The sequence below is a fragment of the Cyprinus carpio genome, chromosome B6 (genome assembly GCF_018340385.1).
Source record: "Cyprinus carpio isolate SPL01 chromosome B6, ASM1834038v1, whole genome shotgun sequence".
In the NCBI taxonomy this organism is placed as follows: Eukaryota; Metazoa; Chordata; class Actinopteri; order Cypriniformes; family Cyprinidae; genus Cyprinus; species Cyprinus carpio.
Window position 1 is genome coordinate 22,202,806 of NC_056602.1, and position 121,896 is coordinate 22,324,701.

The 121,896-nt window shown below is 35.5% G+C and overlaps 2 protein-coding genes across 4 annotated transcripts in view; both read left to right on the plus strand.

Annotated features, from left to right (window-relative positions):
• LOC109068848 (SLIT-ROBO Rho GTPase-activating protein 3) overlaps positions 1–42,932 on the plus strand; it is a 79,176-nt gene extending 36,244 nt beyond the window's left edge. The window contains exons 5-22 of one of the 3 annotated variants that reach the window (XM_042726308.1): positions 5,232–5,417; positions 8,589–8,717; positions 11,659–11,880; positions 12,066–12,167; positions 14,556–14,753; positions 15,329–15,413; positions 17,838–17,865; positions 19,516–19,618; positions 21,186–21,246; positions 22,038–22,115; positions 22,951–23,085; positions 23,801–23,906; positions 25,450–25,677; positions 26,874–26,947; positions 32,426–32,606; positions 34,411–34,560; positions 34,817–35,126; positions 38,243–42,932. In XM_042726308.1, the coding sequence (XP_042582242.1) occupies positions 5,232–5,417; positions 8,589–8,717; positions 11,659–11,880; positions 12,066–12,167; positions 14,556–14,753; positions 15,329–15,413; positions 17,838–17,865; positions 19,516–19,618; positions 21,186–21,246; positions 22,038–22,115; positions 22,951–23,085; positions 23,801–23,906; positions 25,450–25,677; positions 26,874–26,947; positions 32,426–32,606; positions 34,411–34,560; positions 34,817–35,126; positions 38,243–38,680 (2,814 nt within the window). In that variant the 3' untranslated portion in view covers positions 38,681–42,932. The other 2 variants (XM_042726309.1, XM_042726310.1) reach the window with 2 other exon arrangements.
• Positions 42,933–60,703: 17,771 nt separating this feature from the next.
• LOC109080397 (E3 ubiquitin-protein ligase RAD18-like) lies at positions 60,704–107,794 on the plus strand. The gene is given in 15 exon segments (XM_042726311.1): positions 60,704–60,906; positions 61,303–61,381; positions 61,509–61,570; positions 62,597–62,667; positions 71,389–71,729; positions 72,007–72,106; positions 78,066–78,247; positions 78,988–79,058; positions 79,280–79,340; positions 86,170–86,229; positions 87,124–87,142; positions 87,144–87,184; positions 89,635–89,773; positions 99,015–99,061; positions 107,035–107,794. Coding segments are annotated over 14 exon segments (1,302 nt in total). The 5' UTR covers positions 60,704–60,855; the 3' UTR covers positions 99,040–99,061; positions 107,035–107,794.
• Positions 107,795–121,896: the final 14,102 nt, after the last annotated feature.

Consider the following 121,896-nt stretch of genomic DNA (forward strand, 5'->3'; position numbering starts at 1 on the left):
GTAAAGCTTCTGGCAGTCCCAATGTGCAATGTGACATTTCTGCATTGGTTTTGCGATGTGTTTGTGAATTAGGATGATTAATGATTCTTGTTTTTTTCTTTCTTGGGTATTAAAGCAAGGCGCTACAGGCAAAACCTCAGTTCTTTTTTTTTCATGCACTGGTCAATTTTAAGATTTTGTGTTATTTTGCTTCCATGACGTATGTCATCTTTCAGACTAGTGGAAAGAAAACATCCAAAATACACATTTAAGTATTTATTGTCTATTTACATCTGTACAGTACATACACCCAAATGTAAGGTTTGTGCAGACAGGTTTGTTTATATATCATTCGCCTGATTTATATAGCATTTTGTTCCTGATTTTTTTTTTTCAGCTGTTGACAGTATGTTCTGATTTATGGAGTGATAAAAAGAGATATCTAAAATCCCCTCTGTAAAACCTTTAACGCCCTCATGTCAACAAAACAACAAGCAAGAAAAACAAGAATTTTGAACCTGGCTTAATCTAATGTTTAGATTTCTGTGTGCAGATGAGTGCATATCTAATCAAACAGTGCCTCATTTGTGTATTTAAATATAAAATTTCAGAAATATTATCATACAAAACAGTTGTTTTAATATACTGTGATTAATCAGCTGGAGAAAGTATGGTGATATCTAGTAGTTAAAATTGATCCTGTTCATCTGTAGCGTCTTGTATTCTATGCGTGACTTGTACTCTGTCTATCAGATTGAAAGCCAAAATTGCATTTATTTATTTTTAGCCCCATTCATGCATCATGACGAAGTTAAAGTAGTGTTTGCTGTTATTTTTGTAATGGAAAGTACTGTGAATTTTGTGCACAGTTTGTGGAAGGTGAAAGCTCAGCAGCTTTTGCCAGGGAACAGGCTTGTAACAAATGAGATCTGAAGTACATCGAAATATTGGCTGTGTATTGTATTTGAGAACAGTAATCCTTTTTTCTGAATGATGGCTCATTATAAATTCTTCAGCTTTAAGGAAATTGGTCTATAGTGTAGTGCCCTTGCACGACTGCACTTGAAGCTCTATTACACATGCTTCTATGCATAAGAATTGGGTGTTGACTTTGAGAGCCCCTACCTAAAGACATAGACATGTGACTTAATTTTATGTCATTTAACTTTGAAAGACAAGCTGGAATTGCAGGCCTTCAAAATCTAGGATGCTGTTTCTTTTCTTCAGCCAGGTTGCAACTCTATTCTCTGTTATGGTATGGTAAACAAGAGAAACCTTTATATATTGATTGAAGAAATTAAAGTGCCTCCTTTTTATATCTGCTCTTTTATGTTCTGAACAAGATTGTCATTCATTCTCATGGTCCTCTGACTCATCAGGGTCTTAAAGACATCAGTCTCTGATATGATGAATGAGTCTGTGCTGCCCATTTTGCCAGTCCTTGTCTATCAAAAGGTCTAACAAAAGACTGTTTTGGCTGATTGACAGGTAAATAGTTTAGCTGGAATGTCTCAAAAATTTCTGCAGTGAAATTGTTGCAGTTAGGGTGTGTACCGCAGTACAGAAGCACACAGACGATCTCCGGGCAGTTTCTGTGGAGACGGAAGTTGTATATAAATCATTGCAAGTTAGTTTAAGCTTTCTGGCTAATGCTCAAATACTGAGCTAATTCGGCTTAGCAAAGGGGAAAAAACTAACATTGCACAGCTCTCGGACAAACCCAGGCCACAAAACCTCAAGGCAGTGATGCTAGATGCGAGAATAAATGTTTTGTCAGTTTTTCAACCTAAGAATGGTGAGAATGTAAACTGGTGTTTTTTTAAGGCAAATATATAATTTTTTATAAATCAAATTGTTTCAGCTGTTATTTTTTTCTTTTATTTTGTCCTAATGTCCTAATGAATTTGCTTAAAAGTAATAAATAATTGCTGAAATTTAGTCACAGCTAAATATTTTTATAATTGCTTTAAGCTACTGCTGCTTTTATAGAAAGCATATTTAGTTTGATGCAGCCTACCCATTATCCATGAGGGTACATGTGGTAATTAACACAAGGCTATTTTGCAAGCTACACATTTTCATCAGGGTTGTTGAAGAGCAGAATTTACAATCCTGTTAAAATCATTTGTATGAGACCTTTTTGCATTTTATTGAAATATTTTCTCTAATTATTAGCAACGTGAAGGTGTATACCAGAATTGCACATGTTTAAAGAGATCCCAGTACTGTATCTAATGTCAGTCTTGGCTAAGCAGTGCTCTTTACAGCTGAGGTCATCTCACCTCAACATGCCTGTAAATACAGTTTTGATGCTGGAGGTTTGCCAGCCTTGTCCATCAAACCTGCTTGTAAACATGTTCCTTTGCTGTGTTCTCTTTGAGGGGCATGAGCTGATGGGTGACAGCTTTGGGAGGAGCTGACTGCTAACCTACATTTTCTCCTGCACTGGAGTACATAGTTCCTTTCACATTTACTCACCAGCGCAGTATTTTTATTCATAATTTCAGCCTGCTTGCAGATTTAAGAATAAGTGTCACTTTGAGTATTGCAACCTGTTTTGTGTCTTTGAAAACAATCAAAATTGCTACATTATTTGGTTATGTTACATATATGCTGATGTGTGCTGAAGATGTGTTTGTAATATTTTAGGCTAGCACATTATAATATTTGACATAAACATAGCATGCTGCATAGAAGGCGGTTTTAATGGTTTCTTCAAACATGCATACTACAGATTCGCCCTCTATCAACCTTGTAATGGCTACATCATTTACACAACCACATGTGAGTACACCATCTAAGAATCGGTTGGCTTGAAGACATTTCACACATCTGTGTATGTTTACTAGACCCTGTTAAAAGAGCTGGTGATCTGTTGTAGAGCCAGACACAGCTTGCACTTCTCTGAGAAACATCCTTTGCATCCTCTTCCTAATGAGCTTGAGGAAACAGCTTTTTCCATCAGGGAATACTAGGGACGCTGGGCCTGGATCCTGTGTAGCGTTTAATGACTGGAACATGTTATATTAGTTCGAAGAACAAGGCTGATGGTGTAGGTGTATTGAATTTAGCATGGCTTTGCCTTGTGCTTGTCAATATTTTGAAATATTTGTGACGAAAATAGTGAATTTTTATGGTACAGATGATCTTTTTCATAAAGGTATTAATTTTACATAAACTACAGTGTAAAGGTTTATATTCATCAAAGAATGTTGAAAAAAGTATTTGTTTCTACAAAAATATTAAGCCACACATTTTCTTCTATCCAAGTTTATGTACATCCATAAGATGATGTAAGTAAAAAGATTGTAAAAATTTGCTCAGACTTGGATTCTTTATTGATTTTATGATATATTTTGGTACAGTTCATTTGATGCTCTGTATTTTTGGATAATACATGTACACATAATTGGACTTCATTATAGTTGTTTTAAATTATTAAATTCAGTAAATGAATGCATTGAATTTGCATTTTTTGATTGCTACCTAATTAGTAAATCATTCACAAGAAATGTGTTCCTTGAAGAAAGAAAATTTTATGGGTTGTGAATGACATCAGGGTGTCTGAATATTATAAATAATGCCAGAAATTTTAAATAAACATTTCTTTTCAGTAAGCCATTTATAGGTTAACCTCCACAAAAAGTGTAAACACTGTGGCTCTGTGGTGCTTTCAAAGTGTTGTTTGTTTGAGTGGTTTTGTATGTTAACTTTCAATGCTGTAAATTTGAGACAGGACTAGCTATTTGTCCAAATAATGGACAATAGGGGACAACCTGGTAACAAACAATTATTTTTGCCATTTAATTTCATATTGTAGTAGCGTAGACACATTAAATCACAGGAAGCAGCACTAAAAGCATGCACAGTGCCATCGTGCGGATGCACTTGATGACCTCCTCTGGAATGATCAGATGATGTGTGGGTGTAAAGTTAGAGTGAAATAGATGAGTGTATGTACATTAATGTCAGGGTCGGTGCTGATGAGCAGTCAGTGGACGCCTGCAGGCTGGCTGATTTAATAAGCCTTTTATTGTAAACCCCATCAGACAGGCATCTGCCGGCTATAAGGAGCGGAATAAAGCCGGGCAGTGGTGCAGAGGACCCCCCTCCCCTTTCACTTGCTCTGCTCTATTGTTTGAGCAGAGAGGATAATGGGATTGAATAGCAGACTGGGTCACACCAATCAGACATGAGGTAAAACAGTTTGCATCATTGCAAACACCTCAGTCATACAGAGAGTTCCATCGTCAGCTTTGTGTTTCATACACGCTTCCTTCAGTATCGCCCCCTCCTTCAGCCTCTGTCATCCCGGGCTTGAATGGAAGGCTTGGACTTGGTGGAAAGAGGCAGGATTATGGTACTTCTGCTGCCAATTCCATACTCCTATGCATATTCATTAGGTGATCTGCTCTGAGAGCAGAGCTGACGAAAATACAACTGATCCTTCTCAACTGAGACCTGCGCAGCTTCTCTGGAATTAAACTAGTTTGAAGATCATTTCGAGAAAGTGTCAGGATTGAGTTGTTTTGTATCACCAAGGAAAACCATAGACGTCTTCATTTTGAGTAAATGTGAGGATAACATTTATGAAATGTTTCATTTTGTTGTTTGACATTTAAAGCCTGGGGTTGTTTCTGCAGTACATATTCTCATTTACATTTTTATGAAAATTGGAAGCATTCTAGGATAATTTAGGATTTTATCCCTCATAAACTGGAAGTGTATAAGCTTTTTCAGTGTTTGTTACTTTCTTCTGTCCCAGTTTAATGTGCAGAGTTAATACTCTCCTCCAAGGCTGCGTTTATGTGTTCAGAAATACAGTAAAAACAGAATTTTCAGCAGCCGTTACTCCAGTCTTCAAGGTTTGTAGCATTAAAATGTTTTTATTGTCACTTTTTATAAATTTAATGCATCCTTGCTGAATAAAAGTGTCCATTTCTTATTTTTGCTATTTATTATTGGCTTGTTCAAAATGTTTTTAAGACACAATCACTGAGAGAATTTTTTCTTTTAAATGGCACTTCTGTTAAGCAGGATTTTGGACCAATGAGATTTTGGAGTGGGCGGGGCTAACAAGTGAAACACAGGAGAAATGTTAAACAAACAACCTGCCAAATATCAACATGTTTTCACAGCTAGTTGGGGCAAAAACCCATGTGGCAGAGATTTTATTACAACCCGCCTGGTGTGATGCTGTTAAACTAGTTTTCATAGTTTTTTTATTATAATTTTTTTATATCATCCTACAGGTGATGAAGACGTATCACATGTACCACACGGAGAGCATCAGTGCAGAAAGCAAACTGAAAGAGGCTGAGAAACAAGAAGAAAAGCAGTTTAGCAAATCTGGAGACCTCAATGTCAACCTCCTGCGCCACGAGGACCGACCCCAGCGCCGCAGCTCGGTCAGGAAGATTGAGAAGATGAAGGAGAAGGTGAGATTACTCTGGAGAGCTAGCGGCGGGGCTCATAATGCTCGGCAGAATGACTCATAATGCCACCCTGCTTTTATTAAACCAAAGGGCTGTTGCAGCCTAGAATCACATTCATTCTTCCACTCTCAAGTAGGATTGTGACCCTTTAAGAGAAAGATTATGTTATTTCAAGTGGTGTATATTATCTGTGCACAATGGTGGATAAAGCTGGCCCATTGTCTCTCCTTGACTTCCTTCGAAAGCCACCGTGGAAGGAAGTGAAAGCCAATATTGCATCATGACCAATTGTCTTTTTTATCCAAAGCTACTTTCAGTACTCTTATTAGACAATCCCCATGGAGGAACCTTGAGTTAAGTGCCCTTGTTCTTGGTTAAGTGCTCAAAAGCACAATGGTGACGCCTCTTTGCAAGGATCAAACCAGAACACTTCCGAATGCAAACCCTCCAGTAAATGCTGTTTAATACAAACTCATCAAGTGCTCCAAATTTGGGTTGCTTATAATATGTATTCATAAATGCGATCTACGCCATCCATATTCCCAAACTTGTAAAGAGAAGCGCTTATAAATGAGAAGCTTTAAGAACATTCCTGCATTTTCCCTTTGAAATAAGCTTCATTTAAAACTGTTATTGTACTGTAAAATATATATAATATATATATATATATATATATATATATTTTTTTTTTCTTTTTTTTTTTTTTTTTTCTTATATAATCTTTTTTACAGTGAAATCAAATTACAGTAGTGTTGTGTTTAATATTTGTATTTATTATTATTATTATTATATTTTAATACTCTATTGGAATGCTCTAAATTAAATATTTCAATGGTAATATTTTGTTTAATATTTATATTGAGTTATAATAAAAGTTAATAAAATTACACATAACAACAATAATAATTGTATTATTTTCCCCTTAAATACTCATTTTGTTCCTGTAAAATATTACAATAGTAATATTTCAGATTTTTCAGTTATTTAATCATAATAATCTGCTTATTACTTTAGTTACATATAGTCACTATTACTTTAATTGTTTTTTAAATCACATTTTAAATCTTAAACCCAAGTTTTATTAGGAAAAATCCTGACTATATATTTTTTCCCCAAATCATGTAGCCTGATCATGACAGCAACAGTTTTCCGTGACACCTAGTAGCAGCCTTGCCTTCTTCCTAGTTACCTTCTCATCGGCTCTCAAAAGCAGTGCAGGCACATAGGTTTGAATGAAACTGATGGATGGGTTTATAAAAATGAATGTGGGCTGAGTTTTATCTAAGAATGGACAATGAGGTCAGTGAGTGACTGTAGACAGCCTGGAGACTGAATGGCTGAATACTCACACAAACCAGATTCAACATTTCAGGTCACTGACTTCAGCTGTAAATCATCTAATTCATGCTAATTCATAGCTGGTTCTATAAACTTACAGGAAGCTAACTCATAGTGACTGTGGGACCATACAAAAAATTCTATAAATTAACATTTGCGAATATTGTGACTTTCACAAGAGGCAGTTTTCATGTGAATGAATTCTGTTTCCTTTACTAGCCAGCTTGCACGCTCTTTCACTTTTGCTCTTTGTGTCACTTTCTCTCTCTCTCTCTCTCTCTCTCTCTCTCTCTCTCTCTCTCTCTCTCTCCCTCCCTTCCTCCCCTTTCAGGCTGCAATGCGCAGAGATGTTGGCATGAAAGCCACTCAGCCTCACACTATTTATAACCATGGTAGCCATGGATGCTCTGTGTTTCTCTGCAGCCTGACCTGATTCTGCAGGCGAGCAGACTTCGACATGATCCTAGCACACCTGCAAGCCTCAATGGCCTCAATGGACTATCAGTTACTAATGTGTTTTATTATGTGAAAATGCATTTTGAATTGCACTTCCAATTGTATTCAGTTTGAACAGTAGATTGGAATAAATGACAATTATGAATTTTGTCAGAATTGTGCAGCCCTAATTTTACATTAAATGTGAATATTACAAAAGTAGTAAGGGTGACAAAAATAATTTATATCAGTAATTTATTCAGTTATATGCTGGAAAACTTTAAACTTTAAAAGAGACTGCTATAATTCAAACCCAGCTAATCACTGTGATCCTGTGGCACAATGATTAAAAGGCCTCATTTAAACTATGATTTGTGCAGCAAAAACTATGATTTGTCCACCCAAAAATGACTTTCTTTCTTCTGTGGATCATAATGGAAGATATTTTGAAGAATGCTGGTAACCAAACAGTTTCGGTTCCCATTCCCATTGGTTCTCCCTGACAAAAAAATACAATGAAAGTCAAAAGGATCTGAGACTATTTGGTTACCAACATGCTTAAGTTTAAATAATGGTCAGCTTATGTATTGTTCCCGACATATTTTCTTTTCATAACAGTGATCATTTAATCGACACCGAACACAACTCATTTGATCAGTATTCAAGCATTTGAACTCACATGTACTAATCACTGGTGTTTGTTCTTCATTTAAGGATTTTGTTTTGTCAATACAATTATGTGGCATGTCAGCTGTTATTAATGATACTAGAGCAGCTGTCTGCTTTGAGTGCTCAAGCTTTTTGATGAAAAATTCAGCAGGACCCAGCTGGAGCTCACAAGCAGATGAGTCTCCGTGTCTTGTTTCAATTTACAGAGAACTCTCATATGATATATACTATTATTCATGCTCTACGAATTTACATTTTTTAAAGTTTGTTCAGTTTGTTGTTATGTGCAATGTACATAAACCTAAATGTACTGCACAGTGTTCTCACAACAAGCATATTTTTCATAAATATCAGGTTGGGGCAAGTTGTCACATTGGTGCTGGGGCAAGTGATGTGTTATATGTTTTAAATTATTTTATAAGAAATGTCTGTAGGCTATAAAAATGGTTTGATGTTGTACATTGCCTTTAAAAGTATGTTTTTCTTGTGTTATGAATTGTTAAAAGCTAAAAACACATTAAGTCTTTAATGCCTTACATGTACAGTATGTGTAGTGGCTCTATTAACTTCAGATAATGTCATATATTTCAAGCAAAGACATCCCTCTTAAATCAAGGTTAAGCTGATATTGTGTGAACATATAGTTTTACATCATGACCAAATTGCCTCTATCAGTGAACCAGCTATTTTTTATATTAACTGATTTTTTTCCATTTCGTTTCTCTTTTCCAGAGGCAAGCCAAGTACTCCGAGAACAAACTGAAATGCACAAAAGCCCGCAACGACTATTTATTGAACCTGACAGCCACCAACGCCGTTGTGGCGAAATATTACATCCACGATGTTTCGGATATGATTGATGTGAGTATGCACAATGAGGCATGCGTTTGTTTGTGTGTATCAGCTGTGATTTAAACAGTTGAACTGATCAGGGCTCGGCTCCATCTGTTTCTCTTTGCATTGCGGGTGAAGTGTCTCCTTGTTAATATGGTTTGTTTGCCTCATTTCGTTTCTCTAAATGTTTGCTTTGCATTTGCTAGAATTTCATTTTTAGTGAATTGGATTTGTGTTCTGATTTTATTCCCCTCTCCCTCTGGTTTTTGTGTTTTTATTTAATTATTAATCATCATTACTGTAACCTTCTAATCTGTTTCGCAGCTTCATTCGGCTTCACAATTAAAGATTAAAACTATTATTCTGCCAAACCAGAATGGTTTTTGTCAGATTTATAACAAGAGAATGGAATTACTAGCTTAATTGCACATAAACCCTTTTAATGCATTTAATACATAAAATATTGTTGCATATACAACAAAAGGCTGTCAGTCGCATTGGTATCATCCTATCAAAAATCTGCTGAGACTGGATCGGTGATGTGAAGAATACTGAAATATTTCCCCTGCTGGCTTGTCTCTGCTGTCTCTGTCGTGTTAGCATTAGTACGCACACTGTAGATAGACCGAACCTCTATGATTTTTGCTGAGAGATGCAAAGAGTGTCACATTGCTGTCCATCAGTACGCCCTGATAACCTGAAGCAATTTCAGAAAACATAAAACCACACACACTTGTACTTCCTGATAACAGCATAAAGGCGGAGAGGAAACATAAGCCATAATAGATAACTTTTAAACCGAGATATATTGCTCTATGCAAACTACTGCAGTCACATACTGTTTGCATATCTTTGTAGCAACTGTTTTGTTAGAGAATGTTACATTGCACAATCATTTTCTGTACTGTCTGTTTTTTTTTATGTAGAAAAAGATGTAAATCCCTAAAATGGTTAACAGGTTGAAGCTGGAAGAACTCTGTAAAGGGCTTTCAGTTAGGGTGTTGACATAGGTTTACTTTTAAAACCACTAATTGGTAGAAAACACCAAACCAAAACTCACATAACACCCACACCCACCATTGGGTATATAGAAATTCATGTGGTACTTGTGGCCTGCCCTGATGAATTACAGTAGTATGCCAGGTTACCTTGTACCCGAATTTTAAGGTTTGCTAGCTGTTCCAAAAAATCAGAAGTGCCTCAACCATAGACTGTATAAAAAAATGGACATTGTGTCCGTGACGTCACCCGTAGACTCCTGAAGAGTGTTTTTGAAGCTCAAAGTGTGCAGAGCGGGCCGTCGCCATCTTGGCAGCGCGTCACCGCACGACTAATAGAAAATGGGCAAAAAGACAGGAGCTGGTTGCTGAAGCCACGCCCCCCTAGCTCGACGGCAGTGTCCGCAGCTGCAATCCACCTGTCACTCAAGTGGCCACGCCCTTAATTATGCAGACCTTTAAGGCTTAATATAATTTAAACGGATGAGTTATAAAAAAAAAAAAATCACCCCCCTCACAGTTGTCATGAAGGACAAAATTAACTATATAGACCAAAATCATTTTTTGCACCAGGCTGTAAACATGTTTTTTTCTGCTGTAAAGTTGGGCATTTTAACATGGGGAGTCTATGGGACTGACTCCCTTTTGCAGCCAGCCTCAAGCGCACAGTCGATGAATTGCAGTTTCAGTCAATTCCTTGTTGGCTACACGAGAGAGAGCAGGAGGTTGCTGCTCGGCCACAACCCTTGGTACTGGTGCTTTAAAGAAACTAGGAAGGCTTTGCATTTCCTCTGTTTAAAGGGATAGTTCACCCCAAATATGTTCTGTTATCATTTACCATCACTTTTGTTTCTCTGGTGAACAAAGAGAATATATTTTAAGTCATTTGGTCCAAAACTACATTAAACACCTGTAACTTTCATTGTATGGACCAAGAATGTCTCTTTTTGTGCTCAACAGGAGAAAGAAAGTTTTTTTTTTTTCATTTTCAAGTTTACAACCATAAAGTTAAAAATTATTATCTGTAATAAAAACCTTTTACTTTTAATAGTGCAGAGTCAGAAGTAGGACAGGTCTGTCATGTTTGATAGTTTTCAGAGAGACTGACAGTGAACTGAAGTTAAACAGGTTTATTCAAACAATTCGGTCATGGCAACCCTTGCTAACCCCAATACACAGCAGAAATTAAGCAGTGGTTTTCTGCTTGGGGCAAACAGTGGTTTCAGTATTACCGATGGGCACAGTAAATAATTTTAAATAGTATGGATTTACTTATTATTAGAAAATGCTGAGAATTTGAACCAGTGCTGTTATTGAGCCAAGTATGTGTAAATACAAAATCTAAACTTGGCGGTATTACTGTGCTATTTTTTTTTCCACCAATGTACTGTACTACTCCTCTCCTGTGGCTTTGTAATGCTAAATAGATTGTGCCACAGGCTATGACCGTCTAGTGTTTGCACTCAAAACCCTTTAAAGCATAATATATTGATTTACAGTCCAACAGAGCGATAACGGCCTTGTTGCAATGACTCATAGAGGTTTAAAGTTTCCCTCAAGCAAATTTAAACTTGCTCCACGTTGCTAAAAGAGGTTAGTCGCACATTTGTTGCACGTTTAAACTAATTAGCTAAGATATCCCACTGCGCTTGTTCTTCTAATTATAGATACTGACAATCTCGATTCTCCGCTGGATGAAATTCTCTCATTTAGATCATGTCATTTTAATGGCACTGCGATCCACGGAGACACAAGAGATGTTACCTGTCTTACAGTTCGTCCTGTTAGAGTGAAATGTGGAATCTCATGATTGCTAAAAATAGGCGTCACCATGGAAACATTTTGGCAAATAAAATGTATTTTATACTGTCTTCGCAGAAAGAAAGATTGGATTTGTGTCCATCTAAATGTTATTCAGGATTGCTTTGAGATATTTTGTCTCTCATCCTTCATTTTTCTTCTTTCTACAGTGCTGTGACCTCGGGTATCATGCTAGCTTGGCACGCACATTAAGGACGTATCTGTCTGCTGAGTACAACCTGGAGACCTCTCGCCATGAGGGTCTGGACATCATTGAGAACGCTGTGGATAACCTGGACCCTCGTAGCGACAAGCACAAGATCATGGACATGTACAATCAGGTCTTTTGCCCACCCATGCGCTTTGAGTTTCTGCCGCACATGGGAGACGAGGTATCTAGCCTTCAATTTAACCAATAATATCTTATTATTGGAACAATTCGCCCCCCCAAAAAAAAATTTTGTTATAATTTACTCACCCTCAAGTCGCTCCAAACTTTATGACTTTCTCGTGTGGAGCACAATGTGGAGTACTGATCATGACAGAGATAAACTGCTTTGTGTTTTGTGTGTCTCAGGTGTGCCAGGTGAGCGCCCAGCAGCCCGTCCAAACCGAACTTCTGATGCGTTACCACCAGCTGCAGTCTCGCTTGGCAACGCTCAAGATTGAGAATGAGGAGGTAAGAATCACAACAGTTACTACATGCAACATTTTATCATGTTCATTATTATGCTACCCACCTCTCAGTAATAATTATTCAGACGCCACAACCAAAAACCATTCACTGACTGTGATGCATATTGCACACTAAAAAAATCGCTAGCTCCCATCTGATTGACTGGTTTTATCCAATTTCCAAAAAGTCAGAGTGTGCAGGTCTTTATTAGTGTGCTGGGAAACAAAGTTACGGTATGGTAACTTTACCGATAAGGTTCCAAGCAGCTGCACTGAATGCTTCAGTGAAAGATCTAGTTGTTTGATTCACAGTTTTTGTGAATCAAGGCTTTGAATATTGAGAGAAATTCAGAGCTTGTTAGAGTGCAGCTGTATTATCCACTTTGTTCTCAAAGTTATATCTGATGTCAGATTTAAACCGAATATACAAAAGAACTAGTTGGTTGATTTACAGTGTCAGTCAGATGACCCTGTCTATCTCTTTGCTAGAAAAAACTACAAGGTAAAACATAAGATAAAACTAATGAAAGAGACGATCTTTTATTGGCGATCTTGATTCATCGGTTCATGTCACATTTTCACAAATTTTGGTGAAAGAAGGCTTTGTGATGGTCAGTGCAGCAAATTGGTGTGACCAATTTCCACACGTGAAATTCGTGAACACATGGGTTCCTATTGTAATGCCTGGAATTTGCAAGTGAAAATTTCAATCTCTCCACTTCAAGCACAACATCATGTTATAGAAGTATAATAGGTTGCAAACTCAGTTTCCTGTTGTCTTTAACATCAGATCTGTATTAACATCAGGTGCTATACAGATCCCTCTCTTCCAACCACATGCTTTGGAAACTGTTGAGTTTTATTTACACCTGCTCACTGTAAAGATTCATCAGCGTCTTTAGTGTGAGTCATCACTCTGCAGAGAGCCCAACTGCCTCTCACACACGAGTCTTTAGCACTCAAACAGCCCTCGGCCTTGCTCACATACTTTTTTTAAAACCATTTTCAAAGCGCTCCAGAGAATACTTCAGCCTAGCAATCAAACTCATTGCAATTTAGTCCATCTTTCTTGGGAACTGAGAGTGTATTTTTAGCATTCTCATCTGTTAATAGTGGGTGTATCTTTTGGGATGGTACAGTTATCTCCATGTTTGGTCTTTGTGAGGGTAATTCTTTGTTTTGGGAGAGCAGAACACATCTCACCGACCAACTAAGTGTATGCAGGTGCTAATGGACTTTGTAATAGCTCCCGTCTGTGCGTATTGATGATTTCATCTCGCCCTTATCACTTTGTGTCTCATAACCTGCTAGTAATTGATGATTTTGTGTCATATAGGAAATGTTCCACATTAATCTGAGGGCCTGGGGCCAGTTTACACACCAGTCACTTCAGCATTCAGACGATCCTTGATTTTATACATTTGTGTGAGTGATCTATAGTCCCAGGGCCAAATGTACAAGTATAGAGGTTTAGGAAGTTTCAGAGCTGCATACAGCAGCACTACACTATAAAAATATGACCTGTGGTTTGGCTGCATTGGTCATCTTCAAAATAGGTTAAATAGGATGAGATCTTTTCTTTATTGCTCATTTTTGAGGTTTTATTAACTTTACCTGCATAAGCATTCTAGTAAGCAGCAACACATTTAAGACTGGGCGTATATGTATCATGTTTAAACACATAGATGGTAGTTGAAGCAAATTTGACACTTTTTTCTTCCGGTGATTTGTTTTCTGAACTAGTGTACTGCACATATACTTTTATTTGGAGGTTTATTCCATTTTTTTCAGTCTCTCAATATTCCTAAGCTCATGTTGTGGGTTTGAATATATCACAGAGGCACATACCTGTTATTGCAAACAATAAGCGCTTTTTTTTCCAAATACGCTGTGCACAGAAAATTTTGCTTTTAAAGAATTATAAAAGTGCCCATAGTAAATTCCAGGGTTTAACAATAAATATTTTTTGTTTATGTCAGGTGAGCATTTATTTTTTCCTTTCCCTGCTAACAGTATATGACAACAACATGAGATATTAAATTTAACATCATTTGTGTGTGTGTGTTTGTGTGTGTGTGTGTGTGTGTACCTGGTAGTCATCATGTTTTAAGGGACCAAATGTCCCTTAAAATTTCATTATAGTATGAATGTTGACAACTGCTATGCTGCTTTAAAAAACAAGGAAATTGAAAGACAATTCAAAAGAACAAGATTCATTCTGTACTGTGACTTTTGATCTATTTAATTAATCCTTGCTGAAAGAAAGTATGCATTTCTTTTAAAATGACTCCTACTGACCCTAAACTTTGATCGGTAGTGTAAATCTTACATAATTTATAAGTTCATACTCCTCTCTCTTTCACCTTACTGAGTGCCTGTTATGTTTAATTAGGTGCGCAAGACCCTGGATGCCACCATGCAGACCTTACAAGACATGCTGACAGTGGAGGACTTTGATGTATCAGATGCTTTCCAGCACAGCCGATCCACGGAGTCCATCAAATCCGTGGCTTCTGAGAGTTACATGAGCAAATTAAACATTGCTAAGAGACGAGCCAATCAGCAGGAGACGGAAGTCTTCTACTTCACTGTGAGTGGCTGTATTTTCTCAGACCATAAGCACTGGGACCACACGTACTGTTATTATTTTTAGTCCATTTTTATATGACTTTTTGTGAATGGCATATAAAATTAATTTATTAATCAGCATATGTAATGAATTCGACTTTTATTCGATTGACACTCCTAGTTATTTTGGACATAAAATGGCAAAACCTGGCATTAATAATGCCATTTAATAATGTTTTTTTTTTTAAATAAAGATGAAGTCCAGGTCCTCAGGTTCTCTTGACTATCAGTGGATCTTTTAATACACGGTTCTCATCACAATCATCTCTGCAAACACTGATATCAAAGTCTACTCGGCCTGTCCTATCTATCTGTCCAAACTCAGTCATCACGCACAAATCCACAAAACATTCGTGACAAGGCCCATGCCTCACCAGTGAGACGGAAATTAAATCCTCCTATTGGAACAGATTGAATTTGCGGCGTGCAAAGTACAGCAAAATCTGTTCTTTGTTGCCCAGAGCACACATCACTCCCCTGTTTTAGTCACATCCTATTATAATCATTAGCTCACTGACACCTTCATCTGTGTCGCAGAAATTCAAGGAGTACCTGAACGGCAGTAACCTCATCATTAAGCTGCAGGCCAAGCATGACCTGCTGAAACAGACTCTGGGGGAAGGTGAGTTGTCTGTTTATTAAATATGTTTCTCTCTGCAAATGCTGAGCGTCAGCTAAGCCTCTGGAATCTAATTGCAACTTTGGTCACTGTTGGATATAAAATGGAATGTTGTAGCTTCATAGCGAGCTCAAAACGTTTGTATAATGAATGTATCTAAAGTAACTGGACAAGGTATACAGAAGTGAGGGCCAAAAGAACACTTTTTTGTGTCTGCCTGTCTAATTTAAAGCTGGCAGTTTTAAGTTTGTGTAGAACTGATGATCATGTTTTAATATGCTCAGTGTCACCAATTTGATTAGTGACATAAATAAGATAGAAAGATATATTTTCTTTATGTCATTCTTCCATGAAAGTCTGGGATTTTTAATTAATTAAATTTTAAATATAGAAAAAATATATTGTATTTAATCTTATTTATAAAAAAACATAACAAACAGATTTTCACTGTCATCTATCTTTAGTATAGAGCTTTAAACTACATTAAAACAATTTAAAGGGTCATTTTTAGCCTAATGTTTACAGTATGTTCCACATCTGTATTACACTGTGAATTAACATAGACAATATTTTTGAGTTATCCTTCAGTTTGTTAATACAAATGGGAATTAAACATTTAAAATATGACCACAACACAAACTTTTACACATGTTAATGTAATAAAAGTATGATTGCTTACTAAGCCTTCTGTGCAAAGTTATGTCCAATCCTTCAACTGATATCACAGCTAGCTGAAACATAAACCCAGTTACTTTTTCATTGTACCGACACAGCTGTGAAAAAAAGTCCCACACACTGTTGTAGATTTTGTATCCTTTTACTAGATAATGCCAAAGATTTTCTTCAGGCAAATAATAATGTTGTAGTCAAAGACCTTTTTGAAGCAAATGCCTGAAGAAAGACTGAAATGTTAAGCTATGACAGTGTTTTGGGGTATAAATAATCCATTTAAGTAAACAAAAGCTAGGCTGCCATTAGTGTGAACATGCTTTGTTTTTCCCAACTGAGGGACACAGATGCCATCCATAGACATTTAGTTAAAATTTACCTTGAATATTCCTTCAAGTATAAGGCCTTTTGTTGTCAGATGATTAGAAAGACCCTGCTTTCATGGCTGCATCTCCCATAAGGCCTCTTGTCACTTCAGTTACGGGCAGTTTATGCCCAATCAATCAGCTAGTGGCACCGGAGGGGAATTTCGGCAGCTGCCTGTGCGGTAGCTCATAATCTAATGACGGCACACTGTGGGATGCCCCAGCTGAGTCCAGCCATCCACGTATATGATTGCTGACCAGTCCTGCCCTCTTCCCCTCTCCAGACTATGTGCTCAATTACACTTCACCTCATCAGCTCAGTAAAATTAGACACTCGAGGCTAGCCAAGGTGTGTGCGTTAGTGCATATACATGAGTTTGTCACATATGGTTCCAGCAGGTACCGCCCATGTTTTTAAATGATTCACCTAATTGATCCTCCATCCATTAAGCCAATTACCTCGGCACATCTAATTCTCTCTATTAATGTTATCAAGGGTTGCCATGTCACCAGCCACATGGCTTAAATGCTGACGCTTATTTAAATGAGTAATGTGGAAGAATAACTGTCTCGATTTGCAGATGTTCTGTGTGTAAACCAGATCCTCCCAAACCACTATCCAGAAGAATGGTTGGAAATGATTTGAGTCTTTTTTTTTAACTCCTCAGCTGGCAAGACAAAAGCCTTTCAGTTTTTGGAATGATTTTAGAGGGCATAGCAAAGGCACATGGGAACCCCTCCATTTGATATGCAGATTTAGTGAAATGAAATGATTTAAGGGCCCACTTCACATTTACATTTTTATGCATTTAGCAGACACTTTTATCTAAAATGACTTGCAGTGCATTCGGGCTAACATTTTTTACCTAACATGTGTTCCCTGGGAATCAAACCCACAACCTTTTGCGCTGCTAACGCTATGCTCTACCACTGAGCCATTCTGTTTGTGGGCATGTATATATTTTCATTGTTTGTATGATGGCGATACCAAGGAACCCTTTTCAGTGCACTGGACATTGGGACAAAGAACCTAGTGAGATGTCACAGACATCGCTCAGCGTCACCAGTGTGAAATAAATCCCTTGATGCACACCCACTCTTACACACCCTCATACCCACAAATACAAACACACACTCGCTCATTTAGCCACTTTAGTTCCTTCTGTGACCGTCTGACACCCCACAGGGCCCTTTCCGAAGTTTCTAGGGTGACCAGTGCTCCTCTTTGTCTCAAGCGCTGTTTGGCTGCTCACCCATTCATCTCGTCTTCAATAGCACTGGCCAGTCTCACGATAGCCCTCAGTATGCTGTGACCGGGCTTTAGAACCCAGTGCATGAGATCATGCTAATAATGACATTTCTAACTCCTCCCTCTTTCCACTTTCTTTTTTAGGAGAAAGAGCTGAATGTGGAACTACAAGGTAAGAAAGTTCTGCTGATGATGAAATTCACATTTTCAAAAACAAAAGGTTCTTAATTGGCATCTGTGGTTCCATGAAGAAACTTTACCATCCATGGAACCTTTCCATTGCATAAATGCCCTTTATAATGGTAAATGGCTCCGTAGATTATTAACATGTTCTTCACACTAGGAAACAAAACTGAACTGTTCACTGTAAGGTTCTTTGCGGGACTTTTCTTCTGTAGTATACTTTTAAAAACAAAAGTACATTATTGGCATCTATGGTTCCTTGAAAACCTTTAACATCCATGGTATCTTTCTATTGCACAAAATGTTCTTTCTAAGAACTGTTCACTGAAAGGTTCTTCGGGGAACCCAGAATGGTTCTTACAGTATGTGACATCACTTTGAACCCTCCCCTTTTGGAACCTTCAAAACTTAAGATTGTATAGCTGTGAAAACACCCTTTTGAAACATTTATTTTGAAGAGTGAAGATATACTTTTACCTCAATCTCTCAAGATTTTTGTCCAGTTTAATTATCTCTAAGGACAACTGCACTTGTTAAGCCACTGAGAAGAATAAGATTCAGTCCGTGTTATACCTCTCAGTCATATTCATTATTCATTATCCATATCCATATCCATGATTATTGTTTTTAATGGAAAAGTTATTTTACCACAGTCGCAAATCATTGTTGTGCCATTTTTAGACTAAGAAGAGATGATTTTCACTCCATTTTCTGCATGTTCAGCTGCTAAAACAACCTCTAAAACACTTAACAGGCCAGGGTGAAAGCAAGAGAGGACAAATTAAAACTTTTTTGTTATTGCATGATGGTCAAAAGGGGACTTGTCCTCAAGCTGTCACTGGCAGGGGCTCAGCTCATGCTGGGTTATCCAGAATGTCCTCTGACAGTCTGGGAGAATGCTGAGAATAGAGCCTTCCTGTTAAACAGATGCAGGCTTCTTCTGACCTCTCAGTTGGAGGACATCTACCAGTGTTGCCACTGATAATCATATGCTCTTTTTTTAAAAATGTATTTATAAATACAGCTGCGAACACTTCACCAATGCATGTTAGTACTCTGATATGAAATTGTTCTAGTGTAGCTAGAAGTGTTTTCATTCACATAGTTGTATAGAATGTTTAAGTCCCAAATAATGGTATTTGCTCAAGCTCTATGACAAAATATCTATACAATTTTGTTGAAAACATCCAACTCGCCCATATCTGTTAATGATTAATCATCTAAGCAAATATAAACAACAGCTTGTGCTTGTGGCCTCAGGTAACCACCAAAGTACAGAGCCATATCATGTTTGATTTTGATTGCATTTACTGGTCTGTCACAAGAGCAATTATGTTTCCATAGCTAAATGTTTCAATAAGGGCCTGATTCAGTGCTCCTATAGGGAATAGAAAACTCCCTGCAGCTGTTATCGGATCATTTCAGGTCAAAAGCATTAGGATGTAATTACGATCTTTTAAAGAACAACAATTAATGCCTGTTGCTTATTTAAACCCCTCATTATCGGCTGTTTCCTCCTCTGAGGCATAAGTAAGAGTTGAGTAGAGGGGAAAGGGTTTTGCTGTGTAGGTTTTAAGGTCACTCAAAGGGTGTTTTGTGTATGTGTTTTTTGTTCCATCTAACCATCTCCATTCCTCAGACCCCCAACCCTTCCCCCGAAACCACAGAAATTGCGGAAACCAAGGCCTCGTTCCATCTATAACCATAAGCTGTTTAATGGCAATATGGAGAGTTTCATTAAGGTACCGACTGACTTTGGTGCTAACAACGCCCCCTGATGGGCTGGAGGGATGGCTGAAGCTCTGTCTGTTTTTTCCTCACTGACTCATGTGCTCACACCCTCTATTTGCTTCTGTTAATTTCCCGTCTTTCACGAGGTGGCAATGATGCAGATGATAAAGGTTGCAGCTGATGCCCTCCTGCCTTAATAGAGACTCAGCAGGGCCCATTAGTTTGTAAGGAACTGCCTTAATGCTTCATTTATGCAATTAAGTGGTCGATTACCACTTAGATTTAAAGTATTTTGTTTAAAAAGACATAAATTGCAGAGAAAATTAAACGGAGGGTATCACGTTCTCCACATGCTTCCCTTTACTGCATCTCAAGCCATTCCAGCAGCCACCCTAATGCTATTCCACCTAGTCACCACCACGACACTGTCGTCTTCGTGGCGATTCTGTCATCCCTTCCTCTCTAACTGTGATTTTCTCGCCTCTTTCACTCCTCTGCTCTGCTCTATGCTGCTTTGTGTCCTAGGGGAAGACGGAATGCTCGTACCCGCAATCAGGTACTGTAGAATAGGGCCAGGCATGGACTGTCTTTACCTTTCAGATAAGGCTGTAATACATCTGCTTAGACAAATGACATGTCATTGCTGCTTTCCACAAGAGTTCAAAAAGAAATTGTAACGAGCTTTCTGTAGCGAACTTCAGATGAGTTGCTACTAGCAGCCTTGGCTGAACTTTTAATATGCTTAATGCTTTGCTTTATTTTCTACTAAAACAATGAAAAAAATACTTTTTGTGTGTGTGTGTGTGTGTATATATTCCCTGTTTTTAAAGCATTTAGAAAATTGTTACTTAAAGGTGCACCATGCAGTTTTTCCCATTTAAAAAAAGTTTTGCATCTAATGATAAACAAATATGTTAAAAATATTTGTTTAGTTATACAATAAAATTAAAATAATGTATACTTACAAGAGACAAAACTCCGGTCACACGGTGGCCTAGAAAAAGCTGGTTTAATTCTTCAAATTCATATTCCAGAAGAAAACATGTCCAATAATATGTATTAAAGAGATAAAACAAGTCATTTTTAGCTGGTCATGTGATCTCAGCATGGATGCCCAAAGATGCGACCAGCTCCTATGTTAAATACAACAGGTTTTATTAGATTTATTAGGATTATACATGATATTAAACATGGTTGTATACTATTTTATAATTTCATACTATTTTTAGTACTTATTGTTTATGTTTTAATGAGGGAAAAAATGAGCAGGTGCACCTTTAAAGGGACAGATCACCCGAAAATGACAATTCTGTAATCATTTACTTGCCCTAATGATGCTCCAAACATGGATGACTAATTTCTTTTGCAGAATCCAAAAGAAAATATTTTGTCCATACAATTAAAGTTAATTGAGTCAAATTTTGTGTTACTTCTTCAAAATACCTCCTTTTTTGTTCCCTGGAAGAAGAAAGTCAGGTTTGGTTGAGCAGAATTGTAATTGTTTTGGTGAACTGTCACTTTAAATCTCAGCTACAGCTTTAAAACTGGTGCCATTTTGTAATGATTGTTGTCTTTCAGGACTCAGGTCAACCCATTCCTCTGGTGGTGGAGAGTTGTATTCGATACATTAATCTATATGGTAAGTGGTTCAAGGAAAGGTCACTAATCGATTGCAGATAAACGTGCTGACTCAAGAGCTACTGGAAACCATTAAGGAGCTCTCCAAAAACAACACATCCCCTTATCATTCAGAAAGTGCTCGACATACTCAACCAGAAAGAGACACAGATGCTAATTTGAATAAGGACTCATCTGTTGTAAATTTAAGTGATCCCGTGATACTTTGGAAATAGTTGCATATAAAGTCCATCTGTCAGGGTAAAGCTGAAGTCAGTGAATTTAGAGAATGACATCGGTTTGGCTGCTAAGTATGCAGTGTATTGATGATTTATTGTTCTGCTAGAGACTATAAATTTTTATAGATGTCAAAGCAAAAAAATAATAATGCTATAAACTCTATTCTCTCTGCTGGCTCAAAGATTGTTAACAAGAACCTAATCTACTCTTTCTTTAAAATTATTGCTTTAAGATCACAGGCGTTCCCTCAGGATCCAATAAAATCTTGAAAATGTTTGGAACTTCTTTGGCAAAACTCATATGTGCCAAAAAGAAAGGACCCCTTAGAGGAAAATGTTGCATTTTCTCCTGTGTGCATCTTGTTTTGAGCTGGAAATAATGCAATATCATAAATGAATGTATGAATGAGGCATTTATATAGCGCTTTATTGTGTATTGCTGTACACCCAAAGAGCTTTACAATCAAATGGGGGGTCGCTCCTCAACCACCACCAGTGTGCAGCATCCCCCTGGAAACGAAATCATGCCTTGACAAGTTTTCGACTCATGTTTCTTTTTATTTTCCTGTGCCAGGGCTGCAGCAACAAGGCATATTCCGAGTTCCTGGATCTCAGGTGGAAGTCAACGATATTAAAAATTCATTTGAAAGAGGTTAGGCCCCTAGAGATAAACTGTAATTATTTTCCAGTTACTTTTGTTTATGTACTTTCCAAACTGTGAATGTGTTTCTTCCACACATCAGATCATCATTGCTGAGCAGAGGGTGTAAATAACATCAGAAAATTACATTTGGTGGCAGGATTTCGATTTAGAAAAGCTTTCCTGTGAAACAAATTGATTCTACATTTAGCTCATGTTTGCAGATATAAACAATCATCTGCCTGGTTTTGATATTGACAAATTATATAATCCATTTCTAAGGCTATTTTATCGTCAAAATCATTCCATTTGCACTGAAACATTTATTACCTAGAAAATAAAAAAGAATAAGAGAATAATAATGATAACAGAAAATCGTTTAGTAAATTCAAATGGCAAATTCTGAAAATAGTAATACAGTAATTGGACAGCCAGAGTAACTGGTCTTTTACTGGAATTGTCGTCATGTCTTTTTAAGTTTCCCAATTCATCAGATATGGAGGATGAGTGCATATTTCAGCTACAAGAGGGATGCAAGATAAACTAAACAAATGATACCATAAGGCTATTAGTCATTAGGTGTTATACACCAGTGTTGTTGATGAATAACTACATTTAATGTTAGTGTGACAGGTAATTGAATCATTGGCGTCCAAAATTTAAGTATATTGAGTTGCCTGCTAGTGCTTAAATTTGTGTTTTTATTACGCTTGTAAAGAGACAAATCCCTCTTTTGTAGATCCTTAATTTAATTGTGTTATTACTTTACTTAAAATATATTATTATATATTAGGAGTGTGTGTATTTTTTTCTCCTATAATCCCAATTTTTCCACCATTTATTTCAGGTGAGGATCCACTGGTTGATGATCAGAACGATCATGACATCAACTCTGTGGCTGGCGTTCTCAAGCTGTATTTCAGAGGGCTGGAGAACCCTATTTTCCCCAAGGAGCGCTTCCTGGATTTGATCTCCACCATCAGTGAGTGTTTCATTCAGCTGCAGGATCGGTCAAAATGTCACTAGAGTGATTAAACCTAATATTACTTCATAGATTGCTGTTTTTTGTTGTACGTTTCTACTGGTGCTTGGCTTTATCTTAGCAGTTTTACAGTACAAACAATTTGTCAGTTTCTTATATTTTGTTTTTGGTAAAAATGTACGTAAAAAGTAAAGCATTCAAAAACAAGTAAACATTCATGTTGATTTAGTATTTTTTAATTAATGTTTTTTTTTTTTTTTATTCAGCAAGAATGCATTAAAAATGTTTAAACATTACAGTTAAGACTTTTCTAGTGTTACAGAACATTGGTTTCAAATAAATAATGTTCATTTGAACTTAATCAGATAATCTTGAAAAAAAAAAGTATCGTGGTTTTTACAAAATAAGCAGCACAACTGTTTTCAACATTAATAATAAGAAATGATTTCTGAAGGATTATGCAACACTGAAGACAGAATTGCTGCTGAAAATTCAGCTTTGTCATCAAAGGAATAAATTACATTTAAATAGAAAACCGTTACTTTAAATTGTAAAAAAAAATTCAAAATAGAATCTGTTTTTGCTGTATTTTTGATCATATAAATGCATCTTTATTGAGTTTCAAAAACACGAATCAGTCTTACCAACATTTGTGTACATTTTGAGTGTACATTTAAATTTGTTTACATGTTTATTTGTCGATTTCTTGTTTCAGAGCTTGAATCATCTGCGGATAGAGCCCACCACATCCAGCAGATCATCGTCACCCTTCCTCGTACCATCATCATCGTCATGCGATACCTGTTTGCTTTTCTAAATCAGTAAGTTTTATTATTTCAACAACTGTTTTTGTGGCATACTTTAAACTAATTGACCTGCAGTCACACACACGCTGAAAAGTGGGATGCTAATCTGTTATTTTACCACACTGCCTTCCCAGCATCTCTGTCTTCAGACTGTAAATCTCCTAGTAAGTCACCATTTATATGAATAGCAGCAGCCACAAGCAAAGACGTTCATTATATTTACAAAGAGCTATTCAACAGCCCCCACTATTCTTGTTTAATTTATGACCACATCTGTCAAGGAGTGCTTTAGTGGATATTTACGCCAGAAGAAACCCATCAGTCTGTACCGTACTATACCTGTCCTGTTCTCCTGGCTTTTTATTGATGCTTCCTGTTCTCACCCTCCCCCAGACCGAACAAAGAATTTGATTTCACATCATGAGTTTTCACTCTGACTTCCTTCCCCCTTCCATTTGCTCTCCGTGCGCGCAGCTCTGACTCATTTGAACTTCACTTCTGCAGTCAAGAGACTTCCCAATGAGAGATGAGCTGAAAGATAATACACTGTACATGAAGATGAATTTTCTGGGACAAAGTTATGAATTCATATATTGAAATAGACAGCAGGAGTAAGAGTAGGGATGTAACGATTCACTCAACTCACGATTCAATTCACAATTTTGATTTTACGATTTGATTCAAATGAGATTTAAGACCAATTATACATTAAATGTGTTCTTTTATTATTACTTCGAACAAAATGCTGCACGTTTCTTTGTGAAATTGAAAAATAACACCATAATAATATACTAATATAACACTTGCATATTATTGCTCTTTTGTTGGTTTTGATTGCTTCTATTGTCCTCATTTGTAAGTCGCTTTGGATTAAAGCATCTGCTAAATGACAAAATTTAAATATAATGTAAATGTAAATAACAAAACTAAATTGACAAATAAGTAACACAAAAATAAATAAATCTCAAAATAAGGCTTTGTCTGTGCTCTTTCCATTTAAAATAAGAGCCAACCACTGCATTTTAATCATGATCCAAACAAAGATGCTGCATACATGCAACATGAGCAGTTTTTAATCTAAATTTGTTTGTATAATTTCAAAATTTGAAGTAAAAACAGAATGGTTTGACTTCAGTTTTATGAAACTATACATAAAAAATATTTGTATGAAACAGAAACAGCAGACGAGCTGAACGAGATGCAGATCCACTCTCTGCCAGCAGGTGGCACTTAAAGCATTTTCTTGGTTTCCGCTGTAAACAAAGCAGTGCTGCACTTATGAACTTTAATATGCATTATACAGAGGCAAGATGAAAAGAAAAAAATATCGTCTAAACTTTTCTGAAGACCGTAAGTTTCCCTCAGACATACATTCATATAAACTCCTACCCCTAATTGAATTGCGATTTGTTTAGCATCTCAACCGATTTGAATCGTCACATATTTGAATCGATTTTCAACCAGCTTGCGGTTAATCGTTACAAAGTTTTTGAAAGTTTTTAATTCCCGCAGCATTGCATCACCTTTAAGAACTTTTTCATTGTCTCTTCATCGCTAGTCTGTCCCAGTACAGTGATGAGAACATGATGGACCCATATAACCTTGCCATCTGTTTTGGACCCACTCTGATGCCCATCCCGGAGGGTCAGGACCCTGTGGCCTGTCAGGCTCATGTTAATGAGGTCATCAAGACCATCATCATCAACCATGAGGTCATCTTCCCCAGCCTGCGTGAGCTGGATGGCCCTGTCTATGAGAAATGTATGACTGGAGGAGAGGAGTACTGGTGAGCTCTAGACTTTAGCAGGATTTTGTTGTTACTAAAGAATGTCATATTTCCTCCATTAGAGCCAGCTGTGGCTTAAACTGAGCTCAGTACTATGAATGGGGAGTTTAGCACTCAGGTCATATAAAGTGGAGTAAGGTAGGCAGACTTTTTTGTAATCTATAGCTAAAAGCGATATTCTACTTATAAGACAGACAGTTTTGGCTTTAAAATATTGTCATGGGACCATGACACAGTGTTAATATGAGAAGGAAATTCCACACCATTCTTTGATATATAATATTGATCTAAAATGTTATGATACTAATATACCATGAATTACATGGTATTCCAAGGAAAGTGATGGAAATGGTTTGATTTGGTTAGTATTATTAATAAATGTAAACACAGTACCGATAAACACAGTACCGTTGAAAGGTTTGGGGTCAGATGTTTATATGTATATATATGTATATACTGTATATATATATATATATATATATATATATATATATATATATATATATATATATATATATATATATATAATTAGATTATGATTAATTAGATGAATCTGATTCATTACAGTATGCTTGCCAAGGCTGCATTTATTAGATCAAAAACATTGTGAAATATTGTTATAGTTTAAAATGTTATTTATTCATGTGATGGCAAAACTGAATTTTCAACAGCCATTTCCCATACTTCCGTTTCACACGATCCTTCAGAAATCATTCTAATATGCTGATTTGGTGCTCAAGAAACACTATTATTATCAGTGCTGAACGTTTTTCTACTTAATATTGTTGAAACTATGATACTTTTTAGGATTCTTACAAATAGAAAATTCAAAAGAACAGTATTTATTTGAGATGAAAATAGAATCAATGCATCCTTGCTAAATAAAAATATAACTGACCTCAGACTTCTGAACGGTAGTATATTTATTGAACATGCTGTTTTAAAAGCAATAAGTCTCTTAATGCTGTTTGTTACTATGTTTTTACTTTTACATCAAGCCTAATGAGTCTTAACCATGGTAAAGTCAATGTAAAGTCTCTAATACTGAATTGATTACTGTTTGCATGGAATTGCAGAACTTTAATTGCCATGTTTTTTCCAATGCTGGCGTTATCATGTGTACAGTTATTGTGTTTACTGTGCTTTTTAAACATCTCTGCCTCTTTGTGTTTGTTTATGTGTGTGTATTCACACAGTGACAGTCCTCACAGTGAACCAGGCACCATTGATGAAGCAGACAACTGCACCGAACCACACACAAGCGATGATGGTACAGGCATTTATGCATTCATTCAGTGCTTTCTGCGTGCTCATATCATTGTCTCTTATGGCAGGATGCTGTGTATTGCATTGTAAAGTAGACCACAAATAACCAGAAGCAAAAATCAGCATTTGAGGTTTTTCGTTTATTTACCCAATAGAAATACAATCAGATGTTTACGCTAGCCTTTGGGGTTGAAAGGAATCAAAATAACCACATATTGCTTCTTAAAAACAGAAAAATTGCTTTGCCTTGTGTATTTTGAAGATGATGTGTTGGTTAGCATTGCTGTGTTGTGCTCTGGCTGACCTTTCTGGCTTGTGTGGTGTATATGTGTGTGCGCACATGGATGTCAACCACATAACTGACATCAGATGTCAAAGCTGGCATTGAAACATCTGGGTCATATTCAGTTTGATCTAAACAGTTTCCACAAAAAAAATAAAAATAAAAAAATATTCATACAACCACAGCCAATATGAGACTTTGACTGTGCTGCAAAAAATCTTTCAGTATTTGTTGTGTTTTCCAGAAAATATCTAACCATCTTTAAAGCAAAATGCATTTATATGAAAAGCAAAATGTGTTAGATATTACATTAAATTTATTGTTCTTACCCCAGTGGTGATTAATTTCTTGTATTTTTTAGCATTTAAAAAAATACTAGTGGGGTAAGAAAATAAACTTAATAACTGATATATTCTCTGAAAACAAATCATATTTAAATATGTATATATATATATATATATATATATAATATATGAAAACATATATATATATTTATAATATATATATATCCTTATTGGCTGGTAAGCCATGAGGAGATTGAAACCTGGCGAGCCAATCAGAGTATTTCATAATTGACATTTAGCCAATCAGAGTAGTGCCTCTTCAGCAACGTGCATCCTTATTGGCTGGTAAGCCATGAGGAGATTGAAACCTGGCAGCACAGATTCATAAGCTGTTATGAGGTTCCAGGTCTTGAAAATTATGTTCTCTCTGCTTCTTCTTCACTCCCTTTCTCTCTCCCCATTCACCATCTTCATTTCTCACATGTAAATGATAGCATAGTCTAGCGATGTTTCCGTTGCTATATTAAATGAAGACACATATGGAAATATCTCTTTCTGCCCAGTTTCAGCAATCCTTGCGCTTCATCTCTCTCTTCCAGCCCTTGGTTTTCTCTGCTTAATTGCCTCCTCCTTTGCCTTTTATCACTTTGTTTTCTTCTTTCCCTCTCTCTTGCATGCTCTTTGTTCAGGGTGAGTAAACAGGTCTCACGGGGCTTCCTGTGCTCGCTCCCTTCATTTACTGATTGATGGAGCTGCACTCGCTCGCTAACCCCAAACACCAGCCACATTGCTGATACCATCTCTCGCATACAGCTCGCTGCTCATTCAAGAAGTTTTTCAGTTTCACTAAAATGGTTTTGCTCTCAACTAATGGGTTAAGAGTGGATCCTTTTTAACACTAAAAGAGAATATAGTTTGTTTTCCTGTTAAAAGGTGCACTCGTTATTTTTCCATTTAAAGTTTTACTCTAAATGAATGCTGCAGTACTTTTTACAAATCTTTAAAATGGTAAACATTCAGACCTACTGTAGCAAGCTATTCCTTATTTTTAAATTAAGCGCGACTTCTACAGTTTTAAGCTTGAATGTTCAATGTTTCTCGTGTTAGCTACTTATATTTATTTTAGATGTATAAAAAAGCTGTTTATGCTATTTGATATTGCAAACTAGTTTTTGTTATCTTATTATTTCAATTTATTATACTCTATTATCCTAATCATAAACACACTTGTTTGTTGCACAAAACATTTGCCGCATTTTCTTATTCTTCTAGCTATTTTACCTATTGAATCGGAAGTCTCGCACATTCACAGGAGCATTGAATTGAGGTCGATTTTAAAAGGCTGTTTCATTCAGAAGGTTGCCCCCTCATGATGGCCACCATGTTGAGTTTGTATGACCAGCCTTGTCTTGCATTGTAAATGCATACTTCAGGATAATTTCTCTAGGTTTGACATTTTCCAAAAACATTATGTTGCACTTAGTCAGCCTGTGATAATGTCACATAAATGTCAATGGTGCTCCAAAGCTGGTGGGGGCAGTAGAGAGGCTATCATTTAATACCTTTCCAAAGACAAAAATAGAGAGAAAAACTTTATTTATTGTGTAGATTATGTATTATGTTTGGAAATGCATACTTCTATACTTTTAATATTTCTGCTGTATGTAATATGTGCTATATATAATAAGTTCTAAACATGCTACTAAAATGTGTAGTAGATAACATACAGTAGGGAAATCTTTATTTGATCCCCTGCTGATTTTGTTAGTTTGCCCACTTAAAAAGAAATGAAGGGTCTGTCATTTTTATGGTAGGTTTATTTTAACGTATAGAAACAGAATATCAACCAAAAAATCCAGAAAAAATACATTATTTAAAGGTTAGAAATTGAATTGCAAAATCAAGGATCAAATAAATATTTCCCCCAATGTACAGTATATACTGCACGATAAATCTCGTGTTAACTCACATCTTCTCAGTAAAGCCGGTTCTGTAATTAGCGGTAAATATATACATATACATTTATAACTGTATGACTTGCTTTCATCTGTGGAATATAAAAGAAGATATTTTAAAGAATGTTGTTAACCAAATTATTTCTGGAAAAAAAAAAAAATTAATTCTACAGAATGCATACATGTTTAGAAAGATATGAGGGTGAGTAAATTAAGACAGAATTTGTGGACTGTGAGTGGACTCTAATAAGGTCATGGGTCAACAATGCCACATATTACATAATGCTTAACTTGTTTATAAATATTAAGCTGTAGGTTATTAAGTGTATGGTATATTCATTTTATTGGTGATTTTTTTTGTTGTTGTTGATCCGTAACATAAAGCATTCAAAGTAATCATGTTTTTAGAGGTAGCTCTATGAACTGCTTTTAACAGTATGTTATTGCCTAAATCGCATGCTGTGTAGGCTTATGTATATGTTTGTGATCCGCACTGACATTCTGTTTTGATCTGTCTGGTGCTCTGATCTGGAATCAACCTTCCCTCAGGAGCTCATCAGCCGCAGTCTGCCTTATGCATGACTTCAGGACTGTTTGTAGTGCTTTAGCTCCAAAACAGCGCTATTGCGACTTCCCCTATTACTCTCGGCGCATGCTGAGAAATCGCAATCAGATTTTGAGCCTTCAATCCAGCCAATCAGGTGCAGTCACAATAGAAACAATCAGACAAATACAGAATTGCAAAGGCTGATTTTCTCCCTCTCTCCATTTCCATTCTTCCTCTTTCCTTCTACTTCTGTGCCATGCCTGTATTTAATTTCACCCCTGGGTGGAAACCCTAATGAAACTGATTGGTTTCTTCTAGTCGACTTGGTGATTTCCTGCCAAGCGATGATTTGCTCTGTATATCTCCTTAACCCTGAATGACCCCTCTGTCTGTTTGCCCCTGGCATCATCTGGGGGGTGAAGTGTGAACTGATTTGTGGTCATGCGATGGCAGTGGACACGTTAAATGGAAGCTGGGTGGCAGATTAGATCAGATTTAGATAAAGTCCACTGTGCATTTGTTAGCAGCCCATCTGTATTAAAAATGTGTCTGTTTCTTTGTGGTCCTGATGGGGTAAAAGATGAGATCATATCCTGATGTTTGAGACCTTTTGTGATAAATGTGAGTCTGTATGATACTGAATACATCACAATCTAATTGACAAATAAATGCGCATTCAGGCTTGTTTTTCTAAGCTATATTGTTGAGCAGCACTTTTTGTTGTTGTTGACTGATCAGTCACATCTGTCATTCTGCCCTAAAAATAAATGAACCGTGCAAGTACACTTGATCACACTGAATGCAGTCAGAGGCGTCATGCCCATTCAAACCGAGGGGGCACGGGCCCCCTCAAATTTTCGAGCCAAGTGGATTTGGAATGCAGTTTGCAAAAGACAACAAATTTTTTTATATATTTTTATATTTCACAGGTGTCATGTGCGGCACATCACTAGCTGTTAAATTTAAATCTGCGCTCACTGACTGGTGCTGAGCCAGAGAAAGTTGCATTTTTACAGCACTGCCCATTATAACCAATCAGACATTATTCTGTTGAGCTTATGAATTCAGTGACCAATCAGAGGCTTCCAGATGAGTTATCGTTTTTTTTTTTTTGTTCAGTGGGCGCATCGCTGACTAAATTCAGATCTCTTGCAAATTTATTCTCTCATCAGAAACAACGAAGTGCAGATGTGCATACGATGTAAGCAAGATATGCATTTCACAGTCTAAACAGCTTCAGTGATTATAATGGAAGTTTTTGAGAGTGCTTGAACTCTGGCTAGAATGAAGTCAATATACTGTTCTATGATAATGTAAATGTTCTTTCCTCTCTTTCTGTACCATGAAAGCATTATTATTAGTAACTTACAATGTTTTTTTTTAAATTCACGTTAAATACAAAGTCAGTCGTATTAAAAATAATATTTTATGGCATGACACCCATATCTGGTAGGCCTTCTTAATTAAAAAGCCAGGTTTTATGTGTAGTTAATAGATTACACTAACATTAGTCTACTTTGCCCATTGCCCGGTATAGATCAACTAACATGATCTATAAAGGTGCAAAATGCATTTACTACACATAGGCTATTTGAGAATCGATATATCTTGAGATACCTCCCTCCCCCTCACTCGTGCCACCTCAAAAATAATAAGTGCATGACGCCCCTGAATGCAGTGTGTTTCTTCAATATAGAAGCAAGTCTGAAATATTGCATTGCATAGATCCATGTTTCTTTTTGTCCAATAACTAAGTTTTGTTTTTTGCTGTTTTGTTTTGATGTGCTTCATTCAAAACTAAGTTGTTTTTTTGCTGTTTTGTTTTGATGCACTTCAAAACTTTTTTTTTTTTTAAATGTGCTTTGTATTTGTTTGTTTTTTGTGAATTACGACAATTGATCTATGGACTTTTGTGTAGTAAAATGACATTTTGCATTGCATTTTTGCTTTTTTTTGTTTTGTTTTGTTTTTGCTTTGCTTTATTGTTTTCAGAGAATTACAACAATTGATGGACTTTGCATTACTTTTTGTGTATCAAATCTGTTGGTTTCTGCAGTCCGGTTCACCCACTATGAAATATAATTGCTTCAAAAATCTTACCTCACATGTAGCAGTTTTGCATTTAGTTTGGACAAAGTGCTTGTCGCTGGAAACTTGTCATATCATGACTGGCCAAGACACGTTGTGAGTGTGCGTGTTTTTGCTGAGAACCAGCTGGGAGCATGACAGATTTTGAGTCTGTTGCAGTGCCTTTGAAGCTCTCTGAAAATTTGTTGACATAATTCTCTGTGCAAACATGTTAATGAGTGCTACTTTCCCTGTTCCTTTCTCTCGCTCCCTCTCTCCCTCTCTCTCTCTCTCTCTCTCTCTCTCTCTCTCTCTCTCTCTCTCTCTCTCTCTCTCTCATACACAGAGGTTGAGCAGATTGAAGCTATTGCAAAGTTTGATTACATGGGTCGGACTCCTCGAGAGCTGTCTTTCAAAAAAGGTGCATCCCTTTTGCTGTATCATCGTGCATCTGAGGACTGGTGGGAGGGCCGACACAATGGGGTTGATGGACTCATACCTCACCAGTATATAGTAGTACAAGACTTGTAAGTATTTTTTTTTTTTTTTTTTTTCAAAATATGTTTATTTTTATATCCCTGGAACTAGTTACAGGACAGTTCAATACATGTTGCCTTGTGAAAGTGTTGTCCTCTGGGTTATATATGACTAATCAACCAGGCCATCTGGCCTGAGTTCATGCCTTAATAGCTCAAGTGAGAATCAAATAGTTCCCTCCATTAACACTTTAGACTTTAATTAAAATTTAACAGCACTGCGTGGCAGTTAAAGAATGCCCTTATGTCTTTGGCAGGGAACCTTTCTTACACTATAAGAGTCTAATTGTGTTTCTAAAGCACCAAGCATTAGTGGTGCCGTAATGTGCTAGGCATGCATTTATGTCAAATCTTGTTGGGTGCAATGGGACATGACGTACTTCACTGAGGTTAAAGTGAGTTGAAAGTAAGCCGATCAAGTGTTCAAGGGCTTTCTGCTCCTCTGTTGCTGCTTTATGAGGTCTTGAGATGACATGAAAGTGAAAAAAAGTTAATTGCAGCGTCCTTGAGTTGATCATATTTATATCATCAGCTGATATTAACTGTCCTACCGCTGTTTCAGTAATTACTAAAATGATGACATGCTCATTATCTCTTTGTATGGTCTAATCGGTGTCAGTTTGATGAATGAGATTATTAAAAGGGTCGCTCCAAGCTCCGTTCCTAATATTGCAAAATTTGACAGCAGCAAATAAGGAAAATTGAGGTTGCTAAAATGAAAAGAGGATGGGCGGAATGACCAAAATCTTGTATCACAGTAGTTATTTGTGCTGTAAATTCAAAATAAAAATGTCTTTTTAATTATCTAGTGATTTAACTACTTTAAAAATGAAAGGTACTGTATATAAAGTTTGAGATTATGTGGGTTGCAAACTGCATGTTTGAATAGGAATAAATTTCTAAATCCATGTTCAAACATCTAGTGGAAGGCCATACCAGAAGAATAGAAGCTGTTAGAGAGGATCAGCGTCCTCTTAATGGCAGTGGTTTTGAAATTAAGGGTCCAACAAGCACGTACTTCAGTCTATTTAGTGTGTTCAAAAGGCACTCAGAAAAACGAATTGCTGAAAGATTGCATAATGAAACATTTGGGCTATAGACTTTTTCTAAGACTTTTTTTCCCATGAATGTGACTTTCAACAACTTCAGATTACAAAACACTCTCTGCTGTCGTCTCCTAAGAGAACTGTAAAAGCAGCCCGAGAACATGCTGTGAAACTGTGATCAGTGGATGTTTACTTGCTCAGGGTTCTGGGAATGAGACGTGAAGTGAGAGTAATGCAGAGGCTTCTTTCATTGCCAGCTTTATGTACATGAATTTGTCAGTGTATGTGACAGCTAAGGTATACATAATGATATGGACTAGCATTCAAAAGTTTGGGGTCAGACTTTCTAAAAGATTTTCTTTCAGAAAGAAATTAACACTTTTTTTTACATTCAATTCTGTCATCATGATTAACTAAAATATTAAACAGTACAACCTTTCCCAACCTTAGTAATAATACGATTTCTTGAGCACTTAATTTGTTTCTTTAGCACCAAATCAGCACATTAGAATGATTTCTGAAAGATCATGTGACACTGAAAACATCAAAAACTGAAAACAAAAAAAATATTTTTCAAAAAAATCGAAAAAAACAACACATCAAAAAAATTTTTCACTATTCTTTTAAATAATAGTTTTTAATTATTTTGGTCTATGTTTTGATTTAAATCAGCCAATCAAATTGCACACTTGAAATCCTTTATGGACCATCAGAATAACCGGAAGGAGTTTTTGTCTCTATCTCTTTAGGGATGATGCGTTCTCTGATAGTCTGAGTCAGAAGGCTGACAGCGAGGCCAGCAGTGGACCTTTACTGGATGATAAAGCCTCATCCAAAAACGATCTGCAGTCCCCGTGTGAACCTTCACCTGATTACAACTTCGGCGGGGTCATGGGCCGGTCAGTGGCTGATTATGCAGAATACCCCGCTTGTATTAATTCCACATATTTTCATCCTCAGGAAAAAATAATGATCTGAATTAAAGTGTTTAATCTTGTCCTGTTTTTCATCGCAGCTTGTTTACTTACTCATCTTGTTTGTGGCACAAATAATTAACAAAACCTTTTTGACTCTATTTACAGTCTGCTTTGAATCAAAAATAGCATTGACGGACTGGATTTAAGATTTTTACCATCTCGTTGTGTGTTTATGCAGGGTTAGGTTGCGTTCGGATGGGTCTGCCATTCCTCGACGCCGCAGTGGCACTGACTCTCACAGTCCTGCCCGAGACACACCGCCACGGGCCACCGCCTGCCCCAGCAGCCCCCACAAGGTGGCGGTCAGTAGAGGCCACATAGAGAGTCCTGAGAAGAGACGTTTGGGAACCTTTGGCAGTGCAGGCAGCATTAACTACCCTGAGAGAAAGGTCTATCCTGAGGGTCACCCGCTCAGGCCGTTGCCAGGAGCAACAAGACACAGCAGCCTAGGAGACCACAAGTCCTTGGAGGCTGAGGCTTTGGCAGAGGTGTGTGTGTGTGTGTGTGTGTGTGTGTGTGTGTGTGTGTGTGTGTGTGTGTGTGTGTGTGTGTGTGTGTGTGTGTGTGTGTGTGTGCGTGTGTTTTTGTGACATATCAGGACACAACTTTGTATAATGACATGGGTATGACACAGGTTTTACAAGGAGAGGGTAACTTATGGGACATAACCCATGTCCCCATTTTTCAAAACGCTTATTACCCATACAGAATGAGTTTTTTGTGCATTTTCTTTTTTTTTTTGTAAAAATGCACAAAGTTTCCTGTAAGGGGTAGGGTTAGGGCAATACCACATACAGTTTGTAAAGTATAAAAACCATTATGCCTATGGAATGTCCCCACAATTCACAAAAACAAACGTGTGTGTGTGTGTGTGTGTGTGTGTGTGTGTGTGTGTGCACATTTAGATTCTCATTTAATTCCACAGCGTTGTGTTAGGTGTGTGTATACACTGAGGTCAAAAGTTTAAAACCATAAAGATTTTTTAAATATTTTTGAAAGAAGTCTGTTATACTCATGAGACTGTATTTATTTGACAAAGTACAGTAAAAATAGTAATATTGTGAAATGTTACTAAATATATGTCATTTATTCGTGAAATGACAAAGCTGAATTTTAAGCGTCATTACTCCAGTCTTCAGTGTCACATGATCCTTCAGACATCATTCTGTTATGCTGATTTGCTGCTCAAGAAACATTTTTTCTTATAATCAGTGTTGAAAACAGTTGTGCTGCTTCATTCAGTTTTGAACAATGATATTAATTGGAAATGTTTATTAGAAATATATTATATTAGACTGTATTTAACACTGTATCCTGGAGAAATGACTGCTGACAATTCAGCTTTTACATCATTGGAATAGTTACATTTTAAAAAATATTTGTATAGGAAAAAAAAGTTTTTCTTTACAATATTTAATTTTAATTTCTTTAAGTATTTAATATAATACAAATTTTAATTTGTAATTATATTTCACAATATTATATTTTTACTGTATTTTTGAAAATGTATGAGCGTCACTGTATAATAAAAATATCCAATAAGTGCCATTTTTATTTATTTATTTAATTAGTTTCAAATTATAAAATAGTAGATAAATTGTAGATGCAATTAAGGTATTTAAAAACATAACTTTTCTTTTTTTTCTTTTTTTAATTATATAAAAACTTTATGAAAACTAAACTGAGAGAAAACGGAGCTTTCAATTGCTTACAAAAGTAATAGCACCTTTCCTCAATTGCACTACTTGAGCCATCATACAAGTCAAGGCTTACAACTGCCTTTTTTGGGCAGAAAAAATAGTAAGCAAGCACCTCTAATTGTTCTAAAAAGCCGTAAAATTTATTTTGATTAATTATCACAATCTAATTAAATCACTGTGATTTCGATATATAATTATTTTAAACATAGTTTGCTATTGCTGATGTCAAACATTCAAATATTCTTGGGAAGTGCACTATAAATCTTCTTATATTTTGTACCCTTATAAATCAAAGCTCAGAAGGATTCAAAATGTCTTTTAAGTTGTAGTCATGAAAGCTTTTTGGTTTTTCTCTTAAGCCTTTCAATTAGCCTAGAATTCTGTGAGGCTGAAGAAGCTGGCAAGATTTAGTCCTGAAGAAACAAAGAGCTGGCACTAAAGCAGATAGCAGCATGAATGGCATAGGCTGCCACTGATCCATGCGTTTCATTTGCGCGCTGTTAAATAATGAAGTTTGTGACACACGGAACATTTAATGATCTTTTGTAATGGCCCCTGTGTCTGCACTCATCTAATGAAAAGAAAATGGCTTATGTGAATACAGACATCAAAATGGAGGTATGATTGATATTGTTGGACAGAAATGTGTTGTTTTGTATATTGATAATGCATTATAAGCGCAGCCTGCATGATCTGATTAACATTTTCGCTTGATGTGCAGTTTGGGAAATGTGTGTAAATGTGTTTAGGGGGGTGTGTGGGGTTATTGATGACATCTGCTCAGTAATAAGACCTTGCAAGGTACTTTTGTGTGTGTGTGTGTGTGTGTGTGAGCATGTGTCTTCATGAGTCTTTTATCTTCTGAACATTAAATTTTTATGGCATGCTCAGCTGCGAGACAGAGGACAGTCTTGAAAGAGAACGGGAAAGCAGGGAGTTTATAGTCTATCAGGACGGCAGCGACACTGTGTGTATATCAAACATAATCTGCCTCTGTGATATACTAGACCGCTTCCGAAGAAAGTAAGATGAATTTCCAGGAAAGATGAGAGATTTCTAAGGCCATATAGCTCCGTAAATACTTTCTGTGCAGAAACCGACAAATTGAAGTTATCGATCATTTTCTCACATCATCATTATTAGTGGTGGTAGAGGATTTAAACACATCCCTAATGCTTATCCTTGTTATATTAGCAATACTCAAGACAAATGAGTCCAGTTAATGAAGTACCGAGAGCTATTTTCAGCATAATGAAAAAAAAAATGCATTTTTCATGAATATATAGCATTTGTTCAATTTATCTCATCATCAACACTAAACAAAAAATGGGATTTAATAACAAGAAAAATCTTCATTGTGATAATTATAAATTTTTTTGATTAAAACATACTGTGGACAAACAACTTAAATTATATTATCAATAAAATGCTTGAACATTTGACTTTTTCAGTAGTTTTAATTAAAACATAATGTCAAAAAGTAGTTTATGAATAAAATGCATGAACATTTAGTCTTTTTTTAAATGTTGTTTTCATCAAATTAAATTTATTGGCATTTTAGAGTAAAATGAGTGAATCATTCAAACAGATTATGACTAAAATGCTTTTAGTTTAATTTCAAATATTATTTTTGTTTGACTAAAAATTCAATACTATTTTAGACTGAAATTAAAAATATAGAAATTTGGTTGATATTTTGTCAAAGTTGTTAAAAAATTATTAAATCATACTGTTTACATAAAACCTACACTAGGCTGTGAATAAAATGCTTGAACATTTGGTTTAATATTAAATGTTGTCTTTATTAAGTACAATTCAATGCCACTTCAGAAAAAAAAATATCTAAACTTAGTCCATATTTTAAAAAAAAAACTGTGTAAAAAGTCAATGTTTTTTTGTTACAGGATATTGAGAAGACAATGAACACCGCACTTCATGAGCTCCGTGAATTGGAACGCCAAAACACAGCCAAACAAGCTCCCGACGTTGTTCTGGATACTTTAGAACCGCTCAAGAACCCCGTGTGCTCAGAGCCAGCGAGCCCCTTACACACCATCATGATCCGAGACCCGGACGCGGCCCTGAGACGCAGCAGCAGCTCCACTACGGAGATGATGACCACCTTTAAACCGGCGCTGTCCGCCAGATTGGCCGGAGCCCAGCTCAGACCTCCACCTATGAGACCCATGCGACCCCCGCCCACGCAGCACCGCTCCAGCAGCTCCAGCTCCTCAGGGGTGGGAAGCCCTGCCGTGACCCCCACAGAGAAGATCTTTCCAAACAATGCGAGCAACGCTGCAGCTTCCTCTGCCAACTCTGGCGAGAAACCCGGGACCATGTAGCAGCAGCAGGCCCGTGGTGCGGTGTAGCTACCTGTGCCGCTGAGGGCTAGATGCTTGTTCTAGGAAGGAAGTTCAGGAGTGCTGTTTCTTTTCTGAATTAATTTTTTGAGCCTTTAAGAGTTCTAGAACTGCAGCTGAGCTGTGGCTTAGTAGTTTGGCGTGTTGAGCCTGGTTGCAGATGATGTGAGTCGAGTCTGGCTCAAATGATTTTCCCATTCCATTCTGTTCTTCCTATCATTTCCTCCCCTCTCTGTGGAAAAGACAAAAAAAATCCTAAAATACAAGGGAAAAAAGACATTTCCAGGGTAAATTTCATGCTATGATAAAAAGAAGGTTTTTTATTATTTTTATTATTAATTTTACCTCAGAATTACTATTAACTTGTTCTTTTTGGCCACATTTTTATTTAGAGCAAGCTCAAACGAGTGGTTTGCATTTATTTCTCTCTGCACTGGTTGGCCAGAAGAGTTCTGTTATTAATAAATGAGCAAACTCTCATTGGAGGACTGTTTTAAAATTAGTGATAAGTCCCGCCCTCCAGAACTGAACTGTACATATAATAGAACCAAATGGTCACTCAAAGACTGTCTAACACGGCCAGCTACCTTTGAGCTTTTGTAAATAGAGATATAATGTACTTGAACTTGTAATGCCTTTCGTTTGTAGAATAAGCGATATACATTTAAGTAACAACATAGCCAAGCTGTATACATATATGAGATGCAGAAAACCAATATACCAACTAATTATAAGAAACCTGTGGTAAAATGTAGTTTTACTTGTATATAAATTTTGGGTAGATTCTTTTTTTAAGTGTCAATCTTGTACAGCCGAGGACAGAACAGGCAGGGAGACTAGAACGGCTTTTATCAAAAACATTTGCAACCCGAGACGCAAACAAATAATCAATCAATAGTCTGAGCCATTAATATTAATATTAGTTTGGAGAGTGTGCTACTTTTTTTTTCTCTGTGTTTTTTGGATCACATCAGCTTTCTAATAGAAAAAGCAGTTCATCATGCCTAATTTACACATTTAAATGCTTCATTCTTATAAAGTTACGTGGCCTTAAGGCATTCCAGTGAGCTCCATGTTATTGCAAGCATCCATCATTTACATATTTCAAATAGTCCTGCTTTGGACATGTATTCCATATATACTCTGTCAGCTGATTATATGAATATTAATGCTTACTAAAATAACCAGTTGACACACAAGCTACCCAAGCAGAAGGGTGAATCGCACCAAACATGCTGGGGACTTTTGATGAGAATTTGTAAAAAAAAAAAAAAAAAATTGTATCAGTTGTCACAGCAATAATATCATAACAGAAAATTCTTACAGGACTCAATTTCTTATGCAAAATATATTATCATTTTTTTTTCTTTTCATTTTTTTTTTTCATGATCCGGACATATTTTTGTGAGATTCACTCAAAAACTTGTGTGTCTCAAATATACCATATTTCCCAGATACATTTATAAATGCATACCACACTGTCTCTGACTAGGGACAGATCCCTCCTCCAGATCTAAGTGTTCTACATGATAACATCATAATACAAAAAAAATTATAAATATACAATAATACAAAAATATCCTAAAATTACTTTTTTTTTTCTCCAAAATATATTTTCATTTTTTTTTTTTTTGGTCTTGTTTTTGGTAGATATAGGATGCAAAGTAAAGAATATTTTCTACTGCAATGAATGATGCATTTGTAAATACATGCCACACTCCCTGTGGTGAGGTACAGATCCCTCCTCCACATTTAAATATTCAATAGCCTAGAGAAACCAGCTCCAACAAGAGAAACTCCACTGACCCCAATCTGTCATATCATCTCCGGTTCATCTTCAGCGTTACCCCTCCTCCCTGAGTTGTGCTTGAAGAGGGAATACCCAACCGTGTACAAAATTTGCCCGACTGACCTAGATATCCACTTAAACACGCTGAGCCCAAAGCTTTAATCTCATCTTCTTCACCGATTTTTCTTTTGCAGTTTGCCTTAGGATTTGCCACTTCACGCAGTCCAATCATAAAGCTTGTGTAAGGAAAAAATTAATTACATAAAAATTGTTCTCCTAAGAAAACAGTACTGTTACTACGCACAATTTTTAATCTAGAAATATCTCTAGATTTGCGTTTGATGTCATGCTTGAGCTGTTACATCATCTGTCTCCATTAGTCTTATGTTTCTTGTTGATGCCATGTTGATTTACGCTTGCATTTAGGGCATAAAAAAAAACGAAAACCTCTTCTGAGACTTGGTGTACTGTTGCTGCCATCTTGAATTACTTGGAAATGACTGGTAATTAGCTTCTGTCCAAATTCCTCAGCTTTGTAGTAGCATGGGCCTGTTGTCCGCATGTGAGGGAGACTGACTTGCACGTGCTTGTCTTTACCAAGCAACACTGTTCAAAGACTGATAGTGGTGGCTTTCCCTAGATACAATTCACAATGTCCTAAAATATGTTAACCTTTTATCCACGAGGGAGCGATTTGAAACTGGGTCTGTAGCTGTGAGGATTCAGCTCATCTCAGGAAGTGATTCTAATTTTGTTTATAATGTCTCTTACCGTACCACTTCCACATAGGCATCATTTTATCACATGCATAAAGACTATTATTCACTATTACTAGGGCACATATCTATTTCTGGACGTTCATTTGAATTCAGCCGTAACACTTCTGCATAATTACATCTGGATGGATGAGGGTTTAATTCTGTTTACAGTAAAGAGCATGCATAATATAGCAGTCATAATTCAATGTATAAAACAGACTGTTTTGGATCAGTCTTCTGTGATTTGCAGTAAAGTGATCCCAAGTTCATAGAAAATTAAGTGTTAATTGTTACAGAATAACAGGAAAACTCTTACTAGTATTTACTATAGAAACTAATGATTAATTAATTAATTGGCTCCAAATAAAGATGTAAATAAAAATGTAATTAAAAATGTAAAATTTAATATTTTTTTGTTTTTATTGTTATTATTATTAATAATAATCCTCAAATATACCAAGATAAATTTTCATCCAGTAATCATAACTGACAAAAAGGTCATGGAAATGTATTAATAAAAGTGTGAGAGCCCTTGAATTACCAGTTCAGTCTTGTTTAGTGCGGATTTACCAGATAAACGTTCTTTACACAAATGGGCTAAGACAAATACTGCCCTCTGGTGGCCTTAAATGGCCTGTCCCTGCTCACAACCTGTCTCTGTTGGTCAGTGCTGGTATAGAATACTTCTATAGTAAATACCGGAGAAAATAAAAACAGTTGGCAGACATGAAGCTGTTTGTTACAAATATAACCATATTTCTCACTGTTTCTCATATGTTCTACCGTTTATCTTGTCTTAGTGTCATTCTCTAACTCTAGCTTGCACTAGCAGCCATGCACCAAAGGATCATGTAAATCAGTGTACGTTGAGAAACCCACAACCATACACTGTCTTTACTCATGCTGTAATCATGCCTTTGAGTGTCATGAGTTTCATGCATTTGAATACTTGAGTATCAGACTTCTGCTCGGGAAAGTCAGCGCATTACATTCTCATATATCTGTGGTACAGCTCATCTAGTGCATACTGTATAGTAGTGCCTATGTAACGAGCCGAAGTTGGATAATAAATGATATCAAGTTTACAGAAACTGCCATCCGTAACATACTAAAATAGTCGTGGCTGTGTCACTCATCTCTGTCTGTCTCTCCTCTGCCAGTGAACTCAAGGCTGTGCTGTGAAAAGCGTATACTTTTGCTGTTAAGTTAAATCTTCTACCCAAGCTAATGCATTGCAGTATTTAAGGCCGTGTTGGTCTGATAATAGGATGTTGTATGGTACTTGCACGATTACGAAGGCACTTGGTGCATCCCTGTACTTAATAGACTGTATGTGATGTTACTGGAAGTATGTTTTGGGAATGTATGCTACAATGGGCGTGTATTGTACGTATGCCACAGTGGGTGTTTATTGTATGTATGCTAAGATAACAGAAAATATAGGCTTTCTCCTTCTCTGGACACAGTGTTCCACAGGGCAAAAGTGCCGTCTGTCTGTAGTAGTGGGTTGTGAAAACTGTCGTTTGGGTTTTTTTCCTCCTCTGAACACTTTTTGTCTAGTGATGCTGTTCTCAAATGAGTGTTTGAATGGTTGGATATACCCCCCTGTGATGTTATCCTACACCCTCCCACTGTTTGGATGTGAACCATTCTGAAGTCCAAATAAATACTTTTTTTTTTGACCTTACATTAAGTTGTTCTGCTTTTTTCATTTTAGATAAAATTGATTGGTTGAAGCTTGTGTTATGTAAATCTTGTGTTCACAATACTACACACTATGCACAACTCTCACTATAAAACTTACATTAATGTGCCCAAAATCAATAAAACATCACATTATTAAGATTAAATTTCAGGCCAAATTCAATGGTGGGGAGGTGTGTGTGTGGTGGGTGGGGGGGAAAACAAATATATCATAATTATCAATAAATAATCACAAAATGTGAGAAAGTAGTAATTTTTGAATTATTGTCATTTTTCTTTTTAGCTGAAGCCCATTTCATATAATGCTTGTGTTCATAATGCTACAAATAAATCTCTAAATCTCACTAACACAAATAAAAATAAATGTAATAACAAATAAAAAAAAAAAAAAAAAAAAATTGTATATAAAATTAAATATTGTTATATAATAAATATATAAAACCAATATTAATATAATTTGTTTTATTTATAAATAAATTAATTGATTATGTGTGATTGATTGTCATTACATGATGCAAAATGCAAGAAATGAACGACGTAATTTTCGGTACCTTGTTATTTATTCCTATGTAAATCATTATTTTTCTTGTATTTTTTGGGGGGGTAAAATGTGACCTGAATATGGTTTCGTGAGAATCGTGTATTTCCTAGAATGTACAGTGCGTCTGTGTCAGTGTAGATATGAGACGTACTGGCTTACTTGCAGTACTACCTCTGACCACTAGATGGCAGGAGAAGACGGGCCCTGGCTTCTAGCAGTCAAAAGATAATAAAGTTAGAAAAACATAACATTTTGGTTTATTTGTGACACCAAAGGTGGTCTAAAAAGAGGCAATAAAGGGAAATAATTTCCTTTCTCACTAAGCGCGCAGTAAGCCCGATGCCTTTCAAAGTGCATTTTGATTTTCCCTGAGTGCAATAGCGAGATATTCACCAATCAATTATTCATTTGTCATAATGCTACACAATATAAGCAGCCAATCAGGCGCGGAGTGTAGATAAACAAAATCCCATTTGTTACACCTGAGGGACTCTTAAATAAACAAGACGTAAACATAAAATATATTATCACCCTCTCTCATTTTAGTCACTTGATTTATTACTTAATCTCAACGTGCTTCCCTCTCCCGTGTTTTGAGAACATTGTGAGGACATTTCATAACATGCCACACATTTTATTGCTAGCTATTAAAATGAAAACGTTTTGGTATATTTTACACTGTGAAACGTGTAGTCAAAACGTCATTTAATATTAGATTTATTAAACAATCATAACAAATCATTAAATAATATAGTCTTAACTTTATTACATCACATAACATTGTCAGTGAGCGCATACAATACCTAGTGTTTGTAATGACATCATGAAAAAAAGCAGGGATTAGAGTATGGACTGTTTCTCTGGGCTGCCTTGCAATCGATCCTCTTATAAAATAAAAACGTTTCTTCTCTGTTGTTGTGATTGTGAAGTATGAAGTGTTATGACAGCAGGACTTGGTTGGGTGGATAAATGTTCAAAGCCACCAAGAACCTTTCAAAACAACATAAAACTGACATTCAAGATCAACACACAGCACCAGTAAAGAATAGTAGAGCCTTATACAGCCTAGGCTGCAATGCCTCCCAACAGCGCCAATTTCAGAATGATCAAATCAGCTTGAATAGACTGCTTTTTACAAAACAAGGAATAAAAAGAATTAGTTTGAATTTTAATTAGAAACGTCTGGCTGCAAAGTTAAAGTTGTTTTCTATGTTTCAGTTTTTAAAATACACAAAAACACTACTGTAGTTATGCTCACCATGGCTTCACCAATTCTACAAAAAATTGATCAAAAATAGGCTACAATCATGAAATAATATTACAATTTAAAGGAACTATTTTCTGTTTTAATGTTATTTTGATACATCTATAATTTATTCCTGTAATGGCAAAGCAAAATTTTCAGCAACCCAATTTGGTGCTTAGTTATTAAGAAATGTTTCATCATATTAAAATGATTTTTTTATGGATCATATGACACTGAAGACTCGAGTAATAGCAGCTGAAAAAATTCAGCTTTACCAACACAAATTGCATTTTAATATATATTATAGGCTAATAGAAAACTTTCTTTTAAATTGTAGTATATCAGGATATTACTGTTGTACTATTTTGATTAAATAATTGCAGCCCTAATGAGCATTAGACACTTGTGTGTGAAGAAATCATACAAAACAGAGTGAAACAGGTCTCTGGGTGACCAGATTGGCTCCAGGATAGAGCGGTAAGAGAACATGGCATGGATAAACTTCAGGTGTCATTCCCGCTTCTCCTCCTCCTGACATCTAAAGTGTCACACCTATCAGACTTGACAGCTTTAACTCTGCTCAGAATCAACAATAAAGGCTGGTATGAAACCAAACAGATTCAGCCCAGATTCTAGGGGTGATAATGCTATGACAACATGAATTCAGAGCAGCTTCTGTAAACATTTTGACTGGATTCGTGCTCTGTAAAACAAACCAGCATTTAGATTATGGAACAACTGCCGTGTACCAGGGCCAGGGAACATAGCCTATTTTTTTTTATTATTTAAATAAAACAGGCAAAATGAATGATTGTTTATGAATTGTGGACAGAATGATAGTTATCATGGCTAAAATAAAATGTGTCTTTCTACTGAGTTTTAACTTTCGTGTTGTCATGACTATAAATAAGAGTTTTTTTTTTTTTTTCTAAATCTACACTATGGTCCTTTCTTATAGTTTTTGTTTGTAGAGGAAAGCCTGTTATGTGACTGACCAATAGATGCTTCTTTAGGTCAAGGATACATTAAATTGAGTTTTTTTTTTTCTCATGTACACACATCATATGCTATATGCATCATATACACATCCGCTATACAGTAGCAGGCACACGCATTCTAAATCTGAATGAATCCAGATGATTTAAGCAATTTTACCTACACTTTTGGCTTTTGGTTCAACGTAGATTAGAATCACTGCTATTATTCTATTAAATCCACAAAGTTTATCTTGTGTAGAACTCCTACAGACAGAAGAATTACATAGGCCTACATATAATCATGAAAGATGATGTTGTGTAAGTTTCTCTAATTTGGTTTTTTTTTTTTTTTTTTTTTTGCAGTGTTATAAGCAAGAAAATGATCACATTCACCTTAATTCAAATTAATTGTCAGTGTTTATGTTAGTACAGAAAATCTTATGATAATTTCTTTCACTCTCTTCTCTCATTTTTACTTTATTGGGGCAAATGAACTGCTGTCAGTTACTGTGCTAATGGAAAACTCTTAAGGAAAATTACCATCAGAATTGCATAATTTACTATCATTAAAAAATCTGTTTGCTCAATATTAAGGGGAAAAAAAACATGAAATCTGAGTGAATGTTAAATTATTGCTGTATGCGGTGGACAGTGTATGCGGTGTGCCTATAATTTCTCCAGATGCTTAATTACCAGTCAGGTATAAACGGTTTTAGTTCCAGTATGATAATGCATAGCATATTTAAACTGTGAATCATTTTCAACCATTTAAACTATGAATCAACAACCATAAATAACAAATCAACAAAAATCACTCTCAAACTTTCAAAATCCTTCTTCATTTGAATTAAGATGATAATTAATTTAAATATAAATATCATTTAAAGCACAGTCTCCACAAAATCAGACTTTAGTGCCTCCTTTTACTTTGGGGTCATTCGCAAATGCAGATTTAATAGCTATGATACTTTTTTTGAAACAAATCTTTGCATAGCTATGACAGGAAACACAGGTATCTAATAATGCCTTGGAAAAAACAGGTAACCTTAAAGGGATAGTTCACCCCAAAATAAAAATTCTGTCACTAAGTACTCACCCTTATGACGTTCCAAGACCATCATTCATCTTCGGAACACAAATTAAGATATTTCTGATGAAATCTGAGAGCTCTCTGATGCAACTGAAATGTTCGCAGATCCAGAAACATAGTAAGGACATCGTTAAAATAGTCCATGTGACATCAGTGGTTCAACCCTAATTTTATGAAGCTATGAGAATACTTTTTTGTATGCAAAGAAAACAAAAATAACAACTTTATCCAACAATTCTTCTCCTCCTTCGGCCATTATTGAGAGTACCACGAGTATGTGTTCTACTTCAGCAGCACCACACACATACCTTGTTTACGTGCGGATAATGGCAGAAGACATGATTCTGAGAAGAATTGTTGAATAAAGTTATTTTTGTTTTCTTTGCACACAAAAAGTATTATCTCAGCTTCGTAAAATTTTGGTTGAACCACTGATGTCATATGGACTGTTTTACCAACGTCCTTAGTTTTTGGGTCTGGGAACATTTCAGTTACATTGCTGTCTGTGGGGTCAGAGAGCTCTTGGATTTCATCAAGAATATCTTAATTTGTGTTCTGAAGATGAACAAAGCTCTTATGGGTTTGGAACGTCATGATGGTGAGTAGTTAATGACAGAAAACAAATATCAAGGTAAGCAACTGCCCTATCCTTTTTCTTAAACTCCCTAAACAAACGCAAATAGGAAATAAAACAGTTATCAAATAAGCACTTGTCCTATTCTGTGTCTTAAACTCCTGAAACATTGTCTCATATTTGCAGTCAATGCAACTTGGGAAAGAAATCAATCAAATCTGTATGTGTGTGAAAATATTCAGATGTAACCCCTTGTGTAATCTTTAACATTTTTATAAGTAACTGTAATTTAAATACACATTTTTTTCTCAGTAACTGTAACAGATTACAGTTACATTTATTTTGTAATTAAATTATGTAATTCTGTTACATGTTACTACTCTCCAACACTGCTACTGAACCATTGTGGGAGCTGCTTTATTTTATAAGCCAGGGCCTTTTGAAGAGAACCTGTTCCAGAGAAACAGTTGATTTAGAAATCTCTTTATCTTTGTCTGTAGACATCTTTGTCATGTCTATGGGATCTGGCTACATCTTTAGATTCCAAGTTCAGAGAAGGGCAAGAAACACAAAAGAGAAGAAAAGAAGTGGAATGCAGGAGAAATTTGGAATGCAGAAGGAATTTAGACAACATTTTAATATTAATTCTGCATTGATGCATTGATTGATTGTGTAGGCCAGCTTTAAGGTAAAATGTATGTTAACTAATAACTCGCTTGTGTTTAGACAAAACAAACAGGCAGGGCATCAAAGAAATGGAGCTGAGATAACAGAAATGATGGATGGATTGTCATTGTATGCATGTGAACTCAGATCAGTGTGAGATACAGTGTTAGTAGAGTTGTAAATTGATTTGTTATTATTCATCAGTCCAACTCTTCACTATAAAATAACTCAGTGAGAGTAATCATAACTTTTTTTTCTCTCTCTCTCTCCCAAAGACTGCTATAATCACGTAATGGAACGAAGTCTCTTGGTTTAGTGTTTCCACTGTCTGCTCTCTGGAGGGCCGTTGATTATTGCCTCTCTTGTTCATCTTTACTGAGGCAAATTGGGAATGAATGATTTTTTTTTTCCATACATTGCCACATTTCAAGTGGATAAAAATGCATGGAAAATGGATTTTCAAATGTTCTTTTGTTCTCATAGACCTTCCATGAATCTAACACAAAGATGCCATTTCTGTTGTGCAGTACAGTTACAGTAGGTTCAGCTGCATTATAGAGTTACATGTATTTTTTTTAAACCTCCAATCAGCTAGAAAGTCAAAACTGTCAATGAATCAATACTTGAAATGCTGCTAAAATGTATTGTATAGCTTTTTTAAATTTTCACAGAGCAAAGGAAATGATACAGATTTTGAACAATATGGTGAGTAAATGATGACAGAATTTTTATTCTTGGGTGATAACTAATAATAACTAATAATGTTAGTTCTCACCAACATATACCTGTTATTCCCATACAAGGACCTGCAGGAAGTTGTGATGCTGTCACAGTGCTGCTACCATGGTAACGGCTCCTATATGCTTGCTTGTGCATTGTGCTAATGCGGGAGCAATCAGTCTGAATTAGTGCAGTTTGGCAGATGGCTCACTGTGCTGTATTCCACGTGCACTCAACAGATCAATACGGCACCTCATTACAGAGTCCAAATCGAGAGACAGATCACACACCAGATACAGGTAGCAGATTCCAGGGAGAGTTTATATCAATGATGATCAGATACTTTGAGTGGTGGTTTGATTTCAGACAGCCAAGACTACAGCATTTCGAAAAAGACCTTGCTTGTCCGTACTTGAAGCAGAACTTAGCTATTTTGGAATTTTTTGTTTTTGTTAAATACTCGAGTATGTCATCATTAATTATCTTCATCATCTTTAACTGAGTTCTATTTTAACCGAGTACTTGAACTTACTCTCTTTAAACCTTAATGTAATTTAAAGGTACATATTTTGCAGGTCATCACTTAAATCCCACAAAGCCAACATATTTATTTATCATATATAATGTGTGTGTGTGTGTGTGTGTGTGTGTGTACTAAAAATCAATTATATGGAAATTATAAATAAAATATAAACTTCCTAATAGCAAACCATTCTGCTTCAGTGTAAAATGTTATTAGATATAGCGGAACTTGATTAAAGTGGGAATGCATTTTTAGTCCTAAAAACATTATATTAAAAAGTCCAACAAAGATTCATGTCTACGGAATTTAAAGATTTATTTTAAGTGTGCTAGACCCTTACATAGTCAGAACATTGAAAAATGTTGTTTAAACATCAAAGCTATGTCGGGACCAATAACCTCATCAACATATAGTGCTGTTGCGCTTCTGGTGTCCCGAGTTCAAGTCTCGGCTCGCAAACGTTTCCCAATCCTGTTGCCCCTCTCTCTCCCACTCTGAGGCAGAAATTAAACATCTTAAACATCAGTTATTTGAAAATCTTCCATCTAACAGTCTAAAACTTTTGTACTTGAATACAATGAAATGTGGGGGAAAAAATATACTTTCACTCAAGTATGTTGTTGCCTAGACACTTTGACGTTTAAATACATTTATGACACAGTACACAGCCATTTTTCTGTCCTTTTTATACCCCTGAACTGTGTTAAATGTCAGTGTAAACCCGAGAGGCAAATTAGCACATTACTGGTCTTGGCAGCATTGTAAGTGCCTGCTAAGGGGTTTAATTGCAGTGTATTTTAGCCCGTAAAAGGAAACATCATGTCTGTACTTTGCACCCTTCCAGAACTATGCACTTATGTCTACCATGAGCAGAGTTTCATAACAGGTGATACCAAACATTCCCCCTTCGGCAAAACCGGTTCCAAAACTATTTTTTTTTTTTTAAACTGTGCAGTTCTGAAAGGGCCATTGAGTTTACTTGTCACAAACAGACTGTCTTTGCTGGTGAAGTCTGAAGACAGCAAGCCTCTAATTCTGAAAATTTCTATCCAGTGGAGAACACAGTCAGCCGTAGCCCAGCTGTCTGAGAAAAGGCTCTCTGAGTGGGCATCAGGGGCTATAGGGACGTGCTCTGGGAGCAGAGAGAGCACTTTGGACCATACCCATAATCCAGCGGTAATCTGCTCTTAAATGCTAGGCTCTGGCTAAAGGAGTTGAGGGGTGACAGAGAGCGATGCACTGCAGTAAACAGGAATCAGGCTTTGGAAAAGTTGACGAGTATTGAGCTTCAGAAGGAAGGGTTTCCCTCTTCATTTTTTCTTTCTTTTTTTTTTTCCTGATTGAAGGTGAGGATCAGCCCTAAGAAGACATGATGGAATTTATGGAGGTAGTTAATGCAAAAGTGAAATCGAAACTGACTCAATTTACTTTCTTAATAAATTGCTAGTTTCATTGTGAATGACTCATCAGAAACATAAGGTTGTAATATTTCATCAGATTTTTTCCCCCTAATGTCACCAATGCCTCTTATTTTTTTTAACCCTTCCCCTCAACCTACTGATTGATATAATACACTGGAAAAAAAAAATTCAGACCTCTCCAACTCAAATTTTTCTTTTGACTGATACAATTGGCCAAACTGAATTAGTGTGAATTTAATTTTATAAATTCAATTAGGCCAACTGAAAAATTTAGATGTTACCAGTCACTAGAAAATTATGAGTTGGAGAGGTTTTTATATTTTACAGTGTAAAGTCATTTCCTACCCTATATTTTTCTTAAAATATTACCTAAGTATCGTAATTCTTAACATTACCCAGTAAATTAACATCATTTTAATGATGTTAACTTTATTCCTCCTTTGTGGAGAAGGCAATCCCAAAGTGATGTGAAAGAAAAATATGTTATTCAGTACTGATAAATATCAATTAAAACAATTCAGTGTAGCCTAAATAAAAAATGTATTATTTTTGCCAATATTTGTGTTCACTATTTATTTTTATCTCTATTTGAGTTGGTTTTTGGAACTGAGCTGCAGGGTTTTCTGGCATTTTAAGAACACAAAGACACAGATATAAATATACATTTTTATTCATGATTCAAATGTGAATTTTTAAATGGTGAAAAACAACTATGTATTTTCTCTGCAGCCCTAAAATTTTGTTGCAGGCCAAGAATTTTTGCCAGCCGCATTGGTGATGCTGCCCATGTTTACAAATAAGTACCAGAGGACATTGGATCTTAGCTATTGCAAATTGTACCTATCAGTGGCTCCGGGGAGCCAAATTACACACCTTTGCAGCTAATGAAAATGCATGGGAGAGCTCACTGTGAGCCTGATTGAGGAAAACAAAACATGTTTTGGATATTTAATAGATATAATCCTTGTGATTTTTTTCTCTACATCTTTGAAATGTTGCATGTTAACATTTACCCTTAGTTACTTACAAAACGTGTGCCCTGGTAGTGTGCCACTTAAAATGAAATGGACTAGAGAGTGAAAGTGAACCAGAGGAAAAGAGTGTGTTTGCATTTAGCCCTGCTATATAGTCTTCAATCTGTGGAGAAAACCTGGAACAGTTGGTAATGCAATGCAACCCCTAATGGTTTGTCGTATTAAGCTGATCTCTCTGTTGGAGACTTTAAAAAGTAAGATTACGACAAATGCTGTATTGTGTGCTCATTGACCTGACATTTAAGAATTTTACAAGTGGGCCTCAAACGTCTTCATGTAGCCAGTAAGGAACTGAGCGGGAACATATGACTGCAGATCTGGTAATTTCCTGTTGCTTTTTGTCCTTCAAATAAACACCACTGAAATGCGTTCCCATTGTTTGATGCCACTATCTATAGCTCATGATGCGATATAGTGCGATCAAACAGACAGAACTTGTGTCATACAAATGCTTTCATATTCAAATACAGTAATTTTAATGTTTTTTTTTTTAATAACGTAGTTGGTTTATCACTGTTTATGTGCTTCTGTACTAGATTCAGTCTTGGACTTCAGTTGGGGTACAAATATACAAGGGAAATTCTGTTGTTTTCTTTCTTACAAATACATCTCTGACAACCTTTGCTGCTCTTTAGGAATGCTAAAGAGTTCCTACCGGATTAATGACTCTATTATTCTACAATTAGTTGAAATAAATGAGGGGATAAGGTTAAGCAATAGTTTAATTGCCCACTTAACATCCAATTGCATACTTAAAAGTCTGTGTCTTGGAGGTTAAGAGCTTGTGGAGAAGCCAGTGATGATTTGGTTTTCTGTTTGCATGAATGGATAAAAGAAGAGCTACAGAACTGTAAAGGCCAAACCGTCTTCCACAAATACTTATGAATCATTTTTACAAGAGCCTTGTTTTTACTCTAAAGAAAAGCTTAAAAATAAAGGCTAATTCACATTCTTCCCAGCACAACTTGTAATATGTGAACGTTTTAAAGTTCATTTAAGACATACTCAATATAAAATAAAATAAACAAGACCTATTTTTAAAGTTCATTTAAGACATACTGTAGAGTACTTGAGATAAGCAGTTAACTGAGTTAAAAAAACAAACATAAAAACTGTTACCTTCATTTTAAAATAAAGGCTACAAGACCTATTTTTAAATGCACTATTACATACTTTTCTCCATGTTTGGCAATGAACAGCTTGTATTTCTTTGCAAAAAATTATTGATATTAAGATTTGATTTCTGTTGTCTGTAATATGGTTGCTGTGTAGTTAGTAGAACCTTAGGTTGAATTGCTACAGAGCGCCTAGAAGCAGGCATTCACATTTCATATATATTTCCCAGATCTGACAAGCTGTCTGAGAGCTGCTTTTATAAAATCTCCTCACATCCTCACATCTGTAGATTTGAATTCTGAACAGTTTCAGGGAAGAGATGTTTATATGTAAATGCTTGTGCTGAAGGGGAGATTTAAAACAAGGATAACCTATTTTTGATTGTTTATAGCAAAGGTTCTAAACTGGTGGGTCATGACCCAAAAAATGTATCGCAGTCACAGGTCTATTTTGACATCAGGTACAGTAACATATGCAAATAGTAGTGAATAGTTGGGCTAGAAAAATACATATGCTTATCATCTTTTTAAAGGGAGGTAAAAAGGCTTCCAATACCTTTTGTTTTTGCCGTCAAGGCTGTGTGCCCAATCAAGCAACATTCTGGCCTGTATTCAGTCACTTGCTAGAAGCCAAATTGGACAGATGGCAATTGGCAAATATCTCTTCATTCTCAAAAACTTAAGAAAACTTTGCAAGGTAAAAGAAAGTGTGACAAAGACTATTAAATACGGTTCACATCAAGCGAGGATAGACATGGAAAATGTAAAATCTGGGTTCTGAAGCAAAATCTTTTGAAAACCCCTGGTTTATATGATGATAAAAGTGTTATGCATGATCAGTGTCTCTCTTGCATTAGCCTACAGTATGTGACAAAATCCTTATCACTGTTTTGCTATAATGCTATGTAATCACCTGAGATGTGCTGCTTTTATTTGCAAAGTAATGCTTTTTTTTTAAATGATAACATACTTATAACACATGGTATTATTTGTATTAATGGAGTAAAGAGAGGCAGATTCTATTCAGCAAAAATATTTTGATTGTCTGTATCTTGTATCCTTATCTGCATTTAGGTAATTTTTCATTCTAGTAAGCAGTGCTTTGCTGTAACAGAATATTTGGCTGCCTCTTTGATTGAAACCCAAGCTACAGCTGCCACAGCGAGGACAAGATTGCTGTGTGATGGCATGTTTAGTAATTGAACGTCATCCTCTTCCAAACTGGATTGCTGCTTGGAGTGGAACAGCTCTGAATAGTTTAATATCACCTTCTGAGCCCAAGGCAATGAATGTCTGGTTGACAAAGAATCTGGTTACTTTCAGCATTGAGCGTTTCTGTGTGTGAGGGAGAGCATTTTTGTGCAAATAATTGCTTTTGCAGGTAAGAACCTGCATTCGTTATGTAATGTCTTTCAAAACCTGAGAAATTGCATGTGCCTATAGGCACATGCAATTTCTGTTTATAAAATATATATAAACAAATATATATATTTGTTTACGCCCATATGTCTTTGTCGATGTTCATGAGTTTTCTTGTTCATTTGCAGCTATTGCTGATCTGGAACCAAAAGGAGTTAATAAACAAAACCCATGTTTCTCCGGTTTCTAAATCTTCTAAAACAAGGAAAACAAATGAAAACTCCCACAGAAACAGAAACTAATTGAGCAAAGAATTATCTTGCCTTCTAAATTCTTCCTTTTCCAAAAGCGGGACTCTCACTGTGCCAGAGTAAAAGAGATTGAGCACTGAAGATGTATTGGCTTATCCTCAGGTATTTAATCAGTCCGACTAATGAAATGAATTGAGCCAGAGTGAACTGATTGCCTGTGCCATTTACAAGTCCCCTGAGAGCATGTGCATGTTTGTGAATTGACCTCTATAATTATTCTTCAACAATCATGGAAAAAGAAATAAAACTGGAACTTTGCATCATCAGTGTGATTCAAGGATGCCAACACCTATTGTCTTCATTTGAAAGGATAGTTTGCTCAAAATGATAATTATGCCTTTGTTTACTCTAAACCTGCATGATTTTCTTTCTTCACGGACAACAAAATAGATGTTGGAGAGGAGGCTACTTTCAATATGCTGAACATTTATAGTAATTAGTGACTATCAAGCTCTAAAAAAGTATTATAAAAGTGTTTCATTTTTGGAGAATTGTTTAAAAACATAAACATATAGTTAAAATGTGTTAAAACCACACTTCTCTTGACATACAGGACAATGTAAAGATTTGAACCAAATGTGATATGTTATGAGAAAGGGAGTAATCCCTTTCAGTGATTAGAGTTTTATTGTCATTTAGAAAGACAATGACATTTTTATTATTATTATTATTACTATTTATTTATTCATAGTCATTTTTTGTTAAAGGAATAACTCATCGAAAAAAAGAAAGAACAAAAATAGTTGAACCCCCCCCCCCCAGGTCATTTATGATGTAGATTATATATTTCTTCATGAGGAGGATCCTGTGCAGTGAATGGGTGCCGTCAGAATGAGAGTCCAAACAGCTGATAAAATCATTACAATAATCCACAAATAATCCACACAAATCCAGTCCATCAATTTATGTCTTGTGAAGAGAAAATCTGCATGTTTGTAAGAAACAAATCTATTCTAAATTTCTACCAATGTATTCCCATGAATTTAAATGGCCTGAGGGTGAGTAATTTTTCAGGAATTTTACATTGAACTATTCATTCAATGTATTGTCATTTTCCTCTCCACTTCAGCTGAAGCCATGAGGGTCATGTTGTGATTGGGAGAGATTTTGCTTCCCTCCAGGTGCTCAACAACCAAAATTAACAATAAATTATAGACGTAACTTAAGGAAGCATAGTTAAAACCATTTGTATGCCTTCATATTTAAAGAGCCTGAGCCATAGCTCAGTCCATCTCTAAGATGGACATTAATGTCACCTCAGTCAATGCGTTAACGTATTCTAAACATCAGCACTTGCATTGCTGTAATTGTACCAATCATTATTTTGTCCAAGAAACCAGTATTGAATAACAAACATGTGATGTGTGTGTTTTATCTCCTGTAGTGAGCTTAAAGGAGCTGTAGTGAGAGAACGACTGCATGGTGCAATTGTCAAAGACTAATGGTAGCAGAAATGGTTAATAAGATAAAATAATATTTTAGTTTTGTATTTGTCCTTGTGTGTGCTTGACATAATGATTTGTATGTTCTTTTACAACTGGCTTTTAATCCAACTTTAATTGTTATCCTGTTGGGTTTGATCAGACCAGTGAGTGCGATCAAAACTGACAGGGTTCAAGCCCTATGTTTAGAAAGGGAAACAGAAATTAAACTGAGTATAGTGGACAGCAGAGTTCACCAAAGGTTCTGTCTCACTGTTTTGCATGTAAAAATCTGAATAAAAGATTGAAATTAAGCATGCATATGTATAAGGAAGTAATCTGTGCATTAGCTGCACTGCAACCATTGAGCAGGGAAAACAAATATGCTGCAAAACTGTTTTCTTGCATTTATTTTTTATAGTCAAATTTAAATAATAAAATTAAAATATTGAATTTTATGTAACAGAATAAATTTTTATTTTTTTAATATTTACCTGCAATTTCTACATTAATATTTCCCCCATTATTTGAAGTACTGTAATTTCTCTAATTGTACCAAATTATACCAATATTTTCGTTGTACTGCAATTTAGAAATCTTTATAATTGAATTAAAGTCTGAAGTCTGCCTGAAGCCTGTCATTCTAGATTATTTCATTTCTTTTTTTGCAGGCCAATTAAATGATGTAGCATTTACTTTTTGCTTAAGGTCATTGTCCTTCTGGAAAATGTATCTTAAGTGATATTTCTGACTGACTGAAACAGATTCTCCTCTGGAAATTTGGATGTGGCTTTATCCATATTGCCCTTATTTCCATCAAATTTACCAATTTCTTAAAGCAACCCTAAGGCACAGGCGTGTGCTGCCACAACTGTTCTTGACTGATGATAGTGGAGGTGTTACTTTGTCAACACAGTGCTTAGCATTCAGGCCAAAGAGCATAAATTTTGTTTCATCACTTTCAAATGCTTCACATGGCTTTTAGTTTACTGCAGCACTGACCTAATGTTGGCGTTTCTCAAAATTGGCTTTCTTTCGGCCACTTTCCCAGAGAAGCCAAGCAAATGAAGTGTAGTCTCGCATAGCCTGGCGGATGAAGGTCTGGAACTCATGGCAGCTTTCATTGGCCAAGTCCTGCCTATGAGGCCATTTGAACGACATGTCAAACAACCAATTACAGTTCAGCATCACATTTCGGGGCGTGGAAATGTTGCCACAATAACAGACCGGCGTGTAGAAATCTCAGACGTATTTTAAAGATTCTATGCCGCAAACTTTAAATATTTCACATACTTTTGAAAAGCCAGTGTTCAGTTGATCCTGATAAGCACTCGTCATCACAGTTGTAAACACTCCGTCTTTCTTCTTTTGTGAGGGGGTTTGGCAGCACAGCATCTTTGTTTCCAGGCGGAACATTAAAGAATGTGACACACACGTCTCCCGGAAATCCTATAGAATTCAACCAATCCAATGACAACTTCGACACTCCTGAAGTGTTTCCACTTTTGTGTCCCATATGCATCAGACGTTTAGCCAATGGTCCGTGGGCGTGACATCTGAGGCTGGAACTAAATGAAATGTGGTGAAAAGATCGTTGATGGACAGTTTTTGCCATTTCATCAAAGAGTTTTGCTGGATTTTGGTCGCCTCTCCTACAATTGTCCTGCCTGTTTGGTTGTCTAATTTGGTGGAACAGCCTGACTGAAGGCTGAGTTGTGTCATAAATTCACATTTTATTACATGGACTTCACAATGCTAAAAAAAAGTATGAAGGTTTTTTGAACATCATTTAGATTTATTTGAAAGTTAAAGACAGCTCATTGGTCTCAATGGCTGCAGGACTGATCTGATCTGATGCTTTAATTGAGAGACTTTTTGTGTGATATTTTGATGACAAAGACATTGACATTTGTTGTGTAATCAAGCAATCGAATATGTACACTTCAACACTAGTTTGCGTGATCATTTTTAGATAATTCTGTGTATTTTAGTCTAAACAACTGGCCTGAATCTTCTGTGGAGCTTTTATGGGATGCAAGTGACAAAGCATGGAATATACTTTTATAACTATATATAGACTACTTTTATAACCATTTAATAAAATTGCTTTAAAAAAAAGAAAAAGAAAAAAAACAACAACAATTATATATAACACACAACAACAACAACATATTATGTTATACATATTAAACATATTTAATGGGATGGTATAAATGGCTTTCTTTCTTTCTTTCTTTCTTTCTTTCTTTGTTTTGGAAAAATGGGCAAACTTTCATAATTGAAATCAAGTCATGTTCTCCATATCCCATTTATTTTAATGATGCATTTTTTTTTTACTTATATTAAATAAAATCCATACATTTCATAAAAGCCAAAAAAAAAAAAAAAAAAAAAAATCTTGCATAAAGAAATTGTTTACAGTACACTGCTAAAAAAAACTGTAAAAATGGGTGCAATAATACTGTAATAAAATGAAGAAATTTTCTGTATTTTAACTGGTGTTTTACCTGTATTTTTAATTTTGTGCTTCAGTGCATGTTTTATGGTTAACAGAAATATCCTTGAAATGAACAGATAATGTCCTGGCAGAAAAATACCAGTACATTTACTTCTTCTTCTTCTTTTTTTAAAGTGTAATATCAGCATTTTTTACACATTTTTTATGGTCATAGCAGCAAGTTTAGATCAGGTAGTCAATAAAATGCTGCTACTTACACTTGAAAGAAGGTTTTTTGATTCAGGTAAATAAAGAGAGCTTGGTCAAATGCCCATTGTGGATATTGAATTACTGTCTGACACATTTTAGTCCAATTGTAACTCTGCCAAGACATACAGTGCTGAAACCAAATATCTTTACCCTCACAGCTGTCTACAGTTGTGCTTATCAATGTATGTCACACATCCAAAACTAAAGTATACACTGGTGGACATACTCTAACGACCTGACTGAGAACCCCATGATTTAATGATATCCACCTTGAGGACAAAATGGGCTTATTATTTTCTAAAAGGTTTTAATGTATCTTGGCAGTTAAGACTGCAGTCTCACTTTGCTATCCATTACATTTTGCCCGTGTTCTGTGATCCACAAAGCGAGACATTAGAGAATATTCCCTTTCATGTTTAAGTCATTTGGAACGTGTACCTGTATACTTACACTTGTCAGTCAGCCTCGTTTGTAATCATATTCATGCAAAATAAGCACCTGAATAGTGCAATTGAACCTCAAGGTAGTTTCAGTGTGTATTTTCATTTTCTATACTCGTATGTCCTGGTAGGTGCACTTACTGTAGATTAGAGGAGGCTATATCGCTATCCAAGTCAAGCTAAGGAAATCAGCCACATATGTGTGTGATTTTACTCAGTGTGTAGCAAAAAGTGTGTTTGTTAGTGCAAAACTGTATGAAAACTTCTTCATTTTGTTATTAAGTAAAGAACAATATTCTGTTTAATAGAGCAATGGGATCCTTTCCTTCTCATAAGTCTAAATAACACCATGTTTATACTTGATAAAAAAGTGAGCGGTTATGGCCTCATTTCTTAGTTTCTTTGCAATATTATTACTCTACAAATTCCCATTCACACTGAATGTCTTTATTTGGTATATACTCTAACCTTTCAGCAAACACAGAACAGCTTGTATTCACAGATACTTTTTATTTTCTTTAGCCTCGACATTCAGAGAAACAAGACAGAAGAACTATGTGTGTTATGCCAGAGTGCTTGAAGTGCATGACTATTCGTTCAGTCTCATACTTTCTTACACCTGGCTACGATCACTTATTCGGTTTAGTGACACTCTGTGGGCTGTGGAACATCACCTTCACTGTCATATGCCAAAATATTTATAATAGTGCAGTGTATTAAAAAGTGAAAAATAGCATTATTAATCATCAATTATAAGGATTAATATTAGGATTAGAATTTGTCCTTTTGACCTCTTCCAATATTCCATAATATTATGCTATACAGCCATAATTCATTCTCTACTATTCTGTGGAATAAATCTAGCTACTTATTAAAGGATTATGATCAGGCCTGCATGACTAAATCACACCTAATAATTAATTACATTAATTATGACTGTATTCTGCGCTAAGGACATGTAAATAAATTTTACAAATACAGTTAATTTGTATTTATATTAACATTAATGAATTATTTGTTTTTTAAATATTGCAATTTAAAAGCAATCATATAAAGTGTATCATATTATATTTTAATTGAAGGATTCTACACTTTATTACTTTAATCTTTTTTTATTTGGCTTTTAATATTTTATTAATGTGGCTTTTGCAAGTATGCTTTCCTTAGTAAAATCATCACGGAAATCAATGTAAAAAAAAACATAATCATTATAGGCTACCTCAGTTGTTTCTACAATAATACTCTAATAAAAAAAAAAAAAAAAAAAAAAAAAAAAAAAAAAAAAAAAAAAAAAAAAAAAAACAACAACAACAACAAAAAACAATGTTAAATTCTCTGAAAGATTTTTAAAGTGTTTTGAAACTTCTAACCTATATTAATTTATTTAGAATTTACAAAAGTAACAATAATTGTATAAAAATTTAAAAAAAATATATATATACATTTAAAAAAAAAAAAAAAAAAAATATATATATAATCATATATAATATAATATATATAATCTATATATATATATATATAAAATTTTTTTTTTTTTTTTTTAATGCTCAAAATTCAAAAACATACTAAAAGTCCCAAGGCATTTTTTTTGGAACTGTTGTGTCATGCTCTTGTTACATGTTTCAGCCGGAAGTGACGCTATTGTAGGAAGTGTTTAGCGATGCGCGGGAGTTTATTGTTGCCATCAAGAGAGCTAGAGTTCATATTAATTTTCTTCTTTCATCTAAATCGAAATCCTAGCAGCACAGGGATTTGCATAGAATGGCTCAGCTAAACGAAGTGGACTTACCTCCGAACCTGTCATGTCTGAAAGTACGTTCTGTTATTCAACTTTGTTGCAGTTGAAACAAGATTCTCCTCTACGATTGTGTTATTTGGCGCTCATATGTATAACTTATACGTTAATAGAATTTTGTAAACTCGATTTCTATCGCGTCTCACAGAATATATATATCTTTTTTTAATTTAAACGTCTTACTTCATGTGTTGTTTTATTGATATAAAACACGAAATCTATTCACGAAGTCATTATGTTCTTGTTTTATGTCCAGTGCTTTCCTGATATTGATCAGAATGAACTGCGTTGCATGGTTTTATACATCAATAAGCACGTGTCACAGTGCTACAGATATAACTTAATAGTCATAAATGTGGAAATTCCCAGGTTCATTGACATCAGATCTTGTTTATTTTTTGTGTCTGTATCAGAGCATAGACACCCTCCTCCGTTGTCCTATCTGCTTCGAATTTCTCAACATCACCATGATGACCCAGTGTTCTCATAACTGTACGTATAACTTACTTCTGCAGTTCAGTTTATAAACGTTTGACATGTATGATGTTTTAACTGGCATAATTGCTTTCAGCAAAATACAAAGTGATCGCTTCTCTTTTTCTTTTTGCCGTTCCAACAGTCTGTTCTCTGTGCATACGGAAGTTTCTCTCCTATAAGTTGTTGTGTCCTGTGTGTAACATGGTGAGTCTCATGTCAAAATAAGTCTATATATATATATATATATATATTCATATATATATATAATATATAATATATATATATATATATATATATAGATATACACACACACACACACACACACACACATATATTATGTAAAAACTTTTAATGATTAATCGTGATTAATCATTTGACAGCCCTAATATATATATATATATAATATATAATATATAATATTTATTTTCTATAATATATATATATATATATATATATATATGACAACAGTACAAAAACAGTACAATCTGTAATATTGTGAAATATTATTATAATTTAAAGTAGCCTTTGAATATATTTTAAGAGAAGGAAAAAAATAAATTTTCAACAGCCAATTCTCCAGTCTTCAGTGTCACATGATCCTTCAGAAATAACTTAAAAATGCTTAATAATGCTCAAGAAACATTTTTTTTATTTTATTTTAATCAATGTGTAATCATTTTATGCTGCTTAATATTTTTATGGAGAAAAAAACCCCCATAATTGAATACTCTTATGTTACAGCAAGCATGCAATAAATTGATCAAACGTGACAGTAAAGATATTTTATATCTATTTTTAAGTGAATGCTGTTTAATTAACTTTTTCTCAATATTAATAAAAAACATTGTTAATCTTTAAGCCCTAATAGTAATTGCAAATCAGCATATTAGAATGATTTCTGAAGGTTAATGTGACACTGAAGACTGGAATAATGGCTGCTGAAAATTCAGCTTTGCCAGCACAGGATTAAATTATATTGCAAAATATATTTAAATTGAAAACAATTATTTTAACTTGTAATAATTCTTTTACAGGAATTTTTTACTTTATTTTTGATCAATTTAATTTACCCTTGGGAAGCATAAGAGAGTTCTTTCAAAAACATTTTAAAAGCTTAATTATAATTAACTCCTGGCTTCTACATGTAAACATTGCTGTTATTGCAGTTTAATGAAGTTATTAGGTTTAGAGTTTAGGACACTTTCCATTAATCTTCATCTCTCTTTGCAGCCATCAACAGAACAGGACCTGAGGAACAACAGATTATTAGATGATTTAGTTCAGAGCTTCCAAGCAGCAAGGTAAAGTTTATTTCTGTTTTAAATATGAGCATTTATTTCATACATATATAAGGATGCTGTGTTTTTTAGTGTACCTGTACAGCATGTATTCTGCAGGAGAATATGGAACACTGCAGAAGTTTTAAACATAGTAAAATGTCTTAAACGCTTATAAATATTTTTATACTATAATCCAGTCAATTTGTAAATGAATAGTGATTAATTTCTGCAGAACTATAAAAAGCTTTCTGAGGAGTTCAATGGCTGCAAATTATGTGTGGGTCTGAATAGCAGTCTTATAGAAAGTCAGTGGGGGTTAATTAGTGAGTAGTGAACAGGAAAAAATTATTAATTCTAAGGTATGTAGTTTTTGGTAATGGGCAGAGTGAGAGGTCAAGTCATTCATTCTATATTTGTCCAAGGATTTAATCTGGTGCTTCTGTCATTCTGCATTTGTGGAAATTCTTATTGGATATATATACTATTTTTAGAAAACTCATATAAATGTTGTTTATCTGATAAATATTGTTTTAATTTTTATGTCTTTCTTTGTAACATTCATTTAAGATTTAGCTACAAAGTCCCAGACATTCTGATTGTGTCAATGTATGTTTTATCACAGGGTTTTGTGGGAGTTGGCACCAAACATGTTTTTCTTATGAATAATGTATCAACTTATGCTTCAGTTCTTATGTGCATGTTTAAGCTTTCGCTCTTTCAATGCTACATTTGTTCTTGTTCAGAGAGTGTGAAACAGCCATGAAAAAGGCAGTTAGACAATAAACAACCATCCAAATCCACATCATACTTCAAAAAAAAAAAAAAGATACTCCACCCCAAAATGACAATTTTGTCATTAATCACTTACCTCGATGTCGTTCCAAACCCGTAAAAGCTTTGTTCGTCTTCGGAACACAATTTAAGATGTTTTAGATGAAGACCAAGAGGCTTGTGACTGTCCCATAGACTGCCAAGTAAATAACACAGTCAAGGTCCAGAAAAGTATGAAAGACATCATCAGAATATTCCAACTGCCATCAGTGGTTCAACCGCAACGTTATGAAGCGACGAGAATACTTTTTTTTACGAGACGAAAACAAAAATAATGACTTTATTCAACAATTCGTCTCCTCTGTGTGTCTACACATCACTGTAGTGCCATTTTGAAGAATATGAGATAAACGCAGGCAGCGTATGCTCTTCGCTGCACAGATTTGCTGTTTCAGGTCAAATCAAAGTGTTAATACACATAGAAAACGTATCCTTGTGTTGTGGCTGACACAGAAGAGCGTAAGCTGCTTGCGTTCAGCGGATGTTCTCCAAAATGGCTTAATGAAAAGTCTGTAACATAGTTTGGTTAAAATTTCTCAATGTTAGTGTAAAACAACACCGTTTTTACCTGTCAAAAAAAAGCTCTGACTGCAGCATGCTGTTTTATTGCATGTCACTTTAAATGTTAATGAGCTCTGCTTGCCCTGCCCCTCTCTTCCGAGCCGCTCTCTGAGAGAAAAAACTTTAGCCGCATTCATCGTGAAACTTGCTAACTTGCACATTAGGAAAGGTCGATTTGCAAAGATTCATTAAAAAAACCTCACACTCACTTGTTCTGGAGGTGAAGCTGGATCACGAATGATTCGCACGAAGATAGACGCATTTAGGTAGATCGGGCGCGCATTCCCTTCAGAAACAAATGTAATCCACTGGGTCTTCAGCGGCTCAGATATCGGGAGTAAATGACGACTGCTATGTTCATTATTACATCCAACAATAAAACACCTCAATCGCTTAGGAGCCATTCTTGTCTGCATCTGCTCCGGCGGAGAAACAATGGCTGACTGATGACAGCTCATTTAGGGAGGGTCTAATGTAAGACGCCAGTCCAGTCTGTGCTGAAACGCTACTGTCAGTCAAACAATAGTGGGAGGGGCCTCTGACAGGAATCTCATCCAGCACCCGTACGATCAGCACTGGAGCTCCTCAGGGCTGCGTTCTCTCCCCACTGCTCTTCTCCTTCTACACCAATGACTGCACATCTAAAGACCCCTCTGTCAAGCTCCTGAAGTTTGCAGATGACACAACACTCATCGCCCTAATCCAGAACAGAGACGAGTCTGCTTACAGACAGGAGTTTCAGCAGCTGGCTGTTTGGTGCAGTCTTAACAACCTGGAGCTCAACACGCTCAAAACAGTGGAGATGATAGTGGACTTCATGAGAAACCCCCCTGCACTCCCCCCACTCACCATCATAGACAGCACTGTAACAACATTGGAGTCATTCAGGTTCCTGGGCACCACTATCTCTCAGGACGTGCTACAGAGCACTGAGCACCAGAACGGCCAGGCACAGGAACAGTTTCTTCCCGTAGGCAATCCATCTCATGAGCACTTGACGTGGAACAGACAACACTATTTTACATTTATTTATTTAACACACATACTTGTTTACATTTCAAACTTGCACTTAACATACCTGTACATACTAAATTGTCTATTTTGTATATTGTGTTTTTGCTATTTTGCACATTGTCTGTTTTGTATATTTGTATATTATTCTTTTTATTATCCATGTCTTGTCTTGTCTTGTCACTGTCATTCTGTCACGCTGTGGACCTTCTGTCACTAAAACAAATTCCTCGTATGTGTAAACATACCTGGCAATAAAGCTTTCTGATTCTCTGAAAAGCTAAAAAAATCAGTGTGGAATGGCCTGAAAGCCCTCACCAGCTACAAGACCCCATCCCCCAGCACTGAGGCCAATCTACAACTAGCTGAAGACCTGAACAAGTTTTACTGCAGGTTTGAAAAACAAAAGCCTGGTCTGACACCCCACACCCGCTCTGACCGTCTGACAACACAGCCATCAACATCCTCCCCCTCCCTCCACCCTACTGCTTCTCAGCCTGCACTGAAAATCTGTGAAGATGATGTACGCGAAGTCTTCATGAAACAGAAGATAAGGAAAGCCAAAAGCCCAGACGGTGTCTCTCCATCCTGCCTCAAAGCCTGTGCTGTCCAGCTGTCATCCGTCTTCACATTGATCTTCAACAGATCAATGGAGCTGTGTGAAATCCCTTCCTGCTTCAAACACTCCACCATCATCCCTGTACCCAAGAAACCAAAAATCACAGGACTAAATGACTACAGACCTGTTGCTTCAAGATCTTTGGTCATGAAGTAATTTGAGAGGCTCGGGTTGGCATACTTGAAGGACATCACTGGACTAGCCTGTAGGATTAGAGCCTGTAGTCGGTGAAGGAGTTTCCAACCACAAACAGACATACATTGTCTGCTGATAAAAGGTATTTCATTACACTTTAACAAGTAATCTGAATGGCCTATATATGTGCAATATTTTAACTGAGCCCTCACTAACTGAGTTTAATGCCACAGTTATGTTAGAATGCATGAAAAATGACTACATCGCCCAACACTACACTGGACCCCCTGCAGTTTGCTTACCGAGCAAACAGGTCTGTGGATGACGCAGTCAACATAGGACAGCACTACATCCTCCAACATCTGGACAAACCAGGAACTTATGCAAGGACCCTGTTTGTGGACTTAAGCTCCGCTTTCAACACCATCATCCCGGATATCCTTCTGAATAAACTGACATAGCTCTCTGTACCCACCTCCATCTGTCTGTGGATCAGCAGCTAGTGAGGCTGGGAAAACTTGCATCCAACAGCCGCACTAGTGTTGGGCAATATGGTCATTCAAATCGTCATATCGTCAGCCGTTGAGATCGACGATACACATTAGTATCGTGCATGGGTGGAGCAAGAGAGAGACTCTTTGTTCTTGTCATAGCATAACTATTTGGTGCTTTAAACCGCGCAGGTGAGCGAGAGAGCCTATGGAATCACCAATAATCAAAAAAATATACTTTCAAACATACTGATAAACGAACGTCAAATATAAAAATACTGTATTTAAAACCGCTAGTTCATATAGTAGGATGCAACTGTCATATCGCGCGTCCTGTGACAAATTTGCCGCATCTGCATGGAAGTTATCAGTGTAAATGTTCTGCAAAAGCAGTCAACAGAGAAAATCAATAGTAGATTTCATTTAAAGTCCAACAGTTTAACACTAATATTGGACATAAACGAACACGTTAAATATAAAGTATTCAAAACAGGTAAGTTCATATATTTGGAGTAAAGTTCAGTTGAACTGATGCATCAGTCATACAACGCTCCGGACCGTGCGCCCCATGACGAACCCGATGCACCACCACAGAAACAAGAATGAGATGCATTTAACATAACTGTGACATTAAACTCAGTTAGTGAGGGCTCGTTTAAAATATTGCACATATATAGGCCGTTCAGATTACTTGTTAAAGTGCAATGAAATACCTTATATCTGCAGACGATGTACAGGTACGTCTTTTTGTGGATGGAGACTTCTTCACCAGCTAAAAGGTCTAATCCTCATTTGCACGCATGCGCGTGTGTGAAATGCGGTGCTGAAGTGAAATAGATAGGCAGGCAGATTCGATAACCAAACTACACAAGACAGATAAAAAAAAATAATAATAATAATAGTGCTCCTGTAGCTCAAGTGGTAGAGCATTGCGTTAACAAGCGCAAGAATGCACTTTAAATCCCCCAGGAACACATGATAGGTAAAAATTTATATCCTGAATGCACTGTAAGTCGCTTTGGATAAAAGCGTCTGCTAAATGCATAAATTTAAATTTAATTTAATTTTAATTTAAATTTAATATTAATTATTATTATTTAATACATTAATAGGAGAATGAGCCTAATATCATCTTGACTATTGACAGAGGCATCTGCTATCGTCGATATCTCTGACTATCATCGATACACAATACTATCGTCTATCGGCACAACCCTAAGCCGGACCATCAGCCAATGAAAAAGTTCATCCTGCCATTGGCACAGAGGACACAGTTTTATTCAGCTGTTATTGAGTTGGTTCTGTGCTCTTCTGTAACTGTCTGGTTTGGGTCAGCCGGCAAATCAGATATAAGAAGACTCGGATATAAGTCTTACTTATTTAAATGTTCCTGTTCTCATGTCAGATATGTATGTATGTATGTACGTATGCACGAATGCATGTATGTACCAAGAGCTACTTAAACAAAAGCAAATTCCTCGTGTGTTTGCGCACACTTGGCAAATAAAGCTAATTCTGATTCTGAACTTGTAGAAGTGCATGTCGCATCCGATGACAAGGAAATGTTTTTGAAAACATTGTTTTACCTTCTATATTATGACTTTTCCCCCACATGTGTACCTCACATTGAATGTAAAAGTGCATGGTAGTGAACAGCAAGAGGGCACAGTAGATTTTATTTGCGATATTGTTTTTTAATTCAGTCTATCTAGGTGCCATCAATCTACTATGTGTTGTTTGCCTGTGAGTGTGCCTAATATAGTTGGTTGGTGGAGTTTCAGATGGCCATCGGGATGAAGAGAGAGGTGCCTTATGGGACAGTGTTTTAATTTCCTGTTTTCCTCCAGTGATGATGTCAAAGGCATATGTCATCTTTTGGGACAGGACGTTGGGGACAGTTATTAAGGCCTTTGATATAGCTATAGCATTGCTTTTATTTTTATTTCTTTGGCTAGTGTATCTTGGATAGAATATTTGTTTGTGATTTATGACATTCATATATAGTAGGGCTGCACGATTATGACAAAAATCATAATCGATTATTCCCTTGAAATTGTAATTGCGATTATTACGATTATCACAGTTTACATTGAATTATGTTTATACCATTGTTTGATGCAACTGCATGCTGTATTTTTATATGAAAATAAACAAGCTTAATTAACTCTTACTGAAAAACTTTTAGTGCTTTTCTATAGTATTAAGGCTCAAATGTCAACTATACATCGGATTGGTTTCTTCTTTAAATTATAAAAAAGTAAAAATATGAATGGTATTATAATGTTATACTAAAACTAAAATGAAAATAATGGGAAAAAACCCTTAAAATAACATGTAGACAGAAAAAAAAAACGCATCTTAAGCATACAGAATAACATAAGTGGACTTTGAACGATTAATTGCTGCTTTGAACGATTACGTAATTGTGGCATCCATAATCGCGATTAGAAATTTGATTAATTGTGCAGCCCTAATATATAGTAACAATAAATGGAACAATCATAGTTCAGGTGAGCTGAGTGCCCATTAGCAAAGATGGCAGAATTTATTTAAGTTATATGTATGTGTATTTTCTGCCTTTATTGGGACAGCACAGTAGAGAGCTGACAGGAAAGCATTGGGAGGGGAGAGAGGGGGTTGGGATCGGCAAAGGACCTCGAGACGGGAATCGGACTTGGGTCACCTTTAGCGCAGTCGCGCTGTATGTCGGCGCACTAACCACGAGGCTATTGGCGCCGACAAGATGGCAGATTTTAAATCTCATACTGTCCTGCACCAGCTGGGAAACTGTCACTGAGTGGAATGGGAATGCTAATGAATAGCTTTCTCCCAATTGCTTAGCGCTACTTGGTCTCAATGTGTGCAATTAGCCTTGTTTTTCAAGGTCTGATTATCAACTCTTCTGAGCTACTTCTGTTGCAAGCTCACTGTCCTTCTCTTGCTGTTGGAAGATCAAAGAGCTTCCATAGAGATCCAAGTTTTCTGAAATTTCAATTCCATACAAACTGGAAAAGCCTGTTTTTTTCTGCCTTTATAGGCTTTAAGATGTTGACCACAGTATTTTTTGCAGCTATAGCCTGCTTGAAAGCTACAGAAATTCAGTTTGTTTTAAAACTCTTATCGTATATAATTGGTTTTAAGCTCAGAATGATATACTTTTCAATCATGGCTATTATTTCCAAAACTGTGGTTTCACCACGTTGCCCTGTTTTCTCAGCTGGAACCTGCTGGTGGTTATGTAACATATTTGGTCTTCTACAGCAATAGATTTTCTCGGTGCTCTGTTTGCCTTAATGGATTCAGAGCAGTGCTTTGGGGAACTTAAAGTAGAGAGTATTTTCTGTGGTCTGTGAGGGGATCCATGGGGGTTTTTATGGTCTTGGCTGGGTAGGTAGTTAAGCCTGAAGTTACAAGACTGCAGTTGATTTTTAAAAGCATAACTGAAGAAAGGCCAAAAAATTAGGACAGTTTGTTATTCATTAGTTAAGGGGATCATGTAATTTTTCCTAGTAATGATTTATCATTTTATTTTTGCATGAGGTCTGCTTATAATGTTAGTTAAGGTTTTTTCCTCCAAGCAGTCATGATTTAGTTAGTATAATCATGACAATTCCACCCTCTGTTTGACCCTTTAAAGGGCATGTTTTATTTATTTTTTATTTTTTTTGCTGCTTTGTCTTTAAGACTTTTACATAAAGGCCCTTAATATGTGTGCTTGTGATATTTCAAGTACATTTCAATTCAGTATGAACAAGTGCGTTGCACATTATGATTGCATCTGTAGTTGTTTTCAATAAATTTAATGATCATTCTTTCTGCTATACCAATAAAGTGTAGTACTTTCCACTCATTTTAACACTTTTCCCCAATTTTCCCCATAATCAGTGCAAAAAACAATGCATCCTGAATTATTTTTTAAAGACTGTTCTGTTCTTGATTCACAATCTTTCTTGATATTTTCATTTACTATCTACTGACTCTTGCAAATAACTCGCAAACACACATTTGTTTTTTTCATTTAGCCTCCAGAGTTATGTTGGGATTATCAACCAAGTGACTTTTTAATAAGTCATGGTGCCATTCTGTAAATAGAGCTTTGTGAGTATGTATAAAATTGTGCCTTTAACTTAACAAGAAGATTGGGATTGAGGCTTTTTTCCTTTTTATTTAGGGTATAAGGGTGAAGATGCTATTTTATATCCCTTTTAGCTTTGGTCTGTTTGCCACTAGATCTTTTCTAATAGCATTGACATATAAGGAAGAAAACTGACATCACCCTTCAGATAGTAATGTAGACCCAAAATGGTCACAGCCACATTAATACAGATTGGGGCACCTTGTTCTTTTTTTTTCTTAAGTGTTTAGTTTTGTGTGCGTATATGTGGACTAATGGTCAGACAAAGAGAAATAAAAGGTTTCAATATGGAAAGTAGCATATGCACACCTCATTGACTCCACTTTATGACTCTGTAATAGCCTCACGGCCACTCTCTGCGTTTGTTGGCTTTCCACATTTCCACTGGAATTGAGAAAACGACAGGTGCTTGCCTGCATTCACTTTCTCTCTCTCACTTCCTTTTATGTACTCCTTTCTCTTTCTCACTCCTTCTGCCCTCCTGTCCTCTCCTCAAATTATTTTTCACGATTTCGTCTCTCACTCTCCCTCAGAAGGGAAGCGGAGATATTCGAAGGTTTACACATTGTATAGAGAAGCACAGTTTTGCTGACAAATTGTCACTTTAGTGGCTCAAACAGATGCTCAAAAACCTCTCTTTTTTGTCCTTGGCCCAGTTTATGTTCTTGAAGAATTTTTTTGTGTCTTTGATATATTTTACATATTGTATGTCCCTCAAACACACACACACCACATGGCCCAAAAGTATGTGGAAGCCACTTTTATCCCTGCAGGTCTGCTGGCACAAGAAGTCACTCATTGATAATAAGAAATTATTCTTGTGCACCAAATTAGCACATTAGCATGATCTCTGAAAGTACATGTGACTGGACCAATGGCTGCTGAAAATTCAGTTTTGCCATCACAGGACTGAACAAAATTTTTAAATATACTAAATAAAATCTCTCTCATCTCACCAGGCAAAAATTGTGTCACTCAAATTTGGAATCACCCCCTATTTCACCGGAAACCCCGGTTATGAGGATCAAAGGCAAAGCAGCAAGACAGAAGGGCCTCAGAAAGGAAGCAAACACCCTCAGTCATTTTTTCCAGAAGAGGACCCCTCTGATACCCTCATCAGAGGCCCAAACAAGTCTTAAGCTTCATGTGCCAGTCAAATCAGAACCCATGGAGCTGTGTTTACAGCAGCTAGGTGACGTCAATCAAGAAAATGTAGAGGATGCAATGGGAATGCTGAAAAACGAAAAGATGGATGTAACTGCTTTTCCTTCCACGTCTCACAATAAGCCACTGGATAAAGGTGATGTGCATGAAATGCTGTTTTGTTGAATTTATATAGTATGTTTGAAATAAACATGTATATTAGTTAAATTAAAAGTAATGGGGTTGTCTATCAGTCTATTACATTGTTCATCCCTTAATGCATTGATAATGGGTTGTCCACTGATGCATTGAGTTTTCTTCACAATAAGTGAATTATTATATATTTTTTACAGCGGTGACACCATTTTAAAATCATCTTTGTAATTTTGTGCCGGTTATAATAAGCAATAATTTGTTAATAATGTGTGTTGCAGTGGAATGCCCAGTCTGTGGAGTAGGTGTGCCCGAACAGCACATTAATAAACATCTGGATATGTGCTTGAGCAGAGATGATAAGAAGGAGGGATTGAGAAGGTATGGAAAATATTTGTCCCATAATACAATATTACAGTGTAAAGTTTGACAGTGCAAATTATCTGATTGTCTAGAGCAGTGGTTCCCAACCTTTTTCAGCTCGCGGCCCACACAACCAAACACATATGTTTGCGCGGCCCACTGCAAAACAATTAACTGACCCCGCTATTGTTGGGTTAATAACTTAGTACTCAGAAGCTAGATTGTTAACTGTATTTATTGAATGATCTAGGCCTGTGCGATATGGACAAAAAAAAAAAAAAACTCGCGATTTCTTTGATCAATTTTGCGATTTCGATTTTAATCACAATTTTGACACACAGATATGCTTTACAGTCATAAATGCATTCAGGATGAATTTGAAACATATTTCCAAAAGAAAACCAATTAGAGCTTTATCAAAAAGCTGTAACGTCTCTAGAACAGAGAAAAGTCAAAATAATCACTATAGTAAAGGTGTAACAAAATTTCTAGAATTATGGCAAAAAAAAATATAAATAAATAAATCCTGTGTCCAGGGACTTTTTTTCTTTTTTGCCATACATTGTTCATAGAGCTCATTAATTGTAGCGGTGCCTCAGGTGTTGAAATAGATTTGTTATACATTATACAGGTTCACACGTAGGCCTACTCCGTATGCAGTGCGTATATAGTATGTGTATGCGGTGCAAAAACAGCAGCGAGAGCGCATTAATGTAACGCGAAAGCACATTAAATTAATGCACCAGCCCGAACCCACCCACACTTACTCACATCTATCACAAAACCACACAAAACCACACACACACACTCAGATACACGCCGCACAAAGCCCGAGAAATTAAAACCACTCAAAACTCGCCCAAACTCCGCTCAAACTCAATGCGTCCTGTGCAGTCACAACTCTCTCTATGCTCATGTGCTAGATATTAATTATTTTCGCACGTTTTTATTTCTAGCCTTTTACCGCGTGCACTGTGAACGCTCTGATCCGTTAACATGGGCTCGGAAAAAAGGCGCATCACATCTGTTCTCGCGCTAGGCGCGTTGCATTCTGATTAGATCGGATGGCATACTGCGGGAGGTCAGGGCCGCGGAAAATCGTGCTATAAAGCGAATTAGAAATCGCGCAAGTTCAAATCGTGATTTTATTACAATTTCTATCGCACAGCCCTAGAATGAACTGGCAATGAACAGAAAATAACTCGGACTTATTTAATTATATATATGAAATGATGTTATTATGTTATGACTTAGACATTTTTACATATATTAACAATATTATTATTTATTTTAATAGTAATTGGCGGCCCACCTTCAATACCATCGCGACCCACAGGTTGAAAACCACTGGTCTAGAGGAAGCAAGCTGTTAATTAACATGCTTAAAATCAGAATTCTCTTTTTATCAAATTATTACTTGGTGATAATGTTTACATGCATTAATTCAATAAATAAATGAATACTGAACAACTGATATTTCAGACACACTATGTTGCTGATGAAAGTAGTTTCAAAAGAATCTAAACCAGGATCAAACATTTAGTGAAGCAAATGCGAACTAAGAGAGTGATGTAAATGGCAAAACATTTCAGATATCTTGAAACACCATTTGTCCAATCAAGTAAGTGGAACATAACTAATGGCTATATATAATTCAATTCACTTTTCTTGAAAGTAGGTTGTCCAGATTGTTTGTGCATATTTCTGACAGACTCAGGTTTCTTAGACCTGTTTATTTTTCTACCTAATCAGGGACCCTTTACAATCATGTATTTATTTATTTTTGTTCTTGGATGTGTATGCGTTTAACAAATGAACTGATTGTGGATGAAACAACTTGTTTTAATTTTTTTTTAAATAGATTGTTTAAAAAATTGTTCTGGGGTGAATAATTATGGGCACTTGAAAAGTAGTTGAAGAATACTTGTGGTTAAAGAATGGATTGGATCCTTATTAAATAACGTTCCCTATAAATAATAGCTTGTCTTCATCCCTCCCCTTTTATACCTGAGGGACATTCTGAAGGGCCGACATTTTGGTTTGTGTCTGATCGACAGAAAGGGTGATTTAATTTACTGGACACCTTGAGGGTAACATGATTAATGAGGGCATTCATCAGCATTCCTTTGGCCTTAAGACCATACTACTGACATACTACTGCTACAGAGATTAATGATTTTTTCACCTTTAAATGCTTTTTGTGTAATAGTGTTGGGTCTGGTGCTTATACCTTAATATTAGGTAATAGTAATAACTCACCTTCATATCAAATCTTTATCCCTTTCTTTCTTTTGTTAAACACAAAAGAAGAGATTTTTGGGGGCAAACTACATTAAGCCTTCTGCATACTGCACGATTTTAGCAATCCTATAAGATCATTGCTGGTCACACTGTGCGACATGGATCTAATAAACTTGGGTACGACATGCATGTAGACTGTACGATGATGACACCTATTGACTTGTAGGCTACGACGCACGTTTCTATAGAAGAATAAAATGTCATTTGCATGCGCTAGTGGTAAACAAAAAGAGCATAAATGAATCACACTTTGACAGTTGTAGTTTTTATGTGTGCTGAAAAAAAGTGGGAGCGGCGAAAACGAAAGAAATAAGAGCTTGAGGTAAGCAGTTTTACGTTTAAGTGCTATGCCGCATTGATTTCATGTCACATTTTTACTGGTTGGTCAGTAAATGTGTGTCATAACTGCAAACACTGTGCGATGAACATACTGAATTTCTGACACTGCCAGAAAATTATCGTAGGCTATCTTTGGTTGCAAGACTGTGACAACGGCCATCTTTGAACCTCTCTCACTGTATGACATGGGACCACCAATTAGGAGCCACAATCACAGAAATCGCCACAATTGCTTCACAATGTCAATCTTTTGTCTGGGACAGCCAAAAATCGTGCAATGTGTCTTGGGCTTTAGACCCCATTGAGACACTGAGACTTACTACTTTTGTAATCCACAGAAAAAAGAAAGTCATAGAGGTTTGGAATGACGTGAGGTTGAGCAAATTTTTGGGTGTACTGTGCCCTTAATCACTACAGCTATTTAACTGTACTGCCTGAAGGCTGTTATATCCAGTTTAAGTTAAAAATAAATAAATAAATAAATATTGCTGCATTAGTCATATTTTCTATGAGTAATATTATCTTTTAGGGTGAGTAATGGCATGAAAGACAGTGTGTTTTTAGACAGTTTTCTGACCTGTTTAATAGACATTCCACTTCTTTCTTTAATTGTTTGTGACACATTTCATCAAGGTATATATTAAGGCAGTGGCTATTTGCATTAAGTGTGAAAAGCAATTAGATGCTATTTACACTAAGTGGAAAAAAGCATATTTTCTTAGCTATAGATGCTATTTACACTAGAGCCCAGCCGATATATCGGTATTGGCGAATAAGCCGCTGATATGATTTTATTTTATTTATTTTTTTTACAGAACATATAATGCAGATAAAATGCTTGAAATGGTGTAATTACTTAGTTTGTCCAGCAGAGCGTGCTCCATTGTTTGCTACTGGCGACCTGGATGAAACACTTTGAAGCTCAAGTCTATGGAAAACCATTGAAACTTTGAACGGCCATATCTCCATAACGGCGAGGCGGAAGTGAACTTCACATGAAATTTCGCCATGATTCCAGTTCCAAGGGATCATACACGTTACATTCAAAGGGCATTAAATTGCGCGAGACGTGAATTTTTATTGTATTTATTTACAGTTATTTACGCTTCTCTAGTAAGTTTCATCTGTGTGTGAAGACAGTAGCACACATCCGTGAATGAATGTTCCGAAGTGAAATAAACTTTAACGGAATAAAGTTGAATGGAATTTAATTTAATTAAAGTTGAATAAACTTCAGCTTTACTGTTCAGTGCACTGTCAGACTCATTTTGGATAGTAAAGTTTATTGTTAAATTGTTAAATGCTCTGCCTCCATTACATATCTTTGTCACATCATTATAAGTGTTTGATCACCACATTTGAGTGATCATTGCAAAAAATGTGATTATGTGTATATATATACTGTATATATATATATATATTGTATATATATATATATGTATGTATATATATATATATATATATATATATATATATATATATATATATATATATATTCTATTATATATATATATATATATATATATTCATATTCATATTCTGTTTATGTATATACTGTATTTTAAATATAGTACCGATCGAGTCAAATGTTTGGACACACGAATGGGAAAGTGTCAAGACTTTTGACTGGTACTTTACTATAATATACACAAAGAATATCGATATATCTGCCTTTTTAACTCCCTAATATCGGTATCGGCCCCAAAAAACCCATATCGGTTGGGCTCTAATTTACACTGTGCAAATAGCGATAGAGGCTATTTACACTAAGTAAAAATAGCAGTATTTTTAACAATCTGCTATTTACATTAAGTGCATATACTGTAGCAATAGAGTCTATATATACTGTTAAAACAGCAGGATTTTCTGCTATTTATAAAACTTATTGCAAATAGTGTTAATTATCTGCACCTCAGTATTATAGTATATTATAAAACAGGTATGCAATAATAACGTATTGAGTGTAAATTATAATTTTAATTCAAATTATTAAATGGATGCCACCTTATTGGGACAATAAAGCCCTCCCTACACCTACCCTAACCCTACCCGATACTTTCAACTTTTTGATTATTTCCTTATTTTTTATGGAAAATAAATGTGATATGAGATTTGAAAAGGGAGGAAAAAAAGTTTGGCAAAAGGTGGATTCTTACCCAAGGTCGATTGCATCAAAAAGACTGTGGTTCACACTGTACCATCTACGTCACTGGAGCTGATGACTGACAGACGTCTTCTATAGTGTTAATTTTCTCCATTACATGTTTGTGGGTGGAGTTAGTGTAAATAGCCTCTGCCAATAAGGTGTAAAAGGTGTAAGTGTAAATAGACACTCTGATATATTGAATAAAGTAATGCATGATATGATCCTCTAAAGATCACACAAGTTACCAAGTAAACGGCAATGCAGTCAACTACCAGGATCATGCCATCCTAACAAACTGAGTAATCGGACAAGGACATCTCTCAGAGAATTGACCACAAAACAAATTGCAGAGCTGTTTGTCTCGCATCTGAAAAATCCTGATACCAACAGTCTCTTCACCACTTGAGATTCACCTCTGGCACAGTGTCTAGGAGAAAGCCTTTTCTGAGAAAGGCTGACATTAAATCATGTAAAAGCAATGGGACAAAACCTGAAACAGTTTGGTAGTACATTTTTTGGTCTGACAAGAGTTAAGTATCTTGGCCTGAAAGCAAAGCACTATGTTTGGTGAAAATACAACCCAGTACCAGGTAAGACCTACTCTGCCACGGTGGCAGTGTTATGTTTGGGGGATTTCTTTTTCAGATGGTGGAACTGGAAAGTTTGTTGGCATCAAGGCCAAAATGGATTAAGCTGAATGCATGCAAATCCTTGAGGAGAACTTGTTTCAGTCAGCCAGAGATATGAGTTAGTGTTACTTTCCAGCACAACAGCTGCACAAACTACATGGCAAAACTATGAAGTTATTGCTTTATAGTTCTTTTTCTAGACACAGACTTGAATCCAATTGAAAATTAGTGATATGACCTGAACAGTCACTCTTCATCTAATTTGCTAGACGTACTGAGCATTTGCTTTAAAGAATGGGCTGAATTGGCACATTTAGGTTAATGGACTATATTGGTGGAAGAAATAGTATTAAAGTTACACTATGTAAATTTTGGTCCACAATAACAAATCATTAAATTTGCAAGAATTTTTTTGAAAAACATTATTTATAAAAAATAATATATATTTATATAAATTACCTTTTCTAAATTTATTTTGAAAGACAATTTTTTTTTTAATGTATAATTTCATGTATTGAACTTTTTTCTATAAATGACCTTGGTGTATGTGTTTGTTTTTCAGTGGTTTAAGGCGAAAGGCGATGCCTAAGCTTTTGTACACTTTGATTGCTGTTCCAAAGCTCAAGAAGATGCTTAAAGAGTGTCACCTGTCCGCTCAAGGCAGCAGAGAGCAGCTTGTGCGACGCCACCAGGAATTCACCCACATCTATAATGCGCAGTGTGATGCACTCAACCCCAAATCAGGTATAAAGTCAGAGATCAGTAACTGAATAAACAAATTAATGAATAGACGGTGAATTGGAAGCCATAGCTTTATAGGCATTGAAAAACATTGGGATTTCATGTAAACGTGTGTTTCTGATATGAATGGCATGAATTATATGTTGCTGGTGAAAGAGAGTTTGCTGAATGTAGTTTCACTCTGACCACCAGCTACTGTAGGTGGTGGAATGTAATTTATGTGCAGGAGTTAGTCACCCTGTGGGGGACCCTGGCACAAAGATGACGGGGCTAGTGGAAAAATACAGTAGTTTCATCCCTCAAGTTTTGAGTTGCTGCTTCCCTTCTCACTGACCCTTTCAGAGCTGAATTGATCTCTTTTCATTGAGCTGTCAAAGGTTTTGCAGGAAACCTTCTATTTTTCTTTGATTCGCCTTACGTTACCATGGTTTCTGTTAAAAAGGTGGACTTGAGTGTGGATTGTTTTTTTTTTTTTTTCTACCCTACCTGTGTGGTTCTGTCATATACAATGGCAGATTGAATTGATAAATTACAGTATTCAAACTGACTATCCAGAATTAAATGAGAATGAGCATCTGTCTGTGTGCTTTAATAGAAGATATAGAATTAATAGAAATAGATAGGTTACTCTATGTATTGAGGTGAGATTTTTATGTATTTGGATATACGTTGGGCATTAAGTCTTCTTCAGAAACGTGGTTGTGTTTTATAGCTAATGTTTTTGCTTTTTCATTTGTTGACAGCTGAAGAAATTGCCAAAGAAGTTGAAAACAATGAGAGGTTAAAGAATCAAATGGGGAGTAAACAAAAACCTGTATGTATTACTGTGGATTGTCATTTCTAAAATATATATAAATGTGCATATACTAAAAATGTCTACATGTCCAGTATGTCTATAATATTAATTATTATTATTATTTTTTTACAAAATAGATGTGATGTTTCAGCTTTTTAAAAGTACATTCTTGTTGATACAGCTATAGCTATTAGATTTATGCGTTGCTCTTTTTTTTCATAATGTTCTGCGTTTGACAGGTAATCATCACTACGAAGAATCAGACTGCTGAAGAAATTGAGGAGTTACACTCAATGTACCGTAAGTCCTGGCTTATAAAAACTGACACTGAATGAAGAATGAGACTGTTGCTCTAGTCAGTTTAGAGGACACGCTGTCCTTGCACTGTTGGAAAATAATATTTGAGTGATGTCACAACAGGGTCAGGTTCGTTCTCCTGCTTGTCCTCTGCATTATAAAATAAAAATGTCTGTTTGATTTATGCACTGAACAACTTTACTGTCTCCTACCTCAAGGTTGACTGAGCATATGCAAACTGTGAATATTTTTGCAAATTATTAGGTGAAGATATTAGCTTCACCCCCCCTTTATGCAACAGGCCACAGTTCTGAGTCTCAAACTCTCAATTATTTAGTGAATTCAGGACTCATTACTACTATGTTTAGTCTGAAAAAATAGCAAATTTATTTATTTCTTTTTTTTTTTTTAATTCTAATAGAAAAAAGGGGGGAAAATAGAGGATTTGTATTTCAATCACTCATATGACTTACATAAGCAATGGTTAGATTCTCATTTTTATTCTTTAAACAAACCCGAAAGTCAGGACTGAAACAAAATCCTGCTGTTAATGTCTCATTAGGCTACATTGGAAACAATTTGGAATATTTATCTACTGGCAGACTCTCTTTAAAAGATGTACCCAGTGAGCTGCTGTTATATGTTCTTGTTAGTAGTTTTTAATAAAAAAAATAAATAAATAAAAAAAGTTAAATTACATTAAAGAAGTGTTGTAGCTATGCTACAGTGAGTTGCTGAGCGGAAAATGTCTGTAAGATTGAAGGTACAGCTGCGATCGTAATCATCAAAAATTCCTTTTCTGATTTGCTGCTTTAATGTAATGCCCATATATCATCAGTGTGCTCTGCAAGGGCATTTGCAATTTCCGTTTCCACCTCATATATCAGATCTTCTTGTTCAGGTGCGGTTTGGACTCTGCAGAACTGTGGTGCAGAGATTTCTAAACTGAATACAGATTTAGCTACGTCTTGAGTGGAGCTGCGTGCTTTCATTTTGAAGTTTCTCTCCTGACGATTTTGATATGCATAATCTCTCTTCGGTTATCTTAAGTAGTTCTCAGCCAAAATGTTTTCCAGAAACCTTTGCCTTTTGTGACTCCAAGTTCACTAAGCAGCTAAGTGCGTGTGTGTGGGAGTGAGAGAGGAAGGGAGGAAAATCCCTCAAGGGGTTGGAGGGGAAGGTGGTGATCAATACGACAATACCAACAGGGTCTCAAGATCGATCCTACATCATTAAATGTTCCAATCTGTCTTAGTGACCCAGCTCAAAACGCTTAGACCGAAAAATCTGACCATAGGCTCCACTGGATACTACATCTGATGGACTGCCGAGAGGGCTTATTTTTATGTCATCTATAAGGGAATCCACCGATGACACAAAAGAACAAGGTTGTAAGTTTTGTGGTGTTTTAATGGAATAAAATTGAAACAAATTTGAATTTATTGTGTTGTTCCAAACCTTACTGACATTCTTCCATAGATGAGTGAGGGCTGATGCTTGCAAGCTACGACCCTAAAATTATTATGAAAGTGGGTAAATCATTATTTTGTATCAGATATTTTAATTCACTTTCACTTATCTGTTTCTGTTTGACATGACCAGGTTACAGCTGCTGGTCCTAGTGGCGTCTCTGCCATAATAAAACCCCCTTACCCTAACAAACTTCTCCCAGAGGCCAACATTAGAAACAAACCCATTTAAGGTGGATTGGTGTAATTTTTGCCAAGTGAGAAAACGTGGTCCATATTTGTCATGTAAAATTGACCTAGCAGCAAAAGATGAAAGGCACTGTGCGATTAGAACAGCTAGACTGTGATGTCGGAGACAGGATGTTGGAATATTGATGCGCAGCACAGAGGGGATCTATAAATCGCGGCATGCCGAGATAAACTCTTTATTAATCATCAAAAGGGCTTGATGATTCACCAGCTTCATGGCGTGTCCAATGTACGGGGAGTGACATGAGGTGAATAAGACACACCACAGAAATCTAGCTTTTCTATACAACAGGTTCATTCTAAATAATGAACCAAAGTGTCACTGTTAGGCCATAGACCAATTTTTTTTTTTTTTTTTTTTTTGTGCATTAATTTTTTCTTTGTGGCTGTTGGAAAAGTTTGCCAATCATTTGTAGAAAAAATCAGCATCTGGCTCAGTATAAGTGGATATATATATATAATTTTGGTATAAATAATTTGTATAACGCTTCTGTGTTTTTGTTTAATATTATTATTATTTCTTTATTAAAACTTAACCACTAATTAACCATAGTTCATTTTCCATTGTCAAAATTTTAGTTCTGTTCAATAAAATCCTGATTGACCACAATGACATCCTTAATATTTGCAAATTGGACAATTGCAGTCTTCTCTTGCATTTATGTTCTTTCTTAATTTTCTTTATAGCACTAGGGAAACCTTAATTAAAATAATATTTTTTTTCTTTTGCCCTACGCAGGGCTCTAGACTAACATTTTGCACTACTTCTTTATTTGAAGCACAATTCTACAAGAAAGGTAACTTACTGAAAAAGTGTTGGTGCTTCACTGAGCTGAAATTTACACTTAAAACATCTCAAGATAAATGAAATAAAAAGAAAATCTAAATTAAGGCTTCATTAAGGTTTTTAAGGTTTTAAGGGCTTCAAACTGAACATCTCATGGCTCAATGTCTTATGGACTATCCTCCATTGCAGTCACATGCCCCTCGGATGGCCAACTCCTGTAGTTTGGCCTTCTTGATCTTTGGCCTTGGTTAAACCAGCTTGCCAAACTCTCTCTAGCAGCAAAATCTTCCAGACTTGCCCCCTCTACACTGATTCTTATCAGATCTTCTACTGTGTCTGAATGAAGGGATGCTCTAGTGTCTGATCTGAACAGCTAAACAGTCCCTAAACAGCTTATACTACTGTCTCAGCTATTACAATAGTTCAGTTTTGTATGTAATAGCAAAGTGATTATATTTCATTTCGTTTTTTAAGTTAATTTAGAAAACGTTTGGAGCATTTTTTATTTGTTAAATATGTTTTAGTTTTTTTTTAAAGTAGCGACCAAGCGGCCAGCGTTAGACAGTGAGCCTATGTTTGATCAAGTTAGCCTTCTCAAATCATCACGACCTGCCTAAAATAAAATCTATAGATATAAAACAGTTCAAGCATATAACAATGTTTAAACGTTAGACCCAGATAAATGTGCGCTTTATCCAATAGTTTGTTTGTGCGGAGACGCTTCAGGACATGGAGACGCCCAGCGCGATCACTTGCATTTTTTTTTTTTTTGGCAGTAGATACGCCGTAATTTTTGCACATAAAGGTAAGCGTAATACATCATTCGTAACTGCAAAGGGTCTTTTATTTGTGTGCACTCACAATATCAACAAAATGTTGTGCTTTTATAAAGTAAAGAAAACAAACACGATGCGCTTTCTGCTCTACTCTGACAGGAGTACAAAAATGAACCGAAGCTCAGTGAAAACATGCCTCACATAAATACATCTATAGAAAGCTAAAAAAAAAAAACTAACGAAATAAAACAAATCGAAAACAAAAACTCTTTCATTCTAATCATAATCCGAAAAGATGCACTTCTCTCTAAAGGCACGTCTAATGAGATGGCGAGTCAGGATCAGCAACTTCATCCTTGCGACACAGACTCAGAAAGCATAGTTTATTAGTAAATACTGTAATTCAAATAACCCCTTACTATTTCCCTCTGTCACATTTATAATAATTACTTTTGCTGGTGTTTTGCGGCAAGCTTGAGCCTATTGAGTGCATTTGAACGAAGAACTGTTCAGCTGCACTGCTGCTGGCGGGACACTAAACACCGTCGAGCCGCTCTTGACAGTCGTGGTAGCACGGTCTTGTGTTGTTTCCACCAGCGTGGCAACATTTTTTTCATCACTAATTGATGGATGTCTAAAATATAAAAGTAAGGACAACTCCAAAACATACTCGAACCACTGACAAATTATGAACTATGACGTGAAAATGATCCCGAAGCCCGGCTCAAGGGGCGTAAAAAAGTGTGGTCCGTCGGGCTCGGGCTGAAATGCAGGGCTCTAGTGTCTATTGTTGAACCACAGGGAGACTTTCAGACTCGCGGAGACTTTTTTTCTCCCCTCGAATGGCTCTGATTTTTTTGTCCCAAATCGGTCACACATCTAGAGCCCTGGCCCTACGATTTCACAACGACCTGAAGGAAATTGTTTCTCTTGAAACTCACTCTCTTGATTGTTTAAATATAGCATTTTTCCTTTCATATAATCATTTCAACCCAACCGTTTCTAAGTCTGTCAGAAATAAGGAAATGAAGATTAAAAGAGCAGTGATCTGTTTTTTTTTGGGAAACTGGCCCATTATCAGATTTGATCCTGCTTTTGTCCACAGTAAATAACTTAGTCTTCCATGAAGAAGCCTCAGATTTACTTCCCAAGTGTTCTGAGTGTGATGCAATATGACTTGAGAAAGAAAAAGTATATTTAGACACTGAAGTCTTGTAACACTTCACCACCCATTTCTTAGTAATAGTTTCAAGATTCCTGTAATGTTCTTTTTGTTCTTTTGATCCATCACAACGTGTTCATATTTTAATGTAGACTATAACCAGTGGGGGGGGGGGGGGGAGAGCATGATTTTTGTTTGTTGTATCCAATGAGAATTGAATATATGAAATAACAGGAGAAAGTATTTTTTAAATGCTTCTTCAGAGCTTTTTAGTTGTTATCCTGACAGATTATTCTGCTTATAGCAAGAATGAATAAATTCAAGAACTTGTCTCATGTTTGATATCACTGTGTTTTCAGAATTTATAATAATATTGGCTCTGGAAGAAGGGTCTGATTTCATTGTTTACTGAGTGTCTTCAGCATCAGAATGAAGAAGAGACGCAGATCAGATACAGCTGGTGGGTGGCATGGCTTAGGTTAACTTAAAACTGTTTTTATTGGGATCTGCAGTTTAGATGGATAGATACTTGTATCAATTCCATGAAGGAAACTGCAGTGCAAAAGAAGTTAATCAACACAGCATGGCACAGGGAAGTTCAAAACTGTGCATGTGCACCTAATATATTAAAAATACAAGATACTCAAACAATTTGAAACATTCTTTTAAAAATGTCTAAAATTATAGGATGGCAAAATTAGAGATTTGAATTGATATTTCTTGTTCCGTTTAGCATTCCACTTAAGGATTCTGGTTTCTAAGCTATTCACTTAGAATTTTTTTCCACTAATTTTAAAGGAATAAATAAAGGAGCTGATTAAACATTGTCAATTTGTAGGTTGATCTTAAAGACTAATTCACCATGTGTTCTCTGGGGAATTTAGAATGTATTTGTTTCGATAGCTGTTTTCCGTTTGCAGTGTTTTGTGTCTGAAGCTTTGCCCACATAAAAAGGCAGTAATTGCTCCAACAGTTGACTACAGTCAACAAGTCATTATTCCAGAGATAAAGTTCCTTATTTAGCACTTCTGCGATTAGCCAGCAGTGGTTTTTGAAAAATGGCACTAAATAGGCTTTCTAATGGAATTGCCAAAATGGACTTTCAGCTGTTGTAGTATGAAGTATGAGAACAGATACTTTGCCACAAAACCCATGACTAATGCACACCATGTACAATAGAGATTAGGAGCCATGCGTTCTACTTTTTTTCAGTGAGTAACAACAGTGTGGTTGAGTTAAGATAACACTATATGAGTAATGATGCTTAGTGTGCTATTTTAATGGCTAAAAATGAAGCACTTAATGCTAACCGGCCCCATGCTGGACAAATTTGCTGTATGTGGAAATATGTAAGATGAATGTTGTGTGAAAATTTTTTCTTGCAACCATTACTTTCATTAAACCTTTGGTGTGCCTGCTTACTAGGCAAAAAACAAATTACTTTTTTTTTCTTCTTTTTTTTCACATGTATGTTTATGGAAAACAGCTATCTATAAGCTGTTCACTTGATTTTACAAATGGTGTCCATATGATCCATTAATAAAATGCAAATACAGTCAATTCAACACTTTAGGCCTATTCAGTTATAATAGATATACTAGGAATAGAAATAGGATTCATGTGCTGTATTGCAAACAAACACAGACAGATGTCAGGGTCTGCAGACATTTTAAAGTAATGTGTTTCTGTGATAGTGAGCTGCGGTGTATATCTCTGTATTTGTTCTGCAGTTCTTCAGTCATCGTTATTTCAGCTGATCTCTTCTTGGGCCTTTGGCTGATGTGATTTTAAAAGCAGGCCATATGACCTTTCATCTGCTTTTGTTGGTTTTCGCCACTACATTTATCATGGTCTGCCTTGTTATGCCAGTGCTTTCAGACAGAGTCACTGTTATTTTCCATTGCAGGTTTCATTCTCTGTTATAAGAGAACGCTAAGATTGAAATATAATCCTCTATCATTTTCAGTACAAGATACATTCAAATTTTCCTTTTATGGCTTTGTTTTTTTACTTTATTAATTTATTGTGACATTATGTAACAATTTATTATCCAGACATGACTGTTGTATAATGCAGGTTTTGGTATTATTTACAGGAATATTCCAGGTTAAAAAGGTTAAATAAAGTCCTCATGAAAAAAGCTATCATGAAATCATAATTGACTTTATTTACTTTACTTGCGGTGCATGTTCCTGATTCATCAGTGCACAATATGCCCTTGAGGCATTCAGAACGCCCATTTTTCAAGATTCAGTATTTATTGCAAGAAGTTCTTTTATTTCTTAATTTCTTTATACTTATGAAGTGCAGTTGAACGTGCCTCCAGTTTGAACACTCCAGCAGCTGATTTCACTTCTCTTCCTTTGACATTATTCTCAAGTTCTTAGAGGAAAGCAGAACAGTAGCGAATTTTCCCACCTGTTGTTGTTTGGAATTGCCCAGGTCAGATGTTCGTTTGGAAAATGACACCATCAAGAGAGCACCCTTGACTCAAACAGGAAGAGGGGTCGAAGTCAGTGATAGGATTAAACAGACTCCAATGAGCTGGTCCCAATTGACTTTTTTCAGTTTCTCTTCAGATCCCAGTGAGCACTACAGCATGCAAAGATGTTACAGAGAATAAGATTTATTTTTTAGACTACACAGATATCACCATATGCATCTCTACAGGTAAAATCAACAAAATATAAATATATAATATGCAGTATAATATATACCACTGTTTGATATCATATATAAATTATGGCTATAATATATATATTGATATATAATATAATATATATATATATCAATATAATATACATGTGTATGCTGCTCGAAGATTTGTGTGTTTGCTATATATATATTATCAAAACTGTTAAAAGGTCTATATAAGCAAATATATATTTTTTTTTTTTGTTCCTTTTCAATATATCCATAAAGTATATATATTTCTCTTTTCTTCAGTGATAATTAACAGCAGGTGTTCATATACAATATATATATATACTTTAATCTAGGACTTGGGGATATATATTGGAAGGAATGACTTGATTCCTCCTCTGGGTGAAATCAGCTGCTGAGTATTGGTGGATAAAACATATGGCAGGACTTTTACTTTCTGACCCCTATACTATCCACCTATTGTTTTTTTTTTTATGACTTGCAATGGTTTAAACTTTGTTTTTTTGTTTTTTTTTTTCAATTTTTTTTTTATTTTTTTGTTTTTTTTTTTTTTTTTTTTTTTTTTTAGTTTTTTTTTTTTTTTTTTTTTTTTTTTTTTATTTTTATTGCCAATTTGAACTTATGACCATTTTAGGGAAGACTAACTTTAGCGATTTTATCCCGTTTGATTTCCCACAAGGTCGTCTGGAGACATCCAAGGAGCACCGATTGGAAGTCTGCAGAGGAAACAGACTCCAAAGGTCCCATTGACTTCAGTTTCTCTTCAGATTGCACTTAAAGATGTACATAAGATATTTCACACATCATATACATATATATATATGTGTGTGTGTGTGTGTGTGTGTGGTGTGTGTGTGTATATATATATAGATATATATATATATAATACATTCCTATATCTATATATTATTGATATTCATATATATATTCTTGTTTGTGTAATCTCCAAGTGTTTTCATAAAATTTGACCTTGACATTTTTAAAATTTAATAAATTTACATATACCCAAAAAATTATCCTTAAATCTCCAAGTGTTTTCATAATTAATAACATTAATGTTGACTCTGTGTACTGTGCTCGAAAGAATGTGCTGTAAATTTAACCTACATTCAAAATTCAACTGACAAGTAATTAAAAAATATTTTTCCTTTTTTTTTTCTACACTCATTTACTAATATCATCTAGAAGTCATTCTCTTGGTTTAGTGGGAGTATGTGAACCTCTAGAATTATCAGTTCATTTAAAGTAGCAGGGTGTTAAAATTACATAAAAAGCAGGTGTGAATTTGTGAGTTGCTGTGGAAGCTGAGTCTATCAAGGAAACACTCAGAATGGTGTGCATGGCAGGATAACAAGTAGATAGCCGCTGCTTTCCAAGAAGACAATGCTGTCCATCTAAAGGTTTCCAAAGACCCGTGGATGATCCAGAAGTCTGTTGGCTAAATGATTTGTGGACTGTAAACAGATCTTTTTGGTTTCAATGAGAAGTGTTACATTTGGCAATAAAGAACTTGCACTCAATAAGAAATTTGATCTCAACTGTGAATCACGATGATGACAGTGTAATGATTAGGGACTGCTTTGCAGCTTCTGAATCACAACCTTTGATGGAACTAAGCATTCCGCATTGTACCAAAAAGTTTTACAGGGGAATGTCAAGACGTCAGTCTGTAGACTGACACCTTGTGTTAAGGAAGAACAATAACAAGCTTAACAAATCTAACAATCAAAACTTAAAAACTTATCCAAAGAAACATTTGGTTGCATTATTGCTTTTCTGAAAGCAAAGGTTCACATACTTTTCCACAAAGAAGTTCATTCTTAGACCATTTTACTTGATAAAGAAGTGAAAATATTCCGTGTTTTGTGTTATTTGTTTTGATTAGACTCTATCACGTATTAGGACTTAAATGTTGAGGAAATGGATGCAGAAATAAAGAAACTTTATAAACATTATCTACCAGCATTGTAGTGACAGAGTTACTATATACAGCATACTTCATTCACACACACAAAGACTGTTTGAAGTAAGGAATTTTGTGCGCCACCTCAACAATTGCCGTAAATAAGGGCCTGTAGACCCCATCACCTGCGCTGATGACAAAAGGCACCAGTCTCATGCTGTTATCAGTAAAGCATATGTGGACTTCAAAGTCAATAAGCAGTTTGCGGTGTAAAAATATTCAACATGGCTGTTTGACATCTCTTTGTCAGTCAGTGCTGTCACAGTTGGTTTAGTTGCAATTGATTTTGGAATTGTCAGTTCTCTAGTTCTGGTTATGTGTAAATAGAGATTTCAGGGGTGTGGTGATCAATACAAAAATAATACCCTTTTCAACACTCTGTAAATGTTCACATTTTATATATAATGTTTCTATATGTGACCCTGGACCATGAAACCAGTCATAAGGGTCAATTTTTTGAAATTGAGGTTTATACATCATCTGAAAGCAGAAAAGATAAGCTTTCCATTGATGTATGGTTAGTTTGGATGGTAGTATTGGACGATATTTAGCTGAGATACAACTATTTGAAAATCTGGAATCTGAGGAATCTGCAAAAAAAAAATCTAAATATTGAGAAAATCGCCTTTTAAAGTTGTCCAAATGAAGTTCTTAGCAATGCATATTACCAAGCAAAATTTAAGTTATATATTAATTAAGTTTATATATTTGTGGTAGGAAATTTACAAAATATCTTCATGGAACATGGTCTGTACTTAAAATCCTAATGATTTTTGGCATAAAAGAAAAATCGATAATTTTGACTCATTCAATGTATTGTTTGGCTATTGCTGCAAATACACCTTTGCTACTTAAGACTGGTTTTTTCCTCCACAGTCACATATAGTGTTATATATATATATATGGATGTGTGTGTGTATATAGCACAATTAGTGTTAGTATGACTTGCTTTGACACATGCGGTTGTATTTTTTGAAAAACAAAATACCAGCCAAATGGTAGTTTATTTTATTTATTTTTACTCACCAAGACTCATTTTTATTTTATAACCTGACTGCATCTAAAATACACATTAGCAAAAAAAGTAAATAAATAAAATAGAAAGGAAAAAAAAAACAACCTTATTGTCAAGAGGTCTTATTTTACAAGGTTTTTTCCACAAGATTGTATTCTAGTGGTGTATTCCTAACTGTATTTTTCCTTCTTCCATGTCTTTCCATGTAACAGGTTCATCAAACAGCATTCAGAACACTCCCCAGCCTCTCGTTTCTGCAATGCTGAAAGTAAAGAGTGAAGAGATGGACGGGGTAATTGAGCTTCCATCAAGATCATCAAGCCCTACAATCAGTGAAGTGTCAGTCAGCAGGTACTTCTGTTTGAAAGCAAATCATTTCCACCCTTGTATTTGGAATAATTTTAGGTGGTCGATACTTAGAGATAGTTCACCCATATTGAAAATTCTGTCAATTACAAACCTGTATGACGTTCTTTCTCCTGCAGAACACAAAAGAGGATAATATGAAGAATATTAGTAACTAAACGGTAGTAAACATTGACATTTGCATGGGCAAAAAAAAAATTATAACAGTGAGACATTTCTCAATATGTATTTGCTATATTTATTATTTTTACGTTTTAAAATGACAAGAGGTGAACATAAGGCATGTGAGACCATACTAAATTGCTGAGCTTTTTGTCTACTAATGTCTTTTAGCTGAATACAGTATGGCATAGAGTGCTTTATTGCTTTTGGTTTCTTTGCACACACGTTTTTATTAAAATTTTTATAAGCAAAATTATTCAACAAGATCCTGTCCCTGACATGTAAAACTGCATTTAGGACCAGCAGTTTAATTAAAAAGAAAAAAGCATTGACAAACATTCACTGTAACCCGACTTTGAAACATTTTGTAAATGCATGCACTTTGAAATCATTCTAAATTGTCCCCGGACGTGTGTGTAAAGACGAGACTTGTGTATGGATTGACTGGTTCTCACTATGAATATAGCCGTAGATGCTGGATTGGCGTGAAATAAACAAACAAACATACGTCCATCCCTAGTATTAAATGTCTCTGTTATTGGAATCCTGTGACTGAGAACATGTTCAGGTGTGGAAACATTGTAAATCATTTCCAGTGCCCCCTCAGTGCTCTGTTCCTGACTGTCTTGCACAGTTTTTCATTGGCTCACTTCCTCTCTCAGTGCAGATGATCCAATTTCCTGCTGTTTTTAAAGCAATATTGACAGGTCTTTTGCTCTGCAATCATCCTGTGAGCCGTTTAGGTCAAAGTGTGGGATGTTAACTTTGGCAGAAAGGAACCTGTCAGTCATTGAGGAAACAGATTTGGAGAATTTTTCATTATCTCGCAGGCTTTCACATACTTTGATAAGTAGGTGATAGAGAGCTCCTTGTTGTTTTTCTCATTAGGATCTATTCAGAGTCATTTTGTTTCTATTGTAGGGATTCATTGCATTAGCTTTGCTTTTTTTGAAAACCGCTTCTGTCAGACAAACAAAAAGATCATTTGAGCTCACAATAAAATTAGCAGCATAAAGGGCTATGCCATCAATCAAATACAAATATCGAATGCATTGAATATACAGGGGATGAAATCATAAAGTTTTGAAAATAAGTACTTAACCTATGAAAGCTTTAATGTAATCAGTGGCTGTTGTCCAGTTATAAATTGGTCATGCATTTCGGAGCCTAGCTGTAGCACATTTCAGTATTTAAAAAAAGGCTTTTTGATGCAAATCAATTTGGCATTACCTTGAAAATGATTTTTAGATGCTATCAAGGCTGCCAGTAACACCCGTAGTATTTCTGATCCTGAAATATACCGTTTCTTTCCACTTAAAATAGTGATACTACTGATAAACATAAACATGGACAAGAAGAAACATCAACCATTATAGACAGTTTTACATATTTTTTTCCAACGTTTATTGTGCCCCACTTTTTTACATTTACTTACAACCTACTTTGCTTACATGAATAGTTGAATGAATAGTTTTTTCAATGGCCATTAAGGATGCATTTTGAAATGCCATCCTTTGTGTCCCTCCAAATGCTTTTTACACTTTGTATGTGAGCAGCTGCTGTGCGTTGCGAAACAATATCCTTGCTGTAATATTTGTTTTACACATCCATTTTTAATGGTATTATATTTTGGTCCAGTTCTGTATTTTGTTTTGATGGGAGTATTTAATTCTCCTGAGAGCTGTCACCAAGAGTCATGTTATTAATCATAATGCAAGACTGTGGAATTTAGTTTCAGGCGAAAATGATGTGTAGAATGTGTGATGAAGTTCATCAAACAGAGTCTTTTCATTATCAGTGTGTTTTTGTTGACGCAAAATGTACTGTAGATGATGAGCTTATAACTTTTAACCAGATTTCATAAGAATATCCATGCCCGGTCATGCTCATCTTAAGACTGAAGAAAGTCATTGAGGGAATTACAAAAATGTAACCTTTGTAAAGAGTTTATGAATGAACTTGAGTAATCTTTGCCATTTTTACACTGAAAAATTAATCACGTACTCACTTGTTTAAAAGTGTCGCCCTCATTGCTTGGCTCTACATGGCGGCCTTTGTAAGGACACAGCATTTATATATGTAAATTAATGTGATAAGATGTTATATGCACAGGCCTGCTTCGCTCAGGGGCACTATAATTTGATGTATTTGTTTTATTAATTTGTAGAAGGCCTCCAGTAACAGATGTTCCTCATTGTGTCTTTAGAAAGTGGGTGGACCGTTTTAACAAGGTGAATGATAATGAGATATGCATTTTCATTTGCGCCATATTCGTTGGCTAGCCAGACAAATCTATACATTTATGTATAATGGCATGTGAAAGAACCCCTTCACATCTTTAAAAATGTTAAAAATAGTACTGTCCTGAATAAGATATTTTACATAATCCACAAAATAAAAAACTACCAAAAACCATAAAAAAAACAATTTACATAATCCACAAGATAAAAAACCCCTAAAATTATTAAAATAACAAAGTTTGGGAACCCTTGGTTCTTAATACTGTGTGTGGTTACCTGGATGATCTACGACTGTTTTTTGTTTTGTGATGGTTGTTCATGAGTTTGTTCTGAATAGTTAAACTGAGCAATTTTCTTCAGAAAAATCCTGGATGAATCTCGATGCAGATTCTTCAGTTTTCCAGCATCTTTTGCATATTTGAACCCTTTCCAGCGGTGACTGTAAGATTTTGAGATCCATCTTTTCAAACTGAGAACAATTGAGGGACTCAAAAAAAGGTTTAAACATTCACTGATGCTCCAGAAAGAAACAAGGTGCCTTAAGAGCTGGGGGGTGAAAACTTTTGAACAGGATGAATATATCCAAATTTTTCTTAATTTGTTGAAATATTATTTTTTTTCCCAGTACTGCCCTTCAAAAGCAACAGAACATATTTGCCTGTTTCCCGGAAGACAAATTAAGTACAAAGTACAATTTAAAAAAGTTTTCACCCCCCGGCTGTTAATGCATCATGTTTCCTTCTGGAGCATCAGTGAATGTGTGCACCTTTTTTAATAGTTGTTCATCAGCCCCCAATTTGAAAATAAATTACAAAAAAAAAAAAAAAAAAAAAACATGCATTTTGTTTGATCTCTTTTTATTTTGTTAAAATTATCCAAATTTTCACAGATTCTGCAAGGGGTTCCCAAACTTACGCATGCACTGTATATGTCACATCTTGCTGTTTTTCCAGCCAGTGCCAGGTCCGACTAGTTGATTAAAAATAAAAAAATTGTAGATTTGTTGTGCACTACTACTGTACATCTACATGTTGTGATTCACTGTCAAAATAGTTTAAAGGTTAAGGTAAATTTTAGCAATAAATTAAGCAGCTCCACTAGTGTAAGGACACAAATCAGAGCTGATAAGATCTATTACAGGCTCACAACTGCAGCTCATACTGGGGTCTTGGGATGGATGGTGTTCTGCTTTGGTACTCTGGGTAATTAACTGATACTAGAAGCTTATTCGCATGGATGATTCTTGTATTCTAGGGATTAGTTTGTATATGCTTATTAAAATATTGCAGACCATGAACCGCATATTTTTCAAGATACTGTACTTGTCATTAGAACTTTGCATACTGGCATTTTGAGTTTTTGCTGTAAAAATTCGATTTAGTTTCAATGATTTGTTTACACCTAGAGCCCTATTCTCGGATATGTCCTCTGTTCTGTACTACTTTTCAACTTCTCTCCCAGTTTGTTAAATCTTACTCATAAAATAATTTGGGATAGGATAAGAGAGTGTATATTCCTTTGTTTTTTACTTTTGGTTGTTTAGTTTCTATTGTCAAGGGAAGTCTGAAATCCCAGCTTCATAGATTGAATTAATCTACTTTGTGGCATTTATTCACCCAGAAGTTTGTATTTGAGTGCTTTTGTTGAACCGTGACACTGAGGTGATTCACAGGTATAGAACCAATCAAAACGCTGGAGGTAGGAAGAGGTTTTGAAGTTCTTCTCCCTTGAAGTTTCAGTGGTAACATGACCTCTGTGTGTCTTGTGAATCAGCAGGAAAATGGCACTTTACCATTTCTTTGGTCTTTATATGCTGTAAGAGGAGCTGTGTGAGTCCAGGTGCATGAAATGAATCAAAAATATATCTGTTTTGCAATTTATTAATCTTGTTGTTTAATAATCATTTATAAGCATAGCAGTGAAATGTTACCAAAAAAAAGAATTTCAGAATTTTTGGTATTCGATTTGGTCCCTTCTCTTGCTTTGATAAGAGCAGTGAATCTGTGGAAGCAAGAAATTGTAACTTTTTTTCCTACACGAGTTTGTATTTGATCTGTGTCTGTCCTATCTTTTTTCCCTCTTGTAAATTTTGTGCAGATTAATCTTAGCTCTTCTGTCTCTGCTTGATCCCTGAATTTAAAACAAACTTTAGTTTAAACTGTGACAGAATGTAATGTATTACATCCCATTTTTCTTATTCAGGGCAGAAACAGATGCGTGTGGCTGCCTTGTTGTGGTTTTGTTTTATGTGTCTTTAATACATGTGGCTTCTTCTCTTTTTCTTGTTTTCTCTCTTCCTCTAAATCATCTCGGCCCTTTAGTTACTAAACAGCTCAATTCAGTCCTTGTATGTTCACAGCTTTAATATTAAAGCTGCTAGTGGTAGCAATTAAACTCATCTTTATAAAGATTGCAATTAATAACCATTATGTATAATGATGGTTTGTAGCAGACCGCTTTTTAGATGTTCCTAAAAGCTGCTACTGCTAAAGTGGCTTTGTACAAATTTTAAAAAATGTTCTTTTGAGTTAGCTACCTCTTCAGTAACCTCGATTTGACCTCATCCCCCCACCATAACATAATTCTGATGATTTACTACTTGTGTGTTAATATCTTATAGCAATTTAACATTCACTAATATATGGTTAAAAGGCCCACCCCCAGTTAAAAGGCCCATATGTCATTAACATTCGTTATTGATGTCATTAGTATTATACTGTTATTCAGTATATATAATAGTATTCTACTTTAAATAACTGTTCAGTTTTGTATCAATATTGAATTGCACCCTCAATTTTCAACTTCAGTTTTGTGCTATTTTTTGTTTAGCTGTCTGGTATAATTAACCTGTTAAACCAAGATAATAAATACATACTGTCTTCTCCAGCATTTACACTACCAATTAAAAGTTTGGATACACCTACGTCAATGTTCCCTCTAAGCTGCGCGCGCGCGAGAAGAAATAACTGTTCCACGCGCACAGAAGAAAATAATGTGCCGCGCACACGCATAAATGAGTTGGGAAAGCTATTTGCGAAAGCAAATTAATTGCAATGCTCGGGTAAACCCGCTATAGAGTTGATATCACGATAGAGTTAGAACCGGTGAATGCGGTTTACAGTGTTCATAGAAAGGGAATGATGTGCGCCAAATGAGTCGCTGTTGAAACCGAATATTTTAATGGTTGCGTAGCCTACGAAATAGCTCAACTCGAGAGCCGACGCAAAACGCAGTGACATGTGAAATAAAAACGTCATCATGTATTAAAGAAGAGTGGCTTGATTAAGTGCTGGAAACAGCGGATGATGGGCACAGAACGGTAACAAAACTCAGAGACATTTACAGTCACACAGGTGTAGTGTGCAATCTGTACATCATAGGGATGTTTAGATAGCTATAGAACTGACTAGGGATATGCCGGTATCAAATTTTCCTGTTGCGATTAATTGATAATGTTTTGTCACGGTATGTGGTATTATCACGGTATTGAAATTAAGTTTCAAAAAGTGGTCTAATACCGTAGAACAGGTTAAATAACTTTTTTATGCTTATAAGCAAAAATTATGATCATTCTAATAATAATAAAGCAATACCAAAAAAAATATTTTAAAGTTAAAAGTTTTATTTAAGTGGAAGAGAACTTTAAAGACCCATGGTATCACTTTACAATAAGACCTCATTAGTTAACCTTAGTTAATGCATTAAACCATTCACAAGGAGCAATAGCTACATTTACTACAGAAGTGATAACAAAAAAAAATTATCGTTAAAAAATCTTTAAATCTTTAAAAAAAATTATCGTTAAAAAATACAAGTCTTAGCTCATGTTAACTCATTAAATAACAAAGTTGCAACTTTTGATTTTGTGTTATTAATATTGGAATATACTAAGATTAATGAATTTCAGAAGAAATTTTTCATTGGCATTTGAAAGAAGCCCTAATGTAAAGTGTTTAATGAACAATAAAGAATCAAAACACTTTCACAACACCATATCGGGGGCATGTTGTAGTCCAGATTAAAATGGAAAAAATTTATGGAAATATATAAACATTATTTTATATTATTTAAATGTTTAGAAGTAGCAGTTGCTTTTTATTATGGGGTTTCTAGGGTAGGGCTAAGCATTTTCTGCAGCGTTTAGCGCCATCTGCTGTCAGAGAGTGATGTGCGTTCATTCAGCGCGCCTCTCACCCTGTTCCCCCATGTGCTTCTCATGCGTGTTGCTTTACATCGGAGCTACACCCGTCTTTTGAATGCAGGGGGCCTACAGCCAGTGATGTGCATTTTGATTGATGGGAAAAGTATTCTTAAAATGTATTCGCAATTCTGAATAATTTGTAATATATAACATTATTCTCCGGTATTTAGAACAGTGCCCAACGATAACCAATATCGTGGCATATTCTATTACGCGTGATAGATCATGCATTTAAATACATCATCACAAGTCTAGAACTGACGTTCACGTTTTTTTATATATTTAACTTACAGATCTCCGTTTAAATGCTTCAGTTTCTATTCTATTCTGTTCTATTCTATTCTATCAGTTTAAATGCTTCAGTTTGTTTTGATATTATATTATGTTAGGCCTATATTATTAACACCTATTAAATAATTGACCTTGTTTTTTAATGGAGTCTCTGCTCATCAAGGATGTATTTATTTTATCGAAAATCCAGAGAAAAAACAGTAATATTGAACCATTAATTGCATTTTCTAATATTGGTTTCCCTTTTTTTAATATACTTAAAATATAATTTTATTTCCCACGTGGAGGCAAAGAATGAAATTTTCAGCATACATTACTCCAAAAATATTATCCTTCAGAATTTCATTCTAATATGCTGATTTATTATCAGTGATTGAATCTGTTGTGCTGCTTAAAATTTTTTTTTTTTTCAAAATATAATTTTTGGAACGTTTTGCTTTTTTCTTTGATTCTTAGATTAATAAAAAAAGAACAGCATTTATTCAAAATAGAAATCTTTTCTAAAAATATGTCTTTATTATCACTTTTTTCATCCATTTAACACATTCTTGCTGCTGAATAAAAGTATTAAGTTTCTTTAAAAAAAGAGAAAAAAAATACGTGACCACAAACATTTTAGTAGTGTATATTGTAACACAAAATTTCTATTTTGAATACACACTGTCCTTTTTAACTTTTTATTTATCAAAGAATCCCGAAAAAATATCACAAGTCCCAAAAAAATATTATGCAGCACAACTGTTTCCAACATTGATTATAAATCAGCATATTAGAATGATTTGTAAAGGATCATGTGACACCGAAGACTGGAGAAATTATGCTGAAAATTGCTTTGCTTCATAGGAATAAATTATATTTTAAAGTATATTTAAAATAGAAAACTTTATTTTAAATTGCAATAATACTTCACAATATTATTTTGTGAAATAATATTCAATATTTTTATCAAATAGATACAGCCTTGATGAGCATAAGAGACTTATTTAATAAACATTATTGATCCCAAACTTTTGAATGGAAGTGTATTATAGTGTGTGTATATATATATATATATATATATATATATATATATAATATATAATTAAAGTTTCTCAGGTAATCTAAATGTACATCATTTAGTCACGGGTCAAATTAAAATACCAAATAGCACATTAAAGTTAAAAGTTACACACTTTTTTTTGTGCGCGCTTGTACATGTCTGGTATAAAGAATGTTTTTGCACAGGTGGCCGAAATGTCCGCCCAATAGAGAAAAGTTTTGCTCAGCAAGAAAAAAAATTAGAGGGAACATTGACCTACGTACGTCTTTTTTTTTTTTTTTTTTTTTTTTTTTTTTTTTTAATGTTGTAAAATTTGTTATGATAGCACATATTATGTGTCTACAAATAATTTGAATCCTTTATGCATGCGCCTTTTCATAATACAAAGCCTGTCAAGTGCGTCCAAACTTTTGAGGTCAAAGTTCACAAAATCTAAACTTTCACCTGCTCTTCCTATGTGTCAAAGAATTTAAGTGAATGAAAGTTTAATGCAACCACACAGGTTCATACATATTAGCTACCGATTCTTAATAATTTTAGTCCCTACTATGTTTTTGTGTATTGTTTTTGTATGCTTAAAATTGAAGTCAGAGATGACTGGGGGCTTGGTTTTTTTTCTCTCTCTCTTCATTTCCAACTTCCTCCGGTGCAACCAATTCCCCCGTTTCATCAGTATCCCCTTTCCATCACTGCCTCCAGCTCCACAATTTCCGCACTTCCTACATGGACGATGGCTGGCTTATTGTGTCCCCTGTGCTTTTCATCAGTAGAGACCAGTTCTGTAATAATTTCTCAAGCAGAGCTGGGCCCAAAGCACCAGTGTGGCAGTGACAGGGCCTTGTGTCTTCACTTAAATTATCATCCCTTGTGTCTCACAATTCTGCCTAGGCCTGCAGAATCACAGTATTTCTGCTCTATGTATATGTGTGAAATGCAGTAAAATGTCATACTATTACGTGATAACTTTATGTATTCAAGTAAGCCATGTATAATAATAAAATACGGCCATTGTCTAATTTGAGTCAAAACTAAAAATCCAGTCACATGATGAATGAATCTGAATGTACATATCCACTTTATTGAGAGGGAATCATAGATTCTATTAATTATGAGCAACACATTATGCCACATTAAAGCTTTGTAACAATCACAAAAATGTTTTTCACCAAGGCGATGAGTTTGTTAATGTATTTAATGTTTTTTTTTTTGTTTGTTTGTTTTTTATAATGGCAGAGATGGCCCAATATTATTATGTATTAACAGGTTTTTTTTCTCTTTGTGTGTTTGCTTCAGCTCCATCTCAGATATTTTCTGTTGAAGACATGGCAGCAGCTACTCAAGTAAGTAGCTCTTCACATGTAACAAAATGACATACACATCACATATACAATTACAAAATGTTAAATCTAAAATCATAATATCTGACACTCATCATTAACAGTTATAGTCATATTTGTAATGTTGCTTTTATTTAATTTTGTATTTAATTTGATTCAACTGTTAATTTAATTCACAATTCATCTTTGCATGTAATTTCCATTCATTTCTCTTCAAATATATATATTTTTCTTCATTTTTCGTTTTGGATGGTGTGGCGTATTTTATTAATACTTTTATTCAGCAAAGATGATTTACAATGTTCAAAAGTGATGGTTAATATGTTATAATAATGTTATATGTAACATTATGATGTTACAAAAGATTCATTTAAATGCTGTTCATTTTAGGTTCATTCCAAGAAATGTTTCTTGAGCACCAAATCAGCATATTTTTGTGAATTCTGATGGATATGGAATTGAAGGCTGAAGTAATTGCTGCTGTGAATTCAGTTTGCCATCACAGGAATTAATAAAATATATTGAATAAGGAAAGTTATTTTGAATGTAATAATTCATAATATTTACAGTATAGCGGTAATGCAAGTTGGTCTGTTGGTTATAGGGCCATTTTTTGAGCTTCAAAGCTCCGATGGTAATCAACACAGACTATTCGAAGCTTCGAAGGGAGGAGCTGAACGGATTCTTCTCCTAATAAAGGCAGGAATATCTGTGTGTCTGTCTGTTTGTATTTATATTATGTCGAGAACCGTTCATCCAATCGACTTCACGCGTGGCGGGTGTGTTGCTTTGGACCCAAGGGAGTGGAGTGTGCATTTTTGTGCAATATGGACACGTGACACGTTCAGAATGAATAAACTTTTAATAACTACAGAACAGCGCGAGCCGGAAGCGGTGCACCTAACGCGGGCAGGGCTTATATGCTCAGAGAACGGACACTGTACTAGTGATAAAAAACACACAGGTCTGTTAAGAGCAATAGCCTACTTTTATTATAGACAAATTATTATTTGGCTGGCCTACTGTACTTTTTTATTTATTTATTTTTTTTTATGGCTGCAGCGTATTGGCAAGTATTTTCCAAGCAAATTAAATGCACATTTTTTATCATGTGTAAAATTACTGATTAACATGGTGGATAAAAGCAGCTCAGTTTTTTTTAGTGAGGTTTTTTTTTTTTTTACACCAACAATATTACACTATATACAATACTATAGGCATACTACTTACAGAATTACTTACATTGATTTTTCAGAGCTCTTTGGAATGCACTACAAATGCGTCAGTCCTTGCCACGGTCTTTGCCTACAAATGCGTCAGTAATGCCTTGTGACGCAAGTGTAATATACAATAAACAGTGATATGGACGATGATCAGATATTTCTGTATTTTTATCTCATATTTGCTTCATTCAATAACAGAAAAAAAGACAACTCCCTGCGTGTAAAATAAAATAAACAGAAGGCGACAACGGGTATAATATCAATAAGCGCAAATGTTTCCTACACAGACCAAACTGTCTCAAGACATTTTTTTTCCTTTTTTATATTGAACGTAGCGTAGCTGTTTACTTGGCTGTTTGGAGAAACTGGTAGCCAGGCAACAGAGTGGCGAAGTCAAGCACACGCACTCTAACAGCAGGGCTGTCTAACTGTGCCGAGAATTCCGGCCCGAACGGTTTGTAACCATGCCGTGCCATACCAAGATCACGTGAAAATACAACTGTAACCGTACCTGACAGTCCTTAGAAACGTTCAGCCCGATAGTAAAAAAAAAAACGCTAATATTCAAGCACCAATGAAGACCATTTCGTGGGGGATGCCAGGTGCCCGCAGAAAAAAAAGGATTATTTGAATCACAAAATGCCAACCCACCGAACGAATATTCGAATAATCGAATATTCTGGTCCAGCACTAGTTGGTTAATGTTAACTATGGACAATATCATGTCTCATGTTCTTGATGAATTTTCTGCAGTTGCAGGCATTTCTGTTATCCAGTACTGATTTTCCCATGTTAATTTTTTGCTTCTTTCAGCAATAAACATGCGGTCTATTCTTTGTCAGGATGTTGTCCCACAAAATCCCTGCATCCACAGTCATCTAATGAAGTCTCAGAGTCTAGCGAGTTGTTGTTGGCATGGGTTTTATCCCCACAGTTCCAGCACATCTGGAGTGCGTAAGGCCTTCTTTCAGCAAAGGGATTGCTCTTCTTTGATAGAGTAGTGCCCCCCACTGTGAGCCACTCACTGGGGGACAAGACTCTCAGGCAGTAGCTGCTCTCTTTCCAGTTCAGTTTTTGTCTAGATACAAGATATTCCCACACGTTACCCTAGAGCCCGCCTTGAGGATCCACCTCAAGCTTTTTAAATGTGGTATGGAAAATTGTACTTGTGGGATAGTATTATGTCAGACGTAATATTAAGACTGTGTTGTCATGATGCGATAATAAAAAAAAATCTGTTGAAAGGAACTGTTCACTGTTGAAAGACATTTTTCAGCCTAATAATTGAAACCAGTGCTCTTGGATTTAAAGAATCTCTATTAGCATTAATCCATATAGACGTCACCTAATGGAAGGTCAGTAAAACATAGTTTGTCTTTAAATCCAGTTTTCTTATGACTATCATTTACAAAGGCTTAGCAGACTTTTGGTTATGGTGAGAGATGCTGTCAGAACTTTGTACTGTAATAGTCAGGTTTTGATTTTTATTTATTTAATGAATAAAATGGAGGAAATTTATCAAGCAACCTTTCTATTTAAAATCTAATTATACATAAAGGTTTAGTTTGATTAATATTACATTTGTACTGGAGATCAACATGCATGTCAGAAAATGCTTGCTTACAGGGAACAAGAACATTTGAAAGGCTTTTATCTGATATCCTCATTCATAATCATGAGGTTTGCCCTAATTTGGTTGAGATGAGGTACTTTAGAAAAGTTAATTGCGTGCAATAGGTCCATTTGACATAACTAGTCATAGTTAAATGAACACATTAAAACTTTGGCTTGTCTTTGTACTGAGCGTGGACAAATACTTTATAGCTGTTCCAGTAACATTAAAAAAGCACTCACATTTCAAACGTGCATGTCACAGACTTTTGAATGGATATCTATCTGATCAGTGCCTGACATAAGCGATAGCAGAAATCCTGCTTGATTAATGTCCCGGAGAAACTTTCCTGTCTTAGCCAGAACAGAACTGTCATCTTACTGGTGAAGTGAATTCTCACCACTCTGTCATCTCACTGAAGTAGACCAGGGCTGAATCCCATTTCACATACTTCTACCAAGTACCCAAAATATGTATTGCATTGGTGATAATAAAATACTTCATAAAATGATTTCTGAAAACTGTTCAAACCAGTCGTATTAGATTTAATTGAAGGATTTTGGCCAATATTATCCCATGCTTAAATCTTCTGTAAATAATATGTGATTTGAGCACCTTTGACATACTGTTTTTAGACTTGGGCCGAATAAGCAGTTATTCAGATAGCATGAATTAAATTACTTACTACATATTTTACAGAAAAAAAAATGATACAAAAAACTAATAAATATCTTAATAAATAAATTTACAGTAGATTTTGACACTGATACAAATGGGAAATGTAAAAATGGTTTAACTAGCTAATACATATCTGTGTAACTTAATGTTTCTTAGCCAGAATTTATAAAATTATAACCTGTAGCACATTTTTACAATAAAGAACATTTTTCATTCCTGCAAAATGTAAGAATCTAGCTTAAACTTTGAAGCTTGTATGAAAGACTTGCACATCAAGGTCTCAGCTGTTTCCATTTTCTCTCAGAAGTGAAATGTTATCTCATAGCTGTTTCTTACAGCCACAAAATTCCCTCCACTCAATCTCTGTTTGGTTAAACCTTCATCAAGACATACAGCTGCCTTTGAGTCCCAGGCGATGTCATTCGTTCTTCTTTTGAACTGGCTGCTTTGGGAGCCATAAGCAAGCGCTCAGTGTCACTTACTGTTTCTCCAATGCTTTGTGTGATTTATGAACCAGGGGACTGAAAGGGCTGATTTGTTTGTGTTTTTCTCATTAAGCATATGGATCAAATATTTCCTATGAATAAAATATTCTTCTATGGCTCTTAGAAGGCTTATCTGCAGGCCTTCAGCTCCTGCTTAATTGATATACAATAAATCTCTTTCCAAATGCATAAAGAAGGGAGGAAGCATGTGGAAGGAAAACAGTACTGGTTTATTTGAGTAGCACCAAATCCCACTCATATTCTTCTCTCAACGTGCAGCTGAGCCAATTTCCATTGCTCAGGGGTCTTTGACCTTTTTTTAGGCCAAGGACCCCCTTTGGTGGGTAGAGAAATTGGAGCAGGAACCATATTGCGTTGCATTTTAAGCCTGGCCTTTATTAAGCCATAATATGCATTTTGTATCATAATCATGTATTGGCACCATCTAAGCAAGCCCATTTCCACCATTTTTTTTAAATGGTAATTGCGACTTTTTGTCACAGTTCTGACTTTTTTCTCGCAGTTGCAGGTTTTTCAGAATTGAGTGATATAAACTCGCAATTGCGAGATATAAAGTCAAATTGAGAGAAAAAAGTCAAAATTACAAGTTAAATAAAGTCAGAATTGCGAGAAATAGTCAAAATTTGCGAGATTTAAACAACACCACTGAATTAAAAATAAAAAAATGTAATTGTGAGTTTATGTCTCGCAATTCTGACTTTATAACTTGCAGTTGTGAGTTTATATCATGTAATTCTGAGGGGAAAAAAGTCAGAATTGCATGATGTAAACTCACTGCAAGTTATGAAGTCAGAATGGCGAGACATAAACTCACAATTACATTATTGATTTATTTTTTAATTGAGTGGTGGAAACAGGCTTCCATAACCTTCACTCAAGTTTTTCCTTATTTTTTATTGTTTTACTTTTATTCTGCAAGGATGCATTAAATTGATCAAAAGCTATAGTAAAGACTTTGCCATCATAGGAATAAATTACATTTATAATGCACATTTTTTAACTTGCCTGCACTTAAGATCTCAACATGTAAAGCACATCTAAATGATCTTGTACAACATGTGACCTTGTACCATCACTTTTCACATCATTCACTTTCAACCAACATCGCACTTTGTAATCTTCAATGTGGACATATGCAGCATTCACCTTTATTATTTATTATGGACTATTTCTGTCTCTTACAGAGTAACACTTCCCTGAAGAGCAGTGGCTGCAGTATTTATAATATGTACATTGATATGAAATCTGTCCATATTTGCAGTTCCTTTTGACAGTGAAGGTCCTTGTCACGCATTGGACTGTATTCAAGCTATGAAGCCATCTTAAAGCTCCTCCATTTCAGATGAGGTGAATCAATTTGTTCCGTTTGTTAAGAGCTGATCTGGAAGACATTAGGATCATTGGATGTTTGGATAAGCCGTTGCTAGTAATCCAGAGTCATAAACCAGAACCTGCAAAGGAACCAATGCATTTTCAGCGTTCTCTGCTGATTTGTTAAGCTTATCCTGAAGGTTGTCTTATGGCGTCTTTAGCTAGTATAGCAAAAACATCTGTTTCAGGCCTCTTAGACACTTACAGAAGCCCCTGGTCGTGAGATGGTTGCTTTATCTGTCATTAAGCACTGGATGATCTGCGAGAAAAGACATCTCTTTCACAGTTTGAATTCAGTCAGTAGCCATAATCTCTGGATGATTGCCTCACCTTTACATCCATTCCAAATTTATCATTTAGATTATATATTTGAGTATGTTTAGTGTTAGGGGAACTGGAGCTGGGATGCAAACTCTGATCAGGTGGACACATGACTAAAACCCCTAACATTTGAACACATTTCTAAACACCTCTTAAATCAGAATACATTATCAAATCTTTGTAATGCAGCATGTATTATCTTTCGTATGGCCATAAGGCCAATAACACATTGTTTAAAAAATTAGTTTAATTATTTACATACATTTAATTTTCACAGCTGTTAAAATTAGAATTTATATTATACACCTGTGTATGTAACAATGTAATGTTTTTGTCATTTTAATGTGGAAGGGACAAGGAGATGTATGTAACCCGTTTTTTTTTTTTTTCCTCCAAAAAATGAGTTCAAATAAAGCAATAATTGATGGGCCCGCTTGCAATATTGCTGCAGACCCCTGTTGAAGATAGCTGAATTTTAATTTTGTGATAACATTTGTTACACATTGTTTGTATTCCACTTTGAACTAGTTTCAGAATTAAATAGTTTCTGACTTAAAGGAGGAAATTCTGTTTGGATAACAAAGTGTGGATTCAAGTATGTTTTGGTTTTCACTTTTACTCCACATTTGGATTTCAGTTCTAAAGTACCCCTTAAAATTCCTTTGTTATATGGAAAAAAAGAATAGTGTTTCTGAGTTTTCAAAGTATGTGTTATCTAAGATGATCTGATCTTATGGAAAATAATAGGATATTGTGCAGACAAGACCTGATACTAACCAGAAAGGACAAAGAGAAATGGGCAAAGAAACTGAATTTCCAGTAACTGAGACACTGCACATACCAACTTGAAAATAAATGCGGACGAGTCCCTCTAAATGATAAAAGCATGTCCTTGAAAAGCAGAGGAATTACAGTCCTTAGGAATACTGGTGATTTTGTTTATGAAAGGGCATTTGTCTGCAGTCTCGGAAGGAGCTTCTGACTATTAGGTCCTACGGCGATAGCAGTCAGTGATGTGAATTAACACTTGCCAAGCACACGATGCATGTAAAACTACGATAGCAGTCAGTGATGTGAATTAACACTTGCCAAGCACACGATGCATGTAAAACTAAAAGAATATTTTTGGAGTTAAGGTTTTCATGTTTTTTTTCTTAGAATATTTTTGGAGTTAAGGTTTTCATGTTTTTTTTCTTTTTCTTTACTTGGGTAACATGGCTGAGCTTAATGAATGCAGTCAGCACTACAGTTTGTGTAAAAATTACAAATTTTATATTATTCACTTTTCTGCCATATCGTGTCCAAATGATGTTACTTCAGAAGTGTCTACATTTTAAGCAGGTACTTTTTTTGTGTTAACAGGGCTGTGTCCAAAATGTATTCTAAAATGTATTTATTTAGGCATCGTATTGAACCGCAAACAGTTTACTCACCGTGTTAATTTTCTTAAGCAAAATAATGACATTTTCTCTGTTTCAAGCAGTCAAGCAGACAGAGAAATGGAGAGACACGTCTGACTGATTTTAGATAGAAATACAAAAAGTTGTAGCATGGGTGTTGTATTTTGATGTGTATTACGAGGACACACTTCACACCAAAACACAAATTGAAGACAAACTGGCTAAATTAACAAGGGGCTCAGTGAATAATTGTCTGAGTATGAGATCCGGAGAGGAAATGGCTTTAGTCTATTGCATTTTTAATTGTATTTTTTTTTTCAGGCCTCCCCATCTCTGTGGACACCATGCTGCTGCTCAAATAATGAATTTAGTTATTTAATCATCATTAGTCTTAGTGCTTTTGTTTTCCCCTACATGTGTGTATGTTTTTAAAATGATAATAAAAAGGTTCCATAGGGCAAAAAAAAATGGATGCAATTTGTGTAATTTACATTTAGTCATTTTGCAGACGCTTTTATACAAAGCGACTGACAATTGGGAAATACATAAAGTGATTTTTCTTAAAGAGGCAAACAGACACAGGAAGTGCTTGTAATACGTTTTAGACATTGTTCAAATAAGTACAAGCTAGAAAGAGAAGGAATAAATCAAGAGAAAGATAAGGTTTTTTTTTTTACTTAAAGTGTAAAAGCATTTTTACAGTCTGCACTTCTTCATAATGATTATGCAGTAAAAGTCCATTCAGGAGAGAGATCAGTTTCGTAACACTCATTTTAGTTTGATTATCTCTTTATGCTCGATTTAACCTGTGCTTTGCTGTAGTGCCAGATGGACCCGTTTCAACCATGTGAAATTCTCTTTCTAGACACAGCGAGTGAGTTCTCCTCTCCAGAAGTCCAGAGCAGCCTGTTACAGAGAGAAGTCTCTATTCCCATTGGGAAGATGTTTGAAGACCCGGTGAAGAGACACCCCCAGTTCATTATGTAACAAGAGTATCAGTTTCAGGTTTTACTGAGCTGAATGTGTGGTCTAAATGTCTGAACTAAGTGATTTCCAACATATTATGTACAATAGTTTTTTGTTTTTTTAATCATTACATTGTTTTCTCCAATAGAACAGAAAAAACCTTTCATGGAATGTCTGTAATTCATTCATAATTTCATATGGAACTTATGTACAACTGTAGTTGATCAGCTGATTGAGGACTCCACAGAAGTATGTGGTTTGAAATCTGCCATTTTTGCTTGTGAGTGACTGGCAACTATCCTTTGGCATGAAAGGAAGCAGATTGGTCCATTTTTTCTGTTTTTGAAGAAACAACTGTTAAAAAATATCCAGTATTTTTTCAGGATACACAGTGGATAAATTTAAGTAGATGTCAATTGAAGAACATGTTTGTGATAAGTTTATTTTGAAGGCCTCTTCCAGCAAGGACTAACAGGGTCTGTAAAACCTTCTCTTCTATTATGTGTTCAGAGTGTTATGAAATGCATCTTACCTCCTGCTTTTGAACTGTTCCCAATTGTGCTGTCAAGAGTAATAAATAGTGAGGGTTTCCTGTGCTCAAGATTTCTGATGCTCATCCAAGCAGATAAACAAACTCAAGCATGCACATGCACAGTAAACAGTCTTTGCGTGTAAGTCCTGTCACATCTTTCTTGTATCAGAGCTCCACTGTACACAATTCTCTTAATGATTACATGACTCAAAACATTCTTTCGGTGGGATTACTCGTCTACAATGGAAAAGCCAAAGCTGGACTTCAAATAAGTGTTAAAAAAAAAAAAAAATCACAGACCGGTCAGTTACAAGCTTGAGGCTAGACTTCAGTACAGTAAAATGTATAATAATGTGTAAGATTATATGTTTAAGAAAAATTAACATATATTATTTTGATTGAAAATAGAAGGCATGAGAAAAGCCAAATGACTAAAACGTTGCTAATAAAATGTAATGCTGCAACCCTGTTTTTTTTCAAGTTTTAGAATAACAAATACATTTTACATGTTTATGTTGCGTATATGTAAACAGCAATTTAAATAATGTTGCATTCACGTCCTTGAAGAAATGCTAAAATACTTCTCAAAGCTGTCCACATCCCTAGTCTCAGATTTTTTGTTCCTATGGCAACGCTCAATACCATAGTGTGTTTATGTACAGCTTTGTTATTGATGACCACAAAATACTTAATCACTTCATTATGTCACCTCTATATATGTAAATACATTTCTGTAAATGACATTTCAAGCGGTGTAAATGTGAGAGACTAGAACAAAAGCATTTGGTGAAATTCTTAACACTTTAAATAAATTTGATTCCTAAATCACTTTTCATTTTATTGGACATATTTGTATAAAAGGAAAATACAGTAACGGGGACTCACTGCAGATGCAGCAGTAATAGTTCAAGGCCCCTATTCATTCATTCTGCTAGTTGATTTCTTGTGCATTTTTTTTTTTTAAACACTCTGGTCCTTGACATTTTTCTTACCGCATTTCTGAGAGTGATTCTCTACCTACATAATATACAGTATTGTAACCCTCTCTCCTTTTCTAGGGGATTGTAGCTGTGACGTTGAATTTGCCTGTCATTTGTAATCATTGGTCAAGTGTTCGCCGTGAGCTGCTTTTAAATAGATTTTGTGTTTGTTTGAATGTGCACTGTAGGGGCAAGATAATTCAATCTACTCAAGGTCTAAGAAAAACAACATGGAGGAGAAAGGGAACGTAGGTAATAAAGAGCGGTTGTGTGTGCGATCGATATGGTAATTGAAAACAGAATGCAAATACAGCTGAAAAAAGTGATAGTAAATGACATATGACAGGCTGACTGCTGCTTCACAATTGCTTATTGTTCACAAATGTATAAAAGATGTTTACATGCAGTCCGTAAGACAAAATAATAGCTGAATTTATAAAAAAGTTTACATATGCTTGATTCATTTCATTGTTTCATTACCTTTTTTTCTCTTCCTCCTCTGATGGTTGTTCATGAGCACATTGTTTTTCAGAAAAATCCTCCAGGTCTCGCTAATTCTTTGGTTTTCCAGCATCTTTTGCATATTTTAATTCTTTCCAATGGTGACTGTATGATTTTGAGATCTATCTTATTACAATGACAACAATTGTAGGAATCATACGCAACTATTACAAAAGGTTTAAACATTTGCTGATGCTCAAGAAGGAAACATAATGCATTAAGATCTGAGGGGGTGAAAACCTTTGTTTAGGATGAAGATGTGTAAATTTTTCTTGTTTTGTTTACATGAGTCCTATTATGCCCCTTTTTTACAGTATACATGTAATATAAGTCTCAGGTGTCCCCAGAATGTGTCTGTGAGGCTTCAGCTCAAAATACTCCATAGATCATTTATTATATAATTTTGAAAATGCTAATTTTACAGTGGAAGCAGAAACAGGCTTATTTCGTGCATGTCTCTTTAAATGCAAATGAGCTGCTGCTCCCGCCCAGTTTCCAGAATAGGGCTGTGCCTTTACAGATTGTACCTCGGATACTCTGCTAAAAAACATCTGCTTGGTTTTGATTATCCTGTCTATCGTGCTGAAATCATGCATTTTGATCCATATTCGCTTAGACTTCTGATATATGGTTTTCTGAGAGTTCACATCTGAAGCACTGGCACAGAAAAATCTGAGTGGCTCTTTTTTTTTCGTTCATAAGCTTGCAGAGAAAGGCTTACCTAAAAATATTTAATGGGTTGTTCTTTTTTAATTTTCTGGGTCGGTACATGCACCGAAGACCCGATTATAGCACTGAAATTTTCATGATATGTCACCATTAAATATATATATATATATATATATATATATATATATATATATATATTTTTTTTTTTTTTTTTTTTTTTTTTTTTTTTTCATTTAGTACTGCCCTTCAGCAGTTACAGAAGATAGGTCTACATGTTTCCCAAAAAAGAAAATAAGTACATAAGGACAGTGGACATTGTCACAAAAATGTCTCCATTCTCTGCTTCTTGCTTATTCTTTTCCTTTCCTATCTTATATTATTCCTGTGCTGTATTTTTTTTCTCCTACAAAATGCTATTCTCCCAGCTTTCCCCTCCTTCATCGCTCTATATCTTTGTCTTCTCTGACCGCAACCATCTTTCACTTTCCCATGTGTCTTGTATCTCTTTACCCTCTATTATCTACAGTATGTCTCCCTGCTCCTCTGTCTCAGGCTGGAAAGCTCCTGTGCTTGTCATCCATAGTCATAACACCTCGGTCTCTGGGTTTGGAAAGGCACTCAAGCAAGCAGGGGTCTTATCATCAGAGCCAAGAACCAGGAGGGATGTGCACACACAGACCCTCCCACAAATCCTTCTGAGAACACTGCTCTCTCTTCCACACAGCTTTCCATAGCAACAGAGCAAACATACAGTATTGCAAATGGGCTTGTTTATGTATTAGTAATTGTTTTTTGCAAAATCATAATCTCATGGATTATTTTGATATTCTTTTCTTTGTAAATCAGGTTTATACTATTTAAAAATGTATGCTGAGAATGAAGTCAGAATTGCTTGATATAAAGTCAGAATTATGGGATACAAACTCACAGTAATCTTCATTGGAGACCCCAAACACAAAGAGAAACCATAAGGTCCATTAATTAAGCTTATCATATATATATATATATATATATATATATATATATATCATATATATATATATATATAAATTTTTTTAAAAGCATTAAGATGATGCTCCAGGAATTGTCCTAATCTTACAAGAACTGATTTTTTTTTTTTTTTCTGAACATTTATTTATTAATTGATTTATGAATTTATCCATCTAGTCTCCCAACAGGTTCTCCTATATCAGGAATGCTGGATACTTTTATGTATGTTACCTGCAATGTGTTTTTGCTGGTATCAGACTGCCTGTAAGCAAACACATAATTAAAATTAATTCTGTTCACATTTCAAAAAAGTGCCAGATTTCTTAAAAGTCTTACAAGAAAAGTATATAAAGACTGATGTTCAGAATGATACGAGCTCAACACATGAATGCAGATAAATGCACAAATCTTGCGATATGGAGTGAATAGGCAATACTGCAGTGTTCATCGCATATTTATGATATTTTCTGTGGCATACAAGTCTGTCCAGTGCAGGTTGATATTTAGGGAGCATGAGCAACATGACCAATCGATAACAAATCAAAGCTGACCAATTTGCTGTGATCCCCGAGGTGCTCCGCTCTCTCCACTGCAGTACATTGCTTAGTGTTCCTCTGGACCAGGGCCAGAGGTTGTCTTCCACAGGTTTTTGTGCATATGCCCATCCCCTTCCCTATTTACCTCGTCTTCTTGCGGCTTTCTCACCCACGCAGACTCCCCCAAATGTAAAAGCTCATTGATCTAGGCCTCATCGGAATTAAAACCCTTAAGCCTGAGCACGGTGCTATGACTGGGCAGTTTGTTGCGCAAAAGGTACTGCCAGACATCCCGCTGTGAGCACAAAACACGTCCCTGTACAACTCTGCTCCACTAACAGTGTGTCTGTCCATTCTCTGTTCACTTCTGCTTCCAATCCATTCCCACCAAGGGACACAAACAAACCAGTCATGACCTCTTCGTAATTCCAAGTAACACTGCCAAGAAGACTCGGATTTAGAAACGTCCTTATTTTCAGAGAATAGCATAGCATAGAAAATGAGATGTGAAATGGAAACTTACCTTAGAAATCATAGCCAGAGATAGGATAATTAAGTTGCACTCTACATCACAATAGCGGTTAGCAGCTGTGGTGAATAACATTTATTCCATGACTCACATCATTACATCTGTTGCACACTGCTGGTGTCAGTGCGCACGCATATGTGTTTTCTTTCTTGCCGCCAGGAACCTGTTCAAAATGGTAAGTAATCATTTCAAATGGAAACTAATTTTCAGTGTTGATATTTCCAGAGTTTGGCTGTCACATAGCATGACTGCATTGTTTAAAGTTGACATGAAATGGTGTTTGCAAACTCGTTTTACTTCAATAATGTGATGTATTTCTATTAGGAATTGATTGGATTGTGAATGAAGCCAGATCTGAAGTAGACTGACAACTCAGCGTTCTGAGAATCTGAGCTATACCCATTCAGGATGGCCTACAGGTAGTAGTTTAAATATAATTAAAAATTACCAAATGGTATTACACTTCATAAGGAAGACCTGTAGCACTAGTCTGTTAATCTAGTTAATGGTTAACAGACAAAATCTTGGGCAGAAAATATTTGTCAGGATGTGCTGCCCCTTCGTGTACTTTGTAATGAAGGACTAACCCACTACCAAAACCAATTAAACCAAAACCCGTGCAGTTAATCAATGAATCAACATCGAAATCAACCCAATGTATCCCAATGATAATGCCAACTTTTTTTTGTAATCTATTGTTTTTTGTTTTTTTTTGGCATCACCTATGGAATTAATTGTTATTTATTAGTAACACTTAGAACTAGTTTGAAATACTAAAACATCATTTATTAATTTGTGTGTATTTTAAAATAAATGAGTGTTCATTGTTTATTCATATGCCATACATGTATATGTTGACATGAATTTATATACAAAATGTTGGGGTAATATATATATATATATTTTTTTTTTTTTTTTGAAGAAATACCCAGCAAGGATACATTACATTGATCGAAAGTGATAGTAACAGCTTTTACATTGTCACTTTATATATATACTATATACTATATACTATACTATCACTTTCGATATATATATATATATGTGTGGGTATATATATTAAATACTGATCTTTTGAACATTCAGTTCATCAAGGAATGCTGAAAAAAGTATTCATGATACCTATTGTATTAACATACTAACAAATTTAAAGTAAACTTGTTTCATAGTCTGAGCAGATTTTGATTAGACATTACAAAGACAAGCTTTTTCGTCTTTGGAATAATGTGCATTGATTAATCATACCTATAACCATCAGGGATGTGTGTACACTTTGATCTCATATCGATTTTAAACTTTTCTTCACATTGTACCATGCAAATTAGGATCCAAGTGACCTTTTGATCAAATAACCAATGCATTTTCAAATCATTCCCTCCTGCAAGTGACCATATAAAACTATTGAACATGTTAGATCTGAAGATGATGTAATCCTTTCAAAGCCGCGTCTGAATTAGTTCTGTGCTGAAGGTGCTTAATTAATAGTAAGTGTCGCTATGGTGCCGGGGATAATACTGTAATATTTGTTGTGACTCTAAGTCCCGTTTTGTCTGCCAGACCTTGTTGGGGAAAGGTCACAGTCATTAGATGAGGCTGACTCCTGCCCTGTGTGTAGAGAAGGACTGCAGAGCCACTCCAGCTTACGCAACTCTGTCCCCTGTGTGTGCTTGAGGAGAGAGATGGAGGGTGGGTATACTGCAGATTGATTACAGAGTGGAAGAGTATCAGTGGGGATGGATGTGTGGGAACAGGATCTAAAGTATGGTTTAGCATTAGGCACAGGCCTTGCACAGGATGAAATTTTCAAAGTTAAACTACTTTTAAATTAATATTGTGTCCTAAAAATGTAGCACTGATGAAGTGAGGCAGATTGACCACTTCAACTGTGAAATGCATTTGCTGTGAACTGTAGGTCATTGGTAGAGGCTTACGATGTGTAATATGTCAATATACAGGTATTACATTAAAATAATATTTCAAAAACATTTAAAAAAATCATAATTATTTCAACATTTTTGAAATATTTTTTATTTAGCCTATTTTTTATGTTTTTGAAAGATGTCTCTTATGCTCAATAAGGCTGCATTCAATCAAAAAATACAGAAAAAAAAATATTGTGAAATATTATTATAATTGAAAATAATTTTTTTTAAATTTATTTTTAGCAATAATTTACATACAGTTAATTCACAGTAATGTAGTTAATTCCAATTTATACTATTAATTAATTTATTATTATTAAGCAAAACTACATGTTGATTGAAAAAAATAGGGAAGAAAGTATAAACAAATATAAAAAGTATGAATCTAAATCAAATCAGCAACATAAATCACAGTACTGACTGAAACACTTTCTGTGCATGGAAGCTATTACAACTGAAACAAGGGGTTTTCTAAGTGGGCTCAAGTGTGGACAAAACATAATAGGCTCTTTAATTAGCTTGTCAGGATCATAATCACATGGAGAGTTGAATAATGAGTATAAATGAAAGGATTTGAAACGGTCAGTGTGAGCATGTTAAAGGAATGTGAGAGGGAATGGACTGGAATGATGAGTAGCAGAGGGTTTCTGTGAATGCTTCCTACGTTGGAGACTGATGACTTGCAGGTGAAGGAGAATGTCGGGTATAAATATAGTCTTTTGTGTTGTGTAGTTTGATTATAAAGTAAGTGCTTCCTCTAAAATGCCAGTGTGTGTTCCTGTTTTTCTGTTTATTGCATTAACATTAATTTTATGTTTTTATCAGAGAAGATAAAGTGGATGATGTAAACAATTATTCATGATTAATTTACCACATGAATTATTCCAGTTCCAGACAAAATAATAGGCTCAATGTGAGTTTGGCAGATAAAGGTATCAAAATGTAAAGATGGAGGTTTCTCATGAAAAGGGCTATATCATCGTTAGTGATCCTTGCCATCTTGGCACAAGTGAAGAAACACTATCAAGCTAGTGTGATCTGAATTATTCACATTTTCTAGTTGATTTTAATATACTAAATACCTCTTGCTGTTTTAACATACAGGCTGTATTGTATGAAAAGGTTTTTGGATAAGTGACCTAATCTCATACACAAGTAAATAATCAGTTGACCAACCTGGAAATGCTTCATGTCAAGCACTGTGATACTATATATATATATATATATATAGTAAATACTATGTCAGTTTCATTCAAGAAATATGATAACGCTCAGGCTGAAATCAGTATATTATCTAATAAAATAGATCTGTGTTATTTTCTGACTAAATTACATTTCTCCTCAAGCCAGTTTTGACCCTCAATAACTAACAACTAGTAGCAATGAGAGTAATAATAAAAAGAATTGGAAATAGAACAGCTGTACGTGGGACAGGTTTAAACTGAGGTCAGTGAGTTGTTTTTTTCTGTTTTCTCACCCTGAGGAGGAGAGAGAGCAGAATTGATGTAAATAGGGATATTAACAGCAATCATGGGCACAGAGGAGGAACAGAACCATGAGTTAATTAGCCCATAAAATAATAAGCTCATTATCTGAAAGACTTTCCCACGTCTTATTCCGCTTTATCGTGGGCTTTTTTGAATAGCACTTATATAGGAAATAAGGTTATTTAATGATTTAATGGTCATATAATCAGCAATGGTCACCAAAGTTTGAAACAACACTGAAGTTGGGCATTGTTTCTTTTTTCATGTTCACTGTTTAACTTTTCAACAGTCTAATTTTGATTTGTATATCTTCATTAACACAAGATAAGCTCTAAAGTTTAAACATTATTATATTTTTTCAAATGATTCCATATATTAAACAATTAAAAACAAAAAAAATAAACATAAAACATTTTTTTATTGTTAAATAATTCTAAACTGATAGGAAAACATTATATTAACAATATATAATAATATACACCAGCATTGTTCATTTAAATGTTAATTTGTGAGTGGTAATAAAACTTAAATAATTTCCAACTTAACTACAGTGGAGATACTTAATATTGTATTCTTGTTTTGTTTTTGTTTTCATTTTTTTCAATAGATTAAACAATAACCTGACGGGTCACCGGTAGAAGCCCCTTATAATGTCATAAAATAAAGAAGATATGAGGTTCTATTGTATCTTAAAGTAAATGTACCTTTGCTTCACTCAAGAGTTTTGAACCACTCAATATCTGTCAGCCATTTTTGATCAACGCTGTATTTTGATATTGAAATTCCTGAAATGAAACCTTCCCTGTTTTGTTTCATCCTTCATTTTCAAGGTTATAAAAGTGAAATTTATATATATATATATATTCACGTACCTGCACTCAGCGGAAATTGGCTTCCCTTTCCAGCTATGATGATTGAACATAAATTGTCTGGCTTGTGCTTTGGCAAGTTTCATTTGAGTAAAAGCAACTCAGAAATTACTTTTTCCACTGTAGCTTTTAGTTATTGTCCAGCCATGCAATGGACCATGTTTAGTGAAGGGCCTGAACCAGAAGAGAACCAGACTGATTACTCTGATTTTGTCCCACTGCAATCTCATGGGCGGAAAGGTGAGTCTGCTCCCATGATGCATTGCCTCTTATGCGTATGTAACTCCCACAGAGCTCTGCTCCCTCTCATGTATCTCACAGGAGTGACATTTTCAAATAAAAACACTGGACTGCACAATCGCTGTAGTCAAGCATGTATTTTTAGAAAGATTAATATTGCTTCAATGAGGTGTACAATTACAATTTTATAACTTTTATCATATGATAATGATTAATACATGCTAAATGCTAAAGTAACAGTATCTCAGTGTTGCTGTCCTTAAGGTAAACATATAATTTTTATAAAGAGCTGCAGCCAACATCCTTGTTTTAATTTCTTATAAAAAACAAAAAAAAAAAAAAAAACAGCACTTGACATCTACCCACAGTCTAGTGTCAATAACTCATGGCGATAAACCTCCCACCTTGCTTTTACAACTGATTCCTTATTGAAGAGCTGTCTATCAACAAATTAGATTTAATTTTTACACCTGAATGGTGCTGATAAGTGTAACAGCGAAGCCTTGTGACAGCAGATGGCTATATGTCTGAAGCTCTTGATTAGCTCATAAAGGCATAAATTGAAGCAAACAGCAGCTGCTGATGGACAAGAGGTCCACGATGAGCCATGTAACTGAGGTGATTCACTCGCTCACAGCAACACACAGCTGCTGAAAATACTAGAATCAGAGGACATCAAATAAGGTATCAACGTTTTTTAATGTATTGAGAAATCAAACAGTCCAGTATTCTTGGTTTTATTGTCACACTCTTAATTGTAAAGGTTCTTTATTGGCATTAATGGTTACATGACAGATGCTTAAATCCATGGAAACTTTCCATTGCATAAAAGCTTATTTTAGTGAGAAAAAAGGTTCTTTAGGTTATTAAAATGTTCTTCACACTATAGTTAAAATAACCAAAACATTTCTTTGAACATCCAAAATGGTTCTTCAATGGCATGCAAAAATAAATAAATAAACATTGTTTTGAACATTAAAACGTTTTTTTTTTTTTTTTTTTTTTTTTTTTTTTTTATGCATTGACCTACATTGAAGGAAGGACTTGGGCCATTTTTAGGCACCTAAATATCAGAGACTTGGAGGTGGGCTCTTTTGAATTAGCAACCACATTTTAATACCTGGCAACCACCCACAGAACCATAGAGCCACCCTAGCATTTTGCTCAGGCACACCATTTACATTTTTTTCAAAAATGGAAAAATATAGTTTGCTTTTACCTTATTATTAGAAAGAATCACTTTTGCTTCCACTGTTGTAAGTAATTTTGGATAAAAGCATCTGCTAAATGAAATGTAAATGTTATTTTGTTACGAGAGTGCAAAAATGTAGAAATCCAATTTTTGTCAGGTTCTGAACATTTTGATGTAGTTGGATTGAAAAAAATGGAAAAATACTTTACTGATTCCCCAAACGACCAGTAAAATCAAACATGGAGTGCACAAATACACAACAATACGTCCACCCTGTGGCTCCACGGTTGAATTTCCCTCATTTGTCTATTGGAAGAAAAGCCAGCTCTGATAACCCTGATGCACCAACAATCACATGTAATTTGTGTTCAGTATGGGTTCTGTCATCTCTTTTGTGATGCCATGGGAGATATCCCCCATCCCACAAGTCACATTAAGGTAGAGAAGATGTGGAGTACAGCAGAAACTGTAACATCCAACTTGATCCCAATCTCTTCTGCTGCCTCCAGATGGCCTTGAGAAATTGAAAACAAACCATCCTGCTGAGGATTCACAACAATATGTGATGAGCTGCTGAAGCAAGAACATTTCAGGTTATCTTACTTGTTTCTTCTTCCTTCAGGTCCATTTGTGCATGTGTGAAAGTGGCTGTGCTTTAAGAGTGATCTCTTGTGGTTTTGTTTAAATGTAATAAAGACCATTCTGATCCATTCAAAACAAGATTTAAGTAAAACTAGAGTTATATCTTTCTGAAGAAAACCATGTAGTTTTTCTACCTTGGTGATTGCCATAGTATTGCTATACACATGCTAGGCATTTTGGGTGACTTTTAGGTATTGCTATCTAGATGGATTTTAGAACATTGTTATTATAATCTGGGTGGTTGGTGGCCAAAGTCAAAACCACACCAATCTCTATGATTTTCCGATATTTGTTTATGGCTTTTGGATTTTTTTCTTTCTTTTTTTTAAACTTATACATATGTATAATGTAATATTGTTTAAGTATTATTACAAATTAAACTGTTTTCTATTTGAATGTATTTTAAAATGTAATTTATTTTTGGGACGACAAATGCTATATTTTCAGCAGCAATTACTCCGGTCTTCGGTGTCACACAATCCTTCAGAAATCATTCTTAGCATTTGTTGCTCAGAAACCTTTCTTATTATTATCAGTATTGAAAACAGTTGAGCTGCCTAATATTTTTGTGGAAGCCATGATAGCCATGATCTTTCAGAGATTTGATGAATATAACATTTGGTCAAATTAATGCATCCTAGTTGAATTCAGGAATACAAGTTATTGTCATTTAATTTAAATTTTTATTTTATTACTTAAAAAGAAATATCATTGACCCCTTTGAATGGTAGTATATTTATTTATGAACATTATTTTTTTTTTCAGGTTTTAGTTCATGATTTATGACTTTATGCTGTTTCTCAGGAACCCCGGCACTGAAAAAACTGATTTAATTTCGACGGAGAGGAGGGAAAGAGTGCAGGAAAAACTGAAAGCGAGAGAGAAAGCACGTCTTACATACAGAGAAATCCTTCAAAGGGTAATAGATAAACCTCTTCTTCTACCTCCCCACTGTACAACAGTCTCTGAACATACTGTGTTCCAAGCTGTTTACCTTTAGTCTGTGTAATTCCAAATCCATTCGGGAGGAGAGGTGCGCAGCTGGCTTTCACTGATCTTGATTCTTTCTTGTACTCTACGTGCTTTACAGTCCCATGGGGGAATTTCAGGGAGCTGTTAAATTTGTGAGAGCCCTTTGATCCATGAGATTTCGTTCAGCTTCTCAATTTTAACATTCATTTCAGATTAGTACTCTGCTATTTAATTAAAAAAACAATGCAAATATCAGCAGAAGTGAGCAGTTGCAGTAGAGTTGATCACATTTTTAACACTCTGCCTGCGAAGAGTTTATTGCCTTTTTAATTAATCATTGCTTGCTATTTCTATTGAGACTGATTCTTTAGCTAACTTTAGTTGAACAAGATGGATTATATCACTGCGAGTGACAGATTTTCTGAATGTAATCTGTCTGTTCGTTCAGATGAGCAGATGTGAGCCGCTCTCCCTCAATCTGCAGCTTAAATTCAGGATCTCTTAGGAGCCTTTCAACTCATGCTGTTTCCGACTTGGCAGTGTGTTGAGGCCAAGCACACACTCAATGCAAAGCTAATCAGAATCCTTTATGTATCAAATCATTTATGTATCAAATCATTTTTAGCACTTTCATAGGATTTCCGCATTCAATGCTGGACGTTGATTTGTCAAGATGAGCGTGAAGCCTAAATAATGATTTCTGATTAATCACGCTTGTCTGGAGAAGCTCTATGACTTCCTGAATGTGTAATTACAGGCAATTGTGTCTAATTGACACATCTTTTTCTAAATTAAATATATTATCTTATGGATTAATGCCTATTTATTTGCATTTGAAAATATTTAGATGGAAAAACAAAGAACACAAATGCAATTGGTTTCAAAAAGGCTTGCCAATCACCTGAACTTTTACCAACTTTAGGAACTTCCTTTCATTCATAAAGCTTTGGAGCCGGGGTGAGTTGTGCCACTTCTTATACGTTCTTCTGTAGGCTAAGAAAAACTGAAAACACCACATTATATTTAAGAAAGTGAAAAAATAACTTATTAAAGCCTTGTGATAGCTTGATCCATGTTAGAGGTACATAAAGTGGAGATTTTTTAATACCTGAATAAATTAGCTTTGACATAAAATTAATTTTATTTGCCACCTTAGAAGATTAATTACTGTTTTAGCATCAAAAAAGATTCATGTGCATATTCCACAAAACCAGTACGCACTTTTTCTAGGCCTACTGCAGGTTCAAGATTCAAGATTTTTTATTTGTCACATACACGATTATATAGAATATATAACCAGCAGTGAAATGTGAGTAAGGTCCGCTCCATGGACAGTGCAATTATTAAAAAATACAACACAGAGGAAAATATACATAAATATAGGTATGAAAGAAATAAAAGTCAACAATAAAAATATAAGAATAAAACACATAAAAAATGTATACCATAGAATTAAATATAGAATAGAAAATAAAATGTGCATGAAAGTATACTGTAGCCTTAAATATTAAGATACACAGGAATGTACAAGAGGCGAATGTGCAAACAGGTTGTGACACTGTCAATATGAGGTAGGGAATAATGAATATCTTACTGATTAAGTGATTATTAAGTGGAGACATGTAGATAAGGCTGGTTTTGAGTTTAGGAGCCTGATGGCCTGGGGGAAGAATCTCCTCCTAAGTCTCTCAGTTTTTGTCATCAGGCTACGGAAGCACTTACCAGATGGCAGCAAAGTGAAAAGTCCATTACTAGGGTGGTTGGAGTCCTTGATGATTTTAACAGCTCTGCTTTTGCAGTGTTTAAAGTAAATGTCCTGCAGCGAGGGAAGAGCAGACCCTGAGATGCGCTCAGCTAAGCGCACAACTCAGCCTCTGCAGGGCTTTGCAGTCTTGACTGGAGCTGTTCCCATACCACACTGAGATACACTCAGTCAATACACTTTCTATGGTCTCTATGGCTAAGTTTTCAGGAATGCTGGTGAGACCCTGAATTTCCTCAGCTGTCACAGATGGTACAGTCTTTGTCTGGCTTTATTAACCTGTATATGAATGTGGGTAGTCCAAGTCAGGTCCTCTGAGATGTTTACACATCTCGTTTACACAGGTTTTTGAAAATGCAAGATGTTCTTGCAGCTCGTTGTTCTAAATTAAAGAATTTGGATCTTTTACATGTTAATGACATTAATTAGGAGTCATTTACAAGATTCATAGATTTCACATCTGAAAGAGATGCGTACATGTGTTTTCTGTAGCCTATGTACGTTCATTATATGAATCACACGTACGCATATTCGAGAAATTATCGTAAGATCAATTTTAGGATGGTTTCTGCGCAACATTTTGTAAATGAAGCCCAGTATCCTCAAAGCTTCACAGCTTACAAATATCCTCACGATTACATAAGCATATGATAAAAAAGAAGTTTGTTGAATCACGCACTGTAGCTCATTGGTTTGCAAAGGGAAAATACTGTGGTGCAGGATCTATAGATTCTTGTTCTATTTATACATTTTAAATGAGTTCCAAAGGCTTGGACTGGATGTCTTAGAACAAGCTGAATTAAAATCAATGTGAATGCATAAAGTATGCAACGATTCTCCTTCCTCAGCCCGAGTCCTTCGACCTGTCTGGGAGACAAAACAGCAGCAAACAGCATAACAGCTGAATGTGCTGCATCTGGCCGAGAACACGTCTGCCA